Here is a 119340-nt window from a genome sequence, read left to right as displayed (position 1 = left end):
ACCGTCCCCGGGGGTGTTCAAGGAAAAGCTGGACGTGGTGCTTAGGGACATGGTTTAGTGGGTGACGTGGGTGGTAGGGGGATGGTTGGACCAGATGATCTTGGAGGTCTTTTCCAACCCTAATGTTTCTATGATTAGGTGTGTCCTGGAGCAGGTGTGAGCCTGGTGTGGGCAGGTGGGTACGTAGAGGTGGAGGAGATGCGAGGGCAAGGCTGGGCCAAAGGCCATATTTCAACCCCAGAGCAAAGAGTCGTAGCTAGGGCATTCACATGCAGCCCTTAAAGCGTAAGTATTTATATTGTAGGTTTTTGCATGTGTAGGGTTAATATACTAGTGCCCCTCTGTTAGTTCTAATTTCTTTGTATTAGACTTCAATACTCATAAAGTTCACTTTCTGTACCGCACACTGAGATCCTGTTCTTTTGATTTGTTTCTAATAAATCCACTGTTCAGCTTGGAAATGTGCAATTTCTTCAGAATCAAGAACCCTAAACTTAAAGAATTTATACTTTCCGATCTTTAACAGAAGCAATTAAGATACAGAAGGCCATGCTATAAAGTTGCCTGCCATAAAGGGTAAAAAAATGAAAAACACTCCATACATGTGTAAAGCTAAATGCAATCTAAGGTAGTGCTATAAATACCAGTGTATTACTCATAAGTGTTTACTGCACAGTGACATTGTGCTAAGGTGCTTTGAGTATGTACAGAAGACACATTGTTTAGGTTTTTCGTTCAGCACAACCTTAACTGTATGCGCTTGGCCAGTAATGTCCTTTAAAAATAATTACAGCATCCATGTAACAGGTCTTGTCCCATACAGCAGGTGAATACTTTCAGTTTTATCTCTAGTACACTGGCTTGTTAATGATCATTTCCAATTCTTTGAACATTTTTATTGGCATTTACCCAGAACTTCTGTTTCACTTTAGTTATAACAAGACTTGTTTCATTGGCACAGTCAAATACAAAATTATTTACAAGTCCAAAACTTTAAAAATCATATACAGCACAATAAAATATTATATCCAATCTTCATGTTTAAGTGAGCAGCTGGACATAAATATTTTTAAATTGTTTTGTGTGTGTGTGTGTGTGTGTGTGCTGAGAATCAAGCTGTATCACAGCTCTATAACCCAACAATTTTCTTTAAAAAATGAAAGCACTTATGTATCAGTTTACAGTATCACTAATAAATATGTGGCAAATATGTGATTTGCTGAAACAGAAAACAGTTATATGCATGTGCAGAAAATGATGAATTCCTTCCAGACAACTCTAAAGTAACTCACTTCATTCATCTGTCAAATTGGCCATCTGCACAGACGTAAACAACGCAGGTATGAAAACAGGCAAACTTAGGTTAAATAAGTAGGAATCGCTTCCAACAATCTCCCATCAGTGTAGAGTGCTCGTCCCCTTTCTCAGAGATTAGAGCTAAGGTCAGTCGTTCAGTGGGATTAAGGGTTTAATCACCACAGAATTTCATAGATATTCAATCTCCTCATTAGTTTTTGTAGTTGCAATATAGATGCTTCCATTGAACCAAAATACGTCCTAGCCTTGCTAGCTGGTTTTGATAAGTGAAGCAAAATACAGCTGCGCTTGTGGTTTATTCCCACATCTTCATCTCTTCCCTTCCCCTGCCCCCATTAAAAAAAAAAAAAAAAAAAAAAAAGAGACAGAGGCACTAGTATAGAAAAGATCTAGAAGACTACAGAAAAAAACTGTTGACTCTGATCTCAAATGTTTAATCACCAAAAAAATTTGAAAAGTGAATTTGACTGATCTCTGATGGAAAAAAAATATATCTTTTACAGCAAAGTGTACAGAGAAAAAGCATTTGGTAATTGGGAATTCAACAACATTTTGCTTTTACCTTGCATTTTGAAATGAATGGATGGGATTTTGCTTTTCAGAAAGGGAAGGAGAGGTCACTTGAATTGCATTTTTTTTTTTCCTTTTCCACAGTGTCCAAAATGCTGTCTCTACTGGTAATCATGTATGTTTCAAGTCAAGATTGGTTAACTCCCAAGAAATCATTTGCACCAGGCCATCATGATGCTACAGTCCTCTCCAATTTCTCAACCTTGCTTGGCAAGAAAGAATTATATTCACATACAAAAATGTTCTTTGGTGTGGTCTTCAGCAAAGCAGTCAGCAAATTCTCTTCATCGTCTCAGTTTGTTGGGCGTCAGGTGCCTGAAACTTTCCCTAATCACATTAGTGGAGCTGAATTATATCAGCCCTTTAAATGATGATTCTGTGAGAGAGGAGAAGCCGAACTTGGGGAAGTTTGTAGCCAGCCAGAGCTTGTGTGAATGCTTCTCCTGAGTATTATCATATCTTTTATAGCAATAGGCTCAGTGACCAAGGAGGTCACCACTGTGAAGGATCTTGACTTTGAGGTGCATTGTAATGGAATAGATTAATCTAGGAGACATCTGTCTGAATGAACAGGCTCCACGCACATTTCCAGACCAAGAAGAGACTTCTGTTTTCCAAACCTGTGTGCATCTCAGCTTTGTCTGTATTTTAGGTTGGTGCAAACAGCAATGTGCACCATCTCTTCCTTCCCTCCTTACTCAACAGCCTGGTTTCTAGACAAGGGCACCTGCAGTGTGCTGTCTGAATGGGGGCCGTGACTCCCTTAGATGGATGCTTACAGGACCAGGGTTCAGGGTGCCTGAGATAAAGCAAACTTGGAAAAATGAGCTCCCTCTCTCTCCCAAAACAAGGGACACAAACTCACTTGTCACTTTTGAAAATGCAGACTGTGCTTGCTCTTCGTGATAACTTTCTTTTACTGCAGTTTGAGTATTAACTGTTTCAAAAGCAATAGCTGACATTTATTTCTCCTACTTTTACTTTGTATATCCACGCTGATCTTGTAGCCTGGTCACTTTCCCCCAGTTTCTCTTCTCTCTGAGTGGGATTTGTAGGGCGCCATACAGAATTTAAAATTATCTTCATCAAAAGTTTTCATGGCTGCAACTGTTAGTGTTCCACTATAATATTTGCTCTTACTGATGAGTAAAAGATTTATATAGCCGATAGTCACTGCCATCAGGCAGTCCCATCAGTATAACATGACTCATGCTATACGGCTTGTGTCAGGCTAGATGTTTCATGGGCAGTTTCTGTGACTTTTGGGACCTCTGCCTCCTGGAGGAGGGATAAAGTCTGACTTGAAAGATGGGGTTGTGTCAGAGCAAGGAGCTGGTTTGAGATGTGCTATATATATATCATATGGTGGTTAATGTAAATAATTAAAGGGTTAAATTTCTCTTTGTTCCCTTCTGTCCTGTTCTGTATGTTTTGAAATGCAAACCCACATGTCACAGGTGACAAATAAATGCAGGAAGCCAACATATTTGACCCCTCTTTCTGTCCCTGAATTTCGATTTCCTCGTTTTCCTTTCAGCTCTTTTTCTCTTACTGGTTTGTTTAAATGATGGTTTCTGCAAGGCAGGACAAGGAATTTCATTATCTCTCTAAAATATTTAGCACTTTAAGTTGACCAAAATAAAATATAGCTGTAGGCGTAAGTACAGTATCAGAGAGATTAATGAGCTCAGTAACTGCAAGACAAGCAGCAGTGGTTTTGTGAGGAACTGGATCCTCTGTCTCAGGTCTCCCAAAGGGCTAGGAGGTTAATTAAACCCTGGCCCATTGTTAAAACACTAAATGCTAACATATGATGTCAGTCTTCGGGGCCCTACTGGGACAATTCTTGTTGAAAGTCTTTCAAATATGCAGGAAAAAAAGGAAGGAAAGCAGTTAAATTATATCCCTAATTCCCTTATGTTTTGATGGAAAGTCCATTATAGGGGGGAACCCATGTTTTATAATCTTCCTGCTGCATTTGAAGATTATATCAACTGTCCTATTTTGGGCAGGGGCAGAGAGAGAAGACAGACAGAGAATGATGTTGAGGAAGGAAAATGATCCACAGCAGGCAAGGGTGTGAGAGGAGGAAAATAAAATTCTCGTGCCAGGTTTTGGTCAGGATGGAGACAAAACAGCGGTGTAATTGGACTCCGTTTCTCCAGTTTTTGACTGATTGCCTGACAGCCTTTAAGATAACGAAGGCCTCGGAGTATCATGGTAGATCCTAGGATCCCAGGATTTGATAGCAGTGACAGGAAAGCACGAGCATAAAATCTCTTGTTCCCTCTAATCCACATATCCTGCTGCTCCTATTTGGTGACCTCCAAATAATGATATTTCAAGAAAAAGCACATCTTTATTCTCTATGTCTAGCCCTGCTGTAACATTTCTTTCCATTTCATGCGGTGGGTTGACCCTGGCCAGCAGCAGAGCAGCCATTCAGCGGCTCACTCACCACCCCAACCACAGCAGAATGGGGTGAGAAAATAAGAAGAATAAACCTGAAAATAATCACGGGTCAAAATAAAGACAGCTTAATAGGTGAAGGAAAAAGACAAAAAACAAAGGAAGAAAATCACTCACCACCTCCTACAGGCAGACTGATGCTGAGCCAGTCTCAGAACAGCAGCCACCCTGGAAGCTGAAAGCACTTTTTCTTCCTCTACCTGGGCTTTGCCTGCTGACCGTGCCATTATATGGTATGGAATGGCCCTTTGGTCAGCTGTGTCCCCTCCCAATCTCCTTCTCCAACCTCCTCACTGCAGGAGAAGAGTGAGAAAAAGAGAAGGCCTTGATGCAGTGCAAGCACTGTTCAGCAGTAGCCAAAGCATTAGTGTGTTATCAACACCATTTTCATCACAAATTCAAAATACAGTGCTATACGGCTGCTATGAAGAAAGTCAGCTCCATCCATCCCAGCCAGACCCAGGACAGTATCTAAATGGTTTAGATCATCATTATGAAAACTTTTTGATTTAATTTTAATTTAATTGTGTGGATGGTCTTGAAGATGTCTTCCCAGAACTCTTCAATGTAGGCACAAAAATTAGTACCAGTTAAACTGTGCCCAGCTTCTGTTTGTTTTTACAACATCCAGTCATTTAACAGGTTGGGCTGGTTTTCCTGAGACTGCTTAGTGTAGGATTATGCCAGGGATATCCATACAACAATACCTTGGCTTTGACTTGTTATCACCACCATTGAAAACAGAAGCTTGTAGGCGGATGAACAGTTCTGGGATTTCCATGAAATGTTAGGAGACAGCTTACACATTTGGTATGTTGCCAAAAATTCAAAAACCTGTCTGACTCAGAAGAGATGCTTCACAGGCAGAATGAATGTTACAATGTCTAAGTTTATCATTATCTGGACAATAGTAAGGTCTGGCAACAAAAATCAAAGGGAATTTTTGTAGAAAGCCTCCTTCTTCAAGATAGTGTCAACTTCTACCTATGGGAAAAGTTTAAGGGATTTTTTCAAATGATTGGGTTAGAACAGAAATACTTGTTTGTAGCGATTTCTCACATTTTTCTCTGACAGCTTTGATAATGAATTTTTTGGGAAAAATGAATAGTGAAGTTTGTGGCCTTCCAGTGAGATGGACTGCAGTTGCTCTTCTAATTCATTCTGTACAGCATTTGGGATTAAAAGGTTTACTTATTAACTGTAACTAAGGTTTACACAAGTGCTAAAGGAAGCCCTACCCCAAAGTAAAGTAAGAGCTACACAAAGAGTCAGACATAGAAGCAAATATCTACCTTTATGCTTTCATGTCAGCTTTGTCAAAGCAGTGACACCAGAACACGTAGTCTGGTGCCGCCAGCTTGTGGCCCACCCATGAACCACACTTGCAAACACACAAACCCTGTCAACAGACGTCATCATCTTTAGAGGCATTTTCAGACCATTCCCATTAATCAAACGACTGTAAAAATGAGACGCAATATGTCTGCCCCATTAAATAACTAACTGAAGTCATTCTTCTGCACTTAAAGTACTTGTATTTCTTTGCCTAGACTTTGAGGTTTTAAGGTTAAGATATCATTGAAACCAGAAGCCACTGATAGGCCCATTTGATATCAGCTTAGCAATGGCTTTTTGCACTATTGTACTACAAGAGAAAAAACACGGTGGATTCACTCTATGATTAATGGATTTTTATATAAAAGCAATTAAAAATTAATGCTGGAGTCATTCTTAACTTTTTGTCATCTCTGGGTCATGGCCACTAAAACACTTCTGCATACAGTCAGTAGGTTATTTTTAACTGAGTGAGTTTTCAGTAGGTAAGCCTGTTTTCATTTAACTGATTTTACAAATTCACAGCCACGTGCAAAAGCATAGAAGAAAATGTTAGGTTTTTGACACTTGGGAAAATTCTTTTATAACAGGGCAAAGTGAATTTTTTTTCAAAATTAACACTTTAAAAAGCATCTTGTCTTTTTAAATTAGTGTCAGCCACAAGTCTTTAGCTATACATACCAAACATAACTTTGACTTTTTATTTCGCATTGTTGAGAAAGAGTAGTTGACTGAAATTTAATAGCAACAAAGTAGTATGGGGAATCCGTTTCCGTACCAGTTCTATTCATGAGTATTCTTATTCCCTCCTCAGATGTCTGTCTGAGTTTCAGCAGCAGAAAATAATGTGTTGTGTGAACTACCTAGACGTCACCAGACAGTTATGAAGGTATGGGGAAGTGATAGTAATTGGTGAAGGGCTGCAGGTGGGGAACCCCTAAGTGACCTCCAAGACAAACCAGAGGGACAAGGTGGAAGTGGTGTGTGACATGACAAACCTCCGAGGCAATGTGGGAAAAGTTACAGCCTGAATAAGTGAAGAGAAAAGGAAAGAGAAATAATTTAAGAAAGGAGCTCTACAGAAAAATTGGCCAGCGAGCCAGGGCAGAGCAGCTGGAGCAAGGAGAGGGAGATGCTGCCTAGCCTGGAAGGGAGGATAAGTAGAATGCTATTTCTCTGCCATAATCATTATAATCTTTTCAATATCAGTCTTCATTTTGAGGGACTCAAAGAAACCTGGATTTCCTTTCCTGGCAAAGTTTCTCTTTCTAGCACTCCTTACGACAAGCCTTCCTCTTCTCCCAAGTAGCTTGCTTTGAATAGCTCTCAAAAATCCTGCTCATCAGGGGAAGATGCTACAAAAAGGCAGCAAGTTTGAGTTATCAGAGGCAGCTTTACCTTGCAAGCATGAGGAGAACAGCATTTGAATTCACAGATCAAATGCTGAGGATGTTACAAGTACACTTGTCCACCTTGGTAAAGAAGAAGTTGTTCAAATTATGTTCAGGAGGACAATGATAGGTGTCCAGTGGTGCAAACAAATGCACTTCTCCCTCTATACCACATGAATGAAGTGAAAGAAGAGGAAAGAGCAGACAGGCCGTCTTTTACTCCAAGTTAATTCTGAAGATCAGAGGAATTCGACCCAGTCATGTTTGCAGTTGAGCCATCCTTATACTTGCCTTCTGTTCCTCACCCCAGCACATCATGTGTATGTTTCCTGAGTCGCTCACACTTATTTAGAAACTAACTAGCAATACTGCAATGATCTTACAGCCTTTTACAGCTCTGCTGAAATCCAAACAACTTTTCAGCCAGCATGCCTCCTCCCCAGGCAGAAACAAAGCCAGCTGGCAGCACAAAGAGAAGGTCTTCAAACCCCACCAGTTTCTCAGAACGTCAGTCTTGGGCCCAAGCTGCAAAACAGAAGCACTTCAGCTGCCACCAGGGAGGCCCCAGGGCTACTTAGCTGGTCTTGAACTTCAAGATCCAAAGCAATAGCACCTGACACTCTCCCCAGCATTTTGTGGATGCCACTTGTCTGCATTACCTGCCTCTGAACCCGCTCCCTCAGCAGCCCCCTTTTTCATGCTATCCAGCCCTGCTGAGTGTGCAGTCATAGCACCTAATGCAGATCAGCCAGATATTGCTACCTGAAAATGGAAAGCAATTATCCTAGCGCACGAGAGAAGAGGCTCGTATGAGGAATTTCCTTCTCATTTATGCCAAGAGTGGGAGAGAGTCCAAGGCAGAGTCCCAGGGCAGTCACACCCCAAAGTAGTTTTTGGACTTTGGTAGGAAAGTTTAACTACCCTGAGAGGAGTTAGAAGCTGAGAAAGGTAAAAATTTGAACACTGGCTGTACTTTGGAAAAAGGAAAGACACCATCAGGGGATGTTCCCACGTACAACTGGAGTACAGGGGCTTTGCTATCATCGTGCGCGAGATGACTGCATTGTCAGACACAAGCAACCTGTCGTGACCTGCAGTGGAGGCTTAAAGAGACCGTGATTTATCCAACCTGTGCCACAGCCAAAGAACTCCCATTTTGCAACTCTGGAGGTAATCCACTGCTGCTGACGTTGTGTTAACAGCTGTACACTGTGGTCCATGCTCTCGTACTCCTTCAGCTGGCTACTGTACAGACAGGATGGCAGACAATTATCCAGTGTATATTCACAGATATGCCTAACAAACACCTATTTTCACCTAACAAACTGTTAGGGAAGTAGGTGTGTGGTCATATCTAGAAGTCACTTTAGAAAACATACTGAAGCATTCATAAAACAAGTGTTTACCAACTAATTACATCTTTGCACAAACATATCCTAACAGAGTAATTGTGGGTTGTTACTCCTCCTCTTCATTTATCCTCCTGCTTAGGATGAGCTTCTAAAGAGGACAGGTGAAGTTGTTACGAGCTAGACTGTAAAATTTCTAATTTGATTTTTCAGGCGATAAATACTTCTGTTTGTCCATCACACCAGCCTGGGGAAGAGCTCACAGGTCCAAGGTATAATTAAAACTTGATGAGAAAAGGGAAGGAAGGACTCTTAAATTGAGTTACACCATTATTTAAATACTCTTCTCTAAATTCATCAAGGGAAAGCTCGTTTCAAAATTAGCATGTCAAAAGCTATTAGTTATTAAATTAAAATGCAATATTAATTAGAAATCAGATTCCCTTGCAAGCTTACCTTAGGCAGGTCCTCCCTGGGTGGCAAAATGGAAGTATTACCACAGTAATGAAGTCTGAAGAAGAGGCCCAGAGAGCCATCAGGATAAGCCTAGAAGTGAATTTTGAGGCAGGAGCCCTCCACTTCAGAGTCCTAATTTTTTTCCTGCTCTGCACAAGTAGCACCGTGTTCTGCAGTGACATGAGAGAGAACCAAACACAGCATCCTTGGGTGAAGTTGGGGCAGAGGGAGAGGGCTTGTGTGTGTGCACAGGAATCTGATTTTGAAGATGCCAGATGTGCTCATTTTGGGGAGCGGGTGCAAAGTAAAATATGGCCCCAGAGCAGTAAAAAACAGAAACTGAGCACAGAGAGACAGTCACATTCTTGGATTTACTTTGTGAAAATAGTTCAAATGAGACCATTGTTCTGATTTCATGACTACAAGTGCTCTTGCCTTTTCATTTTTAAATCCTGTGATTTCAAACGTGTACCCCCCGACTCCATATATCCCTCAGCTTGTAGAGAACTGCAGCACCCTGAAAACAGGCACAAGACAGCCATGTTTTAGCTACATTATGCAGAATTCTGTGCCAGTCTCATACCTTTCCCCTGTACCGAGAGAGCTGTGTAGGAACAGCCGTGCTTTGCTCCTTTCTCTCCTGGAGGTGGCAATGCCACTCAGGCCTGTGCTTCTGCCTTGACCCCTGTCGATGGGGTAGTAACTTCCCGAAGGAGAGAGGACATGAACACTGGCTCGTTCTCTGTCCCCAAAAAGTGATGTTTGGTTTAACCTCTAGCTGGATAGGAAGAATGAAATGAAGTTAGTTTTGCAGTACAGCCCAGAGGCTACATGGGTTTTTGGCATTTGAAGCACTCTCAGGAGCCAGTCCCATCAGAAGGAGAGTTTTTCCTTACAACACCATCAAATGGCAATTTGCTCTGTTATCACTAACCTTCCCTTTTGAAGACAAGGCCTGATGCCTTAAATGCCATGATAGCAGCACCCCTCAGAGGGTTAAACTGAGAGTTGCCACAGTTGTGTGATTGTGCAGAGAAGGTGGACCAAGCAGCCAAGCACACAACAGTACCATAATGTTTAAGATCACAGCTACATACAGGCAACACAGGCTTTTTCTGCCACAAGCTTCTGTTTCAGGATCTGATACTGTTAATCGTTGATGCTCTCAGTAATAAAGCTACTAAGACAGCTGTAAAACAAAGGATAACATCGACGTGTGAGAAACGACAACGAGGTCTGTCACTGCTTCTTGCTTTGAACTCCACAGCCCCTCAGTAATAAGGCTGTAAATATTTCCAAAGTCTGATGCTGCTTACATGCAGAGTCCTCTAGCAGCACTGCAAAGCGTCCACTATTTTTACCATCCTGTGCTGCAGAGTATTTGTCAGCTGTGCTGAACAACATATTTCAGATGGAAAGGCACCGTGAGCCTTGCCCCAGAGAGGCAAATTTGGGTCTACAGCCATGTGGGTGCCGCTTCCGAATCTGAGCTGAAATCTCAAAGAAGCCCAAGGGAACTAAACACTTGACTCCCATCAGAATGAAGAGGAAGTCATGTGCCTAATCCTATTAGTGCCCGTGAAATTCCCAGACCTAATATTAGCTCCAGGGGTTGCTTCGCTGAGAGATCCCTCAGAGATCCCTCAGAGACTGAGGAAAAAAAAAAGAAAAAAGAAATATTGCTTGAGTGCAATTTGTTCTCCCTAACCATGTTATCGCACTGAAGTTAACAGGAATAATTTATGTTCCATTATGTGCCGTGCTTAATTTAGATAGGCCAACTGCCTTCTTGTACGGCTGCCAGGAGGAGAGTGCGTGGCCTCAGGAAACAACGAACAACGAGCCTGCAGGTCTCGCGTCTTGCTGCAGTCCTGGGCTGGGGGTGGTTTTGTTGTCCCAGTCTGACAGGGGCCTGCCCTGGTCTGAGCATGTTTCTCTCATCAAAATCACAGGGTTACACTTGTCAGTGCATAAACGCTGTCCTGTCCACACCCCACAGCTTCAGGATATTCAAAAGCCCTTTCATGTAAGCACCTCTTAGCGATCTGAGAAAGTCTTTCCTGTCCTTTAGTGAGCCACTAAATTCATCTGATAACAGATATGGGGTTTGCCAGGAAAACTCGTTTGTTGTGGCCAGGCGGTGAGTCTTGCTCAAAACTTCCCTGCTGGCAGAGACGGCAAGCAATGATTCCTCATCCTTCTGTACGGCATAATAAACAGATTATGCCATTATGGCCCCAATAAAAGTACTGGAAACCTTCAGTGTCTTTAAAAAGAGAAAGAGGGAAGGAAGGGAGGAATTATATACACCTTTACAATACTGGACATTTTGAATAAATCTTTGTAAATAATGGGAGTCACATGATTAGATGCTGGGTATAGCATGAAAAGAGCGAAGCAGAATAATAGGGAAAAGGATCTAACAAAGAGAAAGAGCTCAGCCCACCCGTTCAGCATCGATTGCATTTTCTTCATGTCTCATTTTTGTGCAGTTGCTGGAAGTAACGCCTCGCAGCCTTACCCACCTGTGCGTAAAATGACTTTGTGTTCCTTGCTCCAACATTACAAGTTGCAGATGATGTGCGAAGAAATCCTTCCGCAATGGGAAGGATTTTCCCCTGGGAAGCTCCTGGAGGGCTGCCTTGGCTCTGCAGCCCACAGGGCCCAGTGGACTCCACTTCTGCAGCCTGGGTGGTCTGCAGTCCTCAATCCGTGGCCCTCTCTTACCTATGAAGAGAGGTAACTGCGGCCCTGTCAGCAGTGTGGGGCTGCTAATCCTTAAGGGACGATTACACACACCCCAGTCACCACAATGCTCTGTCTGAGCAGGATTTAGCTCAAATAAATTCGTCGTCTCAAATGCCACCATGTAAATGAAAATGCTTGCGTGGATGAAGGAAACACAAATGCCAGCGAAGAGCCTGAACCAGCATCACAAGAACTTTTTTTGCCTGGACTGGCAGAAGCAGCCTGCAACAGCTCACTTACGAGTATCTACCTGGTAGAGTCTACAACTAAATAAGGCAGCTCCCAGCCCTAATGTTGGCTGTGTAACTTCACTACAGCTCAATTAAAAGACTGGAAAAAAAAGCAAAGTGTAGTGCTTTCCTGCCTTTGACAAGGAGCTTTGAACTGATGGGAAGCACACAAGAAACAACATTTTCCTTAAAATATTTGTAGAGTTTGTACTTTATCGCAGCCAATATTGAGGGGGAGATTTATACACATTCTTAAATCCTGCTTAGTTTCTCTCTCCTACTGCCTTTCCTTATAAACGGAGCAGCCACTAACACATAGCTGCTTGTAACTCCATTGGACAAGTAAATAAGAGAGATATCACAAGACAACAAGGCCACCACCAAATTCAGCTTTTGCAAATGTTGCCCTCCATCAGCAAGAGGAAAACCAAAGGCAGTTCACATCACAAGCCATAGTGAGGAAAAGCAAAGCAACCTGTCTTCAGAATGAACCGTGCTCTACTGCTTGCTTTATCTTCAGTCCCCTGGAAGCCTGCTCATTATCCATTATGGGCCTGTGTCTGTGTGGAGGCATTTTACGCAGATGGAGAGGATCAAAAGCAGAGGTGTGCTTTTGATGGTCTGCTTTCTAGCAAATGTCTTGGGAAAACACGTGCTTTGCCTTTCCAGCACTGAGCAGGAGTGCCTGAAGCCCCAGCAGCCTCGCCACCTCACGCTCAGACACGGGGCTGTCTGTGTATAAAAGGCGAGCAAGGGCAAACATTACTCAGACTAGATCCAATGCAGGATACTGGAAGAAAGTGGCAATGGTCCAAAATTTTGTCTCCTTTGTGGCCATTTGATCTGTCTTTCAAGGTGCCAGTCGGACAGCCCAGGTTGTAAGACCATTCTCCACGCAAGCACTCAGCAAGATGGGCCCTGTTACTTCCCAGAAGGGTTAATATGGCTTAGCTGGTTTCTAGGGGAGGCCAAGGTGGAGATGCTTCTCACAGATTTACTCATGCTGGGCTGCTTCTTCTGGGATTACAAAACAATAAGCCCTCTGGCCAGCTTACATTTCATCCTCCATGCCAGCTCCTGCATGCCTGACCCTCCTGTAGCAGCCATTTAGGTTATTTGGGGTGGAGGAGGAGACGTGGGAGACACTTGTGGATACTCAGGCACCGGGAACCAGAGCTATGTGTGCTGGTACGTGCAACGTGCATGGACCATCATCGTTCTCCGCCTGTGAATTGCTTCTGGACACTGCTGATTTCCTCTCTGTTTAGAGATGTTGGGATTAGAGAACATTTAAGAGTGGTTTATTATATAAGAGGAAGTCAGCTGCCCTTGTTGCTGACTAACAAGTGAGATACCATCTTTTCTGTCAAATAGTGATGAGAAAATAAATATGCAGACATACTGTATGTACTCAGCTGTACTACTGCCTTGCGTGAAGGTGCAACAATTTACATCACTACGTATTGGGACTGTATCGTTAAAACACGATCTACAACTTGGAATAATCTGTTGAATCTTTCAGCTTAACACAGTACCCCACAACCTTGTGGACCTGAATAGCATTACACTGCTGGCTGAAAGGATTCCAACAAAGCAATGTTAAGATTGTCAAAATAAATAAGTAAATAAAACACTTGCTGCTCTTACAGGGCTCACTCTGCCTGCTCAGTAGATAACTCCCTTCCCTGCTGTTCTCCCTGTCTGGGCAATCACTGTCCTCCAGCAGAGCTGCCAGGGGGTCACGTCACTGAGCCGGGTCCTGCTCCAGCACGGGGAAGCACACGCTCCTGTCACACCTTGGCCAAGGCCACGCTGTCACCAGCCACTCTGTCAAGGCCTTAGGCACGCATCGGGTGTCAGAGAATTTGAACACCTAGGCCATGAGTCTGGACAGACAGCATCCATAACCTCCTTCCCCGTTGCCTGTCAGGTGAGAGGGATTAATCACCAGCTAGCAAACTCCCAACCTATCCCAAACAGCAGTAGAACGGCGGCAGCAGCTCCAGCCTCAGCAGGTTCACCATACAGCCCACTGCAATCCTGTCCCTTTGGCACACACCTTCATCTCAGCAGGAGCATAAAGATAACAGCATTATAGGAGATTATATATATACATATATATATATATATAATATTATAGGTTCATGGGTGTGGATCCATAGGGTGTCAAAATCCAGGAGCATCTCGTTAACCCACACCACAGTTACCAAGCTTGTATCTACCTACATACGTGTGCTCTACATACATAAAGTTTTGACTGATAGATGTACTCCGACTGTCAGCCTCTCAGGAACAGATTCCAGATTCAGAATTACACAGAAAGTGCATTCACCTTTTCCCCCTTGCGTCTCCTACCCCCAAAAAGCCCTGTGCCCAATTTAACTGCTGTCAGGAGCCTGGCACATCTGAAACAGGAACTCACTCCCAGTGCAGCAGCTCTCTGTATCAGGTATTGAGGATACTGCATTTATTTTATGGAAGTCCAGGCTGTTTTACCAAATACATTAACTTCACATTGGAAGAAAAAGGGTAGAATAAGTGAGAATCATGTAAACCCCAAACAACCAAACCCAAAAAAAACCACCACCACAGTCAGCTTCATATCTCTTTAGGGGTTTAAGAGAAGACACACATAAAGGTCACTGTGATGTAGCTAAACTGCTCAATACAGAAAGAAACAACCTAACAACATACCCTGTGCCTTCAGCCAATCCACGCAGCAAACATTTTCTTCCATTTCCACAGCTGCCCTGTACAGCGCAGCCCATCAAGCACTATGCTGTCCCCACACCCTACTACCCCGTTGTTTCTGCTTCTCCAGTCCATGTTGTTGTGTCTCTGACATTGCCTGGCTGAACAGAAAGCAAGCAGCTCACTAGAGAGGATTCACAGAAGGGTAACTTAATAGGCAGTGAGAGAAGACATGCACCTCTGAGGACAAAAATTAGCAACAGCCCTCTATAGCACATAGCGAGGCAGCACACGTGGAGGAGCAGAGCTCTGCCATCAGCTGAGGCTTTTTCATGGCTTTTGCATGTGTGTATTAAGGATCATACCATTTTAATTAAAGTAATTCTTTATTATGCTGTACTGATAAAAATCTCAACCCATGTTTCTCACCTTAAAGCTGAAAAAATAGTACTTGAAAAGACCATTCAAGACGCCCCATTAAAATAATCAGCCTTTAAAAATGAATTACGGATCTGAGGAGATTCAATGTAGGTATGGAAATATGAAAAGCTGGTTTTGTGCAAACCACGGAAGTAACAAAAAGCTTCTGCTTGCATACTTATTGAATCAGTACCCATCTTTACATAAAAAAGTACCTCTACACATGGTGTAACCAATTGATCATTTTAAGGCATCTCAGCTCTGCTATATTCAAGGAGCAAGGGATCAGAGAAAGGAAAACTTAGAAGAGGACCCAAGAACTCAGAGCTTGCAGTTCAGCAAAAAGATGACAAGAGGAAGGTGACAATATCACACAGCCATTTGTTACAGGCACAAGTATCACTAAGAAGAATTAATGCCTCAGGGGGCGATACTAGCTCACCACCTCGCAAGCACAGAAACAGGCCAGGTAGAAACTGCAGAGACCTGCTTCTGTTAGGCAGCCTTCTGTTAGAAATAAGGAAAGAGGAACAAAAGTGCTAAGTGATCTTCCAGGAGGCCTCCATTTGCCTCCAGGAGGAAGCATATGCTGTGACATGCAGGTAAGGAACATGGGTGGGCTTTAGAGTGAAAAATAGAAACTTGAAAGATGTGAGATTTGAAAAAAGGGTTTAATCTACAGCATCTATCTCGTACAGCCAGCTTAGCCTGCTGGACTCACAGCTTCTTAGATCATACAGCTTTGTGCTTTCTTGGGAAGAAACATCCTTTCCTTCTGCATCCTGGTTATGTGAAAGATGGTTATGTGAAAGAACCGTGAAAAAACTTCATACACCAATTCTATGAATGGTGCAGTAATGCACAGTCCCTCCCCAGTTCTTAATGACAGTGATGGAAGTCCTGTTTAGCTTGTTATTTATGCCCAGGTTTCCAGTCCCCCCAAAATGATGATCCACCCAGATTATTGCTGCAGACATGTGGCCCTTGCATGGATCAGTCTGCAAGATAGAGACCAAAAAAAAAAAAAGCATAAATGGAAATAAAATCAAACAAAACAAAAAGCAAAATAGCCCTTAGTGCACGCTTAGTTACAAAAAAGTGTGCCAAATATGAAAAGAATGTAGATCTTCCCTTTCCATATCAGCTACTTATTCAGGAACAGTGCAGAAAAACAGATGTTGGGCAGTCACCCTTTCTTAAGCACAATTAAAAAAAAAATCTATGCCAGCATATTATGTACAAAGTCACATACAAACAGTTCAGATAAGCAACTGAACGCATAAACGAGATTCTAATATACAGTACTTTCACACAGCCAAAACTATTTTATTTTACAAGACGAGTCGTTTGCATTTTTTTTTTCTGAAAGCTCAGTAAAAACAGCATGAACTACTTAAACAAAATTTAATAGACAACTTACAAAGTGAAATTTGCATAGCACTGTAAATCTGTGTATTTGTTTGGGCACAGTTCTTTTTAGAAACTACAGTGAGTGACAGGGTTAGGCTTCATTTTGTTTTATTTTTTTAACCAGATTCAGACGCATCTCTTCTGAACATCAAAAGAATCAAGTGTAGGAAATAACTGTAAAAATGTACAAAAATATATACACATGCACAGTAAATGTGTACCCTGTATACAGTTTTATTACTTGCTAGATTTGGCTAATAATGATGACACTTCCCTCCAAAGCATGAGTTTGTAACAATCGATCAATAACGTTAAGGAGGGTTAGTTTTCTCATTAAAGAGGTTTTCATTAAAGCTACGGTACTTGCTGGTGATCTTTATGAGTGAGTAACATATGCCAGTTTACAGGAGCTTCCTGGCTTTCAGGCAAGTAGCATTCAATTGTCACAGCGTACATCTCTGACAAAGCTGAAGCAAAATAATGCAAGTGATACAGCTTGTCTCTGTGCACAAGTGCAAATAATAGAGGTCTATCTGATGCCTTGGGAAGAATTTGCATTCCTGATTAGCCTGTGCCACCTACTCTTCTGCTCTTCTCAAATTAGATTGCGATGTAACTAGTAAATTGTTATGTTTTCCTTGAAAATATACCTTGGCAAAAAAAAAAAAAAATCAGGTAAGACTGAAAATTAGTGGTGGTAGCCCCTACACTAAAGAATACTTCAAATACTTCCAAGTTCGGTTTAAAAATTACTATTATATTCCAGTTTCTGATAAAGTGTCTATTTTTAAAATACATTTCCTCTTAAAAAAGATAAAATGCTTCTCTTGCTAATGGAGTTTGTAAAGCTTTTTGGAAATAGACAATCAACTACACTCAAGCACTCTGAAAAGTGAAAATTAACCTTCCTCTGAGTTTCAAAAACTGCAGAGTAGCTTTTCTGCCAGTCTGTATGGGTGTAACATTTTAAGAAATCCAGGCAATCTTCTATAAACTTAGAGAGGTCAAAGATAAGAGAAACATGACACGTTTGGCTTATGGATGCTAATCCACTGTCTTCCCAACTCCAAATCGTGTAATGTTTCCATGACATTTTCTGGTGGGTAGCAAATGTGATTCACACCCCATTACACTGGCTTCCAGAAAGTCTTCCCTCAAAAATATTTATTTATTTAAATCTGCAGGGATCTTGGTGCAGAGATCACTGCGACAATCAGATAAACTATTCTTCAAGATAAATAGGAGGTGTGACAAAATAAAAAGTTGCCCTCTGTAACAAGGAGATAGGCCCTTCAAGACCAATTCTGACCCCAGTTGCATGAAAATAGTGAGGGTTACCTCGTAAGTTGTCACCAAGTGGTTTCACATTCATGTTACAGATCAGAATGTGCCTGCCCACATACATGCTCATCTCTGGTTTACAAAGCTCCTGGCAATTCTTCCATTTCTTGGCTTGGGGGAAAGAATTTGGCCGTATCTGTCCATCTTTCTCCTCCATTCAGCTGTGCATGTTGCAGCTTTCAGCAAAACCGTACCTGCTTCAAACCCCAGCTTCACCCAGTGCTGGCAGCTCCAGAGCAGCCCGTTATGGATCCAAAAGTTCAGAAATATGGAAACCAGCAGGTGTGACAAACTGCTTCAAAGTACAAATTCAGCATTACCATGAAGAAGAAGGGCTTTTCTTCCCAGGCATGAGCCAGGATCGTGCAACTGGGACTACGGCGAGCGAGAAACTTCATACCAAGTGACATAAGCACATGGGCATCCAGGAGATGCTGTGAGCTACTCCAGTGCGTCCAATTTCCAAAAGGGAACCTAGGAATGGATGTTTCACTTGTATTTGCATTGGCCTTCAGCATCTGTATGAAACACAGTTGGGCTAAGTCTATCCAATGTTGACCTTAGACTTACTATGTACTTCTCCAAGATGCCAAGATATGTGAACATTGTCTTCAATCTGAAACGTTGCACAGTGTGAATTCAGCATTAATAAAAGCCTCCAACCCCACGTTTCTCTAATCAAAACGTACGTGAAGCGAATACAGGTTTTGGGGTAGTCCCAGACAGAAACGGTACCTTTAGCAATTATCAGATGTACATTGACCACTCCTTGTTAGTTGCTCCAGCCCTAGTGAAATCCCATTTATTGGTTTCATTGATGCCAGAGAGAGACCTGTTACCAGGTAATGCAGGCCTATGTGAGGCAGGCCTGAGAAGGACGTACCCTCCCTAACAAAGTTTTGCTCAGAAGCAGCAAAGTTGCATCATCAGTAGACTTAAACAGAGTTATGTCATTTCATACCTACTGAGCATGTCAACCAGTGCCCAAAATGCAGGAAGACAAAAACCCAGCTACGTGAGATGATTTCTCTAGTATTAGTTGAACTGGAAAGCTCCAAGTTCCAGCCAGGAGGTCATAACCGAACCATCTGCAGAAAATACAGGCAAGCAAGTATACAGACATCAGTAGATGTGACAAGTGGTATCACGTGGAAGTGAGCAGACACATTCACTTTTTTCCGTGAACACTAGGCAATTAGGACAAAAGGTAGTAGTCATATTCATTGGTCAGCAATTAAGTATAGAGCCCTTCAAGATAAGTTAAAGCAAAACAAAGGAACGTTGCCCATGCTCTTTGTGCCAGAGACAAATATTTTGCTCAGTAACACTAAGTCAATTGCAAGAGCACATTCAGCCCACAATGAGTAACAGAGAACTGTAATCCCTATTGAGCCAAGACCTCTGGATACCAGCTATCCAGACAGATCACAACCCATCCTTCTTCAGCATCAGCTTTTTGTGCCTTCCTAACTGCGAGACATCACAACACCAGTAGCCTCAGAGCTCTCCCACCAACTTCTTACGACATAGGTCGACATGATGAGATCTTGGAATTGCAAATCCCACTTTGAGAGCAATATCGTTGTTCTTCACGACAACGATGGGTGCTGCCATGGCCCATATTAGTCACCTTCAGAGTCAATGCTGAGATCCATGACAGTCAGCTTGCAGGTCCACGCTGGAGGACATGGTATTTAATCTAAACGATCAAGCAATAAATGAATGTTTTGAAAGGTGGAGAGAGGAAATGATCCTACAGCTTTAAGTTTATTAAACTTAGCATGGTTGAAAAGCAAAAGACAAAAAAACATGATATATTTTTGTTTATTATTGCTCTTAAAGGGCTTGGTAGTCAAATATACAAGCTATAATCTATTAAACCAGAAGAAAATAGTGTAAGATATAAAATCTACGCTCACTTTTCCAATCCAAGCCACCTGCTAATCTTCATTAGTGACATTAACTTCAGCTATTTCCAGTAATTTTAATTTATACATACTCTGTGTATGTGTGCGCTCGTGCGTATATAAAAACTCCTATTTGAGGAGATAAAATTCAAAATGAAGAGATTTGTGTTGTTTTTCACTGTTTTGTACATTGCTGTATATTTCGATCTTCCAAATGGTTACTGATATGTCCGTTTAGAAGAGCAAATTAAGTAAATGATGATGCATGTATTATATTTTGAAAAAGAAAGCATGACCAATAAGTTATAAGAAAATATGAAACATTGATTATTCTCCCCTTGATGTACATGCACTAATCCCATGATTCCTAATAAGGAGTTACATGCACTAAGAGGAGAAAAGAATCCCATAAAGAGAAAGGCTATTAATTCCCTTCCCCTTTAAGCACTCCCCCTCTTCTCAACATTAAGAAGGGATTTATTTTGTCAAATTCTTGTCATGCCCTATTAATATACCACCCAAAGTGTAAGTATAAAACAGCCAGTGGTCAGCCTGCTTTGCAAGCCTCACTTTGCTAAGCTGGTACAGTTTATATATACACTCAATACCATCTTCAGGAAGCAAGTATACAGCATGTGTAGCATCTTTCTAACAAACAAGAATTATATCCATTACTGAATTACTTACGGGGAAAAAAAGGGGAGGGGGGAATGAAAAGAAAGAAAAGCTCACTGGTTTTAGCCCTCTGGTTAAAAAACAGGGAAAAATCAGAGTTATATTTATCAGCATTTAGAATTCTAACCATATTTAAAGACAGAGTACAAAAACACTCAGTAAGGAAAACAGAGTCATGGCTAGGATCTATTCTCCTCAATTCCCAAATCATATTCCAATTTCTACCAACATGAACAACAGTTTTGTGTCCCGTCTTAGGGAAGACTTTTTGTAGGGTAGAAAGATGACACAGTAATGCTGGAGCTACAGGTACAATGATTCGGTGAGGATGAGTCTCAGGAGACAGACAACATAGGTTATCCTTCAAATCATTCCGTTGGAAAGACCACTAATAAAAATCAAGTGCATGACAGAACAGTGACTAACGATCCACAGTAAAATATTTTTCCAAGTTACAAAATTGCTCTTCTAGACAGAAAAACCTGTGGGAGAAGAGGTTACATTCTAACAGAGTAAATATGAAAAGAAGGTAGATGATTACTCTCTTATTGTGGTTGCTAGAGCAAAGATGAAAAATAATCAGTGCTCTGATAAGATCTGCTATTTGCAAGAGTGAGATAAATATTCTAAATGGCAGCTAAAATGGCAGACCTCAAGAGTTGGTTTCTGCCCCCAGCTGTAAATCTGCAACCCATTTCACCAACTTCTGAGCGTAGCCAAATGCAGATCTTGGCCTTCAGACTTAAACATATAGGTAGCTCCCATCTACTTGAGAATAATTCTGCAGCTGTGCACACAGCAGCAATCTGCAAAAATCTTAAAATGTGCGTTTATGAAAAAATAAGAGGTACAGCCATGATTCTGATCTCTATTTTAGTGAAAAAATCCGAAGGACAACAAGCAAAACTAAAGATATTTAAATCCCTGAAGAGACCCCACACTCATTCTAATGCTTAACAGCACAACTCACCTTGCAATATTCTTCACATTAACATCTATAACACAACCAAGTAGAAAGTGCAGCACACCCTACCATTACAGCACACAGGGTAAGATCCTGGTCCCCATTTGAATCAATGTCAAAACTCCCACTAGAAGTTCAAGAGATGCCGGTGTTTGGAATCTTACTGCTACAGACCTCTCCTTTCAGAATTCTTGTAAAATACAAGATTTTGAAAACTATTGTGCTAGTTTCTGCCGTTATCCCCCAGTTTACTGAGAGATCTTGGTTGAACTGGACTTTGGTGATGACAGACGTGAACAGAAATAAAAGGAAAAAACATCAGGACAATTGAATAAATTTCCTTCTTTGCACAACTCCAAATCCCACGGTCAAAATTAGTTCAGAAAACAAAACAAATGCAAGCAGATTCAAAATTACATACATACATGATGTGAAACGGGGCTAACAACACTCAAGACTGAGGTAATATTTAGAAATTAAACAGCCTTGAGCAGTTGGCAGGAGATACGATGAGAATTTTATACTCTTTTAATACTAATGGATCTGTTCTACGTCATGTGCTGATCAGTAACGCACTGCTTCCAAACTCCATTACGTGTTCTCTTGCATTATAGAAGTTTTAAGATGTTGCCTGAAAATAAGATGTATCAGTGTAACATACAAATAGGATTTAATCTGTAGCCATGAAAACACAACCTTTCCAAAGAGACTAATCCAGTGAACATCTATAATTAATTAAAGAATGGTTGTTTTTTCCTGGATCATTAATAAAAAAGTTGAAAAATCAAACGCTATGTTGGCTTTAGCAAGAGGAAACATTCAATGGCTCCTGTTGTAAAAGTGAGTGTAGTGCTCTTGACAGAAACCAGTGTATTCAGTCATCTGACGATGCACATGGCCATGCCCAATGACCTCTCTTCTCCCCCCACCCCCAAACCCCCAACAAAGCAAGAAAAATTAATTTCCTCCTCCCCCCCACCCCAGATTTTCTCCCATAGTTTGACTACAGTAATCCTTAAACAGGCAGAAAGTTGATTCGTTCTTTTCAGTTGATGCCTCCAAATTCTTCATTCTTGGCTCAAGTTTTATTCATTAATATTAGTCATCAGTTATTAAGAAAAAGATAGTTTCTAAGTGTTTGTTTTTTAACTGAAGTTAATCAGGTACCATAGTCTCATTATATGTGCTGAACTGCAGCTGTCAGTTATTCCTTTTTCTTGAATTCTTGGTTGCCATAGCTGGAGCCTTTTTCTATTTCAGTTACTCCTATCAGTCTACGAACTCCAAAGGAAGCTTTAAAACATAACAGAGAAAAAGGGAGACATATTAAATCCAGTTCAAGGATTTAGGAGGTTAGATGTAAACACACAAGAAGAGTTTTAAGTTATTCAAAGACCGAATTCAGCAGCAATTACAAACAACTGCTTTTCAACTGTGCACTGCGTGAAGCTGCATATGAATTTTTATTTTTTTACTTTTATTTTTTAAATATCACAGACAAGGCATGCAGTCAGTATTTTCTCCTTCAGGCACTGAAGCAATGGGCTACAAGACCCACTTGATATTGATTGCTACAGATGCTGCCTAAAATATGAAGGCAAGTCTGCCTAGATTAATGCTATTCAAATGATAAAAATGCTATACAAGATAAAAGACTACAAAATGAGCCCCAAGTACTCTTCTGCAAGTCCCATTGATATTCATTAATACACAGAACTTACTGAAGCTAACAGATCCTGTTACATGTTACTGTACTTAGCATCTTCTCTTCTTTTATTACCTGCTCCAACAAATCCCAGGAATGCAAGGATAAGGAGAGGTGATCCACTTGCAAAAACTCCAAAGCCAAATGTGAAGAGAGGAGAGAGGAGAACTGTGGCCCAGAAAAGAAAGTTTAGGAGAGTCCATGGTCTCCTAGGAGGTTTAAACTGCTGGCCAGGAAATACGCCTTCCTGATTATACATCTCTTGCAAAGCATCCTGAGAGAAAGAAGACAGATGAAAACACGTTCATAATGTTTGCATTAAGCAATCCAAGACTAGTCAACTCCAGGACAACACCAAGGACATCATCTGTGGTAAATGTCTGTCAAGACTACATGGCATCCATTTCCATCTGCTGTTTTTGCATTTTTGCTGTTTGGGCATTTCTGTCAACTGCCAAGGCTACTGTATTAGCCCTTTGAAGGCCATGTTGGCCACAATAAGAAACTGAAACAATATTAGCCTTTCCACTACCAAATATCTTCATCTGTTCTCTTAATTTCTTAGGAATTTACGGCACTGTCAGGCCAGGGGTCAATTCAGACATTACTTGTCTATTTGCTGGATGTTTTTCTTCCTGTTTTTACTTACTAAATCATGCTGACTTTTCTTGAAGTCACAGCAGAAAAGTGCTACGTATACAGCTAAAAGAAGACAAAGCACAAACTAACCAGCTTAGACAGCACTGTACGTAACCACAGAACTTCAACAGAGCAGTTGCATTCTCAACTGAGCCCGCAGACAGATGCAATCACAGAACAAATAACAGGAAGAAGTGGCATGCCCATATTCTCCCACAGGTTTATAAGACTGCCCTGTGAGATTTCCAAGCCATTACCAAGGATGGTTCAGGTTAGGCTATTTCTTACTTTTTTCCCCCCTACTTAAGCTGTTTTTCTTTTAACTTCCCTTATGATAGGCTGAGAAGCTCAAGGCATTTCTTGCCAGTAACACAGCCTTTTGAGGACGTACCTATTGTACACTGCATCGATTTCAAGGATTCCAGTTACAACATATTGCTCCCACCATAAGATCAATATATACAATACCCATATATATAAATAATAACTCCCCTGACAACACCTGTCACCAAAGTTGAATGGAGTACAGCAAACATCAGCAAGGAACACCAAGACCTCAATTTGCAAGCACAGCAGAGCATTGTGCCCAAGGAACAGAGCCAAGCAGAGTGGGTGCTCTGGGCTGCACCCGGTTAGCCCCGCGTTTACTGCTTAACAAAGAAACTGAGAAAGAAGAGCCCTCAACAATACATCTTGATGTTTGCTCCTCAAATCACACAATTTCAGAAGGAATTCTCACATCTATGAGTCTCTTCACAAGGGAATTAGATAAAGGCACAAACATGATAGCAGGAGACAGGATTCAAGTATCTTTTTTTTTTTTAAGCTCTCTAATCCTGTATTACACTGACTCACAAGCCCGTCTGATACCCCTGCCGATGGGAGGTGTGGGGTTAGGGGGGCATATAGATGATGGTCACTACTGCTCTTTGTAAGGTAACTTTCCTCCACCTGAACCACATTAGAGTTTAGGTATTCAAACAAATTAGGTTAAAATGAACAAAATGAAACTTCCAGACCCTTATAACTTGCTGCCTACCTACAGGCTAAGCATAAGCTTGGAAATGCTGCAGCATAGGTTATCGTAGCAGAAGAAAGACAGGGATAGTTAATATTTCTGTGCTCCTATTTGCCCCCACAGAAGAGTAACACATCAAGATTTGAAGCTCAACACATATCACTCAATCACATATCACATTTGAAGCTCAACAAACCACCAATTAGGGCTGGGCAAAGTAAATTACAGTTCTCTCTTCCTCCCCACAGAACTGTTCAATCTGCAGTCAAGAAAGCAACCATCTAACAGAAAAAAAAAAAAAAGAAATGAGAAAAACCTTTAAGCCCTCCAAAGGCGCCCTGGCCTTGTGCTACATCGGTCCCTGGCAGCAGATCCCAGGAGCTATCTGTACTGCATCACAGACCACTGCACTGGTATCACATGAAGGCAGAAAGAAAGTAACAGTGGAAGAAACATGAAAGCAAAGGACAATTACGGCAAAGAGCCTTGACTTGCTGCCCCAACATACAGTTCTTGAGTATGTAAAAGCATCACAGGGAATATGGAGCTTTTAGAAGAGTATGACAGAGATCTGGGAGATGACGAACATAAGAAGGTTGGTAGATTGCTATTAGTCTTCGCAACTCAGCCTTAACTCTGAATGCCATTTTGCTTCCCAGCAATTTGAGACCTACTCACTAGCCATCCCTCTGTGGCCAAGGGGCTCCCTTACAGCTCATCTGCAATGTTCCTTCCAGCAGTCTGAGGGACGGCTGCCAAATTATTTACAATATTTCCATCTCTTCTCTCCCTTCAGTGGGATGGTGTGCATTTCTCAGTTCCTTAACACATTCCCCTAGAAGTCCTGAAAGGGAGAAAAGAAAGCAAAGCCATTTACCTTTTCTTGATAAAGCTTATGAAGCCAATTTGCAGCTTCCTTTTCATCTTGAGGGATGTCTTCCAGAGGAAATCTCCTAGTTTAGTAGACAGATGGAAAAAAGAAAAAGAATTAAGTCAAAATCTAGGTGTTTGACTTTAGACCTCTATGAGGGAAGACCTCCCATTTAGTAAAGAGCACAAACTAGAAGTAATGCTGTCACCAATGGCAGAGCTCTTACGTGCAGAAGAATTGGGACTTAAATAACCCCTGATTCTCTGCCAAAAACTCAGATTCTTAAGTCAAAACAAACTGTATAAGCACCCATCAAGTTTGAGCACATTAGTAAAGTAAGCATTTCCCATGAAAACGCTATTGCCCTCTCACTGGAACCATTACTGTTTGATTTCCAATGAGCTCAGAAAGAAGCACCCAGAGCTGGAAAAAGTCAAGCAAAAGCGACAATACCCAGGATAACTGTTTGTTATATTCTGCTAGTGAGGGAAAAAAATTGAAGGAATGAGAGGTGGGTGGTTAAAAATTCACTTTGTACTAACTCTAAGGAAAACACCTACAGAGTCTGTATTTCTTCTCTCTCTCTCTCTCTGCTTCTCTGGCCATACAGGTAGAGACATATAGTTCTCTTAGTGCATAGGAAAAGCATGCCCAGCTCTGGGTACTGACCTGACCTCACTGAGAACAGGAGCCTTTTAAGATTCTAGTTGTGAAGAGTCAACTTATTTTCCTGCATTCTTTTATTTTCTGATAGGTGAGCATGTTAATGGCATGTCTGTGTTGTCTCCTTTCTCAGCAGCACACAACTCTGCATCCTGGATCAACTCAGAAAGAAGTTGCTTGGTTTGTATAGGGCAGGCACACACACCTCTTACACCCTCAAGCTCAAACATTTTGTTAACATTCATACGTTGGTATCAGGCCCCTCTTACAGTAGGGCAGGCGGTAAGAACAGGACTATGACTTTTGGGAGAGCTACAGACACAGTGATCCCACAGACAACTTATCTGGTGTTGTTCAACAAGGGAATATGGTTCCACAGTGCAAAGTTAAAGCCTTTGAGTCTGCAGCAGCAGAGGGAAGATATTCTAATGCATTTCTAATAGTTTCTGCATCCTATAAACAAATTGAAAACTAGGTTTTACAGATTTCCTTCTAATAGCTCTAACAGGAGGAGACGCTCAATTAATATAAATAATGCTCAACAAAAGCGCAGTAAAAAAAGCTCAGCTCATTTGCTGAAAGCTCTCTGCTAAAATCCTTACTGTATTGGTATCACCACTAGAGGGTACTCACAGCAACAACATTTACTAATTTAGCTAATCAGTTTCTCTGGAGCCTGTCAGGAGAAAGACTGGATCATCTGCAGAGAGCTAAGCTTCTTACCTCTATACAGGTAGCTTCATACACATATATGAAGAACAAGAGCTTACATGCTTCCTTTCTCTATCTAAGCCAAGTCTGCTGGCACATCAAGGACATGTTTAATTTTCAGCAAGACGACTGTAAAAAATAGTTTCTTTTTTATAATAGTTTCCTCCCCGATACAGTGTGGAAGCTTCAAGTATAGAAAAACATCTTGAGAATGTTGATTCAGTCCACAAACATATTATAAATCAAAATTACAGAAAAACATAGTTATTATCTTCTTTAACGGGGTACACTTGGCAACACTATCTTTGACAGAATTTTATGAAACCAAATCTCTTCTAAAGACTAATGAAAACATTTCTCTCCTCATCAATAAATAAGACCAACTTACTTGTATTGAGATACAATAGCCATAGGATAGCTTAGCAAGCCATAGGATATTTAACTGAATGCAGCTGCTCAGTGTATAACTATGCAGATGTACATCCATGCACGTGTAACCTGGATCTAGGTAAATACATAACACACATGTAGTGCCAGTATGGAATTAGAGGTGGCAACCACCTTACATGCTGTTTAACTAACCGGTAAGTCGTCTGCTCACTTTCTTCATCAGGGATGTGTCCTTCCCCATTAGGGCTGCAGCACCCTGCCTCCCCTGGGACAGCATTTCTTCAACAGAACTGTTGCTGCAGTACCTTGACACAATGGATAATAAGTGCAGGTCCCTATAAAGTCTTTCACCCTTGGAAGCTCTGGCATGACACACTGTCTTTCATTAGGACAATGTACAGAGCCAGTGCTATGCACCTGCAGTGCACAGACCCAAGGGCAGAGGTGAACGGAGTAGGGGAAGTAGCAAGTAGTCCTGCTACTTCAAGTACCAGAAGTGAGCTGTCAGAAGAACTGTGGGAAGAACAACCAGGTCGTTTGTCAAGTCCAGACATAAAAGGGAAAAGAGGAAATTCAACAGGAAAGCATTGGTAGCTTTTATGATCACAAGAAGCTTTTGAAGAAGGCAGCAACAAGGAGAAAGCAAGAAAGAGAAAGCACACGTAGGTGTGCATGCATGCACATACGTGCTGCATGGAGGTAGGGGTTAGCAGTCACTCTTTCAGGCAAAAAAAAAAAGAATGTGAGGAATGTACCACCTCATTCATATATTTGAATTTCAGCATTATTTAACTTCTAATCTGCTAATCAAGCCATGTGAGAGAAGGGGACAAACTGGCACAATAAGGAGCTTTACGCCACTTTCTACAGGAGACTACTGATGCTGGGCAGGTTATTTATACTATACGTATGCTCACAAGGGACTGGGTAGGGAACAGAACACTTCCTTTCTGTTCCCAGCAGAGAAAAGAAAGGCATGCAAGTGCCCTCACCACACAAAGTTTGGGGAAACCCCAGCTGGACAGACAGTACAGTTATAACCAGGCTTAAAAAGTCCACCCAATGCTCTCTGACTTGCTGGGCAAAATCAGGGGACCTGAAACGTGAAAATAAACTGAAGCTGGGGTGGGGGCATGACAAGGAGGTCTCTGTGGCCTGCAGAGAAACTTGAATGACAAAGCAAAGAGGACTACAGCAGAGGATGCTTCCCTGTGAAATCTGAATACACTTCAACACGCCAAAGCATGCATCTTAGGGCTCACCATCATTATATGCTCACCTTACACACATATCTGCTTCATATTTCTTTCCATAAAGAATTCCTAATAAGGAGGGGTTCTTGTTTCCTCTGAAATTTAGTGTTACATCATACACTGCTGCAACTGTTGCAAAAAAAGAAAAAAAAAAGATGTTATATCAGCAATTCTAGCAACCACGTTGCCAGCACCCTTGCATTAAACAGCAACAGGGCCTTGCACAAGCCTTGATGTCAGGTAGCAGAGTCCTTCACTATTTTGTGTTAACATGTTTTATTTAACATGTTTTATTTTTCTCTCTCAGCCACCTGACATTCCCATCTATGTTGCATGTGTGTTACCAAAACACAAGATGACATGATGAACTAAGCAACAATGACACACCTAAGAAGTTTTTTTTTTTTTTTTTTTAAGAGTGGTAACAGTTATGTGGCACGAATTACAGTTGACATGGTGTATGATTATTACTTCCAACTTGCTAATTGTAATGGACAAAATGAACAACAGAGTATACTACAATGCGCTATACATTACAATTAATGTGAAGAATGAATAGCAGCTTGCCAGTACCTGTTCCCCTGAGACACTGGACAGCAGTGGTGAAACCTTTGGTTCTGGGCAATAGGTGGTATTTCAGTTTAGGCAACCCCTTGGATTCGGCTACCTCCATACTGATACGATGCTTCGTCTCTGTAAAACGAGTTCCTTCACAATACAGGAGAAACTAGTAAAATAAGACAGAAGGCAAAAACAAGGATATTTTGTAACTACAAGAAACCAAGCAGAATATAAAAAAATTTTTGTAATGTAAACATACATCGGTGCACACACACACTTCAGTTACCTGATTTGATCATCAAGTAGGAGGCACAAGTACCACCTTACAACTCATTCAGCATAGATTATATTTAACTACATTGGAAGCAAATTTAAGGTAACAAAAATCTAAATAGTTATACCTGAAATGTTTATTTAAAAAGAAAAAAAACAATCCATTAAAGATTTAGCTGGCTGGTTATGGACTAACCTACAAATCAGAGAAAGCAATCCAATTATCAGTACATGACTATTTTAGAAAAAAACATTAATCACTAGCTTGCTTGTTTAAAATTTGTACTGTACAACCAGAACTACTCATCTGAGGACAGACCTGTTTGCCTGAAAGATTTTCTGATTTTTATTTTTAACTTCGATCGGTTGTGTTCATAAAAAATGGTGCCTTTCTCTAAAACCTTTACCTTGTTCACAATGTAAGGCATCAATCTGAGTGTAGTATCCTGAGCAACAAGTAAAGACTTAAATCCTCCCACCCTGACTTCATGCAGCACAAAACAATTGATCTGCCCTTCCCTAGCATCTCTGTTACATCTGCTCTACTTGTGAGAGAGACCAGAAGCAAAGCAAAGCCAAGAGCAGACAAACAAAGCCCATCTGAGCGCCCTGGGGTGAACTTCTGTTTATCCCTGGTCTTTCTGAAAGGTGGACATCCATTTTTCCTTGGGAACAGTGCAGCTTTCAAAAACACAAACCTCTGCATCACAAGTAAGCAACGGGCACGGCAGGAAGGTAAGGTTGCTACTGCTCTTTCTCACAGCAGCATCATGCAATGCTGTAATGTTACAGTTCGAAAGAAACACTTGTTGAGTGAGTCACCATATACCTGCTGTTTGTCGGCGCTGTGGCTGCTTGACTTTTTTCTCTGTAGTGTATACACACCACGCATCATAAAAGGTAAATCGAACAAAATGTTAGGACTGCAAAGCCACACACACAGTAGTCAGAAGTGCCTGAGTGCGTGACAGCACGGAAGCTGGCCCTGCAATCTTCATTTGGCCCTTAAGGGAATGAATTCCCATTACCAAAACCCGACCGACCACCACAGACAGGTGGTGAGAACAGCTGAAGGTACAGAGGCCAATATTGTACGCCCAGCCTCTGGTCTTAAATTCAAGTTCTCTTTCTGCTGCACCAAATTCTCCCCTTCTTGTACTCAGTGGTGCAGCAACCTTTCCGAGCCAAGTATGTGAGCAAGGTACAGGCTGCACCGCAAGGCCTGGGTGAAAAAGACCTAACAAAGAAAGGTTGCACAGACTGTGCTAATTGCAACATTTAGAATGCACAAAAAATAGGGAATTGATTTATTCAAGTCAATTTTAATCATGATTTAAGTTACCAAGCAGGAAGTCTTGATTTAAATAACCGTGTTTTGCATTTACATTTTTTTTTTTGTTGTTTTCCCTAGAGACTAGTTCTTGGTTATCAATGATAGAATCATTATAACGTATAGACTTGCAATTAAAATAAAGTCTTGGCATATTTTAATTGGTGTATATATATGTTTAAACATTAATCAGGAGGATATATTTAGTTCATACCCATGTATTCAAGCAATTAAGTAGTTTAAAACACATTGTCCAGATATTTTATTTGTAGTAATGATAAAAAAACAAATGATCCATTCACTATGTACATGTTAAGACCTACTATTTCACTATTCATTTTAACAAGCTTTACTGAATATTGAAATTCACTTGAACCGTGCAAAAAGCATCTTAAAATGTTTTATGAGCCAAATAACTCCACATTAAACGCACTGCTATAAAAGCTAAACAGTAAGCTTATCAAAACATTTGCATTCAAAGCTAAAAGAAGGTTAATAGGTTGATTATACTACTGTATTTCTGCAGTAAAATCTAACAACATTGTACATAATGAAACATACATGTTCCACCCTTGGCTTCAAATAACGTCAAAATAAAAAGGAGAAGCATAACTGCAAAAACAGTTGTAATCTTACCATATGCTCTCATAGAGACTTTTTAGGATACATCTAATTTTACAGATCAAAGAACATACTAACAGAAGAAATTCCTACTAAAATTCATGGTCTGTGCATCCACCCCACCCAGATGCACTCAAAACCAGAAGAAATTTTTGTTGTGTCTACCTCAGAAAACGTAACTTAAGATTATATAGATTTAGTAGTCAAATATGAGCTGCTACTTATTATTTTAATAATAATTTATTATAATAAAAAGGCATACATTTTATCTGAACTTATTTTTAAGTATTACACAAGCTTGATTTGTACATTATAAGCTTCTAAATCATCTGTGCAAGCTTCTGAACTGCTTTCCAAATGCCTTTAATTACCAACAGGAAAACAGAGCCACACTTTACAAGCATATCCCAAAAGACCTCCTGAAACAGAACACATTTTCCATGACAGCACGTGAGGAACAGAAGGGAGCAGACCTTCTCCTGATATACAAGGCTACTGTACCACAATAGTGCCATCTTCACCATTTCATTTCCAGCAGTCGATACTAGCGGAGGAACCCGACACTTACCCACATATATTCAGGATAATCAGCCAAACGTTTTAATCCTTCAATAACCGTATCTCTGTCTTCTTCCCATTTCCTTTTGCAGAAAACAATCTCAAGGAAGTACCACGTCCAGCCAATTAGGGGCACATACAGTAGCTCTCTCTTAGCGAGAACTTTGGAACTCTTGGAGAGAAACAAAAACAACAATCCAAAAATGTCATTTGCTGATGTGTATCAAACAAAAGCATTAAGGTTAAGGTGACGGAAAACTGATGGAGTTTTATCTGGAAAACTCTACGTGCATGGGTTTAAAACAGACCCATAGTCCTTCAGATGAAGGGAAAGCTCATGGCACCACGTACCCCGAGTACTCCAAAGCGTTCTGTCATAGTCCAGCCACACAAGAAGTCAATTTCAAAGTTGTGATTCAAGATGATGATGACGTGCTCTTTCCCAAAGGTATTCACAGTAGCCTCGTCAGAGAACAAGGTGCACTCTGTGCCTGACCACCATTCCAGCAGCATTACCAACTCTGACAAACATGGTGAAGACAGATGAGTTAGAGGTGATGCTTACAGAAAACGGTTAGCATTTAGTCTCCAGCCCCATTCAGTGCCTGGACTCTTCTGGCTCCTGACAACACTGTCGTCATCTCAACCCAATCCAGTAGGGATTAAACGAGAGATTGTACAGGTATAGACCAAATCACAACGCTATCCTTAAGCAGCATTTAGGGAACTAGATATATACTTTATGAATACTTTAACAAGTTTTTAATGGTGGCAAATTTGGGCACTGTAGTATGAATGTGAAATTTCACGATAACCAGAAAAAATACACAAAACTTTATACCTGAAAACAGGCAGTTGAGCTGCTGATTGCTCCACTAAATGAGTGCACTTTCTCCCAGGTGGAATACAAATTATGCATAGATGCTGCCTAATGCTTTTACTCAACATGAAACAAGCTTTATGGAAGTAAACAGACCAATAAAGGGCTCTTAAGTGCATATGATGTCACAGGTCTTCTGCAAGAGATTTCAATATTAGGACTCTTATCATTCTACGTTATGGTCATCAACAGAGTCAGAAGCACCAGAGAATCAAGCTAATTTATCAAAATACCTGTGCAAAGCCAGGAACAGTAAACTGCTTCATTCTTGCACAGCGAAGAATGAGCCCTTTCCCCTGTCTTCTCCAACTTTTCAATATACCAGTGTCTCTCTTACTCCACTCTGCACATTTCCTTCATTATTCACTCTTTTTATTTTCCACCTCCATCTGTTTCATCTTAAAAAGACCCTCCATTTAAATTCATCACACATTTAGTGTAGTTGCTATGGTTAGCCTATTTATCTCATTTCAGTACAACAAGGCAGATGGAAAGTATTGCTGGTATCATGGGACATCTATAAAAAGTATGAGAATAGTTCATTCTCCCAGTAGGAAGATTTGCTTCCATGCAAACTGTAGTCATTGGTATTTTCTCATTTCAGTAAGTTATGGATATAATCAAAATTTGGTAGCACAACTACACCAGTTAAAAACTCCAGCTGTTCTGATGTTACTATGACAAATATGCAGGGCCTAGATATGCAGAACTGGAAGGAGACCTCTCAGTTCTCCACATCTACATGGTTCCGCCACCCTGTACTCCAACTTCCTGTCGGGAGGCCCTGGTTTTGTAAAATGGAGCGGTGCCTTCCTGCACAAGGGCTTCTGATCAGCGTGACCACAATTCACAGTATTCTACCTAAGCTGCCAAGTAAGAGTGAGTCCAATTTTGCACCACATCAATAAGAAGGCAAACACACTATCTAGGTGAATAGTAGGGAAAATTATCCTAACTTGCCGAAGCTACATAGCTTCTTCAGAATTAGTTATTCAGATTGTATTCCTTGTGTGACCACTTATCTGCCAGGCTATTCTCCTGTACTGTTTTCGAGACTTGCTCATTTGGGAGGCATAAAAAAATTTATGCAATTTGCTGATCAAGAGTGTAACCCTGGTTGACTGGAATTACAGCAGAAAAAAGAAAACTTTATACCAGCTAGAAGTTTTTTTTTGTTGTTTGTTTTTTTCAGTTTTGTCTCCTTTGGGAATGATGCGATGGCTTACCTTTCTTGCTCTGATTATGCTGGCTTAGTGCAAGGAGAAAGAGGACAGCAAGAATGCCCTCAGTTTAGAGCTACGCTCTTCCAAGTAGGTGTTCAGGAGAATGGAGTAGTGGTACCAAATTGTAATACTCCAAGCACTTTCCCCTTCTAAACACCTCCAGTATCTGCAACAGACACTCCATTTTCTTATCAAGAATAAAATAAAATGGGTCTGTTTTTTCCTCAAGATCAGGTAAAAATTCTGCAGAGGCAGGTGTGGATGACTTTCTGCAAGGTATTCCTTGCACTATGTATTCCAAAATAGTGGAAGAAGCTTTGCTTAGAGATCTCAGAGTTCACACTGAAAGAGGAGGGTCAATGAACCAGAGAATTAATATAAGGAAACAGATGTCCTTTGCAAGTGTACTGATAAATGATGTAATTATTATAACAAGGAGTGGGTTCATTTCCTTTTTTGTGTGTGTTTGTGTGGTGGTGGTGGGGAAGTTAAGATATTTCATGTGTACTGATCCTGTCAATGATACAGCAAGCCACTATTTCTAAGCCAAGAGAAGGTAAGACATGCAACATTTGGGATACTCCATATAGCTGCCACTGAGAACTTTACTACAGCAAAAACCCTTCTTGCCATCTGGATTCCAACACACCAAAGCAAGTGGTTTTATGACTTCACAAGCCATCCAGAAACAAAATAAACAAGAGGCACAATGCATCTCTTGGCTTAAAGCACTAAAATTTGAGAGACTGTTTTTGGAACTGGACTAAACACACTGCTATTCAAAGGCATGAGTCATCTGAAAAGAGTTGACACAAGAAAACTTGGAATACAGACTACCCTTCATGAATTAAATATGCAATGAAGTACTTTTAGCCCAGAGTCTGACAAAAATCCCCAGCACCAATTTACTCCAGGAAGGCCCTGGCAGGAAGGATGGGGAGGAGGGGATGCCACCTCACTAACAGACAGAAGTTTGAGCTCACTAGTCTGACTTATCCTTAAATATCTCAATCACAGCCCCTCCAGATGACTTATTTCAGTGCTTCACTATTTCTTAGAAAGTTTTCAAGTGCAACACATCCCTCTCTTGCTATCTTTACTTTTCTTTCCCCAAAGGTCTGCCATGGACACTGGGTAGAGTGTATCTCCTTCCCCTTCTGAAGCCACGTTTTATGCATTTAAGAAGAAATATAGTAATAGAGCCTTGTTTTCAGTGGAGACACACACACACAACCACCTATATATCTACTCTTGCACACCATTCCTTTGCCAGACTGGCAGAACAGCTTTTGTGGAAGACAACTGCTGTAAGGAGAGCTCCTACATGAAAATTCTCAGCCTCAACCCAAACAGTTTGGAGCAAGTGACCAAAATGTAGCATCTAGAATAGAACACCAAGCTGTAGGTTCACTGCCGAAAGGTTTCCGTATAATAGAACACATTTCGTTATGAATGGCAACAGTTGAACTGCTACACTTACACCACTTATTTCATTATAAATCACAATTGAAGTGCATATTCTGTCAGCTCTTCCACTACAGGCCATCAGCCCTCTGCAATCCCACGTAACATTTACATTAATTTTCACAGTTTAATTTCTCACTCGTTTAATTTTTAATAGGCTATACACAAGGGGTTATCCCAGGTGCAATCCAATTATCTACTCAACTTCTCCAAACCTTTTTGAACAACAGTGTAGGGTATTTTCAGTGTATACAAAGTACAGATAACGGCATTTAAAACATGCTTTTTCCACACACAATGTTAACTTGCAGAAATCAAGGGTGTGAATCTACAAGCCTTACAGGCACAAGCAGCACGCATCCTCTGAAAAAAGACTACTTGTGCAGCAATAGTTTGCAGGATGAGATCAGGTTCTGAGTTATTAAAAAGCACAAAGAAATTCTTACAAGCAAAACAAAATCCCATACACCTCTATCTCACGCCCCAAGCTAATATTGAAGTTTCTGTCTATAGTTTTTTCCATTACAATACCTTTTTCTCCTGACAGTTTGCCTGCCACTCTACTTAATTTCCCTTCTCCTGTGCTTCTTAGACAGCAGTCTAAATAGGTGGAACAAAAAGCACAGGAAGGACAAAGACAAAAACCTTAAAAAGCAACCAAACTAGATACTTTGGAGCATTTTTATTGGTAGTACTTCACATTGATGACTTAAATGTGGGTGCCTGTCAGTGGACTGCTCAATTGTACTTTAAGTACTCATTCAGGTGACGCATTTATCCAAAGTGGGAGTTGGATGCTGAGCACTAAGGTAAGTGGCCATGCATACTGGGAGAAGATGGAGAATGGAAATGTATAAATTCATTGGATGATTCACTCCGGAAATAAGAGGTGACGTTTGGACTAAGGAGCCTTCTAAACATTCATTTCAGAAATCTGCTGTCCTGTTAAGCTGTATGAGGAAAAAGAAAACCATCCACAGGGACGAAGTTTTGCAAAGGTCTTAAAACGGGAAATCACAGCAGCTGAACTCACTGGAGAGCTCTCCCCCAGGCAGAAGATGAAAACTGTTTACAAGAAGAGACATAGGTGTCATAGATGAATACTGCAGGGCATAAGAAGAATGCAGTTGTCACACAGCCCAGCTACAAAAGCATTTACGCTAGATGTTTAAGACAGACATCTGACCTTGCAGATCACACAGTCAACTTGTGCCCCTAAGTAAGTGGTCAACATAGCACCTACACCAAATACCTGAAGCAGTCTCTGAATTCCTCTTTCTCCCATTGCTCAGCAGTCTCTGATGCAGGACAATGATGGTATTGATCGGCAGTTTCCCAACAAGCAAGGTAGGGTCAGGGTAGCAAGGAGCTTTACTATCTACTCCTTTCATAGGACAGAGTGACAGTACGTCTCAGTCACTTGACTCCTGTATGTTTTCCCAATATTTAGAAAAGATGGCTGCTCTGAATTGCTCTGAAGGAGTCTACTTAAAACTTAGCAGTTCTCTCTGTTGTGCATGCATGTACATACATGTGTTTCTTCCTTAAATTAATAAAGAGCAATCGAAGACACCCCCCCTTCCCATCCCCAGACCTCACGTCTCCTTCAAGCATACTCACGGCTCCAAAGCGAATAGGCAAGGCGACAGTTTACTCGTCGATAAAACTGCTTGTTTATGGGCCAGAGGACTAGCGTGCATAGTTGAATGAAGTTAATGATCAGTCCACTCACAACAAAGACGAACCCAATGAGGAGGTGAACTATGAACTGGGTCTTCAGAAAGGCAATGAAGCCCATGATAACCACTCAGAAGCGTGTGCAAGGGCCGTCACTCAGAATAATTGTCCTGAAAGAGAAAAGAAAGCATCTAATTGAGCCTGGATTTACAAACCCTGGGGAAGGGAAAAACGGGAGCACTAAAATAAACAGTCCATGCAACTTCAGCAACAGAAACCCAGCCCTATAAACCTCCTCTCCGAGCCTGCCTCATTCAGGTCTTCACACAACAAATTGGAAATGATTTGCACCATCAGCAAAGATTGGAATAAATCTTTACTTTCAATTTACAGCCCACTAATAAGATTATTGTTAGCTGAAGATGAATCTCACACCTCTCTTCGGACAAAGATCATACAATTGGACTTAACACTGGAAGAAACACAAAGACACGTGCTCACAGGGAACCACTCAAGCCCCCACGAGCCAATAAGCTGGGCTGCAATTGTTGTGCCCTCCCTGAACTGCAACAGGAGCTTCATCCCTCCTGCACCCAATAAACATGGGTTTATTCGTATGCCATGCCTCCAGAGCCGTGTAGATGAACTGATGCCCTCCTGGCCTGCCTTCAACACTAGCGCTCTGTGCACACTTCTTCTGAATAAGCACTGAGTGAGGGCTGCTGGGCTTCAGAGGCTTTGCTCTGCACGTGCTTTGACTAGAAAAACACAGCAGCCCATCTGCAGAGCAGGTTCTTCACCCCACAGCATGTTTCATGATGAAAAGAGCAGGGCTGGTCATTATAGCAGCCCCCTGGCAAGCTACAGCATGGAAAAAGAAGTTCAGTATTACCACATTCAAAAACCATGCTGGAGCAAGTTTAGTAACGTCTTGCTTTGTCAAGCCACAGTTCCACAATCAGATATACTAGTTAGCGCGGGGGAAAAAAAGAGTAAAATAATAAAAAGTCCTTAGGATAAGTAGCAATATAAACTCAATCTGTAAAGAGCTTTGGCACAGAAAATTACCTCCCATGAATTAGCCAGAGCATTACCTCAGGCACAGGCCTCACCTATACCTGATGCAGAAAGCTGGGTGACGTGTGAACCAGCACAAAGTCATGGTATCTTAGACAAGTATGACACAACGCAAATCCCACCAGTACATATGTAACCCAACAAAATGTTTTAAACAAGCCATCTGACTGAGTTTATTCCAAACACCACGCTATCTGGCACTGTTGGGTACTAGAAGCCCTTTAATGAGGCCAGCCAGGCTGTCCAGACAGGCTGTCAAACCACATACTTTATGTCTCACCCAAAAAGTAAAGGCATGACCCTCATTTTCTGCCTCAGCCAAAGTTTGCTGAAAGTATTCGTGTTCTGTCATCGCGAGTGCTGCAAATGACCAGAACCACCAGTAGATGGTAACAAGCACACTTGACAAGCTGAGCATCCAAAAGTGATGCAGAAGTTCCCAAAGCCTGAAAATAAAGTACCTGCCAGCTGTAAGGAACCAGATGCCACCTGCTTACATGATGGTGCTATTTATAAAACTCAACAGCAATTTAACTTGGGAGAGCTTGTTTTCTTACTGTCTCTTCTACACCTCAGTTAGTGCCTTTCATGCAGTGTCTAGCCTTTTCACAATTAAAATCTGTTTGCATCATTAGTAATCTAGCCACTTCAGAAGCACATTACAGAGGAGGAAAATCTGTTTCAATATAGCAACTATTGTGCCTACCATAGAAAGCAAAGAGTTGAAAAAGCTGATACTGAAGCTTAGGATGAATAATCTAAATTCTCCCAGTGTTTTCCTATAAGGATGGAAGAAACATTTCTTCCACTAATAAATTACTTTAAGAACAGCTGTTGGGAAGCAGAAACTCACATTCGACATGAAGCAAGTGGAGCTCTCCTTTCCTCTCCCCTCCTTGAAGAGCTGCAGGGTACATTTGTCTCACGCAGCCAAAACCCCACACCGCCGCTCCCACACCACGCAGGAGGTACCTGTGGTACCCGGTGTTCGACTCCCTAACGCAGCAATGGGTTCATTTGTCTTTCAACCAGCACTTTCTTGTCACAAAATCATAGAATCAGCTAGGCAGGAAAAGGCCTTCAAGGTCATGTCCAATGACCAACCTGACCTACTGAGTCCCATCACTAAATCACATCTCTTAGCGGCATGTCCACATGTCTCTTAAATACCCCCAGGGGTGGTGACTCCATCACTCCCCTGGGCAGCCCACTCCAGTGCTTGGCCACCATCTCTGTGAGGAAATTCCTTCTATATCCAATCTAAACCACCCCAACTCCCAGTCCAACCAAGCCTGAAAGGAACAGCTTCCCTCTCTCTCTCTCCACACAGATATTTCTTTGCTGGTGCCTGTGCCCATCACAGGTGTCACTGTTCCTACTACCTTCCAAGGCACAGCTTGGTCCCTTTCAGACAAGGGCCAAAGTGCATACAAACAGCAAGGAGAACAAGAAAATTTCAAGTATTATCCTCAAATAAAGTGGATTGGCTGTACTTTCATGCCGCCTTTGCTTTGAGCAGAGTCTGAAGCGTGCTGCTGGTTGTCCTTTAAACTAAGGATGTTGCTGTGTTAGACCCAAAAGGACACATCACGTTTTACCCAAGGGGAAGCTGGAGACACTGTGGCATGTTGCTTCTCCAGTTTTCTGCGTGTGGAAGTAGGATTTATCACTCTTGTGCTCTGGGCATCGCCTTGCTCTGGCAGGACTCCAGAGCTGCGTGGCTCTGCTGGGGACACGGCCTGGCTGCCTCGTCAGCCCGCACCCCTGGGCACGTGGGGACTGCAGGCCTCAGCAGTACCACAGCCCAAGAAGAGGTGGTGTCCCTTTTGCGAGTCACTCATTTAACAGCACTTGATTTTTTTAAGATATCTATGAAGTTAATCTTAACCCAGGAATTCTTTATTTTTCTGCATTCCTGGCCATATAGGACAGACAGGCAGTTCAGGGCAGACCAACAGGCAAAGGACAGTCAGATCAGCAGCTGTTTTACTGAATCCCAAAGACAGGCTGGGAAGAGGATGGGGAAAGCACCACTTGCTGGAACAAGGAGCAGTGCTTCTGTATCTCATGAGCATATATGAAGATCAGCTGAGTGAAGCACCTTGGAAGTAAATATCTGTCCTAGCTTAAGACGGTGGGTCTCAGCATGGTTCAATTCTTTTGAGCATATTCACTGACGTGCTAGTAAAATCTCTCTTTCTCCCCTTCTTTCCCAAAGTAAGGGAAAATGAAACAGCAGCTAAAAGGTGTTTACATCTTCCTAAAAGGTGTTTAGCTGCCGACCAGGTTAAACCACAACATCTTCCCAACACTGGCCTTTCACCACACAACCCCCATTTCCTCCTGTATAGTCACACTGAGACCTGTGGGCACCTCTGGTACTCTCCCTGCTTTCACCACCTCACGAAGGGCCCACTTTTCACACATGCTGCAGGGGAGCACTAGTGTAAAACCCCAATCAAACCAAGTGGCAAACTCCCTTTACCTTTTAGTGCCTTATCTTGCAGGGTCACTTGACTTTATGAAAACCAGAGACCACTCCCCACAGTATTATTCTTCTCCAGTGAGAAAGTTCTCAAGTGCTCTGCATCTTTCTGAGCTCCCACCCTTATTTATACCACTCTCAACTAAAGGGCAAGAGCTGAGTCTTGAGGCTCCTCATTCACATGAATTTGCTGGTATCTTTAAGATGCTTCTTACCTCTCAGTAAAAATATCATCTTTCTCCTTTACCCAGCATTCTATATTCATGAATGTCCTAACGATTAACCTGCTCTGAGGCCTCCACCTCTCTGTTAAATGTGGCTGAAGTTTGCCACCAAGTTCAAAAGCCATTAGAAAGGAGAATGGCAGAGACAGCAAGATTGCATCAGCCTCATTTCATTAAGAAATCAGCTTAAAAGACAGATGCAGCATACGCGCTAATCACGTTACAGCCGTTTCAAGAAATATGAATTTCTTTGTGAACTCAAAAGTGAAAATTAAGCCATTAATCATTCTATACGTACAGTATTTCCAGTTTTAACTCCAGGCTTTAATTCATTTATTGTTGCCATGTTGTACAACCCTCTGAAATTCATAAGGTATGCATGAATACGAGCGTGAAATTACAAACTGGTCCACCAGTTCTAATATTCCAGCCCAGTGAGAATTCCCATGCTTGACAACCACAGAAGCTGCTGCAGCCAGTCCTTACATCTTTAGCCATTTGTCTTCAGTTTTCTGAGCATGCTCTGTTTCTATTCCCCAGCTGCTTCTGCTCTACTGTACCATATTTATCTCCACTTGTGAAACTAATTACTGACATCCTTTGCTCTGAACATGTTGCTCCCACCCTGAATTCTAGTATTTTACCTACCTCACATTTTTGCTAGTTGAGAAATCACGTGAAACCCTGTGATACTGAATTCTGCCATTTGCTCTTGTATTTTTCATGCTGGGTTTTTTAAGCCTCCTTGACGTTTGTATGACCTTGGCAAACCCTGTCTATGAAGAAAAACTTATAACGTTGCAAATGAAAAGCGGTACAAAAGGCACTTTGTTGGCCATATCTCATCGACAGTTTCCTCGCCGTTTTTCAGAATTCTACAAACTCTGCTTATTGAAAACACCGAAGGAAAATTAAAAAGCTATTTTTTGTTCAAAGTGAGGACGATTTGTTCCATGAGCTGCTTTGTGTGGATAAGCAGGACAGGTATGAATAGCAGCAGCCAGGAGTTGATGAAAACTTCTCTCAGTATACTTCCTACTTTCCAGTTTCCTCTAGTGACTCACTTCGCTTCTAAAGCCAGCTATGAAAATTAGTACCATAAAGCATCCTTTCCCTTACCTCCCTTTACAAGATCAGAAGATCCATGGGTAGTAATCAGCTATCCAACAGCCAAGGCAGAGATGTGACGGAAAGCATATAATGCCACCGCCTGGCCCTGTTTGGTGGATAAATTGAAGTAAAGGTCCCAGTCTCATCAACCTCGCATCTCTCAGAGGTACTACATTGCCATAGGGGCAGTGAATTATTGTCCTGGACATTTCTGGGACACAACACGCAAGAACATGCCGGTTATTTAACGAGTTGTGTTGAATGCTTACAAGTTACTTTCTCAGTTATCTCTAAGAAACTTTTCCCTTGCAGAACATACAATGCTCTTCTAGCTAAAAGCCAAAAGAGCAGTGGCTATCCAGCCTTTGAAGGTGTAAAGATACAATCACAGCAAACATTCCCACTGTAAGAAAATGCTCAGGAAGAAAGTAGGTAATCGATAGTCTTCCTCTTCATCCACTGTACCACATTTCCTTCCAGGACAAGGAGCCTAACCCACACGATGCAGAAGAATTACAAAACCAAAAGGACAGTAATTACCCAGGGTTTTGCACCAGACTTCAACAAAGCAATCTGAGGCTCCTGCCCACTCTGCCATGTCACCACTAAAAGCAGTCTCCCCTCAGGCCTGATTTATTTTAGAAGTGCAGTTTTGTAAGAACCACTGGCAACAAGAGCTATGTAAGTAGCTAGAAAACATAGCTTAAATCAACAGCAGTTAGTCAGTAAAACTAGAAAGCAAGTGAAAGGAAATAAGGGGTAAAAATAGTTTTGGTATCAATTTGAACAGCCTGTACTAAGGATTCTCCAGATATACTGTAAAATAATAGGCTACTACTCAACCACATCCCAGACGGCATGACATACTATCTGCCATAGACCTAGCATTTAAAACGTAAGCACGGCAGGAAGATTATCTTAGTTTCTGATATGATATAGATTTAATTTCTCTGCGCATCCCTCAATGAAATGAAAGGCTGGTTCAGAGTTCGTTAAAAAATCCTGCTTGTCATGAATTTCCAAAATCAAGGTGTATGGAAGAGAACATTACACCAAACTCTGGTCACAAAGATGCAGATTTGTTTCCAAGTTGTGAGAACTACAAATATGATCTTAAATAGAAAAAAAAAGTTGCTGAATTACCACCGTGAGAATTTATTCGTTGAAATTTTGTCACTCTTGGCTTTGAAACAGCAAGACACAGTTTCTAGAAAAGGTTAAGAGTGAAAGATTATCTCCACTATCTGTCTCAAATACGTTCAATTTAATGGTCTGGATCTACAACCCATTAAATCACAGAAACTTCCAGTATTGTCAATAGGTTTGGCTCGGTATCTTTAGAGATTTTTGATGAGTTTATTGGTGAGATTAGTCTATTTACAGCATACAGGAAGACTTTTGCTTGACTCATCATCCTAATGAGACGCTGGTATATCAAGGTCAAAAAAAAAAGCTGTGTACATTGCTCTGACATTCATCATCATTTAATAGGCGTGCAGACTGAAGAAATTACCTGGAGAAATTACCCGTAGCGGAAGAACATGAAATAAAGCATAGCAGACAACTCTAGGCATGATGTGATGGTCACTCTAGACAACAGCAGTCAGAGCAATAAAGCTTTCTGTAAACATAAGAAACTGTTAAAAGATCAGAAAGCAAGCCACATGAGGTACTCACACCCTCAGCAGAAACACCAGTCCCCTGCTCCTGCTTCCTCCACTCTTTGCAACTCTTTAATGTTATTATTACAAGACTATGAACTTACTATGCTTCAAGAGAGAGCAGGTTACAAAATAAAACACGGCAGTGAATAATTTCCACATACCAGCGAGCACCGCTGAGGAGTGACCACAGAAAGCCACCTTTTCACCTCATAGTCCCACTCTAGGAGATGGCCCAGCTGTGGGGCAGCCTTTCTATGCAGTGCCATCTGCTGAGTACCCCACCACCCCCTCTGCCCTATGAAGAGCATCCAGAAGAGTCCTATGGGACTTCAGCCCAGAGATCCTGCCTGCTTTTAAAACGTGGGGCAGCTTCCTATCAAGATATACATCACTCAAAATAAATGAATAAAAATCAAGATAACCAGTTGTTTAACTTGTATTTTAGAGACAGAAGACCACAGACAATGTGAACAAAGTAGAGAAAAACATTCGAAAGACTTGATGGAACCAGAAGGGGATAAAGCAGCTCCTGATACTACTTATCACTGCACTGGAGGGGCAGCCTTCCCTTTCTTTCCTGCCCTAAATGAAATGTTATCAGTATGATTAAGTCTCCTCGCTAGCTGCAGAAAGCACTGTTAATGCCTCTGCTAGAGGTGAAATTATATTTTCTTAACTTGTTGCTACAGCATTACAGCTGCAAACACAAACAATATTAAAATGGCTATTCTCCAAATTTGATTTCAACCATTTCCTTTTATTGTACTCAGCGCATGCAAAAAAAAAAAAAAGAGCAAGTACGCACAAATTCAGTTTCTGCTTAACATACATCCCCAGTTAGCTCAGCCTCTATTTAAACAAATGGATCAGATAACTGAAATGAATCCTGACTTGCTTAGAAGAGTGCTGACCGCAAGGCAGCCACCACAAGGAAGAACTGCTTGGGAAACCTCTCTCATCGCAGGCATCTATCTGTGAAGAAAGCAGGGGTATTTTTGTAAGTATTTGCTCATGACATGAAAACTGAGTGATGGTGTTGCAAGTTCACTGGGTAAAACCAGCCCAGATGACTTCAGTGATGCTCAGCCCAAACAGTGAACGCAGGTGACATCATTTTTTCCATAGTGCACTTTGCTGCAGCTGTGAGACACTACAGGATTCTCGTTTTTGCTGTCCGGTGACAAGGCCTGGCTGTGCGTGGATGTACGTCGTATTTATTTCAGGAGGACAAAGAGTCTTAAGGTTTAGAAAACTCAGGACAGTTTCAATTACAACACTTCATTCACAACTGCTTGTAGGTGTTGGTGTGCCAGTTCTCCCCGTACACACGCAACACCACTTGCCATCTTTCAGTCTGCAGTCTGGCACTTTCGCTTCGCTATAAGCAATGCTGACGGGGTTTTTTTTTTGTTGGTGGTGGTTCTGTCAATCATTTTTTCCTAAAACTGTATTATTACAAAAAAACGTAATTGCATGTAAAATTTAGAGTAGATAATTTGAAAACTCTGCAAACTTGTCGCATTTCTCACAGGTACACATGGGCTTATGGGTATGTACTTAGAGATACTTGGAAGAGCCCTTGCAGAACTCAGCCTTAAGAAACCATGCCTTAAACGTGAATGTTATTAATTACAGAGATCTACCAGACTGCAAGCATTTGAGTTCAAATTTGAGTTCTGTGACCTGCTTGCTATCAAGAAGAAAAATAACAACAACCACCACCACATATAATTTTGTTCTGTGTGGTATACAACTAGACTCATTTTGAAAACCAGACAGACAGATGTTACTCCTGGTTTCATCTTTAATGGAAGGGGACAAGCCAACAGTTAAGGGCAAAAAATATAAGTTATTCAACTCTGGTTGACTGAACCAGAAAGAAATTGCTCTTTAGTAAGCCTTACTGCAGTGCAGCTAAGCTAAACTGCAGGTGAAGGTGCACATTTTAATGCACCAGCTTCCCAAAGGGTGCCTGTGGTCCCACACCTCTCCTCCATGTGGAGTATTCCTATGGGCTACACGGGGCTTGTCTTTGCAGCACCACAGAAGTTAACCTCGCAGATATTACCTCTCTAGAAGAGGTGAGTAGGCGGCCTCTGCTGCAGAGGCAGAGATGTAAAAAAAATCAACCCAAGGCAAGAGGGACTCGTGTTCTTGCAGCCTTTGGCATGGCAGGGCACAGTGGGAAGGGATGCCTCCAGCTTTCGTTCAGGGAGAGGGGGAAAAACAAGGCTGCAATTCGCAAGGGAAAAAAGAAAAAGGAAAAAACAGGGCATAAAACAGCACAGAGCAAGATATCTGATGATGCAACGCATGAGCTTGAACACTGTCTGTATTCCGTGTATGTTAAGACACAAACAGGAACTACAAACAGCTTTCCAAGTTCCTCGTGGCTCCGGACAGGCAGTTAAATATGACTCTGTCAGAGATGACTGTTGAACAACTTTTGCCAGTCTTGCTCCTCTTAGGAACTTGTAAGCTTCCCCCTACCCTTCTTTGTTTGTGGGGGGCTATTGGTTCCTCTTTGCCACTGTAGCCAAAGCCCAGAAGTTCCTGTTCCCACAATGGGAGACCTGGGGTGCAAATCCTTGCTAGCTCCCTGGTTCCCTCTCTCCCTTCTCTCACATCACACCCTCCTTTTTGTTGCACATCCCAGCAGCTTGCTGGCTCTGTAAGGCGTCCCACTGCATGCCACGGCGCTGCTGTGCCATTCAGCCACTGTGCCCAGCACTACAGGCACTGCCTTCCCATTAGGGTCTTCAGTCAGTACGTCAACCCCAAATCCTGAAAAACGTTGTCAAGTTTCCAGATCACACAGGTTTAGGGAGTAAGAGCAGGCTGGGAGAAGCTCTTGGACAACTTAGCACGCTCCTGCAGGTCTAACAGTTCCACTTCAGGTCTCCGACTGACAGCCAAGTAATTTCTGTCCCCCTAACAGCTCGCTGCAATCTCATTCTGAGTGCAACAGCAAGGTCTTCTGCCCCGTTTCAAGTGCAACAGACAACAGGCAACGCTGGGATCTTAAAATTAACTTTTTAGGTGTTTAAAATCATGCCACCAGGATGCAATACCTGCCATGCAGTACCGGATGGGATTTCTCCCATTTAGCACCATCTAGGTGCTAAACGCTCCCTCTCTTTTCCCAGCCAGGTTCACTCCTCAGTGGGATCCCAGAAAGAGTTTCCGTGGCATCTGCAAACACCTTGCACCTCTTCACCCCCTATATGTGAGGCAGCGGGTACCTGTGAGAGCCAACAGCTAGGTGGAGCTTACTGCATGGCTCGGCAGCAGCTCACACAACATTTAAACGCTGCACTTGCGATAAACGAAACCGCCAGCAGCATCACAAAACATGCAAGCAGTTTTGAATGCTTGCCATGAAAAACAAGCCAGCAAACCTCTAACAACCACGGTATCTGCACGCTTCTGACTTGCTCCCAAAGTTAAACCGGAGACACAGGAAATCTTTTCCTTAATGACAACAACGTACAGCTTTAGGATGCTGTAGATGTAGAGCAGGACCCCACAGGCACCTATCGATTGCCTGCTTGCTTGCGCTGCGCATGGTTGCTGCTGCTGGCAGGTGAAGCTTCCCGAGCTGCGACTTACCAGCTTGGGCACAGTGCCACAGTGAGGTGGCTTTAAGGCTTCTGGGTCTCAGCTGGCCAAAGTGGAAGGTGGACAGAGTGGAACAACAGCCTACAGCTGTCCATGCAGATCTGCTCTGATACCCCTCTTAGTACCTCTTGCTCAAGCCTCAGGAGGAGCTGAGAGACACCTCTCTCTCATAGAAAGGAAATGATATAAAATATTTCTCCATCACACAGCAGCAGGATTAAGTGCCTGCAAACACACACGCCCAATCCAATGGCTGGGACTGGAAAATGTTTCCACATGACAGAGGGCCCCAGACCCCTGGGGAGGGGGAGCAGGAGCCAATCTACTTCTCATTGGACCTGTCTTAGCCAGGTCAAGCACTCACGCTTTGGATGCTCTGGAGGTGTGGCAGATTTGGTGGGTAGCAGTGTACTAACACCCTCAAACAGGGCTCCTCAGCTGGTCTCAGTATGGCAAAGCAGAATTCCACACGGGCATGCTACAACATATATATAACATGCAGAGGATTTATCAGCAATCTCCAGAAGAGCAGCTGTAGGCCTCACAGACTTTCATTTTAACCCAGGAGCTCTGCTAGCATATGGGAGGAAATGGTCTGTACGTAATTACCATTGTAATCAGGGACAGGGTGCGAACTGCAAGTTAGGAGAGCATGGACTCCACAATTTACACATAATGTCACAAGGCTGGGCTGGCCATAATAAACGTTCTTATCAAGTCAGCACATTATTTATTCCATCACACTGCTGTTTACACGCCTATGTGAATGCTACTGAGTATCTGTGATCCCATAAATATGTGATAAAATTTGCATTTTGACAGAAGCATGAATCCTTTTTTCAGGCAATGCGGCAAGAATATCAAATCTTTTCCCTTTCCACAGAAGTAATTGATGTCATTTGAATTTCTCCTGTTCAGCCAAGGCACAGATTATCAAATACACAGTAATAGGAAAGTCAGAATTTATCTGATCTATACTCTCTTCCAAAAGGACAAAAAGTAGTAATTCTTCCCAACTCTTAAATGGCTTGGATCCGATCCTTGCTTTACATTTAACTTCACAAACGCTAAAGAAAATATACCTGTGATGGATTTTCATTTTATCTGACTTTTGTTCTCTTCAGCTCCCTGTTATTGTGTCATAAATACCTTGAATACTGGGGCATGGTTCCACTGACCAGCAATGGTGCTACCAACAGTGCCAGAGGGGCTCAGATCCAGCACCACACACACATGTACAGAAATAAAGCTCAGGCTTTTAGTTTGATTTCTAAAAAAAAAAAAAAAAAAACCACATTCCAGTTGACGAAAATGATGAAAGAGGACTGAGATCAAAACTTACTATATATTCTATTACAAACATGCAACTAACCACAGAAATAACTCATGCTATAAGTTGCCTCAGTGAGCTCTTCTCAATACAGCTGAAAAACAGTACTTTTATTATTCTGAAGAGCTCAGGACTTTTGCCCCACCTGACTGGGGGTCAAGTCAAGATTTAAGCACCAGGAAATCACATTCTGCATTTAGCGGCTCTATTATTTTCAGCCTTTCCTATGGAGCAAATGCTTATGCTTACATTTTCCCCTCAAATGCAAGCACTTTCAATTCCTGCTGTGAAGAAAGACTTTTTGCCTTAATTACTTCTGGTTTCGATAGAGCTAGCAGGTGTAGAGAGACTATTTTCTTCATTTCGCCTAGTTCATTCAAAGTTGAAAACCCGACTGGGAGTTGAAGAAGGAAAGAGTCTCTCACAATCTCTGTACCAAAAAACAGGTGGGAGAAAATAAGGTCTCAATTTTAAATGGGGCGAGACTTTCCGTGGTACTTAAGTCTTGTTTTTCCCCTCACAGTAGAGTTCTGTTCTGAAAGTGAGCATGTTCTGGCCATGGTTACTCCTTTTTTTAGTGAAAAATTCTGTTCAGAGGAGATTTTCAGGCTTCCAAAGCCTTTCATTTTTTCTGGAATTATAAAACCAGGTAAGTTTGCCTTTATAGGTGAAAATGTGTTCTTATGAATACAAAAATCTGAAACTACATTAATTATGATTGGTATAATAAAACGATTTGGTCAAATTGATGTCTAGATGTTGACAAGAGCCCTTTTTAAGCATTAAATGAATGCTATGGGGAAAATGCTAACACATACATTTGTCACTACCTTGACTCCTACCATACTTTCTAACTTACATTAATCTCAACTTCAGTTTGGTACCAAGTCTCTCCTTAGGTCCCAAATACTGAAGTTTGAACAGGTTAAAGACGCTTCGTCTGTGTTTTTTTTGTTTGTTTTTAAAGCAGGTTAAAAAAATATTTCGGAGAGAAACTTTAGGGTTTCTCCATTTCCAAGCAGAGATTTACAATCTGACAAAGATTTGCTGGAGCACCCTTTTCCAAACCACCTGCTCCTATTTGTACAGCTCATAAGCTGCTAAAAAATTCAGAGCACCTATGGCCTCTTTGAATACAGAAAGTCACTGCCTGTCAGAGCACTAGCCATCAAGTAGTTTGTAGAAGCAGTAAATAACAGAGTAATTAGCCACCTCAAGTGATTTCATTAAAACTTGAGATTTTTTTTTTCTAGATAGTCAGAATAAATCTCATAACATCAGTAATTCAGCACTCCTCGCAGTACAGCAAAGGGTCTAGGGAGCTACAAGTGAAAAATTGTGCAAAAATGCATCATGTGGAAAATATCGCCTGCTTTCAGGTCAGCGTATTGCTTCCTCCATGACAAGTGTGTGGCTCCCAGCTGTCCCTTGGAACTAGTTCTGACCTGGAGGGACATTTTCCAAAGTGAGCCATACAACTGCAAAACAGAAAATCTGATATATGTTACTACTGAGGTCAGCAGTAAATTCAGTCTGAGAACCGCAAAGAGAGCGCAAACCTTCAAAACCGCAGCTTCCCTGGATCCTTTTGGAGTCAGGAGCAGGGAGGATGCCCAAACTTTATTCTCAAGACTTCTGCCTCAAGTTCAGCTCAGGTAGGTAAGAGCAGGATGAAGATGGCAGCCTTGAAATGCAGAGAGCTCAACAGCTGAGAGCAGGGAAGGCAAAAGGTTGAATACAGGCACAAAGCAGCACAGGGAAGCAGAGGCCACCCTCAGACCATGCTTCCCTCTGTGATTTGTACATTTGAATTTGCAACGAACGTGAACAGGTTTTCTGTTCATCACTCTCCACCTCCAAGCCAATATATTTAGCACACTATTTCCCTCCCCTCACTATATGCAACTACAGTAGTTATTTATATGTCAGAAGAAATCCTCATCACTACTTCCCCCCCCCCCCCATTTGCTGAATCTGTGGAGTAAAATGACAATCTGGTGTTCTGACATCAATTTGATAGCTACTACCATGTCACAGAGGCATCATTAATGTCACCACCACCACACTTTGATTTAGTCAGGCAGGAGATGCTTAATAATTGCCAAGAAAAAAAAAAAAGAAAAAGACAACTAAATTTGGCTACTCATTTCCCAACTCTGGGCGCAGGAAGGAAGCCGCATCCACCCGCCTGCACATTTCATGTTGCTGCAGCTCCTTCGCTCTGCCCATGCATCGGTGTCCTGGTTTCAGTTAGGACAGAGTTAATTTTCCTCCTAGTAGCTGGCAGGGTGCTATGTTTTGGATTAGAATGAGAAGAGCGCTGATAACATGCTGATGTTTTAATTGTTGTAGAGCAGTGCTTACACCAAGCCAAGGACTTTTCAGCCTCTCTCTGTCCTGCTAGCGAGCAGGCTAGGGATGCAGCAGAAGCTGGGAGGGGACAGACCCAGGACAGCTGACCCAAACTGGCCAAAGGGGTATTCCATACCATCTGACGTCATGCTGAACAATATATAGGGGTGGCTAGCTGGGGTGGAGGGGGGGCCGGCTGCTCGGGGATAGGCTGGGCATCGGTCAACGGGTGGTGAGCAATTGCATTGTGCATCACTTATTTCGTACACATTATTAGTAGTAATACTATTATTATTATTATTATTGTTGTTATTCTTTTCCCTGTCTTAATAAACTGTCTTTATCTCAACTCACAGGCTTCACTTTCCCGTTTCTCTCCCCCATCCCGGAGAGGGAGGGGGGAGGGTGAGCGAACGGCTGTGTGGTGTTTGACTGCCAGCCGGGCTAAACCACAACAATCGGCTTCCTCCGACTAGACTTGTTCCCAGTAGGCTAGCAAAGCAATCACTGGTCAATCCAAAAATTTCTCAGACACATCAAGAGGATAGTAAACCTAAAATATCCCTGACTTATCTCATCTCCTCACCACGTAAACTTCTATTTTCAGCAGCGCAGCCTCTATTATTGATCTCTTGAGAACAAGAAAGGTTTCGTTTTTAATTCTCCCCTTGTCATAGCAATATGCACTAAGTAGAAAGTTTATTTAGTGAAGTGCATTTGACGCTATTCCTGAACACAAGATACAAAATAGTATCCTAATGGTTTGTGAGTTTTATTTTTAAAGTAATTTCCCAAGAACTCAAGTTTCCCATCAATCTTCTGTCACTACAAGCCACTTCCCTCAGTTGTGTTTTCTCCTAAAAAAGTTTTGAACAAGAGCTATTGTATTTTAAGAACATTTTTTTCTTGACACTTCTTTTCAAGCTATCATTTCTATTTAGTTCTCTCTCATAGCTTCTTCCTCTCCTCATTGTCAATGCACTCTTGACATCTATACTCTGATGGCATTTTTGTCTTCTTACCTACTCCCATATATACGGCTAATTTGTCTCCTCAATTTTTCCCTGTGTGACAGCTCCTGTGAGCACTTTATGACCTTTGCTACACATCCCAAAAATTGGCTTTCAGCTTCTAGCTTTATACATAAACTGGACTGTAAAAAAGCGACCAGAATACATGCATGACGCTGACGCGGCGTAAATTACCTCAGAACAGCTACTGATGAGCATGTATTCCAGACCATGGGACAAGTGGGAGAAGGAGAGAGATCCCAGCTGTTGACCACATCTTTTTTCCTGGCAGATTCCTACTGCAGGATGAGGGTGGGTCTTCATAAAGACAAGGCCGAACTGGATGCGAGCATGAGATACGGTTCTTCCCTTTCTAGACATAAAGGCTGCCAACAGCCAAAACCCATAGGCTGCTTCCAGATTTTCTTCAGTTTCAAGACCACCAAACTTCAGACGTTTGGTTTGCATTTTGAACCGGCCTCTCCCAAGAAGCAGCCTCCAGAATACCTCCCTATTGCTCGCTTTTGGATGCTGACTCATGAGAAGGCCCATCAGCTCCTCAAACTCTGGGTATGGTTACTGGCCTTAGTATGGCACCACCTTGAACGTTACAATCCTCTCCCACCTGGTCGGTCACCCTCTGGGTGCCTGCACCCAGGCACATCCAATGCCAAGGCAGGCAGCACCAACCTGGCTGCCAGGAGCCACGCCTGCCATGGCACACGTCCTGCAGCACCAGGGGCCTGTGTCCAGCCAGGCACACATCCCCCAGGCATATCTCACAAGCGCCACACTAAGAGAGCCCAGACGCAATGGTCGGGGGTCAGACTCACCACCACCGCCAGCCCTTCACCTGCCCAGAACTTCTTCTGAAAGCAACAAGCAGCGAAGTCCGCTCCTTGCCTCCCTTCTCTCTTTTCAGATGGCAAAAGACGACACCAATTTGTACTACTGCTAACTGCATTAACAATGTACATACTGTGGTATAGCACGGAACAAAATGCCCAGGGATGCTGAGGAAATCCCATCCCTGTATGTTTTCAAAACCCAGCTGGACAGAGTCCTGAACAATCCAACCTATTTGCGAAATAAGCCTTGCTGAAAGCCTCCCCAAACTCAAAAGGCACACTCTGGAGGTCTCACCTATGTGTTCCATCTATATGTCCTTCTACTTTTTCACCATTACTATTTTTTTAATGAATGCTTGTAAAACTCTGGGCCTTCGATTATGTCCCACTAGGAAAAAAGGTGTTGAGACCTCATATTTGACCATGGGAGACCACTCTGAGACCCCTTCCCTCCCTCCCTAAAATGTCATCAAGGGCATTCATCAGCAAGGCAGGCAATGCATTTTGAGTAATAATAATTAAATCCAAGCTGCCCGCTTTCACTCCACTTCCCAGGTGGTTTTTGCAGCCTGCAGTGAGCTTTATGTTGCCATGGCTACTCTTCCAAGCAGTTCACCCCTCCTTTAAAACTAATCACTTCCCAGTTGCAGTATACACATACCCTATCAGGTAACTCAGCCACAGATTTTTTTTTTTTCCCTCTACCAGCTCTGTGAACCTGAATTTTGATTTAAAGCAACTCCACCCATTTTTCTTCTCAAGATAGATGCAAGTTAAATATTACTTAGGGCATTTCTTTCATTAAGTTCTTCAACAGCATTAAGAAGCTGGTCTCTCTTCTCGTATCTTCCAAAAAGGTCCATGGTGGAGCAGCCACTGCAATAGGCACAATCAGCAAAGTCCCTCAGGTCAACTTGTTTTGTGTTCAAGAGTAAAAACAGGCTGTGCAGTGTTGACAGCCACTCTTCCAGTCTTTTCTCCAGACTTTAATTTCTCGTCTTTTCCCCTCGTTACAACTCCGACAAACACATCGGGATCGCCGTTTTGCTCATGCATAACAACTGCTCTGGTTGCACAGAAGAGCTGGAGGAGTTGGCCATTAATCATTACAAAGCAGCCTGCTGAAGAAAGGAATTTAGTAAGTGGTTCCAAAAGGCTGGTTACCTACAAATTTGCAGTTTTGTGTTGACTGACACTTTTACAAGCTCACATCTCTGTAGATGCATGATATCAGAGAACACCCAAATTTATGTCTCAACATTTCCCTAAGGCAAGGATCTTAACGGCACCTTTCTCCTTTCTTTGGCTACCTCCACAAAGCTTGTGGGAATCCAAATATTCTGAAGACCCTCTATCCCGCCTCCACCTACCAGCCAAGTGTGGTTGGAAAGCTCTGTGAGTTCAGAACATATGACTGAGGGGATGGACTTAGAGAAATGTTTTAGAACAGCCCAACAGTGTAAGTTTTATTGCCATAGCGAAGCAGGCTGAAAATCTGCCAAGCTCAACCCCTTCAAACCACCAGATTTAAATACAGAGCAATGCTGTCAGCCTGGATGAACTCACAGTTTATGCACACGGGCGTAGTCACAAACTCCTTTGGGTAATGAGTTTTTAGATATTTAAGATTTCCATGTTTGCAGATCCATGAACAGCAGCAACAGCACAGAAATAACCCCCTGAAATCCACATTCAGAATACTGCTCAAAGCTTCAACTTCTCCATAATTCACAATTTGAATACCCTGCACTCTTAAAAGAGCACAGTTTGGTGCTGCACCTGTGTTAGGAAGACACTGGCAGTCTAATCTGTAGGCACTCATCTCATAGACAGTTACTGAGTCAATGAAGGACACCTATCTTCTCAGTACTTTAGTTTAACCTGCCTAAATATAGCAGCAGAATTTATAGGGGTTTTATACCGGTGTGGTGATATTTAAATCACAGCAGCCCATAGGTAAGGGACACATTATCCACCAATACTAGATCTTATGTTTTATCACAACACACAAAGTGCAACAATCTCTACAGATGCACCCAAAAAAATGAGCTTCTGTACTGTGCTCAGATCTGTTCTTCCTCTGCCTCCCTTAATGATGGTGCAGACCATTTACCCAGGAGGGCAAACAACATTTGGGGGTGCATTTACCACAGCACAGCTAGCTAGCCAAAGGAGGCAATTCTCCCTCTCCATTTAGCATTGGTGTAGCCTCACCTTGAATATTGTGTGCAGTTCTGGGCTCCACAAAATAAAAAGGTCCTTGAAAGCATCCAGAGGAGGGCAACGAAGCTGGCCAAGAGGCCAGAAGGAATGTCCTGTGAGGAGAGGCTGAGGACACTTGGGACGTCCAGCCTGGAAAAGAGGAGGCCAAGGGGTGACCTCGTTTCTCTCTGCAACCTCCTGAGGAGGGGAAATGGAGAGGGAGGCACTGGCCTCTGTTCCCTGGTCACCGATGACAGGACGCAAGGGAATGGCACAAAGCTGGGCCGGGGGAGGGTCCAAGTGGACATTAGGAAACATGTCTTTACTGTGAGGGTGGCCAAACACTGGAACAGGCTTCCTAGAGAGGTGGTTGATGCCCCGTGCCTGTCAGTGTTCAAGAAACATTTGGACAATGCCCTCAGTAACGTGCTTTAACTTTTGGGTAGCCCTGAAGTGGTCAGACAGTCGGACTCGATGACTTTTGTAGGTCCCTTCCGACAGAACTATCCTATCTCACCACCGTTCTCTACAGTGAACTTGTCAACCAAAGCATGCTTCTTCTCTCCCCCACCGTTTTGTTTTGAGAAAAATGCCAGCTTCTCAACCCCAGAAACGCCATCGGCTTCACAAGCACCGTAAGCTGTGCCTGCTTAGAGCTTAAGCTCTTTGCTCTGCTACCAGGCGCAGAGCAAGGACAGAGAGGCCTGGGGACACCGCGTGTTTCACCCACCGTCCCGCTGGAAGGGCAGAGCAGGCCCAAGTGCTGAAGGCCTTGACTTGCACGGCACCAACCCTCTTTGCATTTTCAAGTCTTTTTAAGAGCTGGTGAGGTAGACTAGTGTTTAGATATGCGAACGTGCTTAGTATGGATGAGGCATCTGCTTTTTAAATTTTTCCCCCGAAGGCCCGCCTCTCTGAAAAGGGCACTCTCCCCCCTTCAACCACGCAGGAAAGATGGGGGCTCATCAGGGAGCAGGGCTCTTCCATCAGCTGTGCTGCTCCCATAAGAGTTTGGGAAGTGATACGAAAACAGTAACAGAAGATCTGGCTATTCCTTTTTGCCTACTTATTTTCCCCAGAAGTGAATCTTTCTTTAAAACAATATTTTAATAGGCAGCCAGTATACAGACTTCCCCTGTGCTATCCTCTTCCGAAAAAAACACAAATCAAATACCAAACTGACAGGAGGAGAACTTTAAGTTCATATTTGATTAGCGTAGCATTTACACTGCAGTAATTCCCCAAGTCCTCCACCATCCTGAGGTCCAGCTTCAACAGGCTCTGTACAGACACAGGAAGTGCCTGGCCCCTTGGTGTGTAAATCATTCCTCTAACTCATACAAAGTAGAGATCTCCAGGTTATTCCACCTAAAATACCAGATTGATGGCAACTAAAACATTCATTGTACAATGCAAATATTCACTCCAAGCACACAGTGATGGCAAATGCTAATAAAATCCAAGTGAAGCTGAAGATAGATGACATGAGAGATCACATGCTAAACTATTATTTCAAATACCTGAAATCAGGAGAGCAAGCCACAATTATGATCAATAAAGCAAATAAAACAAATGGCCAATTAGGCATCTCATTAAAACTCCTTGAATATACATGCAATTACAGCATAGGCCTCCCCCTTTCTCAATCTTTCTCAAAAAATGCTAAAGTACTGCAGTACACAAGACAACAGTATAACAGTAGCCAAAACTCTGATTTGAATTATTCTGCTCTCAATTCTGAAAAATAGATTCATCAAATCTAACCATTAAGCAGCTACATTCATGGCAAGTCCAGGCATTTCAACACAGGACTGAAGTTACAAGGCAGGGCCAGGAACATGGTCAAATCATCAAGTTAAATTACCTTAAGTTCTAATAAGAAGTATACCAAGCAATCTAACTAAAAACATATTAGTATTTCAGGTTCCTTTGCTGGCCAAATGTTAGCTTGGAATGGCTCAAAAAAAAAAGAAAAAAACGGAACAAAAAAAAAGCAAAAAATAGAGCAGAGGATTATAAGTTTATCCTATATATTAAGTGATTACAAGCACATATAGAACGATAAATCCATTATTTATGCACTAAGCAATCTGTTGATTAGTGAGGAAAGAAAATTATTTTAGGGTCTCATGTTGTGGGGTGACTTTAACCAAACAAATTCCCGGTGGCAGTAATGCCTTGCAAAAGAAAATCCGCAGTCTCATGTTCTTGTAACAATTTCTGTGGACTTCAGTTTCGTACTACAACCTGTATATACAATGGATTGCTCAGTATATTTTGAGGTGTTCATAGCAATACCAGAATGAGCCTGTGTGTGGAAGTGTAAGTGTGAAGATGCTTGTGAGGTCTCTGGACTATTTTACATACAGTCTCCTGAAATCACAGGCAGTCGTAACTGTTACAGTCCCTTGCATATCTATCACAGCTACCTGAGCCTTCACGTATCTGAACAATGCTTTTTTTCCATTATTATTACTATTATTTTTCTGTTCTGGAAGAGCACGCTGGCTGGATTTCCTGAGTTGTTGCTGAGGTTGGCAGTGTTCTTGCATCAGGTTCACAGCAAGGGAACCAGCCCCAGGTGCCTGAACGCTGCCAACTAAATCCCAGAGTACCAAAGACCCTTTGCTTCCTCAGATGAAATCTTTGAGAGTTTGAACTACATTTAGCCCAGAAGGTGACCAAAATGCCTCCTATCCAGCAAGTTAATAAGGCTGCTCCAACCCAGGAGAAGCAAAAAGACCACAGATGGAATTACAGAAAAACCAGGTTAATCTCTCAATATGCAAAGTTGATTCCCTGCTGAACTGGTGATCTCTGATCTTAATCACCCCAGCTCTGTCTGAGGGTACTGTAGAAGAATTGCAGCAGATCAACTAACTAAAAAAATATATTTAAAATAAAAGTCTTTCTAGTTACTAAGCCTTTCTATTTACTTCCTACAGAGCAGACATGTTAAAAAAATAATTATTTAAAATATTTACCAAAGTCAGTGTTGGTAAGCAACAATAAAGCAGCAGCAAAACAAAGAGTTAAAAAAAACTAAAACCAACAAAGCCAAGAAAGCACTGAGGAATTCTTGTTAGGCTTCATCCACATCTAATCAGAAGGGTTTGAATGAGCTTCTTTTTCACAAATAAATAGATGATGTCATTAATTTTCTCCTGAACCTTGAGGCTGCTGAAGAAGATCTGATCTAATACCAGTTAATTCCCGCAGCATGCAGAATTGTAATCTGTCCCGCAAAGCAGATCTGACCTGGATTCAAGTCAAGAATTTGAGTGGACAACACAGGGAAAAAAATTTACAGGACAGATGTACATGCTATACCCACGTACATCATGCACACAAGTTTACATTTGTATCATTACAAAAGCATAACTGTTATCATATATACAATCTAACAGTGAGTCAAAACTTGCAGAATTAAACTACACTTTGTTCACATATACACCTACCACACGTACCTTCTTTGATTAAAAAACTACAAAACCCACAAACATTTAGCAGTACAGCTGTTAACGTATTTAAGCTCTGCATTTCCTGTTTTTTAACGTTAAAAATGTTATGTCGCTTGTATAGGTCCTGTTTTCTTGAACATTTTGAAGACTTAAGAGGATAGTAATGATGCACATTTTAATTTGTGCTGCTACGCTGTACAGCTGAAAGCTTACATATCTGCAGAAATTCACTGTAAAGCTGAAACATAAACAAACTCATCAATATTAGAAGTGCGTGCGTACACACACAGAGGATTGTAGGCTTGTAAACAGCACAAGCATAATTGCCTGGAGGAAATACTTGGCAAAAACAAAAGGCGAGAAGATCACCCCACAGATTTTAATTTATTTGTTTCCTCATTGCTTTATAAAACAAACAAACAAAAGAACCCACACGTTACTCTGGGGACTTGTCCTCTCCAAAATCACATCCCTCGGAAAGCTCTCCAATCATAGCCATATTAATTACGGCTCCAGCAGGCTTTTTCTTTTACAGCTGAAGCGACATGTAATTTTTCGACTAAAACTTGTCAACAGATTGCACTCAGGTTTCGAAAAGTTGCTATTTACTCCAGACACAGCTCTGCGAAGTTCCGAGATTTCTTTTGGCTGCAAGTCTTGGGCACATGGAGAAATGATGCCAGCCCAGAAATGTCGGGCAGCCCCGTGCTGCCCTTACCTCTCCCAGAGCCCACGCAGACACCTTGCTGAGGGCTCCGCCAACATGCAGGAAAAGCCAGGAACACCCAGCCTCTGTCCCGGCATCTCCATGCCCCCACCTGCTCTGGCCCCCAGGGCAAAGCAACCTCCTGAGCTCCTGGTGGGGGGAAAAAAACCCTACGGTAGTCCTCTGTTCACACCTGCCTGAGATTTCTCGTGAAGTGCTGAAGACACGGGTGTCACACAAATAACGTGACAGGGACACACACCCCAACTGTGAGCCTGTCACAGCCTGATTTCCTAGTTCTGTGCCAAGATAGACAACCACACAAATAGTAACCAAGAGCATGAAAATGAGATGAAAATTTAAGAAGGCTCTCACAATGAACAGGAAAGACAATTGCAGTCTTCTCAAATGCCTGCTACAGCATGTATAGCCCTCATACTCTCAGCCGAATAAAAATACACAGAAACCTCAAACAACAGCAGCGAAACTGAATCCAATGAGACCTAAGAGGGCACTTGCATGGGTAAGGGAGGAACAAGGGATGCTATCTACAGCTGCCGGCACGTTAGTAAGTGCATCAAGCCTCTGAGAGCATTGCAAAAGGACCACCACCCTTTATCCCACCCAGGAAAGCATTTTAAAGGCGGCGGCACTGCCATAGACAGCACAAAATCCAACTTACCAGTACAAGTAATAGGCTAAAGCCAGCGCAATGAGCGTAGCACAGATTCCAGCTAGCAAGCATGCACCCGACTGGCCTACCAACATCTTCCCAGTCTGTTATTGATTAATAAAACGGAAACAGGAGGAGGAAAAATGGAGGGGCAAAAATGGGCGACGTGAGTCCTTGCTAGGAAAGCAAATCAGTCTTGACATGGAGGAGGGATTATGATGACAAAAGCACATCGAGGTAAATCTGGAAGCGCTGCAGCTACTAAAACTGCCGGCTCAGCAACAGGAGGAAAAAAAGTTAGGTGTCCTCTTCTTTACGTGGCTTCGTGAAACACTGCACTAAAAAAGCCCCTCTCACCTCAAGGAATGAAGGCGTGATGGGGGCATAAGTGGACTAACATTTAAAATAGGTAATACTTCTCAATAAATATTACTGTCAGGCGGTGGTGCTGACAAACCAGGCTTGTGCTCTAATCCAATAATCTTCTTACAGCAAATTACCAGGCTACAATCAACCGGATTCACTCGCGTGGTGAGGTACATATGCCCAGTACTGCTGCTTGACACGTTTTATGGTGGTGGTTGTTTTTGTTTGTTTTTCTTAAGACCTGAGAAAGGACAACCCTAGACAGTAAGAAAGAGAAGCCCACCTCTCCTCTCTGAGGAGCCAATATGAGATCTGGGGGAGCATGGCTGCAAAGAAAGGGTTTGGTCTGCCTCCAGAGCACAGTCCTCCTAAGGCTGGAGAACTATGTGCCTCAGCAGTATGAAGAAAGGAGGTCTTTTAACAACGTGAATAAAGAAAGGGGCTTTGCAGCCAGCTTGGGAGCAGGCTGGAGGGTGCTTTCTGTGGAGGGGAAATTGGGACTGCGCTGCCCTTACCCTTCCTCTGCAGGTCTTGGAGGAGAGCTCTACCACGCTACAGGCGACGGTATTTTCTCTCTCTTCTACTCCAGATTCAGGGCTTTGGGGAGGCCTGAGCTGCAGCAGGCCCGCTCCTGTGGGCTAGTTAACAAGGTGGTGACAGGGGATCCAGGGAAAGAAAGCAGCAAGAAGCCTACCGGAGGTCCAGGTCCTGCTGGGCCATTCCGCACCGCGATCCCAACAGAGACCTGAGGCCACTGTCACACTGGGACAAAACAGGTAGATGGTGTAAGAGCGTGGCTGCTGCTCACCCGCAGATACACCACAGCCCTCAGTGTGGGGACAGGCCCTTCAGCTGGCATAGCTGATCCTCATGTGAGAGGGGCCAGGCCTCCAAAAAGAGCAAGAAGAAACCAAACCTGAGCACAATCTAGCTGAAATACCAAAGAAAAACTGAAGTGGCATTGCAGACCCAACACTTCCATTTGCTGACCAAACCTGGGCAGCAGCCATACAGCGAGTTGTGGGGTACTTCTGTCTCCCCTGAAACCCGTGGCTGCCCAGCACGTGCAGCCACAGAGGTTTTAGTAAAGTAGGAAGAGACGGTGCAAAAGTGTGCCAGAGAAAATAAACAGGAAATCTGACAATCAGAGAAACACATAATGCTCGCAACTATTTAGAAACACGGCCAAAAAGGAAACTAGAGGCTGTGAATTTAAAAATCACAGCCCAATAGGAGATTTTATCTGGCGTGAAGCTCAGCAGAGCTGGGTGGAAAAAAGAAAGGAGCATAAGAAGCTGCCTCTGAGTTTAAAAGCAAGCACAAGATAAGCATGCCATATGCTAGAAAGTGCAGTGAGAAAGGTCCCATGAACCTGGTCCTTCACAAAAACAACTTCTCAACTGGGACAGAAACAACCCAGCATTCACGACTAAGGAAAACATCAGTTGCTTTCTCTGCACAAATTCAATAGGTCTTCCTACCCCATTGTGTCCTGTGCAAAGTCCAGGCATATTTCAAACACTTTTCCAACCTCACCTGTAGCTCAAGCACATTTGTGAAGTGATTACACAGGCAGAAGCCTCACTGTTATTCACATCCGTGTCAGCTGAGGCGGCAGCTTGCAACCAGACTTCTTGCTTGGGAATAGTATTTGTGGGCTCCAAAGAAGTTTCTATGGATTATCTTTCCCAGCCTGAGACTGGTCACACTGTTTCTGTTCTCAGTTATAAATACAAAGTTATGTATTATAACAAGAACCTAAGGGACAAACACAGGTGTAGTTCAGAGATAGTGGGTTTTCAGACATGCACAATCTGTAACCTGGTCCTTGCAATGTTTCTGTAGGTGAAGCTGAATCACCAGTTTGCAGGACTGCTGATCAGTACTTTTCCAGAGCACAATATTCATTATAAAAATTGCATATAATGGAACATGGCTGGGCACAGGACAGCCTTATGATTTTGTAAATAAAAACCAAAACAAGAGTAGCAATTATCAAGAGGCCTCATTTAAAAAAATTAATTAGGAAGTTGCAATAATTGTCTATATCTGGAACAAGTTTTATTTGGTATTTCATTTATCAAAGCAATTCTAAAATTATAGTGCTGGTATTCAAACAGTGATTCTATAATACCAGCCCTTACATAACAAACAGAAAGGAGTTATCTAACAGAAGTGCTATTAGTACAAAATGATTTCTGAGTAATAGGCCTCTTGTATTGTGTGAAATAATCAATGTTATATAATTAAACTATGTTGCCAATCTTAGTCTCCGATGATTAAGAAAAACCTCAGTAGTGTCTACTCATTTTTAAGACTACACAAAATGCTCCCCTCTGCTCAGAGTGGTTAAATTTTCAAAGCAGGTGGGAATTCATTCTTTGTATTCAGATAAAAATAAACTACAATAGAAATTTCATGAGCGTACATGCAAGAAGCTGTAAAATCCAGGGACCCATCCAAAAGCCCACTTTCAGCCACAGAGAATGGCTGGCGGCTTGAAATAAATGAATAAATAAATAAAAATAGGAAGAAGAATATGTGGATAGAGGCAGGTGTCTATAAATTTGAGTCTACATCTTCTACATAGCTTGGGTGAATCTAGAAAATGCTTTCTGGCAGTTTCCTTCCCTGTTAAACCAGGGATGCAAAATAAGGGATAAACAAAAAAAATCCAATCCACAATCATCCAAGATTTAAGCGTTAAAAGAGGGATGATACACTTCACTTTCTGGATTGAAAATTATGCAAAAATCAACCTCAAAAAAAAAAAAGAGCCAACCAGGAGATACCTGTCAACATGCAAATATGCTGTGGCTGAACAAGGAGAAGCTTCTGACTGCTGCTAAATGAAGTCTCAGCAAACACTGCATGCATGCCTACGAGCCCCTACTTGAGTTCAAAGCTTTTCTTTGATGTAGTGCATACTAATAGGGAAGAAACTGGAAGTCTGTCTTTCAAGAAACGCTGAGCTGCTTTAAATTTTAGGTACGAAACACTACTGCCTGCAAAACAGGAGCAATGTGATTTATCACTGCAGCCACAATAACACTCTTCTGCAATGGCCCTGTGGCCGCCTGACTGGTGCCACGGGTGAACCATGCAGGAGCAGGAAGGCTCTCAGGCTCCTGGAGGCAACCTGACCGCCTCCATCTTACCCGTTCCTGAGAGGGGACCAGGACATGTGACACTAAGCACATTGGCTTCTCTTATGCTTCACACTTCTTCAGTGTTTGCTACCACTACCTCGCCCTCCAGGATGGAGATGCTTAAATAAATCACCAAATAATTCAAAAATGCAATAAAGAGAAGGCCCCACGTGACAACAGAGCTATCCACATGCTGTACAAACCACAGCTTAAAAAAAACACAAGAGAAATAGGAAAATTTTCCCCTGCTCATGCTCTCCTGTACTAAACAAAGAAATTCCACAGAAAAGCATTTGCAGAATTGCACCCTGCAAATGGGGTGCCCAAAGAGTTGGGGAGTCTCCATCCTTCAAGATCTTCAAAAGCCACCTGGACATGGTCCTGGGCAGCCTGCCTGAGCAGGGAGTTGGACCCGGTGACCCGCAGAGGTCCCTTCCCACCTCTGCTATGCTGTGATTCTGTGAAATGTACCACCAAACTTCTAACTGTTCACGGCTCACCAGCAATGGAGAATTGCTGCTCTCAAAGACAGCTCGAGAGCAGAATACACACCATGCATTTGTAGCTTACCGTCCACAAGTTTCTTAATGGATCTGTGACAAACACAAAAGACTAACTAGCCTGTTGTCACTAGGCTGACATTTGTTACGTGCACAAGGATACCTCCTCTAGACCTTTCTTTATAGGAAGTGTAAGCTTCCACCAGAAAATTTGCAGCGGTTCAGTCTGGGAGGGAGGTGTGGACCATGCAGGAGAAGGATAGAAGATGAAAGCCTTTCTTCTGAAGTATTTGGCTTTGGAAGATCTCAGTAACAAGAGAGGCATGGGAAAAAAAACTAAAAACACTAAAACCAGAAGCGGTAGTGTTCTACTGGGTGAACAATTGTCACTTAGGCAGCTTCAGATAAAACCCCATTATTTACAGTCAAGAAAGAATAATAGGTGAAAAACATGGCTTGGAATAACAAGAGGTACAGAACCCAAGCTTGATTCTGTGGAAGAGTATGTTCAGTGCAATGCTACTTTGTACAGTCTGCCTTTTACAACGCAAATGGTGAGAATGCATGAAAGAGCAATAGAGAAGGCCAGCAAGCCACACCCCCCCCCCTTCTTCCTTGTACAGGATCCAACTTCTATTCTCTTTCCTATCACCTCAGCTATCATCAGCAGCGTGTTCCAGCCAGAAAACAACAGCTATGCTTCCTTCAGGTGATTTGACTGACAAATATTTCACAATGCTGTTATCAGTCCGAATTCATAATCACCCCTGTGGTCAGATCTCGTTTTGCATATACATAAGACAGGGTATCTTTCTAAAAAGATAGGGCAGACTATCGAGCAGACTGATAGCAAAAGCAAATACGTGCTGGGCAAAGTTTTTTGTTCTGTGTTCTCAGACAAGATCACACCAGCCCCTTCTGACCTGAATACCAAGACTGACAGCAGCCACACAGCATACCATCTTTTTGGTGTAAATGAAAAAATAAAAATAAAAAAACCCAAAACATACCAACAAGAACAAAGAACAAACCATTAGAACGTCGCATTTTGAATGTAAGGCTGAACTTCAGGCACATGAACACAGGCTTTTGCACATGGCACAATCTTTCTAAATTAGAACCAACCCACTTCATAAACACATTATCCCAACTCATTCAAAAAATTAATTTGGAAGTGGAAAGTTTGTATGCTATTAAAATTTGGACTGTTGTTGGCCATTCAACTGGGAAACAACAGAAATTGTTCTGCCAACAGCCCATCTATTTAAAAACCCATATGAGAGAAAGACCTGAAAAGAAACATTTGTAGCTCTCCTCCTTCCTTAAGATCTTTCATCTCTTGGTAGCGTGGCATCCTATTGATAAATACACCTCCTGTAGGATACAGTTAAATCATTATGAATTCTTCAGATCAGGGGTCCCTTCTATGGTAACACTTGCAGACTTTGAACTCCAACAGCGATCAGAAATTGAGGACCGGTTAGCATTTTCGTGATTCAGTTTCGCTTGTTTAGCTTCTTCCAAACAGTAGCCTTTTAATGCAGTTTTTGAGAGGGAGGTGACCTAAATATCTTTTTACTGAAGACTGCAGGGATACTTGAAATGACTGGCCCACTAAAAACGCATGCCTCTGTTGCACCAGTGAAATTCAGAGAGCTAGTCTGCATGAGGGCTACTCCCCAAACAACAGCAAAAGCACTCAAGTTTTGACAGATGCTCTCTGCTCTTTTTATCATCGCGTCACATAAACTAGCTCAGACTGAATCTAGACAAAGGGACATTAAAAATAATCTTGACGCTGTGAGTACCTTCTCAGTCCTACAGGTGTCATAGTACTGACACTAATCCAACTGTGGGAGATTTCTCAATGACCTAACCCCGAGCAAGGCAGACAACTGTGTGCGTGGAAATTTCTATATCTCAATACCTTCCACACTATCACTTCCACGTCTCTCAGAGATGCACAACATCACTGGAGCAGAGATTGTTTTCTGTTACCTGGGACATTTATAAAGCACCAAAAGAAGTATCAGCTGAAATTAGTAGTATAAAAGCAGGCACCCGTTTCTCTTGGAGCTTGCATCGTTTCAGAATAGTTGGGAGTGCCAAATCAAAAATTGCTCCGTCATTTGAAAAATTAGAAACTAATTAGTAAACAGAGGTGTTTATTGTAGCAAAGCCTCCCATTCAAGAACAACCTATGTGCCGTGATTTCTGAATGCCATCGCTGCTAGCTTGGCACTGCTCTTCAAAAGCTCCTCAGTCAGGAAGAGTAATGGTTTGAGAAGCAGCATTTATGCTCTTATGATTCATTTTTATCTGCCAGAATAACCCTTAGCTCATCTGCAATTATATGCCAAAAAATCAGATATTCAAGGATATTAAAAACTGCCTGCAGTTCAATGTGACGTGTTAATATAGAACACATTTATAGACAATGAGTCTAGCAAACCATGCTAGCTTCGTTTTAAATAAACAGACTGCTCTAATCACCAAAACTAATTTAAAAGAATCAATATTTCTCCAATCAAGATACATAACAAGAACCTTCATGCTATTTACTCAGCAATGCATAATTGCTTCTTAAGTCTGAAGTCAGTTCTGTTCACTTTTAAGCCCATTAAACGTGAATTACTTCCTTTGATTCATTCTATTTAAATTCCTCTTACCTTTATTGTAAGCAGCCAGGTTTTGGAAATATCTGTAATAATTCAAACTTTGCTGCATTAGTAAGTATTTTTCTGTAACTAATTTCATTACTTCCGGGCAACTAGGAGCTTATTTAGACATCTGATTTGACTGACTGCTCACAAGTCCTACTCCAGGCACTGCAAGAGGCTCACTCTTAACTCTTACTTCGGGTTAGCATGCCCTGAGGTTTGCTTGTGTGATTGCTTTTAGAGTACTTACTGATCCCAGGTCTGTGAAAAAAAAAAAGCTAAACCATATTTTTTTTTTGTTTAGAACATTGGAATTTTTATTTCATAAAAAAGAAAACGGATCATTTCAGTAGACTGATTTAGGGAACAGCTAACCTAACTAAATCTAAGAAATTGGTATTGGCAGGCACCGAGGGATGAGCAGCCTGAACACAGCAGCACATGCAATTGAGCTGTAAGTTTGTGTTACCAAATATCCTAGTGCTACATCAGCCTGCAGTCATTAGCAGCGAAGATGTTTTCCTTCTGAGGTACACACCATAACACTAAGCAGCATTCCTATATCTGCAACAGAAGAAAAAGGAATCACAGAAGTTGCTTCTGTATGTTAGCCCTTCTGCTCCCACGTTGATACATATCCAAAGTTTCTAGATGATTCCTTGCTGAGTATGGCAGAAACTCAGAAGAGTAAGAGTGTCTTCCTTGACAGCCATCCAGAAGGGACTTGCAAAACCACCGTCCGACAGGCCTGGCAGTGCCGCTGAGCAGCCTGAGCTGCTGCCCTACCTGCACACCCCTTCGACTCCATGGTGGAGCACAACAGCAGCCACATTATCTCCTCACGCTGCCCTCAGCTTCCTCCTTTCTGTTGTCACACTGGCAGTATACAAAGGATGTTCTCTTTTGAGAGGGATATCTTTTATCTGCCAGACATTTTCAACCAGAAATGCGTATGTTTGTGCAGTCTCTAGCCAAACCATTCTTGTGCACCAGGGTAGGGGTCCAAATAAACTTGAACACCAAAACCAAGGCAGAAACGGAGACTCCCTTAAGGAGATGACAAAGGCACAGAGCCTTGTGACAGAACTGACCTTGCTTACGTGGCATAATAATAATGCTGGTTGCAACAGCATTCATATTCCCCCATCTGTACTCCCTGCTGCATCAGAAAATACTGCCAAAAGGTCCTGAACACATGGCCTTCACAACTTAAAAAACAAGTGAAAACAATTGCTCCCATTGCAACATTTACATTTTCAGAGCAGTTATAAATACATGCCTTTATAGCTTCTACAGTGTTTTAGTTTGGATTATTTTTACCTCTCAAAATAAATATCCCTACTAGGCAAGCAGTAGTTGGCTGAATAAAGGGAGCTGGTCCCTGCACAATCCAGCTCTGTGGTGCAGCTATTTTAAATGAAACGGGCTTTAACAGCAAACTTGTTTAAAGCTAAGCCTTATGCAAGGCAGTCTACAGAACGCATTCATAAAGTTTTAAGAACCTAAATTAGAACTTAAGTTGCAATTAGGCACCTGCTCCTAGAAGCAGCAGTTACCAAACTCTCTTGCCTGGGGTCTAGAGACTCAGCTTATGGGCCTTTGATTTCCACTGATTCTCCCATGCTCGGACTGGTCCTTGACCACCATGGCAGGACTGAACAGTGCTGGGTCCCGTTCCCAAGCACAGCCAGCATCTTCTGATAATGCTGCTCTTTCCCTAAGCCTCCTAGGGATCAAAACTTGGAGTGGTGTAGTCCCACTCTCTTCATAGATCACGAGGACTGAGTGCTTCACAAAACACAGCCAGTACACTTCTTCCAAATGAAAATCATAAGGAGAGCCACCCTCTGTTACCTCTTGGCTATATACAGGCTCAATAGTTAGAGTCGATATACCAAAACGAAAGAGATCAAAGCAGTATTATCCCCATCCTGAAAGAGTTCAGAGCCACACTTCCCACCTGGCATGAGAATGCTCCATGCTATAATTCACATATAAAACAAACAAACAAAACTTCCCAAGTGCTTCTGGACTAGCAAAGAACACTAGTCCTTTCTCATTTTCAGTATCACAGCTCAGGGTGCTATTAAAACAGATAGGAGAGAATGTTACATTTGTGTGTTGTGCAAAGTAGACTCTTGGCTTTAAAATCATCCCACAGACTAACAGCAGGGAACGTGTCTTTAGTAGCAGCGTTTTAGAGTATCGGTCTGCCAGTGAAGAGGCCTCTGTTTCATAGGCTTCGAAGCTGCCTGTTACGCTGGTAAATTAAATATGAAAACAGAGAATGCAATCAGTTTTCCAATGTACTCTATGTTTCTCCTTGTTCGAACTAAAAGAAACTCTTGAAATTGCGATTGTCATTACTGCTTTTGTGAGCTGCTTCTTGTTGTAGCCTGCTGGATCTTTGTCTTTGCAAATATTTCTTTTTTTTTTCCTGTGACCCCCAAGTAAATTTATATTAAAAATGACTCTTCCAATAATTGTTACAAAATTGTCATGCTGGCAAGCCTGAGAAAGAGAAATCTCCCCATGAAGATGTACAGTAAGGACAAAAACAGCAGGTGGTACCCATAGGGCCTCTGCCTATGCACGAGCCTCAACAAGAAGAGAGGGCCATTACGAGAAATGCTATCATAATTCAGTCTCCCCATAAGTCAGTCCCTCACCTCTTTGAGTGCGTGCCTGCTGGTACCATTTGTGCTTTGCTTCATGAAATGGAGATTTGTTCTGCATAAGAAGTGTCCACTGGGACACTGAAAAGCTCTCAGTAAAATTTCTCTAATCCATATTAATATCTATCGACCCGCTCTAGATTTATCTAAACAATCAAGAAGGTGAAGGAATTATTCATGGGATTATTCAACCCATGCAGCTTCCAGCATGGCCATCCACCTCATTCAGGACATTTCATTTCCAGACAATTCCTCCTTGCAGGCTCTATCGACCAGAGATAAAAGACCCAGGCATATGCTACACAAAGGGCACAGGCACCAGGCTTTGCAGCCTGCAGGGCTAGGCTACCTGAAGCCCAAGTTCTCTCTTCTCCAAACAGAAGCAGAACTTGAAAATTCAACAGCCATGCACAATTCATACAATCCTGTCCCCCCACCAGCATATTTTTGCTTCTCAGTAACGCTTGCGTCAATGGCTTTTTCAGGCCTCACACAAAAAGGAGAAAGGCAAAAATTGGAGCCATATAAATTGAAAAATAAGCTATAAAACAGCAAATCCACAAAAAATAGGCTTTCGCGCATTGCTGGGGTATTGCTTTTGCACTGATGGCAACGAGCGCGAGTAAAAGCATTCTGCAGAACCAGCTTTGAAAGTCGCTGGTCACCACCACAGTGTAGCAAGGCTTTGTTCATCTGTGTCCCTTCACCTACCAAAGCTGCAGATGGTCAATATTAACCAGATTCAGGTGTGATAATTAAAGTGTGTGTAAAATTTTGATCCAAGAATACCAGGGGCTTGCAGAAGTGGTTATTTGCCCACCCAATATAACCTATGATGAATGCTTTAGCATTTTTTCATAGCAGGAAAAACTACAACTTCAGATGGAGTATACCTTTGCACAGAGTCAGAAAACACGCCCTGAACGCAGTCTGTGGATGATCCAGTAGGTATTGCTCTGTGAATCTGAGCTTTGAAAAAAATCTCACAAAGATTAAAGTTTTGTGGGAGAAGACTAATCCTATAATAGACCTTGAAACATTATAAAATACTAAAGCAACACTGCATGTGTGTGCAAAATCACCAGGAGTAAATTACTTTCTTCTAAAAAAAGCTATTAATAGCCCACAAAGAGGGCAGGGTATCACAGAGATCATCATTAAAATGTCAACATCTGACACTAGACACTCCGGGGTTTTAAAATCTTACCCTGAAAAACTGTCCTATTGCTGTGTCAGTGGGGTCTCATCAGCCTTCCACTTTTGCTGTCACCTTTTATTCATGAGAGACGGCAAAAAAGGTCAAAAATATGAATTCTGTTGCTGTAACTTAACATTGTTACATGTTGTTATCAGATAAAATTTAAGAATGTTTGGATTAAAGGCAGCCCAGTCTAAGATGACCCTAGAATCAGCATTCAAAAGATTTCTAAGAAGTTTGTAAGAATCACTTCAAAGCACTATAAGGCCACAGTTCCCCTTTTACACTTTGGGGGGGAGGAGACAATTTAGCATTTATAGAGTCCTCTAGAGGTTTATTTGTGGTTAAGTCTTTGCTGCAATTACTACCAACAGATACAGCATTCCAGAAAGCGTGTGAGCGAACGCTACAGCAAGCACCAAGCTGAAGCGCAGGTTTCATCCCTAAATTAAATACCAAGAGTGGGAGACGTTTGATGCCTCTCCTAGCAATTCATATAGATCTATGAAAAGAACAGGATTTGCACTATTTTTTTTTTTTTTTTTCTAAAAGCATCTTATTGCTACAGACAAAATGCAAATACAGAAATGTGGGGGAAGATTTCTTTCTTACCACCACCACTGTGGACCACTTCTGGCACCTGGCAACTCTCAGAGTAACAGGAGAATTCCCATCTCCTCCCTCCAGGGAAGTACCACTGCTTATGTTTCAAGAGATTTGCTTTCTCATTTGCCTATAAGCAAAAAAGATATTCTTCAATGAATCACGGTGAAAATACTTTGTTTAAAAGCAAAATACAATGCAAACAACACAGAGCTGCTAACGCTGGTCACAAATTCTTTAACTCAACCGCTCTCTATAAACATTACCCATCTTTCTCTTTTCTTTGGGGAAAAAAAAAAAAACAAAAAAACAAAAAACCATAAACCTCTTCCCATATACTAATATTACACCCTGCTCCACAGGTAACAACTACTATTGCTTTCAGAAGGTCTGATTGGCACATATCTATGAAATTAAAAGCAAATGTTCTCAATTTATATTTAGTAGTGAAATTGCAGCTCCTATTCAGGATGGAGAAGGGGCTTGCATACTTAAGGACTAGCCTACTTTTCCTAGCTTTACTAATAAGCATAACAAAAGGTATTTCTTTTACCTACAAAACCCTGTCTTGATAGAAATTATTTGAAAATGAAGCAGAAGCAATTATCCACTCTCAAAACACACACTTAATCCCTATATTTTATTAAGAGCAGTTTTTTTATGATCCTGAAGCAATTAAGTTAATCATTATTTAATTTTAGATTTACTGAACTGAAGATTTACTTCAGACACAAGCTCACTTTCTACATAATTTAGTCTCAGTAATTAGAGATGTACTTTACCCAGAGGTGGCTTGTTTAAAGTGTGTTATGTAATTTCACAAGCCTTCCAAGCTCGGCAAGGTTTGTGCAGAAATCTACAAATCAGTTTGCTAAACCTGAGTTTATTTGGGGGGGGGGGGGGGGGGGGGGGGGTGCTTTTTTAGACTGAAAACCTGATTTTCTCAAAAATAATAATTAATAAAGGAAAAAAAAGTTCTTCAAACACCTGTCCTGCAAGTTAGATGCATCACAAAAGGGAATACAAAGCATTTCTCAAACCCACCGCTACCTTTACCAAAGATTAAAGCCCTAAGAGCAATAATGTTCTTCTCACACCATTTGCTTCATTTACTACTGATTTTAACCAGGGTGTAGGGTCTACAGGAAGAGGTGGGTTTCTGAAAGAACTCCCAGCAGATACCTGGCACTGGAAGTAACCAGTACTCAATCCCTTAGACACTAGCAGAGTGCTGTGACAGCTGTATAGGAGGAGCAGAAATAAAGACCGGGAATGTAGGATCACATAGTATATATTTACCCTGGACACCAAGCCATTCAAAAACTGCTTAATTCTGACCTAGTTCTGACAAATTTGTGCAGCCATCACGTTGACACCAAAGCACACTAGCAAACACTAGTTAGCCATTCAGCAACTAACGGGCTACCTCGGATTTAGGTCTGTATGCAGTTAATGACTTTGCTGTCTGCCAGTCCATCTGGGCTGGCACCGCTCCCAAGGCCAGTTTTCTGTCAAAATGCATTTGTTGGTTTTTGGAGCAAAGGGTACCACCATCTTTTGCCATTGTCATTAGAGACAAGGAAAAGAGATGACCAGGCAAGCATTTTAAAGAGATACGCCACTTTTTGCAACTCTTTCTCACGCAAGTTGTCCAAGAAACCAAAGCACAATTGCTCAACACAATTAAATTCAGCTATTTTCAAACCAAGAGATCTCATTCCCTCCAAATGTGGAAAGTGTAGATTCATTTTAAGACTTTAATATTAGTGCTTTTATGATGCAGTTTGACTTTCTGCATAGAAATGACTACAGAACTCATGAGCATGTGGCATCAATGGCACACAGGATTTCAGCAAAGACTGACGGAGAAAAACATGAGGCTACAGGGAGACTAGGACATAACAGGTTTGCTGAAGGGAGATTACTAAAAATAAGTGCAAGTAATTCTCAGCTATCTGGATCTCCAGAAAACATTGAATCATGCTTTTCCATGTGGTGGTACATTAAGTAAGCAAAGTTGGAGACCAGTAGAGGAACAGTGACACCAGGCCCAAGAGAGATGGTGACAGACACCATGGAAAGAAAAAGTTGCAGACATTATCGAAGTTACTAACGAACACATTAAACACAAGCCAAAAATCAGTCTTTTGGTTCATTTTAACCAAATGATGGCATACATACAAAAACAAAAATAAAAAATGACAGCAGCTGATGACAAAGTTGGGAAGCAATTTTAACACAAATGTGAACTGAGTTGTCATACAAGAGGCACCACAATCTCAAAGGCTGGAGCCATACAAGTGGGTTGAAGACACATTAATGTACAAAGCACAACCCCATATGTAAAACAAGCAAGCCCCAGCCAGACGCTGGAAGATGACCAGTGCCTGGAGCAGAAGGACCTGGATGTACTAGCTGATCCTAGCACAAAACGCCTCAGTCACCACCAAGATGCAGTTGTGAAAAATGCATGTGCAATCCTGGGATGTATCCAGAGGAGCAATTCCAGCAAGGACAGGAAGTACACGGGAGGCCCTGCTAAAATCCCATCTGGACTATTGTACAGGAGATGTGGCCCATGTTCAAGAAGGAGGATCTAGAACAAGCAAGTCTGAAGGAGGGCTTCCACACTGCGAGCATGCATGGAGACCTGCATGCACAGCTGAACGAAGTGGTTTACAGCAGGTGCACTTGCCCCCTGTTAGACAGTAAGGATAAACAGCAGGGAGGGGAATAAGCCAGAAAGGCTGCTGATACCAGAACAAACAGCCATCAGCTGGCCAGGAGTTAGCTTAGGCCGCAACCTAACCAGAACAGCAAAGCTGTCAGAGAAGCTTTCATGATCACGAACCTACATGTTTAAAGAGGCCCATGTTATATTAATGAGTTTATTTATCATATTTACGATACAACACCTGCTGCTCTTTACAGCTCCAACTATTTTTGTGGCTGTCCTGTCCAAAAACTTGCTGAAGGGTCTATAAAACAATCACCAAAAGCAGCTGGTTCTCAGTGCTGGTGGTGGGAAGTTGGTACAAGTGTGGGAGTTACAGGAACAAAAAAGCTGACTTAGAGGGGAGGCTACAGAGCTCAAGTAACGTTCCCTACACATCAAAAGGCAAAAAAAATCCCCTAATTTAAAATAAATAAAATTTCTAAAATTATTACATTACAACTCTCAAACGTGTGTACAGTAATATAAAGTGCTCATTATAAAAGCTCAGCATAAAAACATTTAAGTCCTACTTCCCAATATCCCACGCTAGAGCAATCTGCAGAACTGATGCAACAAAGCATGCTACAGGTCAACAAATTGCATTGCTTAAGCCAAGCTGCTCCTTGGAACAAGTACTTTTCCTGCCTTTGAAGTGATTCTTGAACACTGCCTTCACGGATTTCAAAAGGATCTTTGCCTTTTCACTGCATTTGTATGGTTTCTCTCATGCAGACATTCCACTAAAACTGATAATGCTAAGGTCAAAGTTCCCATAATGAAAGACTGCAACTGGTAGAATAATTTCTGTTTCAGTACTGAAGCAAGACAGTGTTATGCAAGAAAACAGGATTTGAAAGCAAGTTTGGTCTGACACTTTCTACTGTATTGGTGCCTGCACAAGTATTTGAGCCCTAACATAAGAGCCTTTCAATTCAGGACCCTTATCTTCTCCACTTTTTTTTTTTTTCCCAGAGTATAACCATGGACAAGAAACTGCAAATATATCAAATCTCTGTTCTGATGTCTGCCTAGACTGAACACACACACATCTAAGCAATACATTGAGCAAAAAGTCACATTCAAGCACACACATTTTTCCATTTCAAAAAAAACTCTTCAATTAAACATGCATGTGCACGCTTAAATGCTGATGCCGTTTCTTTTGCATAGCACCTTGCACTGAATTCAATATAACAACCCCAAAAAACATATCTCCTTTAGCTACCCTGATAACTCTACTTTGAAAATATTCTTAGCATTCCAGCATTCAGGACATACAGGACTCAGAGCTGAATACATTCAGCTTTGTCTTCAGCATCATCTCACAAGGACAGCACTTAATAACCATACAGGTATCCACTGAAGGGCTTCAGCAAATTACTTCTTGTCACCTTCCTTCTACTGTGACCATCATATCTTAGAAAGAAAGCACCTAAAAACTAAATTCTTCTCTAACAATAACTGGAAATGATAGACCCTGAAAGTGCTTTCTGAAAGAGGTCTTCAGTCACAGTAGAAAAACTAGGGCAGTATCAATAATGGTATAAGGGGTTTAAAACACTTCATGTGAAGTGTTGTTGTTCTGCCCATCCAACGCATAACTGAACTGTAAATCTTCTTGCCATGGCCGCTACAGGTGGCTTAAGTAGACTGAGAAGAGAGGAGCTAGACTCATTAAAGAAATGGAAACTATGAGATGACAGAGAAACTACCAATCATTGCGTTGGCTGTAAATCCTTCTACAAGGCATCCTTTATAAGCAAGGCAGACTACTGACCTACATGGACCAACAACAGATGCTCTCCCCTTTCAAGACAGAAATTAGACTTCTGAAGCAAACAAAGTATTTAATTTTCCAGTACAACCTGCAACCAAACCACTCAGTTTTGAGCTTCTCTGTAAGACGGAGAACAGATAAGCAAAGTGAAGCAGATGAATGCATCCATGCTCTCAATTCTGCAAACTTCTCTGTTTACTCACCACAAGCGAGCTTGTGTACCAGCAGAAGACAAGTTACATCTAATCCTGTCTGTAGCTTTCTGTGGAGCCAGGGCTCTGATAGATAAGCATCCTCCAGCATTTTCAGCTGTGACAGCTAAAACATTACTGCCCTATTTTCTATGTCCCAGCCTTCTGCTGGGGATTACTGCTTCATAACTGGAACATGCACCTGAACCTTAGCTGCCCCAGTTCACAACTAAATTGCTTAGTTTAAACCCCTGATGAGTGTGCATTCTTGTCATGACTCTTATTTGTTTATTTAAAAACAAATATATAGCAGCTGGAAAATTATGTTGGAGTTTACCCTGATTAAAGGCCTAGATAGGTAGATTTCTGCCTTCATTTCATGCCCTGTCCCAAACACAGGGACCAAGAGTCCCAGCACTACATTCAGAGTAAAACTTCCAGTGCGCTGATGAGGCTGCAAAAGCTTTTCTCCCAGTACTCTGAAGTTTTGTTTGGTGTACAGTAGATTTACAGATAGCTTTTAGAGCTGTAGGTCTTTTAATGGCCTTCAGTCTGGGGAAAAAAAAAATAAATCTCAAAACACAATTCTTCATAATTAGTCACTAATGAGAAGAAATTGATTGCTAATTTTTCTGCTGCGACCTTGCATAAACAGACTTTCCAGGTACTCCAAATTAACCATTTTCTTACAAATTCACTATTAACTTTAATCTTAAGGAATTACCTCGTGGGATTTGAGATTTCCAGTTAATATTTGACAGAAATATCTTTACTGGCTTCCAGTATCTAGCGGTTTTAAAAAGAAAGCGTGCATATGAAGTATTAATTATATCAGGATTAAAACTCCCAGCCACCTCTGTGTGCGCAACACACCCTGAGGCCAGCTAGCCTCCCGGGCCGGACTCTGCTCTCAGTCCCACCCACCACACAGCCTCCCTCTGTGCCAGCACTAAGACTAGCGTAAGGGACGGTCCCATATCCATTCAGGGAGGCCTTCCACTAAGAAAGCCAGAGAGGCTGCCCTCTTCATGGTGGGATGGACCAGTGGCCTCTGGAGAGGCAGGCAGGCTGCATGGGGTGCCAGCTGGTCCCACCCGTGCCTGTGCCACAAGGGACCCCCATGGCTCGAGTTCCCTGAGTATTCCTATCCCCAGCGCTGACGCGGAGAGCCCTGCCACCCTTCTGTGGTGCGGGGAAGTCTATTTTTCCCATCTGTGAAGGACAAAAACCAGGCACAGCAAGGCCAAGTGACTCAGAGACCAACCACGTAGCGGATCCCAAGACTGTAGCCTCCCAAGACCCGTACGCAGACAAACAACATCTTGAGCTCACCTACAGATTCCTCTCCCCTCTCCACACGAAGTACCTTTTAACAAGGGACTGCCACCAGGGTCGTGAGTCAAGCAGGCTTGGCTAAAAATATTCTCTAATACTGTTCCTCACCTGTCTCACTGTTGCCCACCTGATGCTCTGCCTTGACTCTGGAGACACTTCAAGCTTTGAAGCTTCTGCAAAGCACCCACCCCCATCAGCGCTAGCACCAGCAACCTGGTGGCAAGAGAGCCACATCCCAACACCGGGCACGAACCTGCATGGCAGCTATTTGTAGCTGATGGATCCTCCTACTCCTCTGTAGTTCTTTTGCTCCTCCTGACTAAACTAATTACATGTATTTCTGTTTATTCATAACTCAAACACAAGTGAAATTAAAAGGATATAGAACAGTAACCTACTTAAGAACTTTAATGAACATGAAGAGCAAGTTTTAGAAATAAAATGTATTCTGAAGCACTTGCAGACCTAAATAGACATTTATTCCCTGCCCAAAAGCCTTCACATTCTGCATTAAGAAAGTAAAAGCCTTTTAAAGAGAGCTTTAAAATTCTGAACTTCTGCACGTAAGATCTGAATGGGCAATGGTGAAACTAGCCGCATTTGCTGTCATGTCTCATTCAATAGCACAGACAAGGAAAGTACAGTTAAACACACCTGTATTCTGAGAAAAGTGTTCTTCTCTGTTACGGGTGAAGTTATTTCAGTGAAGGAGATGATAATTTTGCACACATCAGCTCTTCAGGATCTCAGGAAATCAGACATGTTCCACATACTCCTTTCCAAGCAAAAGTGGCCAACAAGATTTGTTTTTCTTTTTCAAATACACATCTTCAACAGAGCTAAATGCCACAGCCTAGTGTTATCTGCTCCAGAAAAATTTGTGCCCTTGGCCTTTGAACTAGTGTCCCCCCCTCACCTTGTTTACACATGGGAAGTTTTTTATTACTATCTTTATAGTATTTCTAATTAATCAGAAATACATAAATAAGATTTCCAGAAGGCTGATGGAGCTTGAGCTAATTATAATCTAAAACAACAAGGTAATTCCTAACAGGATGCATTATCTTTACGTTGTCCTAGCTTGGACTTTGGACTTGGCCAAACACAGCAAAAGAGTAAACTCTTTTTTTTTTTAATGTTAAAAGCAGAGTAAAATAACTCAAATAGAATAGAGTACAGCTGCAGAGACAGAAAATGAGTATTTTATTAACCATACACAAGTGCAGCTGATGAGCCCGCCAGCAGGTGACACAAAGCCCTCTGAGGGGCTGAGGCTGCCCCACCTGCGGCAGGTGGAGAAGGCCTCACCACAGCCCTCCCGCTGCTCACGCCAGCCCCGCGGCTGGCACAGGCAGCAGCAGGGCCCCAGCTTACCCTGGGTGAGTGTGGCCAGAGCAGGTGCCAGCTATTTTTAACACCTAAACCGTGATATACATCTGACCTGCTGTTAAGTTGGAAAGGGAGAGGTGGCTGCAGCAGTGGCAACGGGGAGGCAGCAGCACCGCAGTGAAGGGATGGCGATGGGCAGGATGTGGTGGTCATGGTTTGAAACACCCGGGGGCTGCAGGAGTGATTTGCTCCCCACAGCCATGCCAGGCTGGCTTTAAAGAACCTTATTTTCATATAGGAAAGATGGTGACGCACAATCACATCACGTATTGGGAGGCGGGAGGGGAGCAATTGCCAGAAACCTTTACAAGCAGGCCAGGTTAACATCTGTCAGGAAGGAGGGCTGACACCTCCTGGGTCCCCTCTGACTCCCTGTGCTGTAAGCTAGCAGCTGCAACACACCTGCAAAATGCCAAAAAGCCTCAACCCTTCCTCCCTGAGCATCATCCAGTGCACAGCCCCTTTGGCAGCAGCAGGAGTAGCAGCACGCACCTGCTCTGGCTAATCGCAATGCTTCTGGACACTGAAATGTATGCACCATTTGTAAATAAAGGAATGTAAGGCTGAATTAATATATTCTGAAGTCTTACCTGGCAGGACACTGAAGCAATAGTCTAATCTTCAACTAATTTAAATACATTAATTGATTCACAAGTTTGTTCTCGGAACAGAGATCTCTAAAGGCTATTCAAAATGTACTCAGTGGCAAACTATGTGCGAAGAATCATGTCTGCAGCAGATCATCTGCAAACTGAGAATTACTTCAAAATCCATTTCAAGTATATCATTCTCCTTCTCTGAAAAATCTCAGCTTCTAAGATCAGAGATCTTTTGGAAGATTATTCATCTCCTCATCTCACACTTAAAAGGAGGCCAGAATTCAGACTGTATCTGAAGCCATTCAGTACAAGCAGCTTTCCTATCAAGGGACCATCTTTTCAGTGAGATCTATTATATATCTCAGTGTTTGACTGAGATATTTAGTATCTTTTTTCCATAAACACAAGAGCTGAGCAGTCTTCTAATCTCTGAGATTGTAAATGCCCATATTCTACAGCTACAGTAATTAAACTAACTTCTCGCGCCATCACCCACACCAAGTCTTTTCAGCATCTGGTCTATTCCCACATCGCAATCTTAAATCAAACCAAGATACGCTATTCTCTAAGATCAGATGACTTGTCTCTCCCTCAAAAATCACTGCAGCCAAAATGATTCTGAGCAGATATGAACCATCTTGCTAAATAGCCAAAAGGTCTCTTTTAAAGAAAAAAAAAGAAGAAGCAGACGTCAATGCTTGTGGATATTTTTAGCACCTGAGTTGTTCTATATTTATTCCTTTGTCTCTCACTGGAGAGAAAAAAAAAGCACGATCCCTGATGAAGCATTACCAGGAAACATATTCTACTGGAAAGCCTGCTTTATGAATCTTAGCTTGATGAGCGCTGCAACATGCATGTCACACCACCCATTCAACCATACTTGCCTCAGGGTTACAAGTATACACAGAATAACATTTTCTAAGTTACAAAGAGGTGCTTAAAAAAAACAAACATAAAGCAAACTCCTGAGCCTAACCCTTTTATCATTCTGTTTTGATGCAACACCTTAGTCTTATGCTTAAGAACTGCTAACTTGAAGTATTTTGAATGGTGTAAGCCACCATGAGCCCGCCCCCCATAAAAAAATCTCAACAAACCTTATGGGATAGCTATTAAAAGCAAAATGAAAGCACCACCTCCAGCTCTGGGACACACCACACTTCATCAAAACCTCAAGTCAGCAGTGACAGCAGCGTCCTGGGTAATATTCAAGCAACAAAAGATTACTTCTCTCTTCCTTATTCTGTTTCCTTAGAGTTGTCACTTTCTTGCCCACAAGACTCAGGTCCCATTACCTCCAAAGCGTTTATTCTACCCCAATATCATCATGCCTCTGATCTTATGCAAATTAGCTAAAAATTTGTTTTCAAGGGCAGGATACAGATTATCAAAGGCGTGGGTTATTTGTGTGGGAAAGAGATACTTCTGATAGACAGGAAAAGCAGACTGTGTCAAGGAAGCTATTCCTAGTTGTAGTAAGCTTTCATTAAAAAAGAAAAATTAAGACAGGGTCTTATATCATCAAAAATCAGTTAATATATTTTGAAGCTAAAAGCATTTCAATTTCCTGCTCTAGAAAGGTACCTGTTACCCAGCCACAGTTATTTGAAAAGTTTGTGTTATGCTAGGTTTCTTAACATATCATAATAGGAAAACTTGGGGTATTAGGGGAAAGATGCTGATAAAATACTTACCCCTGTATATAAATTTCAAACGTCTCTCCTCTGACCTTGAAGGACAGTCTTCTTTCCAGACAACCCCTATCTACAAGAGGCGTATCTCATCACTCAGCCATACCCTCCAAGTTTTTTTCCAACTGGCATTACCTATGTATTGACAGCTCTCTAATCCCAGAATAAACAAGAGACAGCAAGGGACTCCATAGCATGAAACTGAACAAGAAATGTCTCACTGCACACACTGATATCAAACGAATGAGTTCAGTCAGAGTCAGGTTATTACTGAATTGATGCAGTGCAAATTACTTCAGTTTGCAACTTGCCACAAGGTTTGGAAAATCCCTACTTCTGCACTATAGGCTTTTACAAGTTAGAAGTATATGTGTCTCGTTACATCAACTGCAGACTGACCCTTGAATATTTGCCTTTGAAGACCTTGCACTGCATCACTATTGCACTATGGAAACCAGCAAGACTTTAGTTTAAATTTACACAATTTTAAAACAAGCTGCTCTGAAGGTTTTTAACTGAGCAAACCCACATAACTGCTTTTTTTTTCCCCTCTTCCACTGGTTAAAATGTTTCCCATTCAGCTGTGGTTTAATTTTTAGTCTCCTGGAGAAAACAAAAAAGAAATAGCTAGCTCTAATTCAAGAATCCTCTCCTCTTAACCATATAAAATTCATCCAAAAAAAAAAAAATTCTCTTACTTTTGCCAGTTCCTCTTCTACTACCAAAGAAAACGGTTTATCATTGTAAAGTACCCCAAAGCAAGGCAACAGAAATATCCAAAGTTGTAGAAAGAAAGAAAAAAAACAAACCACGACCAAGCCAAACCCATGTCCCATAAACAACACAAAGTTTGGGTTTGCTCAGGAGTATAGCTGTGGAAGAAGGGATAACAAATTTATTCTTATTTCCTGGATTAGAATCCACTGAGCTCACATTGCAATTCTTTCCCATACAATTTGTCTACCTTTTGTGAACTGAATAATCCCCTTTTCAAAATGGATTAAATTCCAGAGAAAGCATGGCAAGAAGTTTGTCCAGAAACATGCATTTTGAGTAAGTTTTTTTTTCCTTCTCTCTCACCTTTGGCACTCTTCCCTTCTGCTATATTATTTAATGTCCAAATTAAGCTGTTTTGTGGCTTTTGTTAGTATTCTGGTGTCAAAGTGACCACATATAACCTGTGAAGCCACCTGTATAACCACTGAAAGGCAGTAACATGCAGCTAGGTATAACCCATTTGTAATTACAGACACAGCGTCTCTCACATACCCTTCTCAGTACTGGAGCCCTCCAATGTGCCTCTCCAAGCAGAGCCCTGCAGACATCCTAAAGATATGGGCTGATTCCTAACAAGAACCAGGGACACAGACTCACAAGGACACATCCAAACAAACAACTTGGGGGGGGGTCACTCCCAGGGCAGCAGTGCCGCAGTCCAGAGAATCATCTCCAACACATGGGCTACAAAAATAGCTTCTTTCAGAGGACTTAAGACTGCAACAAGACCTCCAGCACCTGCCCCTAGTATGACAAGCCGGAAAAAGCAGCAAGGAAAGACAAGCAGGACCATCACTGAGACCTAGCCATAGCCAGCAAAGGCACTGAGAAAGCCACTGACTCAAGTGACCTAAAACTGTACACTAATCCACAGCACTGCTCTGCTTTTGAAGGGAACACCTCATAACTTCTGCTTATGGCACACTGACTTCGGTCACAGAGTGATTTTGGTGTGCACATACCAGACTCCCTTAGGATGAAACCAAATCAGAAGATCCTCTTAGCGTCAGCCCAGAGCCCACTGGTGACACAGGCATCCAATGCAACAGGCAGGCCGCACCTCCCCAAAGTCCGCCAGTGTATCCCAAGCAGTCAGCAGGAGACTCCGACAGCCTTACGCAATACCTGGAATACCCTCTGCTAAACAGAGAAAAGTGCAAAGGGCACACCATAGCCCTAAGTAGTGTGCTTTTGTGTTCAACTTTAACCGCCAGCTCTCAACTCTTCATAAACCGCTTCATCTTTCACTGAGGCCTCTCTTGCCTCAGTACCATCTCTCTTTCCTCAACACCTGCCCTCCCTCTTCTGTAGCCTTCTTCACTGCTGAATGCTGCCACTTCTTAGTTTTACTTTGAATGTGCTCTTTCCAAATGTCCTTTCCTACAGCAAATCAACCCCTTCAGCCTCACAGAAGACCCAGCATGGTGACACCTGGAGTCACACGGAGACAGCACTGCTCATCATGTGATGCTGAAAGGCGGCCATGGCATCTCCAGTGCCAAGAGGTGGCCAAGTAACCAAGGAGCAAGATTGCTGACTTGGGAGTGCAAGAGGACTGGTAATCAGTGGCACAGATCAAGGGGATGAAGGTTGCCTTCTTAAAGGCCACGGGGGTCACATGGCAGGCATACCCTTGCTACAGACGTTTTCAAACAGGTCTTTGGGCACAACATCAACCCTACCTCCGAACAAAGGGACGTGCCTGCACTGGGGCCAGGGTCAGCACACAGGAGATTCTGTAAAACAGCACAGCCTCCATCATCACTGTGCTTCCCCTTCCCAGAGCCTGCAGATGGGGAAACATCAACACGCAGGGAACAGACAACTTTTTTCCTTTCTCCCCCATGGCCAGCATCAACAACCTCCTGCATTAACATCTCTGATTCCAACCCAGGTAAGCTCACTGCTTTTCTATACCCATTGCTAGGGAAGAAGGGTATGTGCACAAGAGTTCAAACAGAATTGCAGTGCACTGATCTTGCATCTGCTAAGAGTCAAAACAAACATCAGCAGTCTGACTGGGAAGGCTGTCATGCCTTTAAAAGCAATTCCACAAGGGCAAAAGACTGCTGTTGCTCATGGCATAGCAAGCAGCTAAACCAGAAAGCATTAGTCCACTGTACAAAAGCCTTGCTCAGTGCTGGTGACCAAGCACACGCCTGTTCTGCTCTTCCAGGGCTTCCCACAAAGACCCTGACATTTGGCCACCCACTTCCCCAGCACAGTAGGGTATGTGCTGATAATGTGGTAGAGGCACTACCCACAGCAATGCTTTCAATTTCATCTATGGCTGATGGTGACCATAATTTAGGCTGTTTCCATTTCTTTGTAATGCAAGGCAGGGAGTAGCTCTTGTAGTGGTCAAGCACAGTAACACACTTCCCTTCACCCTGCTCCCTCTTTCATATTTCAAGAGGTGTGAAAACTTGAAAGCCATTCACTACATTTGGTCATCGAGGGTGAGCAGCAGCGCTCCAGTCCAACTCCTGATACTTCCCCAGTGATTATCCTCCTCCTGCAGATGTCTCCCAGGGTCCCTGGAGTCTCAGCATGGAAGGAGTTGCAGGAAGAGGATGAAGGGGCCTGAGAAAAGACTCACCCACTTTCTCAGTGCCATGAGGGTTCAGTAGCCACCTGTGATTCAGAGGAAATTGGAAATACTCACTTTTTGCGGGGGTAGGACCAGGAAACACGTTCCACCTCAACAAGGCAAGATACGAGGCCACGGCCTGGAAATCCCATTCCATGGTCTGAGGCCTGCAGGACTGCCAAATGACTGCCAAATGGCTGCCCCTACTGCTTACCTAATGGTGGCTCTGAGCCAGGCAGCAGGTTGGAATCAATACACACTGCCTGGGGATTCACCAAGAGCAAAGGCCCAGATTATCTTGTCGATACCACCCACATGCACTATGCTAGGCTAAAAGGTTTAGAAGACAGCCTTGAACTACACCCAGACCGGACCCGCTCACCCCACATCAGCTCACCACTGGTAGTAGGAACTGAAGGTCATGCGATTTTACAGATGACAGTCCCTCTTTTGCGCAAGGTCTGGGCTGCTAATGTTTCATTTGGTGACAGCAGAGATGCGGTGCCATCTGACGGCAGAAGGCCTTGACCTTTCATACTCAAAGGCTCTGTGCCCACTGCTGGTCATTTCATGTCTCGAGGGCAATAGCATCCTGATACACCAAACCTGCCCACCAGGGACAGAGACAAAGCAGCTACAAAACTTCTGACAAAGTTGTTACTTTTGCCTTGTTCCCCAAACCACAGAAGGTCCTGGAGGATGAGAGTTTGGCCATTTGGTTGTGCTCCTTGGGCAGCTGGTGGTGAAAAACACCAATCTCATAGAGTCAGCAGGTTGATTAAGGTTAATTAAGGCAGCAGGTTGAGTGGGTCACTCAAGTGAGCAGGAACAGAAATTAACTTTGATCCCACAAGATGCTTACACAGGCACTAGTGGCAAGGAAATGATGTGCTAGCACCTCTCCTGTGAAAGGAGACAGATGACAATTTGACACTTCCTGGAGGAACAGCCCAAGGAGCAGAGGTCAGTGGGTCAGTTTTTCTTCAGAGACCTCTGCAGCACATGCACTGGGAGGGCCGTGAGTCTGGGGAGCAGGCTAACCTGAATGCAAAGAACACTAAGGAGGCATAAACCCCATAAAACTGAAGCCTGATCTACTGGCCTGCTCCTGCTGCACCGCACACTTGACCAAGGCAGATACAGTCAGCCACAACTCCTCTGGCAAAGAGATTGTCTCCCTGTGCAGAAGAATCCACAGAGGGCAGCTCCAAAACCCAAGCCAAAGCCCGGCACCACACTGCTGGGAAGAGGGTTTTTTTCTGCTAAAAAGGCATTGTGAGTACTATGTACTATATGTGCTATACTGCACTCCAGTTCTGTTGTTTTGGGCTTGGTTGTCTTAATAAACTTTTGTTTGAGGTGTCTGCTGGGAAGGTGCCTTTTAAATCCTCCTTTCCCCACAAGGTGTATGTTTGTTTTTATAGTTACAGTCACTACAACTACTAGAAAAGTCAGAGACTGGGACGTATATTTGAACAACCGATAAGGGCAGAAAAGCAAACTACACAGTCCTTTTGACTTCCAGTTTGAGCAATATCCTGAATTTGAACATTTTCACATGGGTATATTTTCCACTTCATCCTCTAAACATGACATTCAAAAAGCCAGAAGTTATCGAACACTGAGCTAGTATTAATCAGCCTCTCAGGATCTGAAGCCCTCTCTGATCTCATGGGCTCAGGGTAAACTGCTGTAGAAGCCTATTTTCCCCTTTTTTTCCCCTATTTATTTGTTCTTTGCTGGACTTTGTGCTGATTTGCAAGTTATACAGAGAGTTTAATGCAAGGGTATGACTTTACTTTTGCATGCACCCCACCAAGCAGTGCAGCCACTGTTACTTGAGGCAATACTCTACTGCCAGACCCACGCTGCTAAAAGACAGGCCAGAAGGCCAAGCAAAGCTGACTGCTCCATATTCACCAAAAAAAATTACACCAATCTTTAACATTATTTCTAGAGACAGGTAGAATTTTTCAGTAATTACTTGCTCTATTTTTGTGCTTTCCCAGTTCCTGCACTAGATGCTCACCCTGACAATCCCAACCAAAATTGATTATCAGCCACCAAAATCTGAGATACCAGGTCTCTCTCTCTCTCACACTTAACTTATCCCTACATAGAGGTAAATCCTCTGGTGGACCTTGGTGTTGGCTCCCCAAAGAGGGAAGAAACAGCTGGGGAACAAAAGGAAAACCAAATGAGGCAGTTCACTCCAGGGAGTAGCTAAACTAGGTGTCAGGGAGAGAAGGGAATCAAAATGTAAATTCAGGGAATGGGCTAGGCAGATCTGGCAAGCTGCCTGAAAGAGGAGACAGAAATGTTCCATCTCCAATGAGGATAACAGGACCCTCATAAATGCTGAGGGAAATTCCTCAGCAGAGCTATAGACTAAAACCTTTGTACCATGCACTCCTGTTTATGTTTGGACAACGCTCTGAGGCCTGGGGAAAGAACTGATTTGAACACAGCTCAAATCACTGGACTGATGAATCAGCTCACCAGTGCACACTCTCCTTGGGGAAAGAAGAGAGAATTGGCAGAGGACAGCGCTGCAGAAGATAGCAATATTATGAAACAGCTGCTGAATTTGATGCAGGAGCAGACCATTGAATTAAAAACATTTTGGTGCAGTTTTCTTGGTTATAATTGCCATCCCCAACCAAGCACATCCTACAGCCCATAAGGAACAAATGCATTCCCTTAGAAATCCAGCCACGGGCACTTCCCTTCGAACTCCAAAGTGTTGGAACAGCAGAACTCAAGGCTTTTGATACTGCACATGCAAGGAGCACCAAGACACAAAACACAGCAAAGATAAAGGAAAACCCATAAAAATTCTTTCAAGGATAGTATCAGTGGTGCATCCAAAAGCAATGAGCTTGTGACATATTTACAGCTGTATTTCATGAAACCTGCACTAGTTTGAGGATATTTTCTGCAGCAACTTATAGTCCACTGGCCTAAAGGCTGCACTGTTAGATTCACTCTGTAACTTTCATAAGGTTACAGGCAAAAAAAAACTTGAAGTGTTTTCTATTAAGTTGTTTTTATAAAAACCTTAAAAAGCCCTTGGACCAAAACAGCAGAGCTGAGTTCCCCATAGGAACCCTACACAGCCCAATTCCTGCCTCTTCAGTTGTTGTAGAGGTTATTGCACCTCTTCTGCTATGCAAGGTTTTCACCTCCTCCTTTTCTCCCCTCCCCAAGACAATCTCAAGCACCTGAAAAGCAGCATTCAAGACTGCAGCATCAAGCCTTGTCATGAGGTGCTCTCCCTACAGTCCTCCAGGCTGCCATTCACCTTAAAAACAAAAACAACAAACACTGCTCGTGAAACACTGAAGTCAAGGGAATGGCAAGCAAGTCACCACCCACAGCAACTGTAGGAAAAGCATCCTTCTACAACACAAGCTCTTTTCTCGTTGACAAAGATGCTGGAATGAGTTTAAGGCTCCTGACATCCCCAGCCTCTGCCAGTTAGCCCATTTCTGAAATGCGTAAGGTGACATTTCTCTGTTGAGACACGAAGGGGCCTGTTTGGGAGACGGATGGCTCCAAACTGATGGCTTCATCAGTGACCCTAAGACGCTTTGGGAGCAACTGCTGCCTTTCAGCATGCTGCCACGTGGCTCTTCGTGCCAAGAGCAGGCACAATACTAGGAAGACACAGACATAAGTACATAGGAGCAGCAGGAGACAGCAATTTCCCAGGCAGTGGCGGCTGCAGAGAAAGCCAGGCAGAGGGGAACTCTCACATCCACCTGCTCCTGTGCCAAGCTGCCCCGGACCAGCAGCAGTTCTGCCAAGATGACCTCCAGCACACGGCGGCTGTGCTCCCACCAGCAGCCGCCCTTGCCCTGCGCAGCTATCTCTTCCTATCAGGCCACGCTCATTTCCATATCCAAATACATCTCCAGGAGAGGCTGCTGCAGATAAGGGCATCCAAAAGCAGCAGTTGCATTTCTTCCTCCACCCAGATCAGCTGAGAAGCCACAGCACTGAACGGGCAGAGCAAGCAAGCTGTGTGATCACGCAGATGTGTGCTGCAGCTTAAATAACTTCATGACTCTGGATCGTGCCACCAAGCAATGGCTCTGCTTTGCTGCCCGACAGCAACCCCAAAATGGGAAATGCAAAGGGTAGAAGAATCACAGGAACCAGGATTTGGGCTCACAGTTGCAATAACCTGCCGTCCTTGGAAAAGCTTCCTGGAAAGTGAATCCCAGAGCACCGATAGACCAAAAAGTGAAGAGCCTATAGCTTGCTAATCTTGCAAAGACAAGCTGCCATGCAAGTGCGTTGATTCAAGGCTAAAGCCATCAGGTGGATGTGTTCTGGATTATTTTACTCTAACGAAAAATTTTATGCAAATACTTGCCTGCACAGAAGTATTTACACAGAACAAGCCCTTATCTAAAATACATTATCAGTACTTCACATGAAAATTTGCCACCACTACTAAAAGAAACCTGCACAAGCTGAATTCTTTATTCATCACACAAGATAAAGCTTCCAGGTATTCTTCCCTGTAAAACGTCTGATAAATATGCCCTGTTCTCTAATTGGTTTTTATTGGTTACAAAGATTTGATCAGCATCCTCCTGCCCCTCCAGCTAGGTCACAGATCAGTTACATTAAACCCATAATAAAAGGTACAGGCCAGCTCCAGCTTTGATGAACTGTATTCCCAAGCCCCTTTAACAGGACAGAGAAGTATTATGGGGCAAAAACACATTGCACACTTCTGTTCAGGCTAACACTAGTTTGCCCCTTGTCTCCTCACCTGTGACATTTTCAATGGCAGTAACGTCCCACCTCTAGGACTGGTGCACTCTTCAAGCATCAAAGCAAAAAACTACATAAGGAAAAATTATAACCATGAATGCACATATGCTCCAGGAGCTTTTCACAAAATACAGTCTGTTCCAAGCAATTTGAGACTTTAAGGAACAAGAGTGGGTTTTTATTCCTATGCCAGACTGACAGATCCTTTCTTTTCTTTGAAAAAGAAAAACATAAAACAACAAAACTGACCTCATTTCTGTCAGCTGAGACACGAGGCTCTAACCTCAATGCGAACAGTACACAATCTGACCTTTTAATTTTTCCTGATGTCTCACACGTGTCCCATACTAAAGTTTTAGTTATTTGTCCTTTTTCTCCACACGGCAGAAAAGAGCTTTCAGTTTGTGAGAAAGAAGATGACGTTTCAGTTGCTCCCAGTGGGCCTCTTCTTTATTGTTCAGCTCTATCATGGTAGCTGTAACAATATCATTGTATCTCTAACAGTATTTATCTAATATTGCTACAGATATTGTATTTATTGGGCCAGTACTGCTTTCTCCTACTGGCAACTAGAGACTCACTCACTAGATTTCTGTAATGACCGGTATAATGAGATACAAGCAGATATCTTTTATTGCATCTCTGGACACCTGCTCTGAAAGAGTTTTCTGTTTCCGCATACTGCTATTTGAATATGTGAATGACCTCTCAAAGAGGAGCAGCATTTCTCCCCAGAACAGGCAGACTGTTAAATTGAAGGCAGGAAGAAAGTACTCGCTCTCCTCAAGCACCTTCCAGCATTCCTTTGTGAATTGAAAAATCAACAGCTTCCATGACTTATTTCACGCCCTGCAAGTTATAAAAGACTTCAAGCAAGTGGGTCCTTACTGTTGTAGTCTGAATAAATCTAATGCACTCAGTCTGTCCATCAAGGTTTTTAATAATACCAGGTTTCATGAATCAACTCTGGTGATTTTTTCCACTGTTTTTCTCCCAGGTGACTGAAAGGATTACTTTCCCCACAAATGCTTTGTTTCGACAGCCACCTGGAAGAGCAAAAAGGCAGGTTTTTTATTTCTAAATACCAAGGGGCTGAAAAGAAAGGGAGGGCACTATGTACGTATTAAATTCCCTAGGCTGGCGAGCCTCATGACTTGGGATCATTATTTCCTCCAAAGCTAGTCTTAAGAGCAGACCCATCTTAATAGTCTCTCAGTACTTGCTCAGGGGCTTTCAAGCTGGTTAGTCCCTCCACCCAAAAAGTATAAAAATTAGGTCCTGGGGAAACAGTGAAGAGGAAAATACCCGCATCATCTGAAGCAGGGACAGTCCTTGAGCAAAGGGAAGCAAAGCAGGTAAGGGAATTCTGTAAGAGAGGCAGGAAAAGAAATGGGAGCAACAAAAGACGTAGAAGATGCAAGATGACTGTCAGGCAGCATGGAGAGGGATGAGAAAAACAAACAGGGCCTGGGTGTAAAAGAGGGGCTGATATAAACAGGAGAGGGGACCATCATGCTGCTGCATTGCCATGCCCAGTTCTGCCTTCAGGAGTTCAAGGATGATGTTCACAGGCTGAAAGGTGCAAATGGAGCTTTACAAACAACAGCAGCCATCAGAAAACAAGCCTTCAGCAGTAGACCCAACAATAACAGCTGTTTCAAGGAGGGGGGAAAAAAAAGGAAAAACGAAGCAAACTTTATCACAGTTTGAGTCCCCACACAGAAATAAGTTTTATGGCAGATAAAACACAGCTGCCGTGCCTAAAGCTTGGTAAATGAGAGCCATCAGTTTCTGGATAAAAGTAAAAAATTCGGATTATATACCACGTACACCAGAGATCACCAGCTGCTGGAACAACCCACAGGGGCCAGGACAGTCTTCATGACTAAGCATTTTGAAATCAAGTCTGGATGCTTCTCATGGAGGCGAGTCGTAGCTGAAGTACAGATTTATGAAACATGGGGTTAACCTTGGGACGGTTCTTAGAGCCTCTACCTTTAGCTTGTGACCCAAGACTCGAGGCGGGTGAGCGAAGAAGGTGGGACAGGAAAAGAAGGAGAAAGTACAGAAGATGACACAAGGGTAAACAAAGAAAGCATACGGATAATGAACTAGAATGAGGAAGAGCAGCCTAAAAAGAGAAACCAAGAGGATATACGTAATCATCTTATTTCTTTTAGTTGAACAGGCATGGGAGAAAGGAAAAACTGGACAAGAGAAACCAGCTCTGTGCAGGAGACTGGGCTGCAGACAGAGGAAGGAGGAGTCAAGGTGATGTTTGCTTCAGATCACTGTTTCAAGGGCGAATATTTTTCAAGCATGCAGTCCCCAGCAGCAGAGAATCCAGGTCCAGCTGGGTGGCACCCATGTGGCACACTGACTGCCCTTACACGACCCAGGTGGTGCACGATGACAGTAAGCCTGGAAAATGCCCAACCTAAAATACCCCATCACGCTTACACACAGCCTATTCCTGCAGATGACAAATCCTTATAACCAGTGATCCCCTGGCCAAATGAAACGTGTAAGCAGGTGCTCTTTAAAACCCCCTATATTCCTCCACACGCTGCCTTGATCAATACAGCCGTTGTTTATTTACTCCGCTGTTGTGAGCTACGTGACAAGGCACAGCAGCGAAACTCTACCTGGACATCGGCTCCGTGGGGGATCGGATGCGTGCAGGCGGTGTGATCTATGCAAAAGGAAAGGAGACACCAGCACACGAGGTATCAATGTACAAAAGCAGAGGAAGCACAGGACTACCCACCTGAAGTCTCTCTTGGCTTCTCCCAGCAAGAGCCATGGGGTCGAGTGACAATAACCACATCAAACAGGCTTGCCGCATAATGGCATAAAGACTTGAACCTCAGAGTCAGGTGCAGCTAAGCAGGCAAACCACATAAAGCAAATCAAAATGTACTGACCGATTCATTAGCCATGGAAGCTTTAAAGCAAGTTGTTTTGTCTTGCTTACGGCTCGGTGAAAGCAATCAGCCTCTGAACACAGTAAAAAAGTTGATTTACTGCAGCAGAGCAAGCTTCTCTCACCTTTGCCAGGCACTGTACGGTAGGTAATGCGCTGGGGGAGGTGTAAGAGATCACTTCTCTCATCAGACCTCAGTTTACTCCTACCTTTGCTCTAAAAATCACATCCAGGGAAAAAAAAAATAAGTGGGTAAATACTACGAGAAAGCTTACACTGTAACTGAGTACTGTCATTAGGGGAAAAAAAGGTAGAATGCACACACAGCATCATACGTGTACACAAGAAGTCATAGGCAAAAGCGCAAAGTTCGAGGGAAAACCAGATTTCTAGAAGTCTTAGGAAAGTAAAAATGTGTTGGTTTTTTTTGTAAACCTCCTTTTGCTTTTCACCTACATTCCTGTTTCATCCATACCGTTTCTTCCACTCTGAAGCAACAACAACAAAAACACCACACATTTGAAGGCACGTTTATCTCCCCTCCATCTTTTCCTCCTTCAGTCCCCAACAGTCTCTCTACAGCTGGTGCAATACTACCCCGGATCAGCTCAGTGACCTGCACCAAGATGCCCCAAGCAGCATTCGCTCTGGAGATATCAGGAGAGACAAAAATGACCTTAATGTATAGATACAGTCAAATGACTCCAGAGTGACTCAATGAAAGTAAACACTAACGTAGTTTACTCATGCCCCATGCAGAAAGGCTTTTACCTGTTAAACAGCATATTCATAAAAAATATAATTTGTTCTTTCTCATGTGTGTGCTTTCCTCTGCTTCCAATCATTCTGCTCCTTGGAGCTCCGTTATTCTTGTTAAAAAGAGTAGTCCTATTTTTTTCGATCTACCTACTGTTTTTCAGATTAATTTCACAGCATGCCTTTTTTAAAAAAAAATCAAAGAAAAAAAGACAACATTTGACTATACAGAACTAACATTGTCCAAATAAGTCATTAAAAAAAAAAAATCTTTCTCCATACAAAATGTTTAAACACAAAGGATAAAGGGAAATTACAAAATGAACAGTGTAATCTTGAGGAACCAGACACTTTTTTTTTTTGAACTTGACTGATGGGGGAACCACAGTAAGGCAACCTCCCTTCATGCTCAATGCAAAACAGTCACGGTACACAAATGTCAGAAAACTGTTTTCACACACACCTAGCTGTCATTCTAAGCACAGGGTTAGGCTTCCTTTCATCCTCATTTCCCAGATACCACGAGTGGCTAAAACGGAATAATAGAGCCACTTGTATCCTACTAAGAAACTAAAAAAAACAAACCACCAACAACAACGATGTGAGATGCCTCTCTACATCCATAGCACTTATTTATTTCTATATACTATGGAAGAAGAAAACAGTCTCCTTATTATCACCACAGGAAACAAATTCATACATGAAGACAACATTTCCTAAGTGTTGGAGAGATTTAAAAAAAGTTTGCTGTTCCAGGAGTATGGAATCCATAAAATGACAAACCAATGTACATAAAGGTTAAAATGGCACATGGAAAATAAAATTCCACGTTGATAAAGCATCCTCATAAGCGTAGTGCATTCAGCAGTAAATGGATTAAGCGCTCTGACAGTTGTACAAGTGGACTTGTAGAAGATATTTAGAAGCCTTAAGCTAGTGAACTGCTGCTTTCCCTTTGCGAGTTCCCAGCTTCTCCTTACCCCCAAGCCTAATAATCACTTTGAAATATCAAATCACCATCCCGTTTTAACAAACGGAAATACGGTTGCACCGCTCCACACATAACAAGCAATTCCTGCAGCTCCTAAGCCGACAGACTTAGGCCTTCAGAGGTGTCCATGAGGAGCGCTGTGTGCTGCCCAACAAGCTGCAGGCACCAAGGATGGCTCCTAAAGACAACAGTGACCCGAGGAACCACTCGCCCGAAAGACCAGCCCACAGCCTCCTCCAGCAACAGCCTCCCATCTTTACCTACACTTGAACCTGAGCGAACACCGGTGACCCAGCCTAGCACCCGTTGCCCAGAGGGACTGCTGGCTCCAAGTTTACACATTGTTCTTCATCTGTGGAAGACCCAGATGATGCTATGCTCCCCGGGAGCTCACCAGCTGGTGGTGAGATGCTTGCACGTTTGCACACCCTGCTACTGCCAGACGTGTCCAACTGCACGTGCTGCTGCCATGTCAAGCAATTAGGAAGGCATTGCTAAATCGGCTGGACCAAGCCTGTATTGGTTCTAACCACATCCGGAGAGGAACGGCAATTATTTACCAACACTATTTACATAACACCACTCTCTTCAGAATTCAATACAGGACATCCTTCAGAGATCCAGCCGCAATCTCACATTGCTTAAAATATAAATATCATTTGGAAAAGCCACATAACCAGGGTAAAGTGCACAGGTAAAGCAAACATACGAATGCCCTCTTTATCCCCCGGGTCAACCCTGGTGCTGCTGATAGAAAGAAGGATGAATCTGGGAAATACTGTCATAACTCTCAACAAGTTTTACCGCTGGGCAAAAGTCAATGTGAGCAGGTTTCTCTCTGGGCACACTTCATCCAGCAATGCAGACACAAGGAACCGCAGAGCTCTCAGCAGTGCTTTTCTCCAGGACCCACACTTGGCTTTGGAAGCTGCCATCCTGCCCGGCCACCACCTACCAAAGTGCTCCGTGCTCCAGCGCCGCTTCCTGCCCAAGCTCTGCTTGCCCCATGGAGACTGGCTCAGCCCCACGGCCAGCAATTTGTCACACCACAAAGCAGTGGCTGATTACAATCCCTAAACACACTTTGAACTATTTAGAAATCACAAATTACAGTATTCTTTATCCACTTCATTATAATGTTATAACACACCGTTGTAATCAAGACTGCTTGCTTTACAATGTACGCACTACTGAATAGAATATATTTTGACCCATATACAAAGTCCTGGCTGATTTTTAGATAAAGGAACAGTAAAATAAACACGCAGTTAACATTTTCTTCTGAAATCAGACATTAACTACGACTGTAACCAGCACTTGATGCACTCCAAAGGAAAGGATGTTTGCTTTTCAGCAGCACAATAACCTGGATTAAACACCCTCTGAAGAAGTGTTGGTTACTAAAGAGATGTGCGTATGTTACTAAACTGGGGGAAGGTTTCTAATTATTCATTTCTATGCTTAAGGTTCTGCCTATTGCTTGATTCTTAAACCTATACACCATCTATACTCCGCCAACTATACTCCAGCTTTTCCCTGGACATAGAAAAAATTAGAAAAGAAATAAATACTTAAATAACAACAACACTTCTTTCCTTCCACTGTATGCCTCCCCTCCTGGAAAGGTACTTAAAACACGAAACGCTTACTGAAAGCACTAAACAACTGAATCTACACAGATTTCTTTACATGCATCTGCATATAGGGAGGTTGTTTGGTTCTGTGTTTTTTTCTGTTGTTCTTGTTGCTGCTTTTGTGGTTTTGTCTTGCTTTTAAATTCAAAATGAACGTTTAATGACCAAATAACATGCATCAGTTAAATTTCTGGTAGGCATTCAGATACCAAGACCAACAACATTCAGAGACTCCATGAGTCTTACCTGAGTTGGCATCATTGATGTGACCACTTTTCAGAGGCTGTGCTTTGTCTTAATATCCACGCTAATCGTTCCTTCCACAGCTCAAAACGGATATCACACCTTCTATTCTAAGGTGTTTTTGTAACTATGGTTCTTCTATTCATAAGGAGTATTTCAGATTTTGATGATGATTATGACAATTACAATTTTTAATTGTACTTTTTACTAGGGAATGCCTTTGCTCTTCACATGACAAATATTTTTCCACAGCTGGAAACCACTGGAGATGTTTTCCTCTGTTTCTTTAAAACATCAGATGTATTACAAAGCTATCACTTAATATTCCGATTTATTTATTAGTTTGGAAGTACAGCGCTGAGGGACAGTGGGAAACTAGAAGCAAAATCTCACTGCGGCAATCCATTCACTACCTTGCTCATTTTGTCTGACAGCATGCCTCTGGTATGATGAAGATTATTTCACTAAAACAGCTATGACACTGTCAGCCAGGAATAGGGAAGAAAGGAAACAATCAGACACTATGTTACTCAGCTGCCTGGAAACTATTTAATGCGTAGCAAAAACTTTGATCCTGCCAACAGTGAGAATATCAGGGTTTACAGCATTTCCAGTCCCACAAACCAAACCCTACATCTTTGAAGTCACACTGTTCACATGCTTACACACTTGCATGTTTGCAGCGTTGAATCCACGCAATGTTCCTTTATTATAGAGTACTCAGATTTTCATTTCAGTGCAACTTAAACAAGTTACGTAGCAATTAAATTGCATCTTTGTGAGAGTCAAGTAACTTTAAACAGAGCTCATGTGCTTACCCATGGGTGTATTTGCTCATTGGCACTTCAAGCTTTGGCTTTAAACAGACAAACAGTGAGGCAGAGAGGTGAAGACAACTGAGGTTTGAGGAAATGCCTATTAATTACGAACACTTCTGGGCTACCAGTCAGAAAAAAAAAGCTGTTCCTTTGAAGTTCTTACCAATGCTTACAGAGGAGCTTTCTGCTTTTAAACACATGCACCAAATGCCATTTTCACATACGTCCATTGTATATCCATGACATCCACAAGGGGCCAGCCGATGTGACACCAGACCATTGGGAAACCAACGCTCTTTGAGAGTAGTGGTTCCAGGCCAGAAGAAACATCCCGAAGTCCCTAAAATGACACTAGGCGCTCAGATCACCCCACCAGACTCTGCAGCATCTAATTTTCTACTTTCCTACTTCCTTCCAGCACACTCCTTTGATGAAAGGCCACACAACTCCGGTGTGGATATGAGAAAGATGCATTCTCAAAGTAAATATTTGGAATACTTCGCACAGCGTCGGTCTGAAATTTTGCAAACAGCGACCATGAAAGAACCACACACTAAAAACTGATCTGCACAGAAGGCAAATAGAAGATAACAGCATCGAAGGACTTGGTTTTCACTGTACTCCTGTACAGTCCACTAGTACATGTGCACACTACTTCCCACTACAGCTTTATGAAATATCATGGCAGTTTCTCTTAAGAGCAAGATCAGGCTCCAATATGGAAGAGCATACCATACAAACTCAAAAACCTGTATTTTAGGGATCAAAGGCAATGACTCTAAACATTAACTATCTGATACACAGGCTTTCTGAAAGTCCTTTCTACCTGCACATGCCTTCTACCCTGCTCTCCCAGGCCACTGTGATCACTGATAGGAGCCACCTTGATACCACAAGCAAACATGAGAGAAGCAAGCATGAGAGAAGCATGAGAGAAGCATGGCTTTAGACACCAAGTACTCCACCTCATCTTACAATGGTTTTGCTTTGTTTACTGACAGGACTTTGAATTTCAAACTCATATTAGGAATGTTATAGGTCATGACAAAACATAACCACAGCTGATCTACCAAAAAACACTAAGGCAAAAGAAAATGGCTTTGTTCCCCTTTGGGCTTTATTATTTTCAGTGAAACACTTCCAATAGACAGTCAATGCACATTTAATACAGAAGAGAAATCAGTGTTTGGTAGTCCAAAATGAAACCATGTCAGAAAGCCACACATGACCAAGAGGAAAGACCACCAGTAAAAATGAGTTTGAACACTTGAATTCTTCCATTGCGAGTAACGCCCAGCAACCGAAACCATACCCGTACACAATAAATGAGCCTTTGCTGAAGTTTGATTTTTGACCCAATTACATTCTTCTTCCCAAAATAACTTCTCATCAAATAACTTAAAAAGCTGCTGTCGAGAACTGGCCAATATAACCATGGTCTTTAGCAAGCTTACACAACTCCCTCAGCATGCAGAAACTATCACTTCCATCACAGGAACTGCAAAGCTGTCTGTGCACAGCTAACATCTGAACAAGTCTTAAGATAGGATCTCTACATAAATTAGGATTGCATCCAGACCCGAAGCAGCAAACTAGGACTCCCTAGAAAAAGCAGAGACACTGCCACCCTAAAAATGGGAAGCGGCTCTTAGACACTTGCATGAGTGCTCTGGAGAACAGCTCTGCCCTCCCGTCCTCTACCAGAGCTGTGGGAAGCTTCTCGGCTGGGGGAGAGGGGAGGGAGAAGCAGAAGCAATGCGACGAGGACATGCTGGAGGAAAGAAAGGAGTCTGGCAACGAGCAGATTCAAGATCTAAACTCACTTCCACCAGGCAAAAGGGAGAGAGCTGTGGGTGAGGGGGTGGAGAAAGGGAGGTGGGAGAAGACGTAAGGAGAGGCCGGGAGAGATCTGCTCCAGGAATTCAGAGCAAAGGAGTGCAAGGAAGCGACAGGCAGAGTGGATGACTCTGTACAGCCTCCCCCCTCAGCATGTCCCTCTGCACCCTCCTCTGTTTCAGCAAAGACCCTTCCCCAAGCCCCCTGGCTTCGTTTATAGCCGAAATGCTGGCACTACCTACACAGGCTGCTGTTAGCCTCAGGGAGAAGCACTGCAGCCCCAGGCCGAGGTCACCCAGGCCCAGATGGAGCAGAGGGTCCTCACCCCTCAGGAGCCCAGGTCCCACCTGCTCTGGAGACCTCACACCTCAGGCCTGGTCCATAGTCCTCTTGCCAGTACCGCTCATTGTCAGCGGACATGCATACATAAACACAAATCCAGGAAAACACAGGAGTAGTGAAAAGTCCTTTTCATTCCCTCCATGCTCCTCCTTCCCCTCTCTCACACTGCCAGTATACAAAAGAAATGGTTACAGGTACAATACAGAAAAGCTGATCCAATTACACTGGAAATACAAAAATCAAATACAGAGATCAAGATTAAGCAGTGCTAGCACAATCACTTCATCTATCATGCAACACAGCATTAAACTTACCTGCTCATTACTGCAATTTGGCGACTGAATTGAATGCTTAAAAAGAGCCCTGACAAAACCCACAGTAAGTGGGACGAAATGAGGAAGAGGAGGAAGAGGTGAACAAGAGAAAATTACACCAAGATTTCAGGATAAGGCGGATACGCATAAATTCACCTGCCTGAGCAGATCCACCCTCTTTCTTAGCTAAAGTTTCCTGCAGGAATTCAGCTGGGGAGCAGAAAAAAAAAATCACCATCAACGGTGTGCACTTGACACTGTTAGAACTTGTTAAACACAGTTGCCGTAGGACAGTTGCAGCTGCAGGGAGGATCCGTATCAGTGCAGCAGGCTTTTAATTTGTACAGCAATTACTCTCAGGTTTAGAAGCACATAGCTAACAAGGACTAGCTGGCCTGTCAGAGCAAACAAGCAGGGTGAAGTGCAGGCATTAGCTTTCTGCTGCTTATATCCTCTCACAGGTGTAGTTCCACTGGATTACATATTTGTGAACCATAGATATTGCTGTATTTGCCAAAAAAATAAAATCAGGGTCTTCCAAGATATGGGATCCGTGTACTAGACGCTAGCATCCACACCACTTCCATCTTATCGGATCACATTTTAAGGGCACTCTGGAATTAAGGCAGAAACCCAGCAGGGCTCCCCTCTCATAAGAACATATGGCATTTTAAAAAGCAGCGTGTTACGAACTCACACAAAAGCTGTTGAGTCATTCAATAGAGGCTTAATTTATCTCTTCTGTCTCTCCTACCTATGCACACGCTCTACAGTCAGTGACAGGAAGACTGAAGCTCCTCACAGCCATAAGGAGGCAAGCTGTGTCTCATTTACATGAGAGATATCCACACTTCCAATGAGTTTTTCAGATGCAGCTGACGGCGGTTCAGTACTGCCAAGGTTAGGCATTGGCCACTGCCGAGGAGAGAACACAAAGAACAAGAAGTTCCTTGTGTGGAGCATCCTAGATCGCCTGTGTTTTACCAACATGCGAAGACCATATGTCCTGCCAAACAATTTTAGGCATACCACGCATAAAAGATGGCATTTCAGGAAGCTGGATGGTATTTCTCTGCTGTTCATACGGAGTGACAGACCATCGCAGCCCATAATTTTCTGCTACTTCGTCTCTAATACTCATTCGCCAGTACAGCGAGCCAGAAACTTGACTCAAGATTTTAATTCATCACTTCTCATTTTGCAAAACTACTCCGGCACCCACCAGCTTTTTGCAGTCACTGTAATGCCAAAAAGGCAAGCAGTGCTCTCCTGTAGAGCGGACCAGAGCTCGCATTGAAATTCCGAGGGCACACGCTGGCTACTTCTGAATGAGGTTTGCCCAGCCTTTCAGCTGCTGTTTAGTGCCCTCCACACATCGCTGGTAGTTACAGCTTCTGGCCGGAGCAACTCTAAGGTACTTTGGCTGCTTGTCAGGAATTAATTCAGTGCCACAGAAATTTACCAAGAGCTCAGCGGCTGAAAAACAGCAAAACAAAGGAAGCAGACACCACGATCCTTGCAGTACCCGGATTCAGGCTGATCTGTAAGGTCAGCACACCCTCCCTCGCTCCACCTTCTGCACGGAGCACACGTGGGCCACAACTGAATTGTTCCCACATGCCTAGAAAATAGGATGTGAGGATGCCTCTGTCTGAAAGGACCCCTTGCCAGAAGAGCAAAAACCCCAATACCCCTCCAGGGTCACTCTGACTTACAGACTGGTCTGTGTTGCCCTGTGCTGGGATTTACAGCACGCCAGGCTCCTAGAGGAGAGCAAACTTGGAGCATGAGCTTCTGTCAAAACAAAACTGCAGTGTGCACAGCTGAAGGGGATTCCAACAGGTCACCTCACCCTGCTGTCCTCAACCTTTCATGGCCAAGCTTCTCCATCACCTTTCACTTCATCATGAACACTAATTTCTCACCCTCAACCCACTCACTTCTGCACAGCAGCACTGAGGACAGGGGAGGGCTGCCAGAATGTATGTCCTTGGGCTCCTCCCTGCCCCTTGCCCACATCTAATGACAGTGCATTTCCCACACAGGACACAGCACCCTCGTCCCCAGAGCGGGAGCACCAAGCCCCAACTCTTCGCGGAGGCATCTGCCAGGATCCTTTCTTTCTGAGCTCTTTCCAGCATCAGAGATTTCATAACTTCCATTTGGCACGAGAAAGCTTTTTCCAAGGCTTTCCAGCCCTCCCTTCTGCATCTTAAGCCTGTAACTTCTTGTCCTCTCTACAGTGGGCACGGAGAGCAGATCACTCCCTTCTCCTCTGCAGCAGGCTTTCAAGCATCCTCTTCATAGAGGAAACTTCATTCTGTAAGCCTCCCCTTTGGTAACGTTCTCCAGACTTCCCAGTGACTTTTTTCCATTTCTTCTCACAGATCTGACCTTGGGAAAAGGGGTTGCTTACGAGGCGATGCCTAAAACAAGCTGTGAAGACTCATATCACAGCAGCGTGCATGCATCCCAACCTACCACGTCTGTTTTCTTCTTCTGGGGCAGGAGGCTTTGTGGGCTGCTTGGTTGGGTTTTTTGTAAGACCAACTCACGTTCAAGTTTATGAACCGCTAAGTGGAAGCACTACGGTTTGGGTTATTATCAAAACAGGTATTTGGTACAAACACAGGCAAGCCTAGGGCTCTCTTTTTGCTTAGACGTTCTGCCAACCTAGCAGTGTTAATGAACAGAACTAAAGAAGAGACTCCAGTGCACTGAGGCACAAATGAACACAGGCAGTGATATCACCAAAAAGTGAGGCTGCTGTGGTTGATCTTATTCAGGCAGAGGGATTAAGAGTGCCAGCAAATGGACTCCTCCCCTTCCAGACTAAATTGCAATCCCACTGGAAAAAACGCTGCCAACCTTTCCTCAGTGCTGACGTCCCCATGCGCTGGGGAGGAGCAAGGAGCCAACTACACATGTGGTACACAGCCAGCCCCATCTGCCCTGAGACGAAATGCTCCCACCCAGGAGCTCTCCCCTGCTCCTCGGCCCCACATCGTGCTGCCGGGTCAGGCAGAAACCTGAACACACGGTAATGTGGCTCTGTGCCCTCTTTGTGCAGCCAGAGCTCAGGAAAGGTAACACCGACCAATTCAAAAAGGACAGGCCTGTTGCAGGAGGGGGAAAGACAAAAAAAAAAAAAAAAAACACAAAGGAAATCTTAAGTTGGTTATTTTAGGTCAGCCAGTGAAAGCATCTACCTAACACTGCTAGGCTGACACTTAAAACAGAATGGGTAAGGGTCATAAAGGGAGCTTACAAACTGCACAGCGTGATTTAGGCCATTCTCAAAGCTTTTTGGCCTGAGCCCATCCCCTTAAAAGCCAGCAGTTTCTTTACCTAACCCACGTGCCTCCTTGTCAGAGTTACAATATAGTAGGCATTTCTTTCCAAACAACTTAAATCCACTTTTTCTTGAAGGAGGAGGAGAGCACCATCTTTTCAAAAAAAAAAAGAAAAAAATGCTAAACCAAGCAAGAGCACAAATTAAAGAGAGACAGTAAAATGCCTGCTTTCAACTTGCTTAAATATTCAGTTAAAAAAGCCATCTACGCAAAGATTTTAATCAAAATAAATCGACTAAGGAAACACGTGTTAAGCCAATCCTAAACCCACGTTCTCTTTGGACGTTCCTTCACTCCGATGCTATAAACCCAATCACGTCTTCAACGGATGTTCCTTCGTTCGCAGCAGTTGTGGGTGTGAAGAGCAACCAGCATTAATTTCAAATGCAATGCCAAGAGCTGTAAAGCTTTTGACTGTTTCCCTCAAACAAAAACTCCTCCTCTTCCTTTCTCAGGCACAGCAAGCCAAGCTACCCACAGATAACTCTTCCTGGTGGTTCATGTCTTCCTTTGGGATCCATCACGGCAGCCTTTAAATTGGTGTCTGAAGAACTAGTGCAGATGAATGTAAAGCACTGCCTTCCCACTCGCAGTGCCTTCAAAGAAAAGCAAAGGTTCAACCTTCAAACATCGACCTACCATATGGGTGCTTACTGAGAGCCAGGGAGCTTGAAGAAACCGAGATCCCTGCACTTGTGGAAAATGTTTAAAGTTTAGCATATTAAAAAAAAAAAGTCACAAGAGAAAAAGAAAGGAAGAGATTATATTGCTTCAAGAAAAATACAGGCATGTTACTTTAAAGAGGTAAGGCTCAAAACAGGTTGCATACAGCAGGTCCTATTATTTCAGTGATGATGAATGCTGTCTACCTGGCTTTTACTGTGAAATATAATGAAGATGATGCTGTGAGTGCCCGTATACAGCAAACCAAGGAAACCTGCTTTTTTTTTTTTTTTCCAGTACAGCTATTAATACCTTTGAATCCTGGAAAGCTACGAAGCCTACTTTCCAAGCTGCTACAAAAAATTCCATTTAATATCAGCACCACCTAGGTCAGTTCTCGTTGGCCAGCATAATATTGCTACTGAAAATCCAACAAAACCTATAATACACAGACTAAAATGAAACTCTTCAGCCAGTAAAGCTTAATTCCTTAGAATCACAGAATCATTAAGTTTGGAAAAGACCTCCAAGATCACCTGGTCCAACCATCCCCCTACCACCCATGTCACCCACTAAACCATGTCCCTAAGCACCACGTCCAGCCTTTCCTTGAACACCCCCGGGGACGGTGACTCCACCACCTCCCTGGGCAACCCGTTCCAAGGCCTGACTGCTCTTTCTGAGAAGAAATGTCTCATAATTTCTAACCTAAACCTCCCCTGACGCAACTTGAGGCTATTCCCTCTAGTCCTATCACTAGTTATCTGGGAGAAGAGGCCAATTCCCAGCTCCCCACACCTTCCTTTCAGGTAGTTAGTTGCCGGCAAAAGTTTATAGATTAAAGAAAAAGAAAACTATCATCAAGAGGGTTTCTCTACATGCACAGGAAAGCTTGCTTGTTAACTGTACACATCTAATAGCATAAGCATACATATATGTTTAGCTGACATCTTCATTCTAAGACTATGCTTCAAAGCCTCTCTCACGAATAAAGTTACAGTGCTCAGCTCACAGCCATCCCCTCAGCTGCAAGAAGCAAGTTGAAGAAATGCCATTTTGATCAAAGTTTTAATTTCAAATGCAAGGCTGAATGTGCTTTCTTGGGCTGAGCACGATCCAGGTAGAAAACAGGCATATCTACACCAGGTCATAGCCAAGATCCACCCAGACTCAATACATCCCTTGCAGAGGCCAGCACATAATAGCCGGGGAAGAGCAGAGGACCATGGCAAGCATACAATTTGATTTGTGGCTGGTCCCGCATGGAGCCAGGAGCTGGACCCAGTGATCCTCATGGGTCCCTTCCAACTCGGGATATTCTGTGATCCTATACTGTGACCCTGCTGCTGCACAGCCTCCCAGCATCCAGCGATCCATAGGGCAGGAGGAGTGCTGCTGCCTTTGGAGCTCAGCTTAAGACATGCTGCTGTATGGCTTTAAGGAAAGGCATGCAAACTCAGTACTTTCTGGGTGTGCAGGAGGGAGCTCATCGATTGTTTTCTGGTCGTGTATTTGGATAGGAAGGCTTGAAAGGAGTCCAGCAGCATTTGGTGGTGATAGGTCTTGAACCATCATCAAAGACAGACATTGGGGAAAATGCAACTGGAAAGTTAAGCTAGCCAGCTCAGTTTCCACCATAAAAAACAACTGAACCTGAGGAGACAAAAATCAAACTACGTTACTTAGGGTACATTACATTTCAGCTTACGCAATCTCAATTCTTAAGAAAGTTCATAAAAACGTCCTTGTCACAGTGCTAGCTGTAAACGAAACATCTATTTTCAAAGAGCTGCCAAGAGGGACGCCACACACAAATTCAACAAGAAAAAAATTTACAAGTTTCAAAAGAGTTAGTTATGAACAGAGACTACTGAAGACGTGGGACTCTGTTCCTTCAAGGAAAGCTTGCCAGTGGGTGGCCAGGAAAGCTAAAGACAAGTAAAATAGTAATAAAATAAATAATTAAAAAAACAAAAACAAAAACACCTTGATTCCACGATTCCAGTGATAAACAAACAGAGAAAAAGAACATTAGCAGGATCTGGAATCTGGTCCAAATTCTAACTGCTGCTTAAAATTTTAGCCAGAAGTATTTTACAGACAAGGTGAATTTTAAAAATCTCAGAAACATTGACCAGATCCTCACGCTCCCTAGGAAAGGAGGGACTCCAGCTCTGACCTGCGAGCATCTCCAGGAAGCTGTTGGAAGAACCAGAGGTGTCACCCTCTGCTGTGAAAACCAGAAGGAAATAAAACGCTGTTCAGCAGGCCTGCACGCTTTGGCTTACAGCGCCTTAACTGAACTGAAGAAATGAAAACCTCTCTTCTCCTTTGGATTCATCCCTCTTCTAACTCCAATTTAACGTGGAGACGGGCTATACAGTCAATAAACCAAGCGCCATGGGCACCAGACTGTTGAGTGAGGAGTAGCTCTTCTCAGACACCCTGGTAGGGAGCCCAGGACTGCAGGAAGGTGGCTGGAGCAAGGGAGCCCTTGGAAGAGCCCCCCATGCATGCAAGGCATGGGATCAATCAATCACAGCTGCAACTGGGAGACAAAAATACTTGCATTAGGTATTAAAGATGCATAGGTCAACCACATAGCCACGCGTCTCTGGTCAGCAGGGAGAAGGAACGACATTACCACTGCAACCTGTGTAACACTACCAGTCAAGCTCATGGGTTTAAAAATCCACCTTTATCTAATAAACTGATTCTGGCTGTGTTATTTAAGAGCGTGTCAGCCATTATCAAAATTTGGGTCCATAAGCAGTCTAGCCTACAACGCTACCAGGAACCTGAAACCTGACCCAGCAGGAGAAGACTGAAAACTGCTAACACTAAACCATCATACGAATTACGTTACAAGGAAAGGCAGAACATTTTTGAATCAGCACATAACACATACATTTCAACTATCGTGTTCCCCTGAAAAGACCAAATCTGCATTTGCAGTACCGACAACTTTGAATCTCTAGGGAAAAAAAAAAAAAATGCGTTCTTTGTACAGAGTCAAGCTTAGGCAAATCTTGCAACAGTAATTACAGATACTGCCTCCCCAAGCCATCTGCTGTGGCATTTACAACTCCTGGAAGGGTTACATGGTGCAGCAATGGTGGAGGAGAAGAGAGAGACACATCTCAGCAACCAAAGCCAGGCTGCAAAGAAAGGCCGAGATGCTGGCGTGACCTGAAACAGCACGGATACAGCACCTGGAATGGGAAGTTCTGGTCCAGCTGACCCAGACCTCTTTCACCTTACCGATACCCCCAGTGTTCACATAGCAAAGGAAACAGCAGCATCTGCAGCGTTTTCAGATCAGAGGGGCTGGAGAGCCCAGCCTCGAGGCAGCAGGTAACCCTGCACAAGGCCAGCCTGGCAGGAGCCCAGCAGGAAGAGCTCTACCAGGACCTCATCCCACGGATGAACAAACTTGCACTAAGTCGATTCGAGCAACACTGCTTTTCCAGGCAGACAAACTGTAACTTCTACAGATGCCAGCACAGCCAACAGCTCTGCACGCCTCTCCTCCAAGAAGCGATGCTGGCCGGAAAAAGATAGAAGACATGAAATTCCTCCCACGTGAGGACACGCAGGGACCATCCTGAGGTACGCACCTGCATGCTGATGACGACCACACCTGCGAGAAGTTTTCATCAGCACTGCTACAGCAGGGGAAAAAGCAGAAAGATGCACTGAGCCACCCCTTGCTAATGGGGCTGCAAGTTTCAGCAGCAGCAGGCCAGGCCTCGGGCACTGTGAAAAATCCCACTGCCACCGTACAGATGGAGACAATGCCGATTAATTGTTTTGCCATCCATTAAAAAATTACCACAATGCCCACTTCACAGGGCTGTCACAAGGATTATTTAACATTTCTGAAGAGCTCTGAAGAAGAAATAGTGCCTATTGTTTTGTGTCCCATAGAATTTGGAAAGATTTCACATGAATTTTGCACAACCACGCATCTGCGACAGATGCGGTACCAACAGTTTTTTTTTTTTTTTTTTTTATTTTCCACCACAGAAAAGCCTCACAGAAGCTCATTTACTCTGGGCAATATTTCAGTGAGAAATGCATTTTGTTTTGCTCACTAATATATCCTAAACAGATATCAACTTTGACTATTTAATTAATAGATTCAGGTGCTGGTTCTAGTCTTTCTTAATTAAAAGGGAAACATTACATTTTTGACAAAGAACTCAGTTTAGGCTGTCAGGACTCCTACCAAACACACTATAATTACCTAAGTAACGCTAACACACGCGAACAATAACAGAAAGAAAAAAAACGGAATACTAAAAATTGTGCTGAAATCCCATTTCCTTTACAGCAAACGAGAGAGCCTGTCAGCATGGAGAAGAGGTGCTACACACAGAGAGGGGCCAGGGGCGTACTACTTAAACCTGACCACTGCAGAGCTCTAAACACCAAGGCAGAAACATTTTGAAGGTTTTAAACAGCTCTTCCACAGATACAAATACAGAGGAGGAGTTGGATTGAAAGTGTTTGAACATACACTCTGATCCACCTCTTCCCTTTGTAATTTTCTTTTTTTTTAAAACTGTTGCACTCCAAACGTACAGGGAATCTACATGCCCCTTCATTCTCATGAACCACTGGGAGCTCAACACCTCCTTCAAGGACAAGCATTTTTTCGAGCAGTCTCAAACAACAGCGGTAGTCACAATTAGACAACAAGACCGCACCAAGGCTGGCCATGAGAACTACCGTTTCCACTACAAAAAGTTTCAAAGGATCCGTGGGACACAGACCACATCTTTTGTTTGGAAAGCAAACAACGTGTTATTGATACTACTGCAAGACAAATAATAGTACTAGGACTAGTCAGTACACTGGCTTTCATTCCCCATCCAAGACGCAGCAGAAAGTTTATTCCCTTCTGCTACTACTTCATCTTAGCTCCCTACCAAGGAATTGGCACCTACAGGTACACAAAAAAAGTCAGCATTGCACTAGTAGGTCTCACAAAGCCCAAGTCCCAGGTTTGCAGGGCAATCAGTAACCCAAAATTATGCCCTCTCCCTACAAAATACACGTTAGAAGTTGCATGCCTGAGAACAGCAGAGAGAGGAAATAAGAGACAAAAAAGCAACACAAGTACCAGTAGCACACAGCAAGGAGATGTAACAAGTACAAGCTTTCCCCCAGGTTTATTTCAGGTAGAGGTCAACAACTTCTGGGAAAGGTCAGGGTGCCAGAACTGCATCAACTTCTTCATAAAACAGAGGAATGAAACAGAAAAGTGAGAACAATACTCTCTTTTGTCCAGCAGCCTGATGGGCTGTATCCTCACATGGCTTGAGCTATACGTAGCATTGATACGGCTTTCCTTCCCTCGTCTCCAGAAGGTACCATAACCTTCACCCAGCACTGCCTTGGTAACACACCAGAGTATCCCAGCCTGGCTGGTCACTGCCCTCTGCTACTGAAAAAGTTCGGTTTGACAGACCCGGAGTGGAAAAAGAGTCACCCTGGCTCTCGATACAGAAACCTCACCTGGGCACAGATGAACCCAAACCTCCTGCCTCCCATCTACTAAACCACATAGTCATGCTGTCTGCCTCCTGCAGGCTTAGATAGCGACAGATAAAGACACAGCAGACGAAGGTGCTGTGGTGAAGGACTGGGTCCGAAAGCAGTGCTCCCAGGCTGGTCTTTACAAACGAGCCACACGTTTCTTTCATTTTTGCTATGACTTGTCCGTAGCAGCTGTAAGCGCCCAGCTTCTCACCAAGGTCACGTCTCGCACGCTCCTGAACACATCCAGACTCAAAGGCACAAGAACATTTTACTGGTAAATCGTAGGTATGCGCTGATTTCAGGAGCATCAGAACTACGTAAACCAAGGGTTTGTTTCCTTCTGAGCCATTTTCAATTTGGACTTCTGCAATTAACACACCAAAACAGGAAGCAGAGATTATTGTTTCATTTGCTGGTACCCCAAAGCACCTCAGAGATCATCTGGATCTCACCTGTTGGTGCCTGTGTACTGCCTCTAATCGGTCCCCATCTCAGGTGCTGACTCACGTCTAGAATCCCCACAGAGCACCTATCGGACGGCAAAGTGATTTTAACGCAACACTTTTAAGAATGTCTTCATCACATACACTGCAGAGGCCTGGGAATTTGTGTTTCTTCTGCTCATAGTTAAGCAAGAAAATTGGGTAACACCTTCTAATGCCTCCACATTCCCTCCCTTTTAGTTTTACTTCAAAAGATGATATCGATTGTTATTAAAAACTAACCACAAGCCAAAGTTTCCTGACATTAGCCTGAAATGTAAATGTAGACAGAGAATGTACCAGGGGCTCGGCACTAGAAGGTAGTGGAACAGTCCAGGATGCAATGAGATTTATGGTTCCATTCACGTTTTGTCATTTCTAGTAATATTCAAGGTACCAATTACCTCTTCTTTGTTCAAGCACTGACTATAAGCAGACTATCACACAGCCACCAATAATCAGCATTAACACTCAGAAAGCACTGAAAGAACAAGGCATTATTAGCCATTGCAGATGCCAATTACATTTGTCAGCACCTTGGCCATTGCTAACAAGATTTATGTTCTCATAAGCCAAAGGAGCAAGACTGAACGCAACCTCTGTTGGGGTTTTTGTATTTCTATAAAGCATAGAAGCAGCCCACAGTAATTTATAGCTATCATAGATTTAGTATAGGTGAACTCATTTCAGTTAACAGCAATACTTTATTCACACCAATTCCCCATAAAAAGTAAGCCTCAAATCCAATCATTCCGTAATAGTTTCTCAAGTATGCAAAACCTCATTTAGGATTTGAAAACAATGCACCTTTCTACAAACAGAAGCAGAAAGAAATTAAAAAAAAAAAAAAAAAAACCTTAAGCTAGCACAGGACTATGCAATAGTTTCATTTCGTAAGAAGATTAATACCGGGCAGACAGCGTTCTTGCTCCTGCTGGAAAAAGGACGCACACTTGGCACTAGCAGAGCTCCACGTAACTGTAAACAGAATTTTGTCCTATTTGTTTATACACCTCTTTGGGGGTGAAAGAAATTAAACAGGGAAAAGCAAATAGCATCCTTATTTCTGCTCAACACCACGCCCACTGCAGCCAGGTCTGCTTTCAGCGCTTGTCAGGTACAACTCAGGCACTCCCGAGCAAGGCCATGCCTGAGCTATGCGCAAGGCGCTGCTAAACCACAGAACAAAGTTCTGGTGAGTGGTGCTGCCGCTTCAGTCGTGTGCAGCGCAGACCGTCTGGTCAGGCGTTCTTCCAGTACTTGTTGAATTCAAGCTATATTCGGAGACCCACTGTTCTCTACCCTGCTTCCTCCAATTAAGTGTGGGCATGGGGTGGTGAGGTGAAGGTGGAAGTTAAAGACAGAAAGGGATAATAAAAGTTCCTTAGAGTACTTAAGATTGTCTTTAAATAAGGTTGAACAAAGGTACTGAATTTAATGCACCTAACTTTAGTACTGAAGGTTCAGTAACAACAGTTAAGAAGGGGAAGGACTAGAGCACAAAGAAGGGAACCAAAAGCCAAGGTTCTTGTGGAAGTGACAAGAAAGACCAGGACATTCATGTTTAAAAGCCAAGGGCCTGGAATTGTTCACACTGCAAGGAGCTTTGTACCAGCCCAGCACTCGCAGCAGCAAAGCGAGTTCACTGCAGGCTACGGCTCCGTTACACTCCATCACCTCGTATCCAGCTGCGGTCTTAAAACAAATGACTGTATGGGTGTTACTGCTGATAGAACCAAACTTAAGAAAACATAAAATACACATACCTATCTGTGATCATGTTGAACTTCACCCAACGACCTGTAGTTCAAACAAAGAGCCTCAAGTGCCGAGGGGAAGAGGTAGCAGTGCTCGAGTCCAGCACCAGAAACACCGCCAGGACGAGTGGAGCGCTTGCCACTTTACCTCCAAAACACGCTTGTACCTATCAGCAATTCTCCCATGGCAAACTCATGATCTTGGACCCTTGCCTCTTCCCCTCAGCGCAGGAGAGGGGGGAAACGCCGTTAAGTTTATATTGGACTTGGAATCAATGAGTTTGACAAACATGAGGCACAGGTTGAGCTAATGAGATTACTATTGCTTTGAAGAAAGAGCCCCAAGATCACTGCAAACTCTGCCCCGTGCTTGCTGCGCAGCTGCTCGCTGCCTGACCGAGGACGGGAGAGGAAGGCTCACAGAGGAGGGAACACCAGAGATGAACACACAGGTGAGGTGTCAAGCAGGTAGCGCTCTGCCTCAACACTTAAGTTGCCTTTAAACACAGGGCATTAAAAGCTACAAGGGGATAACCAACGTGCTTATCGATTCGGATGCCCGCACGTCAGGTTAGCGGCTGATTAAACCCATCAGCATCACCAGGGCAGCACCCAGGCACAGCAACATCCTACCGGGCTCACCCTCCCCGATCGATAGGGTCTGCTCTTCTCCATCTTGCCCTCGCAAGCAGGTCTCCCCCTGCCCACACCATCATATTTCCACGGCTGCTCCCTCACTTTTCGCCCACCCTCCGCACACCCGGGGGGGGGGGGGGGGGGCGGGGGACACACCGCAAGGCGGCCACCCCCGCACAAAGGCTGTCCCCCCCCCCTCCACCTCAGGGTGTCCCCCCACACCCAAGGGTGCCCCCTTTTACCCAAGGGTGCCTCCTTTCCCCCCACCCCACCGGACCGAGCCGGGCCCGGCGCGGCTCCCGCTGTCTCCGCCGCAGCAGCAGCGGCGCTGGGGCCTGGCGGGGGGGGGGGGAGCCAGCACCGGTAGCGGGGTGGGGGCGCTGGCACGGCTCAGCCCGGCACGGCACGGCACGGCACCCCCCTCCCCAGCCCAGCACCGACCTGCGTTCCCCGCCGCCTCCTCGGGAAGAAGCCGGAGCCGCCTGCGGCCGGCTCAGCCTCCGGCTCCAGCCCCCGGGCTCGGCCGCTGGTGCCGGTGCCGGGAGGCGGAGAAGAGCGGGGCCGGGCGGCTGCGGGAGCCTGGTCTCATGGAGCGCCGCAGCCCCAGCTGGCGCCGCCGCTCCCCGCAGCCGCTACTTCCTGTGCGGCGCCCGTTCAGTTCCTCCCGGGCCGCTGGGGGCAGGAGAAGCCGGGCTGGAGGAGGAGGAGGAGGAGGAGGAGGAGGAGGAGGAGGAGGAAGGTCGGGGCAGGCGGCGGGGGCGGCCGCCAGGGGGAGCGCCCCCGCCCCGGGACCCCCGAGGGGAGAGTGGGGTCGGGGTCGGTAGGGCCCGGCGGGGTGGGCTCGGCGCCGTGAGGGGCCGGTAACGGGCACGCTGCCGGCAGGTAACGGCCCGGCTCCGGCTGCGAATTGAGGGGAAAAAGGGAGGAATTGGGGTTGGTCACCGCGCACCGAAAAATGGAAAATTTAAGAAGATGAAACGCTCTAGAGCGACAATGTCTTTGTGTCCCGGTCCCACCACAGCAAGGTAGACTAAAAGGAATACAGGTTGGGACCTCTTTTCATAAGAAAAACAAAATCTCACAAAGGAGCATTTTTGTTCAGACCCTCGCCCACTCTCATCAGGATGCAGCGGTACAGGGCCATGACAGCTCCCTTGGTCCTGGGCCAAAAACCAGAGCTCCATGAGGCCCCCCCCACAAGTAGCCCCGAGCAGGGAGCTCTTCCTCCCCTCTTCCTCCTCCCTCCCGGTGCAGTGGAAGTCACGAACCTGCCCTAAAGCCTTTGCAGCTGGGACACCGGTTTGAAATACCAGTACCTGAGGTTATCCTCCCAAAGCCTTCCTGATGCCTCTATTAAATTGGTTTTGCTTTTCAAGGTAATGACGGCTTGCAACTCTCAGAGCCTTTTAAGTGAAATTGTGAACGTTCATTACCTCTGAAATCAGTTCGTCTCGTTCCAGAATGGGGATTTTGAGGAGGCTAGCATGAGGCAGTAACGCTGAAAAACAGTGGTCATAACGCACTCCAGATCATCAGAATAAAACATGCTACCCTCAGCAGGCATGGGAGATCTTGGGGGGAAAAAAAAAAAAAAAAGCATTTTTATCGTTTGCTTAGGTTCTGAGTGTTCCCCTCTTTCACCTGCAGTCTATGACATTCAGAACGTAGTAACAGGATCTACTTTAGAAAAGTACACGCAAGTGATATCTAAATATTCATGTCCTGTGTTTACTCGAGGTGCCATTAAATCCTTTAATTGCTGTGCTTTTACTATCGCAGGACTCGCTACCGGTTTCCAGTTGAGTGTGGATTCTAGTACGAGGCAGAGATTCTGCCCTAGGTCAGGTGCGTACGTAGCTTTCTCTTCTCTCCCTCTTTTGATATCTCCTCCCCCAGCTCAGCCTCTTGCTGGCAGTTCTGACCAGCCTTATCTAGTGCTGCTCAGCCCATGCCAGCTTGTCCAATCACAAAATCTTTGGCCGGTCTCCTGTCCTACTGTATTTTTATAGTAGGTTGCCATAAATTAAAGCAGCCTCCGTGACTCCCGAACAACATCACAGATGATTGCAGTCTCCTGTGTAGCTCGAAACAGAAGCAATCTACCATTCCTCTGAGGGTTCCAGTGCTGAGCCTCCTGTTTGTCTTCGTTTTCTGTGGTAGTAGTACACAGGTGATTGCAGCTTGGCTTTGTGCTACATCTGATTTTGCACGAGGATGGAGAAAATGGGGGTGTTGCACAGCTTCCGTTTTTCCCTTGCGTGAACTTTTAGTGTACCTCACAAGTTTGTTTCCAGATAACAAAGGCTCATTCAAGGAAATGATCTAAGAGAAGTAGCTTGTGACAGTTTAATTGTAAAAACCTAATTTCTTCAGTCAGAAGACTTTTCAGATTGTATCACTAACAGGAAGACAGTTAAGCTTGCCTGACCCCATTTCTGCTCCACCCAAATTTTAACTACAGAAAAGTGAAAATACCCTACTTTTATCATACTTTGGCAATCCCACTTTGCAGTCCTTATGTGCTTGTAATGTCCTTTGAAGTCTATACGAGCATTGTGTATATAACAATCAAATTATCAGAACTGAGATCTGAATGTGGAGGGGATATTTTAGCCTGAGAGATAGGCAGAGAAAGAAAATAAAATATATTTAAAGTTTGGGAATAGAAATGGTGAATATAGAAACAGCATTTAAAAAATAAAAAATAAAGTAGTATCTGTAAAGTTTGCCAAGAAATTTATTTCCACCTTCCTACTCGACTGCACTCTGACATCTTACTGGCAAGCAGCATCTTCTCTTTCTGAGTTACTGACAGCTCTGTAAATTGCTGACCATTACCATGGAGTGAAACTGAGAGCAAATGTCCTGATGTTCATCCATTATCATCCCCAGGCTTAAAATGAGCTGTTCCACAGAAGCAATGCTCACTGTGTGCATGAAGCAAGATTTCAGATAAAGCAGTACTAGTCTTTTCTATTGAGCAAAAACCACTTAAAACATCAAAGTGGCTGAAACCTACCTAAGAGTATCGGGAAAGCAGCAGTTTCATGTCACCTGAACTGGTCTACAGGGTCTGCTTGAAGGGAAGTGTCTTACATTGATCTTCAATTGTCTTGTCATTTTTTTCTGAAAATATGAATATAATTACGAGATACAGATTTCCTCTCCATCTGAAGAGACTTTCTTTTCAGCATTACTCGGGGTTAGTTCTCTTTGTTTTTGAAATGTATCCCTTTTGTACCCATCACACCCAGTATAGCCCCCCAAAAATCTCATTCTGGTTTCTCAAACGGTTAGAAATCGCTGGAGGATGTTTCCATGTTCGTTTTCAATACTGAGCTGTATCTGAGTCATGTTCAACACCTCGTTCCAAAGACAGCTCCTCATTACTTCCCGTCAACTGCCACGAAGTGCTGATTAACTTCGGGAGTGAGCAGAAGCCAGGCAACCATTTGTAGTTCTCCACATGCTCACTGCTTGAGCCGTGATGCATCAGCTGCTGAAAGGTCAAGGAGGCTTGAATTGGTTGCTGGATGGGGTCTTCAAAATCCAGGGGCACTCCAGCAAATGCCAGTACACAGCATTGGTCACACAAGTAGAAGCATGACCTAGCAGCAACACTGTTATTTGCTCATGCTGCCACATCCTATCTTAAATTTAAGCCCAATTTCCTAATTAATTGGAGGTCTTAACCAAAAAAAAAAAAAAAAGCCATGCAGATACAACACGTTGATGTGTTTGTAATACAAAGGATATAAAGACAGAATTCATCTAAGAGGTTAGTATTTTAAATCCAACCTAACTGAATATCCTCTTAGCTTACCAAATGTTCAACATTGCATTTATAATCATTTCTAGTTTTTTCTACTTTGTTGTGTTCTCAGTATTGTCACACTGATGATTTTGACAAATACATACTTTCTAGCAATTGCCTGAAAAATAATTACTGCTGGAGCTGAAATTTCTCAGCTCACAAAGCATTTTTTTTCCTTTGGGAAAGTGTAGTCAGCTTTCATTGGGTCACTTTTGAGTTATACAAGCCTTAAAACTGCCCTATCACTGGAATTACAATGCTTCCAGCGTGTTAGAAGAAATACAACTAGAAACGAAGAAGTCACAAGCTTAAAATAGATATATCAACCATCTCAGAAGGGACTGCCGACTTTGAGTGTCTAACTGCACATACTTCAAGGGACCTGCTTTTCAAAAGCTGTTGAGTTTGTATAGCTAGCTCCTTTCTAAATGTCTCAGTTATGTTGTGATTTTTTTTCTGTCTTCTCTCAATGCTAGTGTTTTAGGAATGCCAAATCGTTTCAGCCAGTAGTGACATACATACACAGATTTTCATCTGTGTGTGCATAATTGAAAAAACTTCAGGCAGCTAAGCCAAATTTAAGCAGAAAACTTAGGCACCAGCATAAGTCAAGAGGCATGGAAGGTGGCTTAGATTCCCTTCATTCATTTTAGATAAGTGCTTAACCACGATTGTGGTGGGAGATGGTCTTTAAATCATATTAAATCCAAGTGTAATTTAATTTGGATTTTCTCTCCGTGCTGTACATTTTCTGAATAAAAACTTAATGAAGCTACATGCTGCCAACAACTGATACATAGATGCATATGCTTTACACATATGTAGCTTTCAAAAGGCTTATGAAGTTTAAACACAAAAAAAGAAACATTACATTATAATATTTTATCAGGCAGAATTAAGGAAAATCAGATTTGTATCCTTCCCACTGGAAAAGCAATTCTATTTCTTTACAGAAGTCTTCCAATACAAAAATCACATGACGCTGAGAAATAGGTCATGCTGCTAGGCAAATAACAAAACCTTGCACAATACAAATACACAATACACACTTTTCTGTAACTACAGCTCCCTATACTTTTTCTGCAAATTGCATTCTTTATCTTTGGATGCCCTGAGGTGAGTTTTAGTCCTGTTCTTCTTACAAGGCATTCTGAGCTGAACCAAACGCTGTTGACTTATATCGAAATTATATATTTTTCTATGTGATCTAAGGGCCGTATCTGGTACTTCTTAAGGAAAAAATGCCCATTAACATCAGTGGGAGTTTTTCTCTACATGGAAAGCAGGATCACAGTCATATATGTAATTAGATCTGAGGAAATGTTGGGTAAAAGCTACCTTGGTTTGACTCCTGTCAGCAGTATGTGCCAAGCAAGGCTTGCTCTCCTAGCAAGGCCTGGCTCCCCGTGACAAAAGGGGGAGCCTGGCTGCGTATAAACACCTGTGTTGGGTGGAACAAATCCAACACGTGGTGTGTTGTGAGGCTACGGAAGTCTGGCTCTAGAAAGGACCCTGGAGACCGCATAGTCTGATGCTCCTTTATCCAGTCCAAGGGCTACATAACGCTCCACAGAAAGCCTTGGCTTATCTCTTTGTTAGGTTTCCTTTTGTGAACCCTGCATATTTTCTTGCTTGCATACAGGGAAAGAGACGTGTATGTTTGATGCTGAGTTTTGGTAGCCTGTTCTGTCTGCCACGTGCCAACAAGTTATGAATCATGCCTGGTTCCCAGACCACAGTGTGAGGAAAACTGACCCAGTCCATCCATAGGAAACATCTGGGCAAAGCAGGATGACCTAACGAAAATGAAAACCCTACTTAACACATGGCATCAAGGAGAAAGAGCTGAATTTACTGGTGTTTCTTAATTCTGAATTTTCTGATATTTGCCATAGACATAGAAATGGCGTTGGCCTTTTTTTTTAATTATTTTTCTGAGTCTTTAAAGGAATTTTGGGAGCTTATTGAATTGATTTTCCTTTGCCCATCAAGAATGGTGGATGGGGGCCAAAATGTGAATGCAAATCGGATTCCTCAGCTTCTGTCCTGCATAAGGAGAGCTTTTCTGTCAGCTGCAGCACCTTGCATTCTAGCGCAAACGGCACTAGAATACGTTTCCGTTTTGTTGTGTTTTTAATGGCAAACAGCACTGTGGGAAGTGCCCCAGTACTCAGAACTGAATGTTGACAAACCACCATACCTATTTCGTGTGCTGCTCCAGCAAAAACCTACCCACTCGTAGCTCAGCCATTGCTGCTGTTATTGGCCTGAGCTGCTGGCAGGCTGCCCTGTTATGTATAAACATGTAAAACATGACAAGATAAAAGACTGCAGTGTGCCAGATCCCTGATATAGATGACAACTGATTTCCTATGGCTGTGTGGAAGGAGATGTTCTCTTTTGGTTTGGGAAGCATGGTTTGTGTAGTGCATCGAAGTGCTGTTATGTGGAAGGGAATTTGCTTTCCCCCTACGGTTTTGATGTACTTCAAAATGCTTTTCTTTAGCAATCTGTGGCTTTGCCAGCCTGAAACTCAGTAAACATTATTTTAAAATGACAAAGATTTAGTGATATTGCTGTATGTACCACAAAGTAAATCACTTTTCTCTCCCTAAGGTATGAATGAAGCCCAAGATGATTGTCCAGCATTATCTGTTGACATCATATACAACCCCTGATCCATGGACCTGGCTCCTTTCTGGGTTTCTCAGGTGTGGCTTTGGTGATACTAGCAGAGTCAGACTGGTGCTACAACAATATATGCAAGACAAAACCCAGACCCTGTTTGTGCCATCAGTAAATGCAGTAGGCTAAGGGTATTATATTAAATTACCCCCCAGATCAAGATGGGGACTAGTATGCAAGGTTGTGGCAACGTTTCATTCAGATAGGCTTATCTGTATGGTTTTGTAGTCTTTCTATATATGTTAATCTTTCCGCATGAGTAATTTTCCCAAGACATCACCAAAATGAAAATTGACTATCATAGTATCTGTTTGGTCTGTACATCTGTTACTGATGCTCTGGTTTACAAAATGCTGGTGAATTGTTTGCAGTTTATTGCACATACCATTTTTTTATAGCAGATTTCAATGTAACTGTCACATTTCTGGAGCTTTGTAGAGAGGAGAAAGGAGACGGTGAACATTGTCCCCCCACAAGTGAGCGTGGAAGTCATTGATAATTCACACAGCTTTAGAAATCCCGTGGCTGATGTTGAATTGCTTCAAATTCAGGAAACACAAGTGCTGAGAAATGCCAGTCATGTTACAGCCTGGATTTGCCAGAAATGGAAGTGAAAGTAAGGTACGGCAGATTCGGTATTATCAGAAGTGCTTTAGCATATCTGCAGTTAGGAAGAAATGTTTGGATGCATTTGTGTCAGAAGAAAAAAGCAGCAATTACTGATAGGAAGCCTCTGAGGCAGATCAAAGTAGATCGTCATAAGAAGCAGACTGTCTCTGCTGTCATGAAAAAAAAAATCTTTGAAAAAAAAAACAGGGATTTGTGAAGTGCTGGGTAAGTGTAATGTACTTCAAGCCCCCAGGTAAGAAAAATGGCTGCAGAGAAAATGGACAACAGGTGCTTCATGAGTTTCAGTTGTGAGACCGGAGCTGCAAAAGCCATTAGCATTGGCACAGAGTCTAAGAAAGAGATGTTTGGGTTTTTTTTGTATAGCCCTATCTATAAATGAGGAATCATCAAATTATCACATGAAGCTGCATGACAAAGTTCTTTGTCCCAAACATGAATTCTGCTTTGATCTAACTGAAGACCACAGTGGGGAAACAGAGCTTCCTAAGTCATCACGGGAGGATACACACAGACTTAGTATTCTGCTGGATGGTGGGACCAAATCAATCATCACTAAAGGCGCAGAAGCTTCATGACATGACTTGAATTCCGCAGTGCTGTACTGTGTTGGAGTATCAGAAAGCTGCTGCTTCTTTCTCTTTGTAGCTGTTGTTTGTTTGTTTGTTCTTGCTGTTTTTGTTTTCCAGAAACTGTCCTGGGGCAAGATTCACTGACAATAATAATGCCTCTTCCCTGAGGACTGGCTTTTGGGATGAGACAGCGCTCATTAGTGTTTCTGCAGGCAACACAGAGCTTGGAGCCCCCCAGTTCACAGGCTTTTTGCTGACTTGGATAATCACAGGGGTTCCCAACAGAAACTGTGGGATTCACAAGCCGCACACTCCCCTGTGCCAAACGTGGGCGTGGAGAGAGCCAGGAGATAGGAATTAACACCGGTCTCTTATGGCCATGCAGCAACTACTGATTACTGATTAATTATTGATAAACTACTACCAAGAGAATATTATCATATGTAAACCAAGCCTAAAAATATAGATGTTTCCCT

General features: G+C 43.0%; 1 protein-coding gene and 1 long non-coding RNA gene across 6 annotated transcripts; one reads left to right on the top strand and one right to left on the bottom strand.

The window, feature by feature from the left end:
• Positions 1-21928: 21928 nt before the first annotated feature.
• AGPAT3 (1-acylglycerol-3-phosphate O-acyltransferase 3) lies at positions 21929-111854 on the bottom strand. Of its 5 annotated transcripts, XM_040545437.1 has the most exons (10): positions 111608-111854; positions 71031-71151; positions 37054-37280; positions 32218-32387; positions 31877-32038; positions 29097-29250; positions 28550-28652; positions 25513-25588; positions 23054-23252; positions 21929-22566 (listed from the first exon to the last, which is right to left on the bottom strand). In XM_040545437.1, exons 3-10 carry the CDS (start codon positions 37229-37231, stop codon positions 22478-22480), a joined length of 1131 nt encoding a protein of 376 aa, XP_040401371.1. In that variant the 5' UTR covers positions 37232-37280; positions 71031-71151; positions 111608-111854; the 3' UTR covers positions 21929-22477. The 5 variants fall into 5 exon arrangements, with proteins under 5 accessions (XP_040401371.1, XP_040401372.1, XP_040401374.1 ...); XM_040545438.1 differs by lacking the exon at positions 71031-71151 and having other exon boundaries at positions 111608-111834; XM_040545440.1 differs by lacking the exons at positions 71031-71151; positions 111608-111854 and adding an exon at positions 110540-110559.
• A 246-nt stretch (positions 111855-112100) lies between these two features.
• Positions 112101-117691, top strand: LOC121064157. Its single transcript, XR_005816357.1, has 3 exons — positions 112101-112542; positions 112946-113011; positions 117597-117691. It is a non-coding gene; the product is annotated as an uncharacterized LOC121064157 (long non-coding RNA).
• The last annotated feature ends 1649 nt before the right edge of the window (positions 117692-119340 follow it).

This window comes from Cygnus olor, chromosome 1, assembly GCF_009769625.2.
Source record: "Cygnus olor isolate bCygOlo1 chromosome 1, bCygOlo1.pri.v2, whole genome shotgun sequence".
Classification (NCBI taxonomy): domain Eukaryota; kingdom Metazoa; phylum Chordata; class Aves; order Anseriformes; family Anatidae; genus Cygnus; species Cygnus olor.
This window is presented reverse-complemented; position numbering and strand designations above follow the sequence as displayed.

What these genes read in the sequence shown, in the direction of transcription:
- AGPAT3 (XM_040545437.1), bottom strand. Translation starts at nt 37,231, where the DNA reads ATGGGCTTCATTGCCTTTCTGAAGACCCAGTTCATAGTTCACCTCCTC. An exon ending in GAAGCAGATATGTGTGTAAG is followed by an intron (nt 25,589 to 28,549) that starts GTGAGCATATAA and finishes CTACTAAACTAG; the next exon opens with GAGATTTCCTCTGGAAGACA. An exon ending in ATAAGCTTTATCAAGAAAAG is followed by an intron (nt 23,253 to 25,512) that starts GTAAATGGCTTT and finishes TCTTTCTCTCAG; the next exon opens with GATGCTTTGCAAGAGATGTA.